The sequence below is a fragment of the Salvelinus namaycush genome, chromosome 2 (genome assembly GCF_016432855.1).
Source record: "Salvelinus namaycush isolate Seneca chromosome 2, SaNama_1.0, whole genome shotgun sequence".
NCBI classification, from domain to species: domain Eukaryota; kingdom Metazoa; phylum Chordata; class Actinopteri; order Salmoniformes; family Salmonidae; genus Salvelinus; species Salvelinus namaycush.
In genome coordinates, this window is record NC_052308.1 from 48099304 (window position 1) to 48226751 (window position 127448).

Here is a 127448-nt window from a genome sequence, read left to right on the forward strand (position 1 = left end):
AAAAAAATATGCATTCATAGGTAAGCCTAGACACGGTTCCTATTTGTAACAGGTATTTTGCACGTGGCATATGGTAAATTGAATCTATCGATATAGTTATTCCATTGTATGATTTGAATTGATGTGGTGTCTCGTCACTTAAACCACACAGATGAGGGGCTGAAACTGAAACTGTTATGTTGCAGAAAATGTCCCAGGTTCCGGGTGAAAGTGGAACCTTTAGTCAGTGGTGCCGAAACAGCAAGGGGGAGAAGAAGAGGAGGGGACAGAGAGCGGCCCCCAGCATTGTGCTAACCTTGTGCTGATGGCTGGATCGATCCAGGGATAACTGGAGAGGTGATGAGACTGCAATATACGTTTGATAAACACAACATGGTATGAGTAGATTTGAAAGGAGATATCGCTGCATTTTGTTCTCTCTGGAGGGGAAAAAAAAACTACCACTGGCTTCAAGCATAGTGAATTTGAGCATTTAAAAAAAATATACATCTTAAAATAAATAGAATTTTATTTCTAAACACACAATAGGAAGACACACTAGATTATTTAACAGAATATGTGAATAGGTAAATAAAATAGCCCCCAGAATAGAAATATTAAACCAGTTTGATTAGGCCATGAAAGCTTCAATGTATTACTATTGTGACATTGACCAGGCATTTAATAAATGTAATTACGTTTCATTGAAAGGCAACATAATCAACATTACAAAATAAATATGCAGCCCCCTATTCCATGCCCTGCCTGCCTTTCCCGTTACTTTGTATGGGCCGGGATGGAGCCCCTCTCCATCTTTCCTTCCATTCTGTCGCATTTACTATGTTTACACTGTCGACACACCCCTGCCGTTCACCCGAACACCATCCCCCAATCCTGTCACACACACACACACACCATGGCATGAATTCCAACACAACGTGCATGTCACTGACACAACATACAATATGCACTAATCCTTCAATAAATCATGCAAAAACACGTGAACCGAACTGAAACCACCTATGTAAAATATCCATATCACCAATGTTGAATTTGAATGTTTGTTGCTAACCTCACTTACCATTCTTCAGTGGGTATCCCGGTCTGTGTCTAAAAGGAGAGGAAGGGAGGATCATGGTACTCTATAGTTTGTTCCACAAGTACATTGCATAACAATCATAGCAACAAAGCATGTTTATGCTACGTTAGGCAGCTGACACGCCATCCGCAGCACACCGCAGACATACCCCTCTGTCTCTCTGTCCTTTTCTTTCTCCCTGTCTCTCTCACACACGCGCTTCCGCATACGCACAATCCTAAAATTAAAATAATAATAATACGAACTCCGAAACCATGAGAATATCCGTGAACATGTCGCTACAATGTTTAATTCAGAGCCTCTCTGTAAGTCCATATTTTATTACAATGCTGCCACCTGTGTGGCCACATAACAAAGGAGAGTGCGTTGCACAGAATTGTGGTATATAATGATATAATTTCCTTTTCAGTACATCTATTATCATATTGTTACAGTGTTATTGTAGCACTGTATCAGTGTCTGCGAAGAAACAATGTTGCTTTAAACCTCACGCGGTCAAAGTTGTTTACCTCTTCGTTACCTCTGACGTCATGACACACCCCTGTGTTTGGGGGAAGGGGAGTCGCTCACACACGTTACGAGCATTGGACTTGACCAAGCAAAGCAGGGCTGGTGTAAGTCGTCACCAACCAAAACACGGGATACACGCAGATTGCACCTTTGATTGGTTATTGGAGAGGCTTGGAGAAAATATCCCATTTTGTCGAAGTCCGGGGGCGGGGCATATCAAAAAGTAATGGCCATCTATTTAGGGTCTGGCCAGGGGATTTCTCGTCTATCATAGCTATTCTATAGAATTCACCGTTTGTAGAGCGAACAAGGTAAATATCGTAACCAGTATTACTAGCCGTATTCGTTAATTGCAGTCGCGTTCGGTCTGAATATAGTTGATATATCGCCTGAACTTGATACACCAATTTAGGGTTAACCAGCCATCTAGCCACGCTAGCTATCAGTATCAGCTCGCCAGCCAACATTTAGAACCTTCCTTGGGCGTGATAGTTTGGACGTTTCGAGTCGATCACATGCGGATATTTGTATAACGCAGTTATTACACAGTATCTCATACCACAAGTCAACATGGGAATGAATTTTTTTTCAAGAGATTGACGACGACAAACGGATTAAGGGCAACTTGGTATTGGAAAAAGTTGTACGCAGGTATAAAACTCGCATCCAGAGAAGGAATGTGAAAGCTGAAACTATTCTGCGGCTCGAGCTCAAAACAAACGCAGCGTTACAAGGCTGTCAGTTTACCAAAATAATCTTTACAATCAAACCATTGCACGCATGTTGCTCAAGTAATTGTCATGCTTTTCTTTACAGAGAATATATGATAAGACTATTATTCAAACAACCAAACTGCTTGAAACAAGGTCTGAAGTGATTAAGACAATTTCTTATTTTTCAGGATTAAAGATATCTTTATGGTTAAGAAGAGAGTTGCCAAGTCTTTATCACCCATCAACAAACAAGGGCATGCCAAAATCTCAGGTAAATTAATTTGATCTGTTTTAAATCCTTGAATTCATAGCCAAACTGCATCTGTATAAAATGCATGCATTTAATCTCAGCTGGATATTTCCAAATATGTATTATCTGTCACAATTTATAAATAATATACTTTATTATAGACTTTATTTGGATAGTCCATCTATAGATGCTCTACAGCAGGATTCTCCAACCAGCAGACTGGATTTTGCCCACCCAGTTTTCCAAGCAATTGTAATATATATATATATATATATATATATTTATCTCAGCAAAAAAAGAAAGTCATCTCACTGTAAACTGCATTTATTTTCAGCAAACTTAACATGTGTAAATATTTGTATGAACATAAGATTCAACAGCAGACATAAACTGAACAAGTTCCACAGACATGTGACTAACAGAAATGGAATAATGTGTCCCTGAACAAAGGGGGGGGGGGGGGGGGGGGGGGGGTCAAACTTAACAGTCAGTATCTGGTGTGGCCACCCTGCATTAAGTACTGCAGCGCATCTCCTCATGGACTGCACCTGATTTCCCAGTTCTTTCTGTGAGATGTTACCCCACTCTTCCACCAAGGCACCTGCAAGTTCCCGGACATTTATGTGGGAAATGGCCCTAGCCCTCACCCTCCGATTCAACAGGTCCCAGACGTGCTCAATGGGATTGAGATCCTGCTCTTCGCTGGCCATGGCAGAACACTGACATTCCTGTCTTTCAGGAAATCACGCACAGAACGAGCAGTATGGCTGGTGGCATTGTCATGCTGGAGAGTTATGTCAGGATGAGCCTGCAGGAAGGGTACCACATGAGGGAGGAGGATGTCTTCGCTGTAACGCACAGCGTTGAGATTCTCTGCAATGACAACAAGCTCAGTCCGATCATGCTGTGTCACACCGCCACAGACCATGACGGACCCTCCATTCCTTCGACGATGAACACGAAACCGACCATCACCCCTGGTGAGACAAATCCGCGACTCGTCAGTGAAGAGCACTTTTTGCCAGTCCTGTCTGGTTCAGCGACGGTGGGTTTGTGCCCATAGGGGACGTTGTTGCCGGTGATGTTTGGTGAGGACCTGCCTTACAACAGGCCTACAAGCTCTAAGTCCAGCCTCCCTCAGCCTATTGCGGACACTAATGGAGGGATTGTGCGTTCCTTGTGTAACTCAGGCAGTTGTTGTTGCCATCCTGTACCTGTCCCACAGGCACGTTCACGCAGATGAGCAGGGACCCTGGGCGTCTTTCTTTCTGTGTTTTTCAGAGTCAGTAGAAAGGCCTCTTTAGTGTCCTAAGTTTTCATCACTGTGACCTTAATTGCTTACCGTCTGTAAGCTGTTAGTGTCTTAACGACTGTTCCACAGGTGCATGTTCGTTCATTGTTTATGGTTCATTGAACAAGTATGGGAAACAGTGTTTAAGGGTTTACAATGAAGATCTGTGACGTTATTTGGATTTTTACAAATGATCTTTGAAAGACAGGGTCTTGAAAAAGGGACATTTCTTTTTTGCTGAGTTTATTTATATATATATATATATATATATATATATATATTTATATATACAGTACCAGTTAAAAGTTTGGACACACCTATTCATTCCAGGGTTTTCCTTTGTTTTTACAATTTTCTACATTGTAAAATAATAGCGAAGACTTCAAAACTATGAAATAACACATATGGATTCATGTAGTAACCAAAAAAGTGTTAAACAAATCTAAATATATTTTGTATTTGAGATTCTTCAAAGTAGCCACCCTTTGCCTTGATGACAGCTTTGCACACTCTTGGCATTCTGTCAAACAGCTGCATGAGGTTGTCACCTGGAATGCATTTCAATTAATCTTTTCATACGTGAGTTCCAAATATCTCTAACAGTCACCCCAGCGTGAGTTGTTTTATGCACGTGATATCAGAATGCACTCAATGTTCCAAAATGTGATTGTTACACAACAGGACAGTTAACATGCGCTGCCTGCTAATTATCTATGTTTCAACTTGTCAATTTCAAAATATTTTCAAACAAGTTTTTTTTTCTAACAACAGTTTGAATTGAGGTGTGTTCCGCCTCATTAATTCACATGGAAGTAGCCCATTTCAGTGTTGCTGACAATTTATGTTTGAGGCTTAATTAAGCCGGACCAACTTCCCTCTTCGAGGAGAGCCCTTCCCCAATGCCTCCATTGTTGTTTTCCATACAAATAATAACTTTGGACATGTGTGCGTTCCTATCAAAGTAAGTGCCTTATTTTCTGCATATCATGCTGTCGTTGTTACTGTAGCATGAAGATTGTATGAATGGAGCGTAATGTATTAACAGTTTTATTCACGTGTTTTCAAGTACTGGTGACAAATAATTCATTTTGATTATTGCATAGATTGTAATGGACACCTATGATGTGTGTAAAATACCTTTTTGAAGGTTGTACTGATTATAATGAGCTAATGCTAATCTATTTGCCAGCTATGTGTGGCGCCATGTTTGTTGACATCATACAATGCATTTTGGGTGTCACGTAAACGTCTGTCAGACCAAAGACGTTATAATGAGGTGAAGGAATGGCTCACTCCTCTTTCGGGTAAACTTCCGGAAGTGAATGAAGGGAAGTGAATGATCGTAGACAACACACCCCCTTCAACATGCATACTGCAAAAAGACAAAACTCATCTTGTCTCTGCTTATTATATTTGGTTGATGCAAAAAACAAACATGGAGGCGCGCACCAACTACCCATCAGGTTACTTTTGATTTCTAGAAAGTGTTTTAGTCAATTATTTCGATCAATGTTGAGCTCACCCGTGATGTGATGAATTACCAATAGTAATTGCTATTAGCTAATTCATATTGTGGTTTCTGTCGTTATCTAAATATGACCACTTGTGTAGCATCAATATTTCCTCAGATAGCGCTAGGACTAATGTAGCTTACATTTTCCGGTTTGGATGATTGTGTTATGCTGTAGCTACTTCTGTGAATGTTTGAACATTGCATCCAAAAATGAACTTGTCACATTCAGGACATAACTTTGTAAGGACAGTGTTTGTGCAAAATGTTTACGTGAAAAAAAAATGTGGCTAGCTCAAATGCTGACTGTTGCGTCAATGGGAACTAGATGTTCTAAATAAGCGTTCTAATCAAACTGGTTTGAGTGTATGCTATAGGGACCACTGTAGAATGATCACACCCATTTGTTGGTACGTGTGAAAAGGTTAACAGGTGTGCCTTGTTCCTAGTTCATTTGTGGAATTTCTTTCCTTAATGCGTTTGAGTCAGTTTTGTTGTGACAAGGTAGAGGTGGTATACAGAAGATAGCCCTATTTGGTAAAAGACCAAGTCCATATTATGGCAAGAACAGCTCAAATAAAGCAAACCATCATTACTTTAAGACATGAAGGTCAGTCAATCTGGAAAATGTCAAAAACTTTTAAACTTTCTTCAAGTGCAGTCGCAAAAACCATCAAGCACTATGATGAAACTGGCTCTCATGAGGACCGCCACAGGAAAGGAAGACCCAGAGTTACTTCTACTGCAGAGGATAAGTTCATTAGAGTTACCAGCCTCAGAAATTGCAGTTCAAATAAATGCTTCACAGAGTTCAAGTACAGACACATCTCAACATCTACTGTTCAGAGGAGACTGTGTGAATCAGGCCTTCATGGTCGAATTGCTGCAAAGAAACCACTACTAAAGGACACCAATAAGAAAAAGAGACTTGCTTGGGCCAAGAAACTCGAGCAATGGACATTAGACCGGTGGAAATCTGTGCTTGGGTCTGATGAGTCCAAATTTGAGATTTTTGGTTCCAATCGACGTGTCTTTGTGAGATGCAGAGTAGGTGAATGGATGATCTCCGCATGTGTGGTTCCCACTGTGAAGCATGGAGGAGGAGGTGTGATGGTGTGGGGGTGCTTTGCTGGTGACACTGTCAGTGATTTATTTAGAATTCAAGGCCCACTTAACCAGCATGGCTACCACAGCATTCTTCAGCGATACGCCATCCCATCTGGTTTGCGCTTAGTGGGTCTATAATTTGTTTTTCAACAGGACAATGACCCAACACACCTCCAGGCTGTGTAAGGGCTATTTGATCAAGAAGGACAGTGATGGAGTGCTGCACCAGATGACCTGGTCTACAAAATCACCCGACCTCAACCCAATTGAGATGGCTTGGGATGAGTTGGACCGCAGAATGAAGGAAAAGTAGCCAACAAGTGCTCACCATATGTGGGAACTCCTTCAAGACTGTTGGAAAAGCATTCCTCTTGAAGCTGGTTGAGAGAATGCCAGGAGTGTACAAAGCTGTCATCAATTTGGTGGTTACTACATGATTCCATATGTGTTATTTCATAGTTTTGATGTCTTCACTATTATTCTACAATGTAGAAAGTAGTAAAAATAAAGAAAAACCCTTGAATGAGTAGGTAGGCATAACATTTTGACTGGTATATATGTGTATATATATACAGTATATATCATTTATTAAAAAAATTCAAACATACATTTTGGAAATTTGTTACAAAGTATTCCCAGGCATAATAGAGATGTGATCGTATACAAATGGAAGCAAGGTTTGAAATTATTACGCTTGAATCAAATATTCTATTTGTTTGGCCTTCTTTTTCTACAAATTATTGGTAATTAATGTTCTGGCCCCGTAACCATCCGCTCCAGAAAAATCATTCTGCGGCTGAATCTGGTTGATAATCCCTGCTCTACCGACTACGATTGAATATTTTCCTGGTATTTTATCTCTACAGACCATCGAATAACATTTCAACTAACTATCTACTAACCCTAACCCTAAACTTAACCCTAACTTTATCCCTTACTCTAACCCTAACCTTAGCAAGCAGTTGCTTATCAACAGATAGTTTGTTAATAGTGTGACCATCTGTTATTTGGATAGTCCGGAAAATCCGGAAAATAATGTGTGACCGATAGGCTTATTAAAAGCTTGAGTGAATTGCAGACACCCTTGCCCCAAATTTGACAGACTACTACTATTTTACATAACAGGAATTACATTTTAGGCTTCTGTTACTAGACCATAAAACGATGAAAATAGGCCTCTTGTGATGTCTCACATTAACTTTGTTCTATGATTGAACATCTACCGTCTTAATGGGTTCAATACGTAGGTTAAATCAATATACACTACATGACCAAAAGTAGGTGGACACCTGCTCGAACATCTCATTCCACAATCGTGGGCATTAATATGGAGTTGGTCCCCCCTTTTGCTGCTTCAACAGCCTCCACTCTTCTGGGAAGGCTTTCCACTGGAACAATGCTGTGGTGACTTGCTTCCATTCAGCCACAAGAGCATTAGTGAGGTTGGGCACTGATGTTGGGCGATTAGGCCTGGCTAACAGTCGGCGTTCCAATTCATCCCAAATGTGTTCGATGGGGTTGAGGTCAGGGCTCTGTGCAGGCCAGTCAAGTTCTTCTACACTGATCTCGACAAACCATTTCTGTATGGACCTCGCTTTTTGCACGGGGGCATTGTCATGCTGAAACAGAAAAGGGCCTTCCCCAAACTGTTACCACAAAGTTGGAAGCACAGAATCGGCTAGAATGTCATTGTATGCTGTAGTGTTAAGATTTCCCTTCACTGGAACTAAGGGGCCTAGACCGAACAATGAAAACAGCTCCAGACCATTATTCCTCTTCCATCAAACTTTACAGTTGGCAACATGCATTCGGGAACGTAGCGTTCTCCTGGCATCAGCCAAACCCAGCTTCACCCATCGGACTGCCAGATGGTGAAGCGTGATTCATCACTCCAGAGAACAATTTCCCTTGCCCTAGAGTCCATAGGCGGCGAGCTGTACACTACACCAAAGTAATCAATTTCATGAAGCTCCCGACGAACAGTTCTTGTGCTGACGTTGCTTCCGGAGGACGTTTGGAACTTGGTAGTGAGTGTTGCAACCGAGGACTTCAGCACTCGGTGGGCCTGTTCTGTGAGCTTGTGTGGCCTACCACTTCGCGGCTGAGCCATTGTTGCTCCTAGACGTTTTCACTTCACAATAACAGCACTTACAGTTGACCGGGACAGCTGAAGCATGGCAGAAATTTGACGAACTGACTTGTTGGAAAGGTGGCATCCTATGACGGTGCCACGTTGAAAATCACTGAGCTCTTCAGTAAGGCCGTTCTACTGGCTATGGAGATTGCATGGCTGTGTGCTCGATTTTATACACTTGTCAGCAATGGGTGTGGCTGAATTAGCCGAATCCACTAATTTGAAGGGGTGTCCACATACTTTTATATATATAGTGTATGTTTGAAACAAATCAAGTTTGTTTTTATCCACAAATGTGCACCATATGCATAAAACTATCCTGGAAATAGGTGACATGTAAGCAGGGGTGAAAGTAGAATAATTTTTCCCCCGGTATGTGACCTCCTATGTGTGCACGTACTTGTCAAACAATCACTTCAAAGGTTTCCTTTACTAGGCTACCCGCGCACATTAATCCACTCGCAATATATTTCCATCCTCAAAACAGTGGTGAATTGAAAGAGACATCTGTTACACAAAAAAACTAAAAGTGTAATGACATTTGGCAATTGTCATTAGGCCAGAATTTATGCGTCCACTGCTGTCAGTGCTGCTAATCTCTACTTTGGCAAAATGTCAATGTTCTCATCGAACCACATCACATTTTGGAGCGTAGGCTATAGGCTACCACCTGTTTTCGAGTCAATTTGCTCATTTTCATGCCTCTGACATGCGGTAAGGATAAATAGTGGTGTAATAGTGACCAATTTTTTGGGCATGTGGTTTTAATTAATGTGATTGGCTTATGTTTTAACGGTACGGCGTACCCCCACATTTCTTTTTGCCGGGGCGCTGTAATGGACGGTACCGCCTTACTTTCTGCGTGTAAGTAAACTTATGCTACCTGACATTCTTATTTTAGTCAATAGCTATGTTCATTTTTCGAAAAAAAGGTACTATCTAGAACCTAAAAGGGTTCTTCAGCTGTCCTCATAGGAGAACCCTTTGAAGAACCCTTTTTGGTTCCATGTAGAACCCTTTCCACAGAGGGTTCTACATGGAACCCAAAAGGGTTCTACCCGAAGCCAAAAAAGGGTTCTACTGGGAACCAAAAAGGGTTCTCCTATGGGGACAGTCTAAGAACCTTTTCACAACCCTTTTTTCTAAGCGTGTAGGACACAATGTCAAGCAGAAAACAAATCAGTGCTCTTGTTAGACACGTTCACATGCAGCCCCTTCTCTGCTTCAACATTTTTTCTACCATTTGCTCCTACTGAACATGACCCGGTTTCCATTTAGAACTGGGGAGGGTCCTTTGTTTTACTACGCAGCCTTTGTAGCTGAAGGTGTTGACGAGTGATTCCATATGAGATTTCACTATTAGGAATGATGAGAATTCAAAACACTGCCTCTCTAAGTACTACTCACAATGCTGAGTTAAATGTCATTGATTTGTCATAAGTGACCTGGGGCAACTGGTCATGTTATTGTAGGAATCATGCTTTGGTTGGCTCTAATGAATCCAACAAAAATGTTCATTTGATAGTCTTCGAGCTATTAAGAATTGTGAATTGATATCAGTGCTCTCTGTGTTATTGGTACGTTATTCCTCTCATACTGCCTCTGATAGATCTTTACTCAGGCCTAGATTATTGAAACATTTAAAAGGTTTAGACCAATAAACCACTTAAATTACATTAGAATAGCCTTGTTGTGGGCCTCCCGGGTGGCGCCGTGGTCTAAGAACTATGGACCAAAGAACTATGTAACCCACTAAGGAATATGATGTGTATGACAGGGGTAACATGCAATGTAGGCCTGTACTATGTATTTGTCAAGTTTGTAATGTATAGTGTTTATGTTTTATAGCCTACAGCAGTACTGTGTGTCCAAGACAATTTCCTTCTTAGGGACAATAAAGATCTATCCTAAGGAAATTGTCTTAATGTTATGGTCCTCCTGCCACCGGCTGCCATCACCTCAGATGGGACTCGAGAGCATTTATAAGCAGATGATAATGTACGGATAAGTTGCAGTGTACACTGCAGCACCCCTAATTAAGTCCCTCTTGTTGTGGAACGTGCAGTTCCTGGTTGCTATGTACAAGACCGTGTAATAAGATTATCTGTACCTGGTCGGGGTGCCAAATTTCTCCCCAACACACTCCCTTGCTCAATCACACTTCCTCTGCCAAAGAGGGGACGATGAGAGAAATGGTGAAGTCAAGTTGCCAAGAGGACATGTTTAGAGGCCTGTAGAATTGACGTACAGTGCGTTCACCTCTAGAGTCTAGACCAGTGGTTCTCAAACCTGGTCCTGCACATTTTTGTTTTTGCCTTAACACTACACAGCTGATTCATACACTACACAGCAGTTTGAGAACCACTGGTCTAGTCAGTGGTGTAAAAATACTTTGAAGTACTACTTAAGTCATTTTTTGGGGGGGTATCCATACTTTAATGTTCATATTTTTAACTATTTTTACTTTTATTTAATAAAATAATGTACTTTTCACACTATTCATTTTCCTTGACACTCAAAAGTACTCATTACGTTTTGAATGCTTAGCAGGACAGGAAAATGGTCCAATTCACGCACTTATCAACAGAACATCTTTGGTCATCCCTACTGCCTCTGATCTGGCGGACTCACTAAACAAACATGCTTCGTTTGTAAATTATGTCTGAGTGTTGGAGGGTACCCCTGCCTATCCATAAAAAAATGGTGCCGTCTGGTTTGCTTAATATAAGGGATTTGAAATTATTTACACTTTTACTTTTGATGCTTAAATATATTTGAGCAATTAAATGTACTTTTGATACTTAAGTATATTTTTAAAATATTTTATATTTTAATCAAGTAGAATTTTACTAGGTGACTTTTACTTGAGTCATTTTCTATTAAGGTATCTTTTCTTTTACTCAAGTATGACAATTGGGTACTTTTTTCACCACTGCCGATTATATTCATGAAAACCGTAATAAGGCAATTTAGAAAGTAATATTTCATGACCAACCGTGTCAAAAGCTTTGGATAAAACTAAAAACATGCCAAGAACATATTCATTGTTGTTAAGGGCTGTCAAGATTATATCCACAAGTTGCAAAAGAGACATCTTTTTTCACCACTGGGTCTAGAGAATTGGAGAACTTGGATAAACGTGATACGATCTAAAGAAAGCAGAAGTCCTTCTCGGTTGAAAGAAAACAAACTCATATTCACTTCCCCTAGCCCCCACTTCTTCAGTGTTTTCATATCTGACTGAGCGGAGAAGTGTAAGTCAGCAATGTGATGGTGGCGGTTCCACCTAGTCTTTTTCAACGGTCTCGGCTTCCGCCATATTGCTTACCTCTTCTTACACCTATCCAGTTCCTTCTGGTCTGAAACACCAGAGGCATAGGGGGTTGTTTTCATTTCAGACCAAGCTATTCTTTCGGCGATTCATTAGAAAGCTTTGAGGGAGAGCTTCACTGGCACACAAGTGATTACTTTGTGCCCTTAACAACTGACTTTGGAACAGCCCTCCCGCATTACTCCAAACTCTATCCCACTAGGAGCTGCACAGCAAGAGCTGAACCTAGAACAGTAGCCGAGGGCATTGTAATGTAGGCTCATGTTCAGCTCCGGCCAGTCACTGCTACAACAATGGCAGGTTGTGTACGAGGGCCAAGCAGTCGTGTTGGTATAGTCCATTAGCTTTTTGTCCACTCTGCGACAGCAGTACAGTCATCATACCCACCCCACCCCCGCCGTGACCACTAATTGGTTGCTTCCTCCTCTCCCACATGTAACAGTATAGGCCTCCTATAGAGCTACCCTTTACTAGGCACCGCAGATGGGCTTTTGTGTGAGTGTGTGCCGTATAGGCGTATATAGTGCACATTTGAAGTTGTTGTTGTGAGTAATGACGTGTTAAGTTCCACCTGTTAAGGTTTCAACACACTTAACGTGCAGACCTATAGACCTATAGTGTAGACCTATGTGCATGCGTGCGCTGGGGGAGTTTGATTTTTTTGGGGTAACAAGATACCTCGCCAATCCAGACTCCCAAATAGCAACATTCACAAGGGGGCGACAGAGGCTTTCTTGTTGTCTTCTCATTTGTTGTTAAAGTAAAAGAAGAGTCGGTTGTCTTCCCTTGCTAGCAAGTTGGCTAAACACTACAAGCTAGCTAGCCTTTTCGCTTCCCACATCGCCATGTGAAATAATCAGATTTATAATTAAATATTATGCCCTGGCAAATATTCTTATACTTGCTCGTTTAACCAAAAACATGATCTCAATTTGATATGCCGCTTCAGTATATTCGCTCCCATATCAGCTTAAAATACAATGTCTTCATTTTTATTCACAGAGAAAAAAAAGCACGTCTATGTGTTTTTCCATTTCCAAATGGCCTAGAATAACGTTATCACTTCTAAACAAATAGCTCGCAGCTGTTTTTACCAGTAGCCTGGAATCAATAGCATTGTAGCCTTATTTTTGGGGAGATAATATATTTTGGGGAGATTCTAATAAGGCTACAATGTTAGTGATTTTGAAGTTGATTAGCTTCCCACATCGCCATGTGAAATAATTTGATTTATAATTAAATAATATGCCCTCGCAAATATTCTTATAATGTCCAGTGTAACCTACAATATTATCCCAATTTGATATGCTGCTTCAAAAGTCTTCACTCCCATATCAGCTTAAAATTGAATGTCATCATGTTTTGGACACAGAGAAAAAGCCCATATTTCGCAGCTGTTTTAACCAATAGCCCGGAATCAATAGTTATTACTTCCAAACAAAATACATTTTGGTGGAGATTCTAATAAGGCTACAATGTTGTTTGGTTTGTTGTTTGAACAGCCGCTGAGATTATACTTACTTATCAATGCAAAATAGGTTACTTTGATGCAATGCCTATAGATCAGATCAAGGAACCAAGCAAACTTCATTGCTTACACAGCACTGCCTCCATGGCTACTCAAGGAATGATCCGGCGCGTTACAATCAAGAGAGTACATAGAATGTCTGAGCGCACATCAAAGAGCCGCCCGTTTTGTGTCAAAAAAAGACATTGTGACACTGCGCGACGCACCGTAGGGTATAAATAGCCCTTTAGTGTTGGGGTCCAAGTTGAAACTTCCAGTGATTGATGGTTCTTACGCTCGACGCGTCACATATCGTTTTTACTGTTTTAAGTATAGGCAGGCAGTAGTCATGTAGAATAATACGACTTCTTGGGAACGTGAGCAAAGGAGAAACCCAGCTGGCTTTGTTTGGTTCCTGTATGAGTTACTATAAGTTAGTAGGAGGGAGTTAGTATGGCAGAGTTAGTATGAGTGAGTTAGTATTGCAGAATTACTATGAGTGAGTTAGTATTGCAGAGTTATTAGTATGAGTGAGTTAGTATGAGTTAGTTGTTAAAGGTCCTGAAAAGTTATTCTGAAAAGCACTTTATCGCCTTAACTGACAGCTCTAAGAAACGCCCATGTCAAGCAACTTGTATGCAGTGAGCAGGGTTGCAGTAAAATCATCTCGAGCAAATGTGGTGATACACAAAGAAACTCAAACAACATTAAAATTGCATCAATTATATGTTTTTTTTTATACATCTCCCGTTTGGCATGTCTCTTGTGATGCGGTTCATAGCAGCACTGATGGATGTGTTGACTTGACAGCTGCATCAGTGTTTTGAACGACCCCTCCCCCTTTTATTCCATGCTTGCTGAAGACCTAGCTCGTCAGTAACTAGCTAACACCAGACACAGATGAACGGGGAAACATATAGTATATTTGCCATAGATGATTATGGTAAACTTTAAAAATGAACACACACACATACAATTATCTGTTAAGTTCATTGGCCGAGCAGTGAATTTCAAGCACAGATTCAACCACAAACACCAGGGAGATTTCCCAATGCCTAGCAAAGAAAGGTACCTATTGGTAGATGGGTAAAAAGCAGACATTGAATATCTTTTGAGCATGGCAAAATTATGAATTCCACTTTGGGTGGTGTATCAATACACCCAGTCACTACAAAGATACAGGCGTCCTTCCTAACTCAGTTGCCGGAGAGGAAGGAAACCACACAGGCATTTCACTATGAGGCCAATGGTGACTTTTAAACAGTTATAGAGTTTAATGGCTGTGATAGGAGAAAACTGAGGATGGATCAACAACATTATAGTTACTCTACAATACTAACCTAATTGACAGAGTGAAAAGAAGGAAGCCTGTACACAATAAAAAATATTCCAAAACATGTATTCTGTTTGTAATAAGGCACTAAAGGAAAACTGCCAAAAATGTGGCAAAGAAATTAACTTTATGTCCTGAATACAAAGTGTTATGTTTGGGGCAAATCCAACACAACACATCACTGAGTACCACTCCTCATATTTTCAAGCATGATAGTGGTTGCCTCATGTTATGTGTATGCTTGTCATCGTCAAGGACTAGGGAGTTTTTTAGGATAAAAATAAATGGAATAGAGATAAGCACAGGCAAAATCCTAGAGGAAAACCTGGTTCAGTCTGCTTTCCAACAGACACTGGGAGACAAATTCACCTTTCAGCAGGAAAATATCCTAAAACACAAGGCCAAATATAGACTGGTGTTGCTTACCAAGACGACATTGAATGTTCCTGAGTGGCGTAGTTCTAGTTTTGACTATAGTCGGCTTGAAAATCTATGGAAAGACTTGAAAATGACTGTCTAGCGATTAACAACAATCAACTTTGACAGAGCTTGAAGAATTTCTGAAAAGAATGATGTGCAAATATTGTACAATCCAGGTGTGCAAAGCTCTGAGACTTACCCAGAAATATCACTGTCAAAGGTGATTCTAACATGTATTGACTCAGGGGTGTGGATACTTTATGTAAATTCTGTATTTCATTATCAATACTTTTGTAACAAAATTGTAAAAAGTCTGTGTGTGAATACTTTCTGAAGGCACTGTAGCTATATAAACCACGCCCCTCTGCAAACACGCTTTCTACGATGTTGGTTAGAAGGCGGTACATATTTAAATGAAGTATAAGAATATCATGTTACAATTGGTGTGTTAAAATGAGAGTTAAGGTGATGCCACCTTGTCCCCTTAATAATTAATCCAAGTCTTTGACATGGGGGAGGCGACCAGTAACTCTACAATTTATCTTTATCAATGTAGAAGCAACAGTCATTTTTTTGATTTTTTTCCCGTCAAATATCATCAAATTTCATGAAAAACATGATTTTGACTGTTCGTGGCCTTTAAGAGTTAGTATGATTTAGTTAGTATGAGTGAGTTGGTATGATTTACTATGAGTTAGTAGTGTGGAAATAGGATGCTTTACTATCCACCCATACTGATGATACAAAGTCAACATGGCATTATTTCCTGGAATTCAATGACTTGACGATTGACTTTGGGCATAGTACACGTCGCCGAGGTTTGTGCTTTTTGGGTTGAGGTTATGTAACTGGGACCAGAGCTAAGTGCTTACGCACCCACATCACCCACATGTCTGTTGCCTATCCGTTCCTGTCCTTGCTAGTTCAGAGTGTGTGACTGTGTGTGTGTTTGCGAGAGAGCGACAGCACTCAATTGCTGCCGAGCTCTGCAGAGACAGGGCTGCCTGTCTGTGTGTGTTTCGTCTGTTTGTGTCCAAGCGGGCCTCTCCCTGCCTCGTCCTCTCTCCCCTCTCCAGAGTCTAGCGAGGGGCCCAGCGAAAGGGCAGGCCGCTTTCTACCTCTCTCCCCTCGCAATGGGGCCTGGAGAGGGGTGTGTGTGTTCTGTGTGGAGACCATGGGGATTGGTCACAGAACATGGTACCCCCCCCAGTCCAGCCCATCCTGTGGGGCACAGGTCACCTCGTCATGTGCTGCCGCTGCATGCTTCTCTGTGAATGCAGGGAAAAAATAGAACACGAGGCAGGGAGTAAGACGGAGGGAAAGAAAGCGGGAGAGAGAGAAAGGCAAATGGAATGACAGGACTGGACTAGTCTGCTCTGTCAGTTACTCACTCCTGTCTATCGGGGCCTATTCTGTTGTTCCACGTTCTCTCTCTCTCCCATTGTCTCTCTGTCTATTGTTCTTTTCGCTCTTTTTTTTTCTTCCATCAGTCGATCACCGTCTTTTAAGGGTTTCATTACTGCATTTCCTATCTCTTCTGACACTTCTCTCCCTGTTTTTCTATATCCCTTTCTTATTTTCACTCTGTTTGCCTGTGTTCCTGACTCTCTTTCTTTCTCTCCGTTTCTCCCCTTCCTCCCCCCACTTTTCTTCGCCTCGTAAAGTTGCTCGTTTCTCCCTCCCTCCTCTCTCTGCAGATTTTAGTTGATCTTGCTGTGTGTGGATGTGGAGTGTATGGCCAGTGTATTTCCATATAGGCCAGTTAGTTCCCTCTCGCTCTCTCTCTCTCTCTCTCTCTCTCTCTCTCTCTCTCTCTCTCTCTCTCACACACTCTATCCCTCTCTCTCACTCTCTATCCCTCTCTTTCTCGCTCTTGCTCTCTCTCTCACTCTATCCCTCTCTATCTCTCGCTCTCTATCCCCCTCTCTCACTCTCTCTCTCTCGCTATCCCTCTCTATTCCTCTCTATCGCTCTCTCGCTCTCTATCCCTCTTTCTCTCTCTCTATGGCGAGGGTCATTCCAGGTCTGATTTGTTTTATGTCTGTTCTGTACTCGTAGTGACCCATCCAGAGGTATGCAGTAAAACACATCGCCTTGTGTTTTCCCTTCTCTCTCTCTTTTTTTCCTTTCGGGAAAATCTTGGCAGTCGGGAGTGATTTCCAAGCCATTTCTAGGATTGCGTCATGTGATGCGGTAGGGAGCCGCTCATTGGGCTCTGTCGTTTTGGAGAAGGCCCCCTTCTCTCTCGCTCCACCGACGTTCCGTCCCCTCTCATTTTCCCAGCTTTGTTATAGGTCTGGATGTGATTCCGACTCCGACTCTTGTGTGTCAGGGATGTGGTCTGTAAGCTCATTGCTGACATTCTTGAGGCATGATGCCGAGACGTTTTTTTCCCCTTCCACTTTCCTGCGTGTCTGTGCGCAGTTAAGGCAAATGATCACTTTTAGAAAATCCCGTCTGCATCCTCCTTCCCCCCTCCTAACCTTCTTCCCCTCCCTCTATTACGGTATTCCATAATCACCCTTTACTTAGCCGTAATGCTAGGTTTCTAACATCACCGCCTAATCAGGTTGGTGGGATGCCCGGCCTCTATTGGCGTTCATGGAAGTCGAGTTCCAAACCTTTTGCATGGCCCCCTGTTTCCTTGTCTCCTTTTCTGCCTCACCACAAGCCTGAAACAACTGGATAGGTGAAACCAATGGTTAGTTTCCCCTACCTGTCCACTATTATATGGTCAGTAACAAAAAGGAAGCAAGGAAAGGAGGTATTCTGTGAGGGTTGGAACACTGCCACGGTCAGTTTGTGGAGGTACCACAACTGCACCTCTGTCCTTTTTGCAATAGGAGCTTGTAACAGTGCCAACTGACTGTGGGTAGAAGATAGGAGATACAGCATACCGCAACAAAGTGTGGAAATGTATACACCTCGGTACAAAATTCGAACCATGTACTCCTGATTTATTGACTGTGTTAAATTAGATGGAATTGTGGGAGTGCATGTACCTGTACCCTTTCATTGAATGTCTTCATGTGCATTCATCCAACACCAAGCTTATATTATATTAGTGCACCATTTTAAAGGGATCGCATTAGTTTTAAAGGGATATTTCAAATCAAATTGTATTGGTCACATACGTATGGTTAGCAGATGTTAATGCGAGTGTACCTAAATGCTTGTGCTTCTAGTTCTGACCGTGCAGTAATATCTAACAAGTAATCTAACAAATTCACAACGACTACCTTATACAAGCAATGTAAGGGGATGGATATGAATATGTACATATAAATGTATGGATGTGCAAGATGCAATAGATGGTGTAAAATACAGTATATACATATGAGTAATGTAAGATATGTAAACATTATTAAAGTGGCATTATTTAAAGTGACTAGTGATACCATTATTAAATCAATTTATAAAAGTGGCCAGTGATTTGAGTCTGTATGTTGGCAGCAGACTGTCTATGTTAGTGATGGCTGTTTAACAGTCTGATGGCTTTGAGATAGAAGCTGTTTTTCAGTCTCTCGGTCTCAGCTTTGATGCACCTGTACTGACCTCGCCTTCTGGATGATAGCGGGGTGAACAGACAGTGGCCCGGGTTGTTGTTGTCCTTGATGATCTTTTTGGCCTTCCTATGACATCGGGTGCTGTAGGTGTCCTGGAGGGCAGGTAATTTGCACCCGGTGATGCGTTGTGCAAACCGCACTACCCTCTGGAGAGCATTGTGGTTGAGGGTGGTGCAGTTGCCGTACCAGGCGGTGATACAGCCTGACAGGATGCTCTCGATTGTGCATCTGTAAAGGTTTGTGAGGGTTTTAGGTGACAAGCCAAATTTCTTCAGCCTCCCGAGGTTGAAAAGGCACTGTTGCGCCTTCTTCACCATGCTGTCTGTGTGGGTGGACCATTTCAGTTTGTCCGTGATGTGTACGCCGAGGAACTTAAAACTTTCCATATTCTCCACAGCTGTCCCATCGATGCGGATAGGGGGATGCTCCCTCTGCTGTTTCTTGAAGTCCACGATCCTCTCCTTTGTTTTGTGAGAGATTATTTTCCTGACACCACACTCCGAGGGCTCTCACTGTAGTGTCGTCTGCAAACTTGATGATTGAGTTGGAGGCGTGCTTGGCCACGTAGTCATGGGTGAACAGGGAGTACAGGAGAGGGCTGAGAACGCACCCTTGTGGGGCCCCAGTGTTGACGATCAGCTGGGTGTAGATGTTGTTTCCTACCTTCACCACTTGGGGGGCGGCCCGTCAAAGTCCAGGACCCAGTTGCACAGGACAGGGTCGAGACCCAGGGTCTCAAGCTTAATGACGAGTTTGGAGGGTACTATGGTGTTGAATGCTGAGCTGTAGTCAATGAACAGCATTCTTACATAGGTATTCCTCTTGTCCAGATGGGATAGGGCAGTGTGCAGTGTGATGGTGATTGCATCGTCTGTGGACCTATTGGGGTGGTAAGCAAATTTATCTTTGACTAGTCTCTCAAAGCACTCAAAGCACTTCATGATGACAGAAGTGAGAGCTACGGGGCGATAGTCATTTAGTTCAGTTACCTTAGCTTTCTTGGGAACAGGAACAATGGTGGCCATCTTGAAGCATGTGGGCACAGCAGACTGGGATAGGGATTGATTGAATATATCCGGAAACACACTTGCCAGCTGGTCTGCGCATGCTCTAAGGACGCGGCTAGGGATGCCGTCTGGGCTGCGAGGGTTAACACATTTAAATGTTTTACTCATGTTGGCCACGAAGAAGGAGAGCCCACAGTTTTAGGTAGCGGGCCGTGTCGGTGGCACTGTATTGTCCTCAAAGCACGCAAAGAAGTTGTTTAATTTGTCTGGGAGCAAGACGTCGATGTCCGCAACGGGGCTGGTTTTCTTTTTGTAATACGTGATTGTCTGTAGACGCTGCCACACCCGTCTCGGGTTTGAGCCGTTGAATTTCAACTCTACTTTGCCTCCATACTGACGCTTTGGTTGTTTGATTGCGTTGTGGAGGGAATAGCTACACTGTTTGTATTCGGTCATGTTTCCAGTCGCCTTGCCATGATTAAATGCGGTGGTTCGTGCATTCAGTTTTGCGCGAATGCTGCCATCAATCCATGGTTTCTGGTTAGGGAAGGTTTTAATAGTCACAGTGGGTACAACATCTCCAATGCACTTCCTAATAAACTCACTCACCAAGTCAGCGTATACGTCAATGTTATTGTCTGAAGCTACCCGGAATATATCCCAGTTCACGTGATCGAAGCAATCTTGAAGTGTGTAATCCGATTGGTCAGACCAGCGTTGGATAGACCTAAGCACGGGCACTTCCTGTTTTTAGTTTCTGCCTATAGGAGTGGAGCAACAAGATGGAGTCATGGTCAGATTTGCCGAAGGGAGGGCGGAGGAGGGTCTTGTATGCATCGCGGAAGTTAGAGTAGCAATGGTCCAATGTTTCGCTCGGGTGGGTACAACAATCAACGTGCTGGTAGAATTTAGGTAGCGTTGTTCTCAAATTAGCTTTGTTAAAATCCCCAGCTACACTAAATGCAGCCTCAGGATATATGGTTTCCAGTTTACATAGAATCCAGTGAAGTTCTTTCAGGGCCTTCAAGGTGTCTGATTGGGGGGGGGGGGATATACACGGCTGTGACTATAATCAAAGAGTATTCTCTTGGGAGATAATGCGGTCAGCATTTGATTGTAAGGAATTGTCGGTCAGGTGAAAAAAAGGACTTGAGTTCCTGAAGGTTGTTATGATTACACCATGAGTCTTTAATCATGAGGCATACACCCCAGCCCTTTTTCTTACCAGAGAGATGTTTGTTTCTGTCGGCGCGACGCATGAAGAAACCCAGTGGCTGTACCAACTCTGACAACATATCCTGAGTGAGCCATGTTTCCGTGAAACAGAGAATGTTACAATCTCTGGTGTCTCTCTGGATTGCAACCCGTTCCCTAATTTCGTCCACCTTGTTGTCTAGAGACTGGACATTGGCGAGTAATATGCTCGGAAGCGGTGGATGGTGTGCTCGCCTTCTAAATCTGACCACTCCTTCTGCCTCTCCTGCGGCGACGACGTTGTTTTGGGTCGACCTCTGGGATTAGATCCAATGTCCAGGGTGGTCCAAACAAAGGATCTGCTTCGGGAAAGTTGATTTCCCGGTCGTAATGTTGGTAAGTTTACGTCGCTCTTATATCCAAAAGTTCTTCCCGGCTGTATTTAATAACACTTGAGATTTTCTGGGCTAACAATGTAAGAAACAATACATTAAAAAAAACGAATTACTGCATAGTTCCCTAAGAACGTGAAGCGATTCGACTATCTCTGTCGGCGCCATCTTATGTCACCCATTAGTCAAAGTTTGGTGGAAAGTGGTCCTAGGTGAAGCTGAATGCTTCACCTATTCAATCTGTTGTGTAGGCCTATATGATCCTGCTATATGCATGAGGAGAAAAGAAAACTAAAGTAATGGGAAAGGTTGGCACCAAATAATTTACTGTACGTAATCAGATGGTGTCAATCTTTCTCATTTGTTCTGGAATAAGACATGTATGCAGGACCTAGCCTAAGTAACTGATTCTTTTCTGGACCCTTTCTTGAGGTATGAAAATATAAAAGAAATGTAGATTTATGGATGAACTATCCCTTTAGTTCCTCCAGCAGAGTAGGAAGCCCCCCCCCCCCCCCCCAGAAACACTACTAATCTAAGCAGGGTTTCCATTAGCCGGCAATTCCAAATTTTCAGGAAGATGGAGGCCTTTTTCATTGAAGTAAAACGAAAGTCATTTTTTTTAATGTAACCTTTATTTAACTAGGCAAGTCAGTTAAGAACAGTCTTGTTCAGGGGCAGAACGACAGATTTTTACCTTTGTGATTCGATCCAGCAACCTTTAGGTTACTGGCACAACGCTCTAACCACTAGGCTACCTATCGCTCCAGGTAGCCTATTATTATTATTATTATTATTGTATATAGTGGTTAATATTGTAGGCCTATTAACTCATCTTTACCAGTTCTTTAGATGTGTGTTTTCTTTCATTCTGTTGAAACACTTTTGTTGGGTAAATTAAGTTTGATCTATCTTTCTTATTGTGTGCTCTGTAATTAGTTTAAGATGTTGTAACAACAACAACAAAAATCATTAGCCTATTGCTGTTATTTGTTGGCTACGGTAGGCACTAGCCTTTCTTGGTAATTGCTGCAATATAATCGTTTCTTTTGTGAAGTGTTTTGTTTAATTAAGTTCCAACTGTAGTGGTGTGTTTGCCGCAATATAATAGTCTGTTTTTTATTTTCACTATAATCAATGGCTTGACTTATTTTTATATTACCCTAATAAAGTTTAGAAACTTTTGTTAAGGTTTGGTGTGGCAATTATTAAGCTTTAGCTACTGCAGGGTTATGATATGAAGGCAGTATGCCCTGGCTCTCCAACTGACTCCGACAGTTGAACTCGAGGTGAGGAAGAATGTTTTAGGCCTAGCAGACTTACTCCTATAATGTAACAAAATATTGCTTATCTTTATAAAAAAATATATTCTGATCGAAAATTCACGAATTAGCCTCTTCTGTATGCCTATATCTGTGTAGCAGACGCAGTAGCCTATCTGACAAGGATAAAGAAATGCATGGCGGTGTCGTAGCATGCTGCCGGCATATCTCTCTCTCTCTCTGGGGCTAAGCCTAAGCTTCTCTTCCTTTTTATATTGATTTTTTAAATGTTAATATCATACAGTGGAAGCCTATAGGCCTATGCATGCAATTCCCCTGATTTAGGACATTTAGTGCTCAAATCTCCGACAGCTGAATCGTGATGTGGAAAATTCTTGTTTTAGGAAAGTAAAAAACAATAAAACAATAGGTTAGAAAGTTTTGCATATGTTACACATCGAAACACAAGGAATGTTGTTTTGGGAATTTGTTATAAGCTGTTTTTAAAGGTTCAATGCAGCTGTTTTTATGTCAATATCAAATCATTTCGGGTAACAATTAAGTACCTTACTGTGATTGTTTTTCAATAGAAATTGCCAAAAAGAAACCAAAATAGCTTCTTAGCAAAGAGCAATTTCTCAAGCAAGAATTTTGCTAGGACTGTCTAGGAGTGGTCTGAGTGGGCAGGGGAAAATGAGAAATTAGCTTTTATTCCCAGAGAGGTTTGGAACTCTCTTTCTTATTGGTCTATTAACTAATTTACCACATGGGGACATTTCAGGCGGTCTTTTCAAACAGCTCTTAAAGTAAAATGGCATTATCATCGCGTTCACAATTTCACAGTATTATTCCAAACTCATAGTGTGGAAATATATATAAAACATAGGAAAGTCAAGTTTTTGACTGCACTGGGCCTTTAAAGTGTAACTTTCATGAAAAAACTGTTATAGTGAAACACGTCAATTCTGGTCTTCATTTTTGACAGTTTGATGCAAAAGTGATACGTTGCCTTCATAAAGTATTCACACCCCTTGACATTTTCCACATTTTGTTGTGTTACAGCCAGAATTGAAAATGGATTCAATTGAGATTATTTTGTTACTTGGCTACACACAAACCCCATAATGTCAAAGTGGAATTATGTTTTGTGGAATTTTTACAAATTAACACAACAAAATGAAAAGAAAAACTCAAATGTCTTCAGTCAATAAGTATTCAACACTTTTGTTATGGCAAACCTAAATAAGTTCAGGATTAAAACATTTCTTAACAAGTCACATAATAAGTTGCATGGACTCACTCTGTGTGCAATAATTGTGTTTGACATGATTTTTTAATGACTACCTCATCTCTGTACCACACACACCTGTAAGATCCCTCAGTTGAGCAGTGAATTTCAAACACAAAGACCAGGGAGGTTTTCCAATGTCTTGCGAAGAAGGCCACCTATTGGTAGATGGCTAAAAAATTAAAAAGCAGACATTGAATGTTCCTCTGAGCATGGTGAAGTTATTAATTACACTTTGGATGCTGTATCAATACACCCAGTCACTACAAAGATACAGGCGTCCTTCCTAACTCAGTTGCCGGAGATGAAGGAAACCGCTCAGAAATTTCACCACGAGGCCAATGTTGACTTTAAAACAGTTAAGAGTTTAATGGCTGTAATGGGAGAAAACTGAGAATGGATCAACAACATTATAGTTACTCCACAATGTTAACCTAATTGACAGAGTGAAAAGAAGGAAGCCTGTTCACAATTTTTAAAAAATATTCCAAAACATGCATCCTAATGGGGGAATATTTTTTATTTTTATGTAATGGAGCTAAGCACAGGCAAAATCCTAGAGCAAAACCAGTGTCCTCCAGACACTGGGAGATGAATTCACCTTTCAGCAGGACAATAATCTAATACATATGCCCAATCTACACTGGAGTTGCTTACCAAGAAGAAGAAGACAGTGAATACTCCTGAGTGGCCGAGTTACAGTTTTGACTTAAATCTTCTTGAAAATCTATGGCAAGAACTGAATATGGTTGTCTAGTGATGATCAACAATCAATTTGACAGAGCTTGAATAGTTTTGAAAATAATAATGGGCAAATGTTGTACAATCCAGGTGTGGAAAGCACTTAGACTTACCCAGAAAGACTCACAGCTGTAATCACTGCCAAAGGTGTTTCTTCAAAGTATTGACTCAGGGGTGTGAATATTTATGTAAATGAGATATTTCTGTATTTCATTTTCACTAAATTGGCAAAAAATATCTCAAAACATGTTTTCACTTTGTCATTATGGGCTATTGTGTGTAGATGGGTGAGAAAAAAATCTATTTCATCAAATTTGAAAATGTGGAATATGTCAAGAGGTGTGATTACTTTCTGAAGGCACTGTATAACACAAACATATAATATAAATATATTTCTTATCTTGCAAAGCCACACAAGTCCTTAGTGTTAGGCAAACAATATATTGACAGATATATTGTAATTGTTATCTGATCTGATTGCATGTGTCAAATAAACCTGGTAAGATGGAAAATCACACCCGTTCTACAAAATGTATTTCCATCCGAACGTTTTGTTACGTTTTGCACCCTTCTGAACAGGCCCTATTTTTAATCTCAGATGGGTATGGCTCATTTCGTAGCTGTCATCATCACCCACTTGAAATGGCACGTCGTACTCGATTTTGCGGCCTAGCGTGTAATTATAGCGCGCCTCGCCGCGTGCTCATCTTAACCACCACTTCATATCTCTCTCATGAGCTATTTCACTAGATCAGGGCTGTGTCACGACTGCTGTATTACAGGTTTTCCTTTCTCCTTACTTGATTGATCAGGTAAAATCATTGATTGGCCAGACATTTCATACACGTGGTCACCAAGTTTGAATTCAGATTACCCTACCCTCAACCTTAACCTTACAGTGATACAAAAACTGACCGTACTGTGCAGGCCAGGATATTTTCATTTCATATGGCCCTTTCCAGCATGGTTCCAGCAACTATGGTGGAGGAGTAACCAGGCCAGCTCAGTACAGCTCTGTTTGGCTTGGTTTGGCCCTATAGTGTGAAACAGGCACTTGTTCCTCCAACTAATGAGATCCCGGCACCTGAGACCCTATAGTGACACTGTACAGTGAGAGACCTTTGACCCCCTGACCCATGGCGTGAGGGGGCGTGTCAGACACTGCTCCAGTCAGTTTGTAACATGTCACCCCGTCCACTTTCGTGGCCCCCGTCTGCCATAGATCGGCCCACTCCTTCCTGTACAGTCAATGTATACAATGGCCCGATTGGCCAGGATGTGGAAAAAAGGGGCCTCCATCTGCCTCGCTCTCTGTCAACACACATCACACACATTAGACACACACCGCAAGACAAGTCCCACACATCACACCACACACACCACTAGCTATTAGGCCATTCCGCATTCCGGAATACAAACGCAGGCCGCACCCCTTTCATTTTATCGCTGATAGATCTAAAGAAGATAAATAGTTGACGAGACATGTGTTGTGTTTTATTTTTAGCAATTTTACCCGGCACTCTGTGTGTAGCTAGCTATATTTTTAGCCGCCGTTTGAATAACACAAAAACAGTCTGTTTGTCCTCTTCACTACTCTGTTCCCTCATGCTGTTGGCCCACTGGTCCTTTTCCTGGGCTGCCTCCAACTCCTGCTCCGTATCCGCATCAGGCACACTGGGGCTTTGTGACACACAATGTCACTGAGACAAGGAGGTCACCACCGCCACCGCTCCCTCATTCTCTCGCTGTCCATTTCTCTCTCTGATTCAGATTTTCTCGCCTTCCATCTCTATCTATTTTAATCCATCTCTGTCGCTTTCGCTCTGTTTGCTGATTTCTGACACACTATTCTTTCTCGGTTTGTCGTGGTTTCTGATGAGCTTTCTTCCCTTCTCTTATTCGGACCTCTCTCTAGCTCCCTCTCTTACTCTGTTTCATACTCTCCATAGTTTTCTCTCTTTCTCTCTCTCTCTCTCTCTCTGTCTGTCTGTCCCTCCCTCCCTCCCTCTCTCTCTCGCTCCCTCCCTCCTACTCTAGCTCTGCAGCCCGTGGGCTGCCACTTCCTCTCCCTGGCTGTCAACAGCGAGAGGCCATTTAGAGGGCAGCAGCGGAGGGTTCAGGCCAATAGTCCCTGTAGAGAAACAACAGTGCCTGTCAGCATCCCAAATGGCACCATATTCCCTATATAGTGCCCTAATTTCAACCAGAGCCCTGGTCAAAGTAGAGCACTATATAGGAAATAGGGTGCCTTTTGGGACGTACACCCTAAAGTCGTGACTCATATCTCATTGAAGCAATAGTATAGTTGTCAGGAGGAGCACAATTGCCCTGTGTCTCATTCACAATTAATTTGGTAATTAGATGAAGGGATTCTAGAGGAAATAGGTATTAATGAACATTTGAATCAATGCCGTTCATGTGTGGCAGGAATTCCTAGCATCAAGCTCAAGGGGGCGCAGGAGATGCCTACCCAAGATGTGGAGCGTCCAAGACTCCAAGATAACAACAAAGTCTGGTTCCCAAATGGCACCCTATTCCCTATATAGTGCGCTACCTTTGAACAGAACCATATGGGCCCTGGGCAAAAGTAGTGCACTATAAAGGGAATAGGATGACATTTGGGGCTCATCCGTGTTGTTATCTTGGAATCTTGGACGCTCCACATTTTGGGTAGCCAGTTGTTTACTGTAACAGCTAGGCTGTGAAATGATTGACGTTAGCCACGTTGACCACTCAACTTTGAGCACACCGCACGGAGGGAAACGTATTCATGAGAGTGAATATTCACGTGAAAAATAGTGATTGATTCCAAGATGTTGTCTCTTTTGGTCGCTTAAGAGAAAGCGTCACAGCTGTTTTTCAAATAGGATTCTTCTAGTGTGTTCAGAAGCCCAACCAACTACATATTGCAAATCTATGAGGCAGATTTTTTTTTTTTTACTGATAACAAATGTACCTTGAAATATTGTTTCCATTGTTTAGGGCAGGGATCATCAACTAGATTCAGCCGTGGGCCGATTATTTTCTTGAGCGGATGGTCAGGGGTCCGAAACGAATATAATAATTTCAAACCTTGCTTGCATCTGTATACGTTCACATATATATCTCTATTATGCGTGGGAATACTTTGGGACAGATTTTCCAACATTCAAATCAGTTGGAGCTGATTTGCTGGTGTTTTTACAGTCTTTTATGTCCAACAATAAAAATAAAAAAAGTAAGAAAAAATATATACATATGAGTATACAAAACATTAAGAACACCTGCTCTTTCCATGACAGACTGACCAGGTGAATCCAGGTGAAAGCTTTGATCCGTTATTGATGTCACTTGTTAAATTCACTTCAATGAGTGTAGATGAAGGGGAGGAGACCGGTTAAAGAAGGACTTTTAAGCCTTGAGACAATTGAAACCTGGATTGTGTATGTGTCATTTAAGAGGGTGAATGGGCAAGACCTTTGAACAGGGTTATAGTATGGTAGTAGTTGCCAGTTGCACCTGTTTGTGTCAAGAACTGCAACGCTGATTGGTTTTTACTGTCAACAGTTTCCCGTGTTTAGTGGTGTAAATTACTTAAGTAAAAATACTTTAAAGTACTAAAGGGGTATCTGTACTTTACTATTTATATTTTTGACTACTTTTACTTTTACTTCACTACATTCCTAAAGAAAGTAATGTACTTTTTACTCCATATATTTTCCCTAAACACCTTAAAGTACTCGTTACATTTTGAATGCTAAGCATGACAGGAAAATGGTCCAATTCACACAATAATCAAGACAACATCCCTGGTTGTCATCCATACTGCCTCTGATCGGGCAGACTCACTAAGCACACATTCATTCTTTGTAAAGTATGTGTTGGAGTGTGCCCCTAGCTATCCGTAAGTAAAAAACAATAAGAAACTGGTGCTATCTGGTTTGCTTAATGTAAGGAATTTGAAATGATTTATACTTTTACTTTTGATAATTAAGTATATTTAAAACCATATACTTTTAGATTTTTAATAAAGTCGTATTTTACTGGGTGACTTTCATTTTTACTTGAGTCATTTTCTATTAAGTATCTGTACTTTTACTCAAGAATGACAATTGGGTACTTTTTCCAACACTGCCTGTGTGTATAAAGAATGGTCAATATTAGGAAGGTGTTCCTGGTTTTGTTGGTGGGCCCTGGCCCAACTCTTGTATGGTAATCAAATCTCACAGAGTGTGTCTTTAGCACTGTTATCACACCGGATTAGAGTCAGTTCTAGTCTTGAACCGACTCAGTGGTCACGTACTGTAGAGATACCCGTGCTTACCACGAGCAGCTCGCCAATAGGGTAGAAAATGTGTAACGCAAAGTGAACGTGACACACTTTATATAGATGACAGTAAGGCCGCGTTATCCCTTGTAGCTCCTTGGCCTAGATTCAAGCCAAGATCCCAGAGAGTCGCTTTAAGTGTGTCACTTTCTATGCATCTCTGCAATGTAACATTCAAGAACACAATTACGCAACGCTTTGCTAACTAAACCCAAGGAATGCTCTCCTCTCCGTCTTTGCACCACCACGATAAACATGTATTTTCATTGCTATCCCTGACCTATCCCTGACCTGGATTGGCTCCGGTTATGGCAGACATCAATGGTCAATTAGCTATAGGTGTCCTACCATTACATGTGATAACGCAGTAGAAGCTAGTAACTACCCTGACCTATCGTTCTCCCATTGTTTTATGGCTTGGCGTAGATTGACTGCTTCTTATCACATGTGGAAGAGGGACTTTCCACCAGGCAGCACTAAGTAGCCAGGGGACTCTATCCAATGATAAAACGGTGCATTGCAGTATGTATGCAAACAGTAGCGCATATCAACATCCTGACCATGATTCCAATGGGGGATTGAAACGTCCATGTCTGATTGCGTCTGAGTCGGGACCGGGAGCATATCAGCGTTACAGACATACACTTCCATCCCGTTAACGGTTCAACATCGGATCCGGTGGGATTTTCTCTTTCGTCGGCATAAACATACCCGTTTTTTTTCTCCCGTTGTCAAAGTGACATCCCATAAGGCTTCGTAATGTAAACGGAGCGGGCAGTCTCCTCTTACATTTAACCTACGTTACATGTCATACTGTACTACCACGACCTGTTTGTGAAATAGCAGTAGTCGCGTGAACAAAAGCCACTGCATAAACATATATTGGCAACTTGATTGATACTGCTCCCACATCTGACCAAGACCATACATTGTCGGAATATTAATTCATCAATACTGGGATGGAGGCACAGGTTTTTCTTATTATTATTTACCGTTTCCCCTCTTCCGTGTTGGGCACTAGTGGCAGCAGGTCCGCTGTAATAGACTCATTCATTATTTAGAGCTCCACTGTATGCTGTTGTGAGTTTAGTCTAATGGGCTGTCAGGGCCGAGTTGAAACACAATGGATCGACTTTCTCTGATAGAGTGGAACGATATCGAAGAAGTAATTAATAATGTTTTCATAATAAGTGTCTGTTCACTGATTTGTCAAAGTTGGGGTGAGTCAGAAAGTTGGACCTCGGCCTTGAATGTGCTGATAAGTATGTTGCATGTAAGTATGTGGTTGTTGCCTATGTGTTGTTTATTGTGTGGTTGTGCAGCAGTAGTGCCAAATTGCCAATGTAGTATAGGCCTACACATCTATGTGTTACATTTGCCTATAGCGCTTGTATGAACCGGTTGAACGAGAGTGGCTAACCTAAACTCAGCAAAAAAAAGAAACGCCCCTTTTTCAGGACCTTTAGGGTTTAAACACTGTTTCCCATGCTTGTTCAATGAACCATAAACAATTAATGAACATGCACCTGTGGAACGGTCGTTAAGACACTAACAGCTTACAGACGGTAGGCAATTCAGGTTACAGTTATGAAAACTTAGGACACTAAAGAGGCCTTTCTGCTGACTCTGAAAAACACAAAGAAAGATGCCCAGGGTCCCTGCTCATCTGCGTGAACGTGCCTTAGGCATACTGCAAGGAGGCATGAGGACTGCGGATGTGGCCAGGGCAATAAATTGCAATGTCCGTACTGTGACGGACAGCTGATCGTCCTCACAGTGGCAGGCCACCTGTAACAACACATGCTGGACAGGTACTGGATGGCAACAACAACTGCCCGAGTTACACCAGGAACGCACAATCCCTCCATCAGTGCTCAGACTGTCCGCAATAGGCTGAGAGAGGCTGGACTGAGGGCTTGTAGGCCTGTTGTAAGGCAGGTCCTCACCAGACATCACCGGCAACAATGTCGACTATGGGCACAAACACACCGTCGCTGGACCAGACAGGACTGGCAAAAAGTGCTCTTCATTGACGAGTCACGGTTTTGTCTCACCAGGGGTGATGGTCGGATTCGCGTTTATCATTGAAGGAATGAGCGTTACACTGAGGCCTGTACTCTGGAGCAGGATTGATTTGGAGGTGGAGGGTCCGTCATGGTCTGGGGCGGTGTGTCACAGCATCATCGGACTGAGCTTGTTGTCATTGCAGACAATCTCAACGCTGTGCGTAACAGGGAAGACATCCTCCTCCCTCATGTGGTACCCTTCCTGCAGGCTCATCCTGACATGACCCTCCAGCATGACAATGCCACCAGCCATACTGCTCGTTCTGTGCATGATTTCCTGCAAGACAGGAATGTCAGTGTTCTGCCATGGCCAGCGAAGAGCCTGGATCTCAATCCCATTGAGCACATCTGGTACGTGTTGGATTGGAGGGTAAGGGCTAGGGCCATTCCCCCCAGAAATGTCCTGGAACTTGCAGGTGCCTTGGTGGAAGAGTGGGGTAACATCTCACAGCAAGAACTGGCAAGTCTGGTGCAGTCCATGAGGAGTTGATACACCACAGTACTTAATGCAGCTGGTGGCCACACCAGATACTGACTGTTACTTTTGATTTTGACTTCCCCTTTGTTCCATTTCTGTTAGTCACATGTCTGTGGAACTTGTTCAGTTTATGTCTCAGTTGTTGATTCTTGTTATGTTCATAGAAATATTTGCACATGTTAAAGTTTGCTGAAAATAAACGCAGTTGACAGTGAGAGGACGTTTTTTTTTGTTGCTGCGTTTATATGTTAGGTTGTGGATGTGCAAGTCCACAGGATATTTTCAAATGCCTAACTTCACAGAAACTCAGCAAGACTCCGGAAGACCTCCCTTCTTGCACTGTATGTGAGACACTGAAGTGTTTATTGTCCTTAAAAGAAGCAATTTTCCCATGAAATCAGTGTTATTAAGAAACTAATGACCTGGAAAGCTGAGACCTGGGGGAGAAAGAGGAAACTTGGTAAACTTTGTCTGGACATAACTGTATTTTCATTCTATCTTCCTGTTTGCATTGGGAATGTCCTGTTTTGGGGGTTAACCATATGTTAAACAAAGCCTACAAATAATAGACTACAAATAATGAATCGGTCATATCATTTTTGTAACCAGATAATAATAGGCCTATACACTAGCCTATACTTTACTATATTACTGTCTACTTTCCTATGATATGCTTTGATTTAGTCTACTATTGTACTTAATATATTTTGTGTGGACAGCTAGGAATTTGAGCCAGTTTGTTGTTTCGTAACATCCATGGAAATTATCATATTGTAGGCTGAATACTGTCCTTATCTATTTTTAGCCACCAATAAGCCATATCATAAATGATCATATTGTAGGCTAAATACTGTCTTTAGCTATATATATAAATGATCATATTGTAGGCTAAATACTGTCCTTATCATAAATGATCGTATTGTAGGCTAAATACTGTCTTTATCTATATATATAAATGATCATATTGTAGGCTAAATACTGTCCTTATCATAGTGTAGGCTAAATACTGTCCTTATCCATATCATAAATGATCGTATTGTAGGCTAAATAAGTTGCCAATAAGCCATATCATAAATTCTCATATTGTAGGCTAAATACTGTCTCTATCTATATTTATAAATGGTCATATTGTAGGCTAATACTGTCCTCAACCATGTCAAAAATGATCATATTGTAGGCTAATACTGTCCTTATCCACATCATAAATGATCATATTGTAGGCTAAATACTGTCCTTATCTATATTTAACCACCAATAAGCCATATCATAAATTTGCAATATAGGCCGAGGCCCTGCTCTTTAAACATATGAATGTTTAGTGCATGATTGATAGGCTTTGATTCCACTATATGCCCATTTCTCCCCTGCCCTAAAATGGCCTCCCAGTTGCCTGTTGTTGTTCTCTGTGACCGTTGACCCTTTGTGTGTACTTTACCTCAGCACTCATGAAAGGTGAGGGCTATTTGGGAGGGTGAGTGTGGGGAAAAAGTGAGCTCGGGTGGGGGTGGGGGGGGGGCGAACAACTGAGGACGAGACACAAGATCTGTACAGTAAAACAATCTGGGTAGAAAACAAGACACTCTTGACTGTTCCATCACACAAGGCCCAGTCCCATCACCTCCGTAAAACAGTTTAGACGTCCGTTTATATTTTATAGTGTCACATCAAGCAGACATGGACACAGAGTGCTCTGGACAATCTTAGCCGAGGGAAGCCGACACGCCCACGTTTCATGACGCAATGAGCGGTGTTACATTGTCGTGTGCAGCTGTCAAGTCCGTCACAGTGTTGATTCAAACTGTCGCCACTGTTTGGTGGTGTTGATGAGTCGAAGTCTCATCCTGTGTCATGGTATCGAGTATTGCTTTCTCTCTGGGCTGTGATATTGCCTGGATCTCCCAGTCTGTGTTATACCGTTAAGTAGAGCTGTCGTTCTGCGTTACGGTGTTGAGGCAAGCCTCCAGCTGTTCAGCTGTTCTTCATCATAAAAACAATCTGCTCCATAGTTGAGCGGTTCGGTAAAGTGTTTACTCATCAACATTGGGTCTTTCCTTGCCATGGTTTTCATAGCAAAGGCTAGCTCAGGCCATCTGCTAACCATAGTCACACAAATATGTGTTTGTTTTTCCGAGGATGACATACACCGAGTGTACAAAACATTAGGAACAGCCTCGATTTCTTCGGGGCACGGACTACAAGGTGTCTAGCGCGTTCCACAGGCATGCTGGCCCATGTTTACTCCAATGCGTCCCACAGTTTTGTCAAGTTAATACACAATGGAAACTGTTGAATGTGGAAAAACCCAGCAGCGATGCAGTTCTGGACACCTGGCAGCTACTACCATACCCCGTTCGAAGGCGCTTCAGGTGACGTCAATAAGGGATCATAGCGTTCGCCTGGATTCACCTGGTCAGTCTATGTCATGGAATTGTTTTGTACACTCAATGTATATCAGCACTCCTACTCTGTCATGCTTGATACATATAGACCTATATGTATCAAGATGTGTTTTGGAGGGGTTTAGCACCCATGTTTTTAGACACCCAGGTTTGCAGCAAGTGATGACGGAGAGCTCTGTCAAAACGGCTTAAATTATTCAACTTGCCTCCTTACCCCATTGCTCGTGATTTGTGAGTTTGTTTATATTCATGTCGGTACAGTATTGAGATTCTGTCACCGTCCTTTTGTCTCCCCTCCATCCCTCCTCCATCCATCCCTCCATCTCTGCCTCTGCTTTCCTTTCACTCGTTGGCAGTGGAAAGGAATGAGAAAAGGCTTTGTAAAGGATAGTGATTGTTTGTTTATGGGGATGCTACCCTTGCGGTGACATGTTTCAGACACTCTTAAGTGAAATTGATACTCTGCGTACTATGTAATCAAATGTAACTCAGACCCGACATTTGGACTGGAACAAGGGTTTTTCCACTTTAATCCTTCGGGTAATATTCCAAGCCCCAGGACAAATGAAGACACTGGAGTTCACCTCTCCACTAAGTCGATTGAAGACTCCACCATGATGGCAGTATAGATACAGACCGGTATACTGGCAAAATGTTGACACAGCCTACATAAAGTGGCCTCTTAGCTGTTTTTAATCTTCATTTGGAGGACGAGGCAAAGGAGCAAGGTTTCACTTTTGGAAAACATACCATGTCCCTCCACACAAATCATATTGTCCCGTGTAGCTCAGTTGGTAGAGGCATGGCTCTCGCAACGCCAGGTTGTGGGTTTGATTCCCACGGTGGACCAGTATGACACATTTTTTTGTAAAATGTATGCATTCACTACTGTAAGTCTCTCTGGATAAGAGTGTCTGCTAAATGACTAAAATGTATATGTCAAATGTTAAGCTGGAAATGCAATTTGTTCAAGAAATTTGAGTGGAGGGCCAAGGGTATTGAAGGTTGAACCATCAGAAACACGTTTGCAAAATGTTCATCTGGTTTTCAGTCACCTCGGTCTAAGAAGGCAGTGGCAACTGCATTGGACTCATTCGAGAGCAAGAGAGCTGTCCTCAATGGTGACTTGACTGTGGGATATTGGCCACCGGTGGCCTGTTCTTGACTTAAACCCTTTTTATTCTTTGGGAAGCATAGGTCATTCACAAACTTCCTCCAGTGGGTTCGGTGTTCTTTCTAGGATGATCCTGCCACTTTAAGTTCTGTCTTTATTTTTTTACTTTTTATTTTACCTTTATTTAACTAGGCAACTCAGTTAACTTCTTGCGAATATAGGGGGTGCTGTTTCGACTTAGCATAAATCGGGCTCCAGATTAAACGGCTTCCTACTCAATTCTTGCTCGTACAATATGCATATTATTATTATTATTGGATAGAAAACACTCTCTAGTTTCTATAGCCGTTGGAATTTTGTCTCTGAGTGAAACAGAACTCCTTCTACAGCACTTTTCATGACAGGGAGTGAGATTTCAGACATCTTGGCCCCTGTTCCCAGGTCGGTTGTAATGTCCCTGTAAATGCTATGGAGAAACAGACACTGCCTACGTCTTCCTCTGGATGTCAGTACGTGGTGACGCTTTGAATGGAGTCGATTGCGCAATCAGGGCCTGTATAAAACACCAAATACCGGAAGTAGCTTTCTTTTGCTGCCTGCGCCTGACGCACGAAGGACGTCGGACTTGCCTCCTTCCAAGCGGTTGTTTAGCCAGTAATATTTCTCCGGTCATGTTTTTACTCGTTATAGGTGTTAAAAACATCATAAGGTAGTTAATTTGAACCGTTTTATAGCAATTTATATCCGTTTAGGGCGATTTTATGGCATTTCTGTGTAATACACTTTGAAGCGCTGGGCACTTTTCGAGTGCATGGTGAACGTTAGTGACCATTTCGACCGGACAAGAGGAGATCTTTCGACCAAAAGACGATTAGACCGGAGAAAGGATTCATTGCCCAAGATTCTGATGGAAGAACAGCTCATAGTAAGAACAATTTATGATGATAAATCGTGTTTCTGTCGAAAAATGTTAAACGCTTATGCCGCCATTTTGTTTGGTATAGCTTCGCTTGGCGCAACATGTATTGAAAAGTAAGGATAATTTAAAAAATGTAATTCAGCGATTGTATTAAGAATTAAATTGTCTATCAATCGCTGTCCACCCTGTATTTTTTAGTTAAGTTTATGAGTATTTATGTATAAGACTAGATCACTGTCTAATATGGCGCCCGACATTTTCTGACCAGCTGGGCTACTTTTCTCATTGTCTAACCATGATTTTGGTGGCTAAATATGCACATTTTCGAACAAACTCTATATGTATGTTGTAATATGATGTTACAGGAGTGTCATCTGAAGAATTCTGAGAAGGTTAGTGAAAAAATTAATACATTTTCGTGGTGATAATGCTATCGCTCTTTTTGCCGTGAATCAATGCTGGGGTAATGTTTGCACATGTGCTATGCTAATATAACGATTTATTGTGTTTTCGCTGTAAGACACTTAGAAAATCTGAAATATTGTCTGGATTCACAGGATCTGTGTCTTTCAATTAGTGTACGCTGTGTATTTTTAAGAAATGTTTTATGATTAGTAATTAGGTAATACACGTTGCTCTGTGTATTTATTCTAGTCGAGTTGTGATGGTGGGTGCAATTGTAAACTATGATTTATACCTGAAATATGCACATTTTTCTAACAAAACCTATCCTATACCATAAATATGTTATCAGACTGTCATCTGATGAGGTTTTTTCTTGGTTAGTGGCTATCAATATCTTTATTTGGCCGAATTGGTGATAGCTACTGATGCAGTAAGAAAATGGTGGAGTAAGAAAATTGTTGTCTTTTGCTAACAGTGGTTAGCTAATAGATTTACATATTGTGTCTTCCCTGTAAAACATTTTACAAATCAGAGATGATGGCTTGAATCACAAGATCTGTATCTTTCATTTGGTGTCTTGGACTTGTGATTTCATGAACATTTTTTTTTATGATATCCCTGTAACTTTAGGCTAGGCTATGCTAGTCAGCTTTTGTGTTGGGGGGGATCCTGGATCCGGGTTTGGTAGGCGTTAGAGGTTAAGAACAAATTCTTATTTTCAATGATGGCCTAGGAACAGTGGGTTAACTGCCTGTTCAGGTGCAGAACGACAGATTTGTACCGGGGATTTGAACTTGCAACCTTTCGGTTACTAGTCCAACGCTCTAACCACTAGGCTACCCTGCCGTCCCGTCTTCACAGACCTTCGTCAGCTGTTTCTGGGTCTTCCTGGTTTCCCTATGGTTTCCAGGTTAGAGCTTGTCTGGTTATGTTGTTGAGTAGTTTTCTTAAGGTGTGCCCAATCCAGCCTCATTTCCTGCATTTTATTTGAGTGTCAATATGTTCTTGCTGTGTGATTTTCCCAGAGATTTTCATTCCTTATGATGTTTGGCCAATATACCTAATGTCATTCTTGGTGAGTTTGGACATTTACGAGCAAATGTGAACGAGAGACATTGTGCAAATGAACAAGGTTTGACGCATGCAGTGCTGGCTCTCCAGCAGCATGTCTACAGGCTGTCTGTGTGGAGTCTGGAGTCGCTAGGGCAACAGGCCTGCCTGCTCTGCTTGGAGAAGAGGGGGGAGGAGCAGACGGGCTGAGAGCAGAGGAGAAAATAACTCATCCAAAGGGTTTTACCTTCTCAAACACGGCAGAAAGCTAACACAGTATGGTGCCCTGTTACCTTATTAATTCAGCCACTTACTTAGATAGCAAGTTAAACTAGGGGTCGTGTTAAACAAATAATTATGCATTTTTCACTCAGAAAGAAAATATATAAAATGCATAATAAATATCTTGCTGCGTTTTGTAAACACAGATCTAAAATGCTTCTTATTGTAATTTCTGCTCGGCATCAGACTCATTTTGTGCTTCAGCTGCACTTCTAATTCTAAACTTGGATGAGAATTCAAGAACTTCTAAACTTGGATGAGAATTCAAGAACGGGCGTTCTATCAGCAGACAGCGCTCCAATGTGTAGCTACTTTTCTCTGGTACTTTTCTCAGTGTAGCCAGCCTATTTTTCTCAGGTAAAACGCAAGATTAACTTTTAGCAAAACGTTAGAAAATGTAGCTGGCTACATTCTTTCTATGATAGGCCTAAACATTAGGAATGTGATGGCCATGCATAGTTTTATCAAAAAATACCTTTCTTTTTCATTGTAAGCTCATTTACTTGTGTGGCTGCCAGCCAAATAACATTGTACTTCAGTTGTCATCTGATGGAAATGTAAGCTATTTTATGCCAAATGTGTTGCACTAATGTATTTTCTGTGAAGGAAAACTATAGTTGCACATCCCTGATCACTCTATTGAAGAAAAAGAAACACGGTTGACTTTCAATATAAAACGCGACCTCTGTCAGTACACAGCTGGACTTACCTGCTCCCGCTTTCTCCCATTGTGCTAATTACAAGCAAACACACATGACTGGCTCAAAGGTGCTGGGAAACTAAGTAAGCTTCATCATTTGACAGGTGAAATAAGAACGCAATCTGCGTTAGCTCCTAAATGCATTGCACAAGTTGACTGCAGGTATTTACTTCAAAAACAGCTACAAATATTCAAATGTATTGAAAAACGTCAAAGAGATAGTTTTAACGGTGTTGACAGTACTGAAAAAGCATCCCGTGGCTATTTCCAAATACCTGTATATACCGTATACCACCCAAGCCTAAAAGCCAGTTTTGAGGTTTTGTTCTGTATATGTTGTAAGTCTTGTTCTTCTAGTTGGGCCCACGGTATGCCAAAGTTTTATCCTATCGACTGCCATCAGAAAGAGAAGGGGGGGACAGCAGGCAGCCCTGTCGAACTCCTGTGTTTATGGGGAAGCTGTCCGTGAGGTGTCCATCGTGTATTCGTCGCCAGGATGACTGTAGATATAACTGTTGGGCGATGTTGATTAACTTCTTTGGTATGCCGTAGTGTGCCATGAGCTTCCACAAGGTTTCTCGGTCCAGACCGACAAATTATTTTTGAAAGTCAATGAATGTGAGGAGTAGAGATGTGTTCCATTCCAGGGTCTGTTCAGCAATGATGCAAATGGTGGCAATGTGGTCGGTACATGATCTATCTGGTCGGAATCCTGCTTGTTGGTCTCGGAGTTCTTTGTCCAGTGCTTTTGAAAGTCTTTCCAGGATGATCCTGCTCAAGACTTTTCCTGGCACAGATAAAAGCATTTTGCCCCTGCAGTTATTGCGGTCTCTGAGGTTGCCCTTTTTGGGAAGCTTTACCAAGTGTCCTTCTATCCATTTGTTGGTACTCTTTCTTCATCCCAAATCTGTCCCAGAAGTTGGTGCAGCATTTCGGTTGCTTTCTCAGGGTCTGCTCTGATAGCTTTTGGAGGTATAGCTTTTGGAGGTTTTCCGTCAGGTCTTGGTGCTTTTCTGCTTTTCCGTTTTTGGACGGCTTTCTCTATTTCATGTTTACAGGGCATGTTCATTGAACAGTGTTTAAAACCTTTGCAATGAAGATCTGTGAAGGTATTTGGATTTTTACGAATTATCTTTGAAAGATAGGGTCCTGAAAAAGGGACTTTTCTTTTTTGCTGAGTTTAGGATCTACGTATCTGGTTTTCCTTGGTGTGGTCTGGAGATACCTATGTGGCCTTGTGCACTCTTTTGTGTGGGAAGACAATCCCTCCAATGGCAAGGTTGTGGAATGCACAGGAGTCACTGAATTGTTCTCTGTGGTTGAAGGGGGGTCAACTGTGCAACTTCCTTTCGTGTTTTGGTTGTGCAGCATTATTCTTGTCTGACTTGAGACACCTTCCTTTTCCAAATCTTGCTGTAGTTTCTTTGTGAATGTTTCTGTAAATGGTATTTTCCACTAAGTGGATGATTGATCCACCTAGCGTTGCCAGAGCCCTGTTGGCCAGCGTGTTTCCAGGTTTCCAGACATGCCTTTAGGCCCGGGTGGTAGAGCCACCCACCATGCTTCGCCCTGTCTGGCAATCCCGTACTTTACCTGTTTCCGCCTCCCACGACTTGGACGACGGGTTGGGTTTTTGAGAGGCGACAGTGTTCTGCAATGACCATAAGATGTTGGGCAAGATGTTGTCACGTTTCGTTTTGTCAAACAATTTCCACATGCAAATATTTGCTTCCTTTTTCTCTGACACACGCACACACACACACACACACACACACACACACACACACACACACACACACACACACACACACACACACACACACACACACACACACACACACACACACATGATACAAACACACACACGCAAACACTGATATTTATGTCTGTCTGAGATGTATCCTATTTCAGGATGGTTTGTCTATGCAGCCATACAATTCAACAGTATACATACATGACCCACAATACAGCCATAGGTCCGAAGGGGGTCAGAGGACCGATCACATACTGACCAATCCCACAGTGTGCATTGCAGGTCAACGGTCGTTGATGTGTCTTTTTTTTCTCTTTCTCCTGCTATCGCTCTCTATTTCTCTATCTCCCTCTCTCCCACTCCATCTAACCCCCTCACTCATTCTCTCACGCTTTCTCTCTCTTGCTCTCTGTCTCTCTTCCTCCTCACTCTCTCTATCTCTGTAGTAATGGAGACTACGGCTGTGAGTACCACCACTCTGGCCAATGATGAGTTTGACAGGAACGTGCCGCGGATCTGCGGTGTGTGCGGGGACAAGGCCTCCGGATTCCACTTCAATGCCATGACCTGCGAGGGCTGCAAGGGCTTCTTCAGGTATGGACAGACGTAAACACATGCACACACACACACACACACACTTCCTGGCAACAACAAGACCCTCCATTGTGAGCCTTGAGTTGCCCAGTGACACGAGCCTACCAGACGAGCTAAATGCCTTTTATGCTCGCTTCGAAGCAAGCAACACTGAAGCATGCATGAGAGCACCAGCTGTTCCGGACAACTGTGTGATCACGCTCTCCGTAGCCGATGTGAGCAAGACCTTTAAACAGGTCAACATTCACAAGGCCGCAGGGCCAAACGGATTACCAGGACGTGTACTGAGAGCATGCACGGACCAACTGGCAAGTGTCTTCATTGACATTTAAAAAACAAATCCTGACCAAGTGTGTAATACGTAACATGTTTCAAGCAGACCACCGTAGTCCCTGTGCCCAAAAAATCGAAGGTAACCTGCCTAAATGACTACCGCCTCGTAGCACTCACGTCGGTAGCCATGAAGTGCTTTGAAAGGCTGGTCATGGCTCACGTCAACATCTTCATTCCGAAAACCCTAGACCCACTCCAATTTGCATACCGCCCCAACAGATCCACAGATGACACAATCTCAATCGCCCTCCGCACTGTCCTTTCCCACTTGGACAAAAGGAAAACGTATGTAAGAATGCTGTTCATTGACTACAGCTTTGCATTCAGCACCATAATGCCCACAAAGCTCATCACTAAGCTAAGGACCCTGGGACTAAACACCTCCCTCTGCAACTGGATCCTGGACTTGACGGGACAAAAACCTCTCCATCAACGTGAGCAAGACTACAGGAAAAGGAGGGCCGAACACGCCCCCATTCACATCGACGGGACTGTAGTGGAGCGGGTCGAGAGTTTCAAGTTCCTTGGTGTCCACATCACCAACAAACTATCATGGTCCATACACACAAGACAGTTGTGAATAGGGCACCCCCATGGTTCCCCGGATCCTCAAAAAGTTCTACAGCTGTAACATCGAGAGCATCCTGACCGTTCGTATCACCGCCTGGTATGCAAACTGCTTGGCATCCGACCGCAAGGTTAGTGCGTATGGCCCAGTACATCACTGCGGCCAAGCTTCCCGCCACCCAGGACCTACAGTGCATTCGGAATGTATTCAGACACCTTCCCTTTTTACAAATTTTTTTTACAGCCTTATTCTAAAATGTATTAAATTACATGTTTTCCCCATCATTCTACACACAATACCTCATCAATCTACACACCATTTTTTATAAATGTATTAAAAATAAAGACATATACCTTATTTACATAATTATTCAGGCCCTTTGCTATGAGACTCGAAATTGAGCTCAAGTGCATCCTGTTTCCATCGATCATCCTTGTTTCTACAACTTGATTTGAGTCCACCTGTGGTACATTCAATTGAATGGACATGATTTGGAAAGGCACACACCTGTCTATATAAAAGGTCCCACAGTTGACAGGGCATGTCAGAGCAAAAACCAAGCCAAGAGGTCGAAGGAATTGTCTGTTGAGCTCCGGGACAGGATTGTGGCGAGGCACAGATCTGCGGAAGGGTACCACAAAATGTCTGAAGAATTGAAGGTCCCCAAGAACACAGTGGCCGCCATCATTCTTAAATGGAAGAAGTTTGGAACCACCGACTCTTCCTAAAGCTGGCTGCCCAGCCAAACTGAGCAATCGGGAGAGAAGGGCCTTGGTCAGGGAGGTGACAACCAGCATTCAACCAATCAGCATTTATGGTAGAGTGGCCAGACGGAAGCCACTCCTCAGTAAAAGGCACATGACAGCCTGAATGGAGTTTGCCAAAAAGGCAACTAACTATCACAACCGGCCGTGATTGGGAGTCCCATAGTGCGGTGCACAATTGGCCCAGCGTTGTCCGGGTTAGGATTTGGCCGGCATAGGCCGGCATTGTAAATAAGAATTAGTTCTTAACTGACTTGCCTAGATAAATAAAGGTTAAATAAATGTTCAAATAAAAAAAAATTCAACAAAGTATTTAGTAAAGGGTCTGAATACTTGTAGAAATGTCTAAAAAACTGTTTTTTCTTTGTCATTATGGGGTATTGTGTGTAGATTGATGAGGGAAAAGGGCAATTTAATAAATTTTACAATAAGGCTGTAATGTTAAAAAAAAAATTGAAAAGTCAAGGGGTCTGAATACTTTCCGAATGCACTGTATATACTAGACGGTGTCAGAGGAAGGCCCAAAAAATTGTCAGACCCCAGTCACCCAAGTCATAGCCTGTTCTCTCTGCTACCGCACAGCAAGCGGTACCGGAGCACCAAATCTAGGTCCAAACATCTTCTTAACAGCTTCTACCCTCAAGCCATAAGACTGCTGAACAATTAATCAAATAGCCACCCGGACTATTTACATTGACCCCCTCCCCCATATTTATTATCTATATGCATAGTCACTACCCATACCTACATGTACAAATTACCTCGACTAACCTGTACCACGAAACATTGACTCGGTACCGGTACCCCCAGTGTATAGCTTCGTTACTGTTATTTTATTGTTGCTCCTTAATTATTTGTTATTTTCCTCTTTTCTTCTTTTTTTCATTTATATTTATTTATTGTTTACTTCAGTTTATTTAGTAAATTCTTTCTTAACTCTTATTTTTTTCTTAACTGCATTGTTGGTTTAGTGCTTCTAAGTAAGCATTTCACTGTAAGGTGAAATTTCACTGTTGTATTTGGCACATGTGACAAATAACCTTTGATTTGATATAGCCTCGTTATTGTTATTTTATTGTGTAACTTTTTTTTTTCAAATTACATTTTATTTAGTAAATATTTTCTTAACTCCATTTCTTGAACTGCATTGTTGGTTAAGGGCTTGTAAGTAAGCATTTCACGGCGCGTGTGACATACCATTTGATTTGATTTGACTCAGCCTTATCACGTTGTTAAACTCTCTCTCTCTCTCTCTTACAGACAGACAGACAAGTGCGTGTGTGTGTGTGTGTGTGTGTGTGTGTGTGTGTGCGTGCGTGTGCGTGTGTGTGTGTGTCAAAAAACAAAACCAATATTTATTTACAGTAATTATGCATTAAAGAAAGAGAGAATGTGTTGTCGAAGGAGAAGAAATGAGGCTTAAGGGGTTTAAAGGGAGGTGCGACAGAAAGTGAGAAATGCAGATGTCGCATCATGAATGGACACACCTACTCATTCCAGGGTTTTTCTTTATTTGGACTATTTTCTACATTGTAGAATAATAGTGACGACATCAATACTATGAAATAACACATATGGAACAAGATTGTGCAAAGCTGTCATCAAGGCAAAGGGGTGGCTACTTTGAAGAATCTCAAATCTCAAATATATTTTGATGTAACACTTTTTGTGTGTGTGTGTGTGTGTGTGTGTGTGTGTGTGTGTGTGTGTGTGTGTGTGTGTGTGTGTGTGTGTGTGTGTGTGTGTGTGTGTGTGTGTGTGTGTGTGTGTGTGTGTGTGTGTGTGTGTGTGTGTGTGTGTGTGTCACGAATGTTTACATGTGCGTTTCTGTTAGTTATTATGCATGGCTTTTAAGCATCCCTCTCTCTCTTTTTGCCTCGACTGGAATGTGTTCATGGTTGTGCTTCTTTGGGTAGGATCCAGAATGAGAAGGTGAAGGACATAAATATTTATGTAACTATTACACTATGATTACACATTTGGGTCCCACTTCGAACTGATGGTTAGCAGAGCTGGGAAGATAAACCGGAAAGTACCGGCATCAACTAAACAGACCACTCATCGAGGACAGTATGAGGATATTGTTAATTACAAGTAGCCAATACTAGAGAAATGTGAAGTTTGAAATGAAACAACTCTGCTAATATGGGCTTGTTATCAATTGATAATTATAAACATTCAAAGTAGTACTAGTAGTTTTAAGGGTAATATAAAAAACTGTGATGCACATTAATGTTCTAAATGTATCTTTCTATTTATCGTTATGTTAATTTAGTCTGGTTATTGTAATATAGATTTTAAAGAAATAGTTACTATGTGAAGTGTGGCAAAAGGGTCACGCCACATTCAGCACCAGATACAAGGACCTTATTTCTCATCACATTCCCTCTCTCGCTCTTCCTCCCTCTCCCTCTCCCCCCTCTTCGTCTACAGACGCAGTATGAAGCGCAAGGCCAGCTTCACCTGTCCCTTCAACGGCAGTTGCACCATAACCAAGGACAACCGCCGCCACTGCCAGGCCTGCCGGCTCAAGCGCTGCGTGGACATCGGCATGATGAAGGAGTGTGAGTGTCTTGTACACAGATCCAGGATCAGTTTCCGCTTCAGTAAATCCTAATGTCAGCCATTCGGGGGAATAAGCCAAAACTGACCTAAGACCAGCATGATTAAGGAATGTGGGTGTATGAGCTCAGCTTCCCTTTTCCCAAATCTTACCATCAGCTTTTAGGGAGTATAATGCAAAACTGACCGTAGAGCACTGCCTCGGGGAAACCTTATCCCATTCCTCCTTCCTCATCTCTTCCATCAGAATTGCTTGGTTTCTTTTTGACTGATAGAGGATAGCCTTGCAGATTAGTGTTTCTTAATCCTGGTCCTGGAGACCCAAAAGGGTGCACATTCTTGTTTTTGCCCTAGCACTACACACCTGATTCAAATAATCAACTCGTCATCAAACCTTTCATTAGTGGAATCAGGTGTGTAGTGCTAGGGCAAAAACAAGAATGTGCACCCAGGACTAAGAAACACGGGGTTTGAGCCACTGAATCATGTGGTGTTGTCCTACCGAGGTATAAGATCAGACATACACATGATCGCACAAAGAAAAATGGCATTTTACTCTGAAGAGCACCACAGGAAGAAATGTGTTTTCAGCCGGTTGTAAGGCAAATGCACTCGTTTTCCTCCATGAGTGGCTGAATGACCTCTTGAATTATGAACCGATCTCTTGAACCATGACGATGTGTGTGTTGAAAAGAGTAGGACGTGCACTAAGGAGAGAGATGTGCTTCGATCAGTCTGTTGTTAGGCAACTGTTGACGGTGTGTAATGACACACCGATTAACAGGAAATAATTCAGCCACTCTTGGAGGAAAATGGGAATTCAAATGAAATAAAGCTCCTTTCCTCTTAGAAGCAAATACGTGTCAGCTTTAAAACATGTATTAGCGTGCCAATAACAATAACAAGAACACTCACACACTGGACACATATCACAGTGCCATCTACCCCCCCATGCCTGTAGAGCACAAGGCAGGCACACACAGTATAGTGTTTGTTATATACCAATAGTGTTACACAACGTTGGGACTCCTTGGTCAAGTCCTTCTAGACCGTTGCCCTCATGAGAATGTTTATAATGTCCACTAGAAGTACTATATTGTTCTGGGAGAGCCTGTACATCATGTGCCCATCTGAACTTTAGACACCTGCTCATGTTTTGGCCACGCTTCAATCCAATGGACTGTTTGTTTTCAGAGTCCGTAAATAGAAGGTTTGGTCGTTCTGTTGTTTTCCCGTGAAATCCGGATATTGTCCAGGCGGGTGTTTAGAATTTGTATTTGAAGCAGGGGTTGGTTCCGGATGTTGTTCTCCCCCTGAGATTGAACTGTGAATTCCCGGAGAGTGACGCCACCGCTCCGAACACTGTACATGAATGGGAGCCATTGGAATGCACTTATGCTGCTGCTGCTGCTCTCGGAGCTGCTGCTGCATGGACAACAACATGTTGTAGTGCGGAGCGGAGTGTGAGCTAATTCAGTGGCTGGGGCAACAACAGGCGGAACGGAACGGAGACAATGCGTGCTGTGTTGACGACAGCACTAAGGGAGTCTTTTTACGGACACCCCCCTGACAACAACAAGCCCCTCCGATGCGGCCGCCGCGGCAGCCTCATCACATCGTAGAGCACACGCTGGCTTGTGCTTGTGTACACACACACACTTACATACGCTGGTTCTGACACACACGCAGCATCAGTGTTAACATCTCTATTTTGCCTATGTCCCAATTAGGGCTGGAGGATATATCGTGAATACCGGTTTACCAGTATGAATCCACATACCTATATGGATTTTTACAAAACCATCTAAACTCAGCAAAAAAAGGAACGTCCTCTCGCTGTCAAACTTAACATGTGTAAATATTTGTATGAACATAACAAGATTCATCAACTAAGACATAAACTGAACAAGTTCCACAGACATATGACTAACAGAAATGGAATAATGTGTCCCTGAACAAAGGGGGGGGGGGTCAAAATCAAAAGTAACAGTCAGTATCTGGTGTGGCCACCAGCTGCATTAAGTACTGCAGTGCATCTCCTCCTCATGGACTGCACCAGATTTCCCAGTTCTTGCTGTGAGATGTTACCCCACTCTTCCACCAAGGCACCTGCAAGTTCCCGGACATTTCTGGAGGGAATTGCCCTAGCCCTCACCCTCCGATCAAACAGGTCCCAGACGTGCTCAATGGGATTGGGATCCAGGCTCTTTGCTGGCCATGGCAGAACACTGACATTCCTGTCTTGCAGGAAATCACGCACAGAACGAGCAGTATGGCTGGTGGCATTGTCATGCTGGAGGGTCATGTCAGGATGAGCCTGCAGGAAGGGTACCACGTGAGGGAGGAGGATGTCTTCCCTGTAACGCACAGCATGGAGATTGCCTGCAATGACAACAAGCTCAGTCCGATGATGCTGTGACACACCGCCCCAGACCATGACGGACCCTCCACCTCCAAATTGATCCCGCTCCAGAGTACAGGCCTCGGTGTACGATAAACGCGAAACCGACCATCACCCCTGGTGAGACAAAACCGCGACTGGTCAGAGAAGAGCACTTTTTGCCAGTCCTGTCTGGTCCAGCGACGGTAGGTTTGTGCCCATAGTCAACGTTGTTGCCGGTGATGTCTGGTGAGGACCTGCCTTACAACAGGCCTACAAGCCCTCAGTCCAGCCTCTCTCAGCCTATTGCGGACAGTCTGAGCAATGATGGAGGGATTATGCGTTCCTGGATTAACTCGGGCTGTTGTTGTTGCCATCCTGTAACTGTCCCGCAGGTGTGATGTTCGGATGTACCGATCCTGTGCAGGTGTTGTTACACGTGGTCTGCCACTGCGAGGATGATCAGCTGTCCGTCCTGTCTCCCTGTAGCGCTGTCTTGCCCTGGCCACATCTGCAGTCTCCTCATCTCCTCATCTCCTCATGCCTCCTTGCAGCATGCCTAAGGCACATTCACGCAGATGAGCAGGGACCCTGGGCATCTTTATTTTGGTGTTTTTCAGAGTCAGTAGAAAGGCCTCTTTAGTGTCCTAAGTTTTCATAACTGTGACCTTAATTGCCTACCTACCATACCACAGGTGCATGTTCATTAATTGTTTATGGTTCATTGAACACGCATGGGAAACCGTGTTTAAACCCTTTACAATTAAGATTTTTGAAGTTATTTGTATTTTTACGAATTATCTTTGAAAGACAGGGTCCTGAAAAAAGGATGTTTCTTTTTTTGCTGAGTTTGTAATGATATTTTGATACAATGCTAAATTAAATGAAAAGATATACAAATTGGAACATTTCACTGTCAGTTTTGTCCAAGTTTGTTTCAGTGTAAAACCATCTTAATGGAGAAAGATCATTTAAATCACTTCAAATTAGGTTTTTGCTATTCTTGGATCATGCACGAATCATAAAAACACATTTAAAACTTGTATTTTTCAGAAACATTGAATACAGTCAAATACCACCATACCGTCAAAAATGAGAAAAATATTGCGATATGATATTTTGGTCATATCGCCCTAGTCCCAATAATTTCAGTCTGATATACTCATGGTGACATCTCCATTCCTCACTTTCTGTCGCACCACTTTTTTCTTTGGAGCTCCTCCCTCTCTTTTAAGCTCCTTAAAGGCCCAGTCAAAAGTCAGCTTTTCCTGTGTTTTATGTTGTACAGTAGAACATCTGATGAAACTAACACTGTAAAAGTGTGGGGGGGGAAATATCTGTGTAATTTTCTGATAGTTGCCGGGTGAAAATACAATCTACATTGGACTGTCAGCATGACGTCACCATGCGTTAAATTGGTAAATAGACCAATAAAGAGAGTTCTGCCAATTACAGCTACTTTTCAGTTTTCTCCTTTCCACTCCTAGACAGTCCTAGCAAAATTCTTGCTTGAGAAATCTACAGTAAGGTACTTAATTGTTACCCAGAAATGATTTATATTGATATAAAAACTACGGCATTTGGGCACATTCTCTTTTTCTTTAACCCTTTCTCTCTCTCTCTCTCTAATCCTTTTTCATAACCCTGATCTCTCTCCTTCTAAACCTCTTTCTCCCAGTCATTCTGACAGACGAGGAGGTGCAGAGGAAGAAGGATCTGATCCAACGGAGGAAGGATGAGGAGGCGCAGAGGGAGGCGCAGCGACCCCGGCTGAGCGAGGAGCAGAGCCAGGTCATCGCCACGCTGGTGGATGCTCACCACAAGACCTACGACGACTCCTACTCCGACTTCAACCGCTTCAGGGTCCGTGTCCACTCCGTAACACCAGCCTCCACTCCGTAACACCAGCCTCCCCTCCGTAACACCAGCCCCCCTCCGTAACACCAGCCTCCCCTCCGTAACACCAGCCCCCCCTCCGAAACACCAGCCTCCCCTCCGTAACACCAGCCCCCCCTCCGAAACACCAGCCTCCCCTCCGTAACACCAGCCTCCCCTCCGTAACACCAGCCCCCCCTCCGTAACACCAGCCTCCACTCTGTTACACAAGTCTCCACTCCGTAACACCAGACTGAACTATAATACCAGCCTTCACTCTCTAATACCTGTCTTCACTTAATGACACTAGTCTCTGATCTGTAACACTAGTATTCACTCTAAAGCACAGTTTCCACTCTCTACCACCAGTCTCTACTCCATTACACCAGTGCCAACTCTGTTACACTAGTGTCAACTCCACTAGTGTAACACCATACTCCACTTCCTAACACCACTCTTATTTCAATTGTCCACAGATAAGCCCTACCCTGATACTATTTGCTACTCTGCCAGCATCCATCATGTTACACAACACCCACTGCAGTATCTCTTTCTATACAACTGACATTTCCTGCTCCAGGGTCGGTGTCAATGATGTAGACGCTGTATGTTAGAGTCCGTGTCCACTCCATTTCTTCACTCCCAGTCTTCCCCCTCCTGCAAATACCACTTCTTCTCTGGTATCTGGACTTCTGCGCCCCGTAGCATAGACTTAACTCCCACTCGGTCACCTCAGTGACGTCATTCGCGATGGAAGTCAGACCACTCCGTAACTTAATTTCTGCCTTTTATTTACCGTAGGACAATTTATTTCCCTATCAAGGAACTTACAGATTGAAGTATACTGGACATACAGTCATACAAATTGACTGTTTGCCTGCACAATATTGCCAGATTAGATTGGCGTTTATTGTCCCGCAAGAAGAATCTTAGCTCACCTCACACAAACCACATGGTAAATGCAGCAAGAATCAAACAACAGTAACAGTCAGACACCTACACTGCTCCAGGGATGAAACTCCCGAAGTGTGCAGTGTGGCATTTAATTGTCCAGTGGTCAGTGACACACACTACATTGAGTACACATGGTCTTGTACGGCTCAGTTGGTAGTAGAGCTTTCCCCGACTAAAAAAGTATTGGTTGACCGAAAGTCATCTGTTCTTTCGACCGATCGATTGGTCAACATTTTTAAAAGTGTGTTTTTACATACGGTGCCTTCGGAAAGTATTCAGACCCCTTTCACTTTTTCCACAATTTGTTACATTCTACACACAAAACCCCATAATGACAAAGTGAAAACAGATTTTTTGATTTTTTTGCAGATGGATAAAAAATCAACAGAAAAACCTTATTCACATAAGTATTCAGACCCTTTGCTATGAGACTCAAAATTGAGCTCACGTGTATCCTGTTTTCATTGATCATCCTTGAGATGTTTCTACAACTTGGAGTCCACCTATGGTAAATTCAATTGATTGGACATGATTTGGAAAGGCACACATCTGTCTATATAAGGTCCCACAGTTGAAAGTGGATGTCAGAGCAAAAACCAAGCCATGAAGTCGAAGGAATTGCCGCAGATTGTGTTGAGGCACAGATCTGGGGAAGGGTAGCAAAACCTTTCTGCAGCATTAAAGGTCCCCAAGAACACAGTGGCCTCCATCATTCTTAATTGGAAGAAGTTTGGAACCACCAAGACTCTTCCTAGAGCTGGCCGCCCAGCCAAACTGAGCAATCGGGGGAGAAGTGCCTTGGTCAGGGAGGTGACCAAGAACACGATGGTCACTCTGACAGAGCTCTAGGGTTCCTCTGTGGAGATGAGAGAACCTTCCAGAAGGACAACCATCTCTGCAGCACTCCACCAATCAGGCCTTTATGGTAGAGTGGCCAGATGGAAGCCACTCCTCAGTAAAAGGCACATGACAGCCCGCTTGGAGTTTGCCAAAAGGCACTTAACTTATGGCTGCAATCCCGGTAACGGGATGATATGACAAAAGCCAGTGAAAGTGCAGGGCGCCAAATTCAAAACAACAGAAATCTCATAATTAAAATTCCTCAGACATACATGTTTCTTATACCATTTTAAAGGTAATCGTGTTGTTAATCCCACCAAAGTGTCTGATATGTTCAAATATGCTTTTCAGCGAAAGCACTACAAACGATTATGTTAGGTCACACCAAACCACAATAAGCACAGCCATTTTTCCAGCGAAAGATAGCAGTCACAAAAAGCACAAATAGAGATAAAATGAATCACTAACCTTTGATGATCTTCATCAGATGACACTCATAGGATTTCATGTTACACAATACATGCATGTTTTGTTTGATAAAGTTCATATTTATATAAAAAAATCGGAGTTTACATTGGCGCGTTACATTCACTAGTTCCAAAAACATCCAGTGATAGTGCATAGCCACATCGTTTCAACAGAAATACTCATCATAAATGTCGATGATAATACAAGTTATACACATGGAATTATAGATATAACTCTCCTTAATGCAACCGCTGTGTCAGATTTCCCAAAAACTTTACGGAAAAAGCAAACCATGCAATAATCTGAGACGGAGCTCAGAACAAGAGTCAAATTAGCCGCCATGTTGGAGTCAACAGAAACCAGAAATTACATGATAAATATTCCCTTACCTTTGATGATCTTCATCAGAATGCACTCCCAGGAATCCCAGGTCCACAATAAATGCTTGATTTGTTCGATAATGTCCGTTATTTATGTCAAATTATCTAATTTGGTTAGCGCGTTTGGTAAACAATTCCAAAGTCACAAAGCGCGTTCACTAAAACGTGACGAAATGTCCAAAGGTTCCGTAACAGTCAGTAGAAACATGTCAAACGATGTATTGAATCAATCTTTAGAATGTTGTTCAAATAAATCTTGAATAACGTTCCAACCGGAGAATTACATTGACTTCAGATGAGCGATGGAACGGAGGTCCTCCTCATGTGAATGCACGTGGTCAAAGAATGTTCACCTCATCGCAGTGGTGACTCATTCCTGTCTCCTTCGGCCCCCCTTCACAACAGAGTCATCAGACAAAGTTCTACAGACTGTTGACATCTAGTGGAAGCCGTAGGAAGTGAATACTCATTCATATCTCGCTGTGATTTCAATGGGATCTTGGTTGAAACTCTACCAGCCTCAGAATTTCCACTTCCTGTTTGGATTTTTTCTCAGGTTTTTGCCTGCCATATGAGTTATGTTATACTCACAGACATAATTCAAACAGTTTTAGAAACTTCAGAGTGTTTTCTATCCAATACTAATAATAATATGCATATATTAGTAACTGGGACTGAGGAGCAGGCCGTTTACTTTGGGCACCTTTCATCCAAGCTACTCAATACTGCCCCTGCAGCCATAAGAAGTTAAACAAGATTCTCTGATCTGATAAAACCAAGATTGAACTCTTTGGCCTGAATGCCAAGCGTCACGTCTGGAGGAAACCTCCCTACAGGGAAGCATGCTGGTGGCAGCATCATGCTTTGGGGATGTTTTTTAGAGGCAGGGACTGGTAGACTATTCAGGATCGAGGCAAATATGAACGGAGCAAAGTACAGAGAGATCCTTAATGAAAACCTGCTCAGGAGCGCTCAGGACCTCAGACTGGGGCGAAGGTTCACCTTCCAACAGGACAGCAACCCTAAGCACACAGCCAAGACAACGTAGGAGTGGCTTCGGAACAAGTCTCTGAATGTCCTTGAGTGGCCCAGCCAGAGCCCAGACATGAACCTGATCAAACATCTCCGGAGAGACCTGAAAATAGCTGTGCAGCAACGCTCCCCATCCAACCTGACAGCGCTTGAGAGGATCTGCAGAGAAGAATGGGAGAAACTCCCCAAATACAGGTGTGCCAAGCTTGTAGTGTCATACCCAAGAAAAATCGAGGCTGTAATCGCTGCCAAAGGTGCTTCAACAAAGTACTGAGTAAAGGGTCTGAATACTTATGTAAAAAAATATATATAAATTGGCAAAAATGTGTAAAAAACAGTTTTTGCTTTGTAATTATGGGCTATTGTTTGTAGATTAATGAGGGGAAAAAACAATTTAATCAATTAAATATTTATTTATTCCATTTTAGAATAAGGCTGTAACGTAACAAAATGTGGAAAAAGGGAAGGGGTCTGATTACTTTCCGAATGCACTGTATATATATGCTCATGCTCGACTTAAAATCTTGGTTGACCAACAGCTTATCCACCAAACAATCGACCAGTCGACTAATTACGGTCAGCCTTAGTTGGTAGAGCATGGCGCTTGCATTGCCAGGCTTGTGGGTTTGATTTTATATTCATGTAAAAATGTATACTAAATGGTTTGTGTGTTTTCCTTAAGCCTCCGGTCCGAGAAGGCCCAGTGACACGCAGTGCCAGCAGAGCTGCCTCTCTCCACTCTCTATCTGATGCCTCATCTGACTCCTTCAGCCACTCTCCAGGTAAACACACGTCAGTGTGCTTCTAACAGCTTTGCTTCCTCCACTGTCCCTGTCCCCTTACTGGGCTTGAACCGGTGGTCCTCTGATGGCAAACATGTGATGGCAAACAGTTGTGCTATAGAAAAAAATTATTTTCGATAGCACCATTGGCAACATTTCAAGCTAGCTGTGGAGTGAGCTTACGGCACATTCTTACTTAGACATGCACGCACACACACACACACACACACACACAGAAAAAATGGGAAAAGGTGAGCAATTCAGAATCAGATGGTGAAGCGGATACACAGAGAGGGAGATGGTGCAGATCACACAATTGGTGTTAGTTGTCATCAGTGATTGATTCCTGTGTGTTTGTGTGGGAGCTCACTTCTGCTCCTGTGTGTGTGTGTGTGTGTGTGTGTGTGTGTGTGTGTGTGTGTGTGTGTGTGTGTGTGTGTGTGTGTGTGTGTGTGTGTGTGTGTGTGTGTGTGTGTGTGTGTGTGTGTGTGTGTGTGTGTGTGTCAATCCCTCATGCGGTTTTACTCAGAATCTTCAGGGGTTTCTCAGGACACCCTGTAGACCTTCAGACCACAGTCTCCCATTAACACATCCGCTCATAATGAAATGAACTCACAGAGGGACATGGCCCTCACAGCCTGCGTTCCCTGGCTTCAAAAACAGTAAATCAAATCAAATTTTCTTTGTCATATGCACCGAATACAGTGAAATGCTTACTTACGAGCCCCTAACCAACAATGAAGTACAAATAAGAATAATAAATAAAAGTAACAAGTACTTAAAGAGCAGCAGTAAAATAGAGTCAATGTGCGGGGACACCGGTTAGTCTAGGTAATTGAGGTAATATGTACATATAGGTAGAATTATTAAAGTAACTATGCATAGATGATAACAACAGAGAGTAGCAGTGGTGTAAAAGGGGGGGGGTCAATGCAAATAGTCTGCACATGGGGACAAAGATTGTACTTTTTGGAGAAATGTCCTCTGGTCTGATGAAACAAAAATAGAACTGTTTGGCCATAATGACCATCGTTATGTTTGGAGGAAAAATGGGAACGCTTGCAAGCCGAAGAACACCATCCCAACCGTGAAGCATGGTGGTGGCAGCATCATGTTGTGGGGGTGCTTTGCTGCAGGAGGGACTGGTGCACTTCACAAAATAGCTGGCATCATGAGCAGGAAAATTATGTGGATATATTGAAGCAACATCTCAAGACATCAGTCAGGAAGTTAAAGCTTGGTCGCAAATGTGTCTTCCAAATGGACAATGACCCCAAGCATACTTCCAAAGTTGTGGCAAAATGGCTTAAGCACAACAAAGTCAGGGTATTGGAGTGGCCATCACAAAGCCCTGACCTCAATCCTATAGAACATTTGTGGGCAGAACTGAAAAAGCGTGTGCGAGCAAGGAGGCCTACAAACCTGACTCAGTTACACCAGCTCTGTCAGGAGGAATGGGCCAAAATTCACCCAACTTATTGTGGGAAGCTTGTGGAAGGCTGCCTGAAACGTTTGACCCAAGTTAAACAATATAAAGGCAATGCTACCAAATACTAATTGAGTGTATGTAAACTTCTGACCCACTGGGAATATGATGAAAGAAACAAAAGCTGAAATAAATTATTCTCTCTACTATTATTCTGACATTTCACATTCGTAAAATAAAGTGGTGATCCTAATTGACCTAAGACAGGACATTTTTACTAGGATTAAATGTCAGAAATTGTGAAAAACTGAGTTTAAATGTATTTGGCTAAGGTGTATGTAAACTTCCGACTTCAACTGTATCTCTACTCTGTTTCTCGATCATCCTTTTGTTGTATCTCTTTTTGTCTGTCACTCTACTTCTGTTTCTCTCTCTCTTACTCTTATCTAAGCTGTTTTCTGATGGTCACTGTGTTCCATTCCTCAATGAACAAACCTCGCTCTGTGTTGAGTCATTCATTCGATTTACATGTGAGTGGGTGGGTGTGTGTGTGTGTTGCGCATGTGTGTGTGTACGTGCGAGTGTGTGTGTGTGTGTGTGGTTTACCACAGTCCACGTTTTTGTTTTATCTGACTGACGTAGACGTTATGCTTCTTTCTTGTGTTTTCATGTTTTCACTCTTTCTCTGTCACTCTCTCCGTGTCCTCTTTCCCTTTATCAGCAGAATCTGATGGGAATGTTGTTTTTCTCCGAAGAGTTTTTAACTCATCTAATCTCTCTCCCACCCCCCCACCCCTTCTCCTCCACCCTCCCTCCATATAGAGTCGGTGGACACTAAGCTGATGAACTTCAGTAACCTACTGATGATGTACCAGGAGCAGGGGGGCAGCCCGGACTCCGACGACGACGGCTCCAAGCTCTCCATGCTGCCCCACCTGGCCGACCTGGTCAGCTACAGCATCCAAAAGGTCATCGGCTTCGCCAAGATGATCCCTGGCTTCAGGTGGGTGGAGGGCTGAGTGGGGTAAGAGGGGTGGGTGGGTGGATTAGGTAGGGGATGAGGGGATAGCAAGGGGGGTAAATGTGTGTGTGTGTGGAGGGGGGGGTTGTACTTTACATTGTGTGCTCGTTTTTTGGAGAGAGAGAGATTGTGTGCGTTCGTGTGTTTGTGTGTGTTCCTACAATGTGCACAGAAAAAAAATTGTATAGGTGCACATCCAATATGAGTTAAAGCATGATGAAAATGAAAATCTATTTAACTCTACGTGGCATGAATGTGAACAAAGCCTTGTTTGTGTGTTTACTCGTTTAAGGGTCTGTGTTCCTACAAACAAGGACAAGTGTGCCTACACATGCAATTATTTTTTGTTATCAGCATCTGATATCTGTCCTACACATGACACGAGTGGCTGTCGTCACAGTAACCTTAGGCGTGTGTGTGGTCGTCACTGTGTACATTCTGTCTTCACCCCCCCCCCCCCCCCCCCCCCCCCCCCCCCCCCCGGGTGGCAGAGTAAAGTGAGGTCGAGGACACAGTAACGGGCATTGTTAGTAATGATCACGTAAGCTGTCTTCTGACCCAAGAAGAGCTTTGAGCTTAAAGGCTTGTCACTGCGCTACAATTAATGTTACAAAGCCATTGCTTCTCGAAGACTATAATACACATTATGAATGTCTTACTACAACTGAATCGAAGGTTGTATTACTCACATGTTTTTGCTGTCTTTTGAGTCTTTGTTAACAAGCTATACAAACAGTACGGCATCAATATGTAAACTAGTTCTTGCATCCATAGCGCCGTTTATCTATTTGAGAGTGGTTCTTTCTCAAGCCCCGTCCCTCAGCTTAAAGCAAGCCTAGCGGCAGGGACAGGCTGTCGAAATGACAGCTTGCACCTTTAACATCACACTAAAAATGTGATTGGTTGATTAGGTCGAAGGTCACATTGCGTCAGTAAAAGAACTAGGGGGTCTTCAGTACGTTTACCCTGAAATAGTACAAAGAATACAAACAAATCCTCAAAATAAATAACATGTTCAATTAAATTCTACACAACTTAATTTTCCCCCTCAGGGGCTATAATATCTACTGATCGCAGCTCATTAGCCATGATGGATATACACGTTTCTGGGGAAACTCGTAACACCTGCCATGACGGATATGACAGAGTTTGTGACGGATATGACATAGGAGTTCCTGCGGAAACTCTTTTCTTCTGCCGTGACAGATATGGCATGTCGGGTTGTTGTTCTTTCACCCGACAACACAAGGCCTGTTGTCGTACAGTGTTTGCTCCTTTTGGTGCATGTCGAGTTTGCCAACAGAGGCCATCGCTCAGTGTCATGGAGGTCATGGAAAGGGGCCTGTCTTTCCTGGATGTCATTATTCCCTCTGTGTGTGTGTGTGTGTGTGTGTGTGTGTGTGTGTGTGTGTGTGTGTGTGTGTGTGTGTGTGTGTGTGTGTGTGTGTGTGTGTGTGTGTGTGTGTGTGTGTGTGTGTGTGTGTGTGTGTGTGTGTGTGAGCGTGCGTGCGTGCGTGCGATACAGCGCCTTACAACTCTAGACAATGATTTATCTCGATTGCACAACACAACTGCTCAGACTAATGGGTATACATCTTTGGTAACTCAATGACAGGGTTGCAAAACTGCCTACATGAACATGACATGAACTTCCTTCTATCACCACTTGTGAGTGGAGTTTATCAAGGTGTTAAGAATAGCCAATAGCCATCTTGTGCCCCATCTACCTAAAGTGTTACCAGATCCTTCCACTATTTACCCACTAGAGCGAGATCTAGATCTATAGCGAGACCCCAGCCTTTTAACTTAACCCCTGTCGGACCATTAGCCCACTGTGCGACTGGAGCGACAGAAAGCCTCGTTTCTGTTTCCCGCTGCAAAATCTTTTTTTCCCCGCGGTGCGCACTAATGAACACACCCCTGGTTGTCATCCTTCCAGGGAGCTGACGGCTGAGGACCAGATTGCCTTGCTCAAGTCGAGTGCCATCGAGGTGATAATGCTGCGCTCCAACCAGTCCTTCAACCTGGAGGACATGTCCTGGAGCTGCGGAGGGCCCGACTTCAAGTACTGCGTCAACGACGTCACTAAAGGTACGAGACTGAGGCAGGCTAGCACACACATGCATGACGGAACACAGACCTTGAGATCGACACAGACAAAATATGCAGTCAAAACCATTCTACTCTGTCAACGATGGCACGAGCACACACACAAACACCAGTCATTTCGCTTCGAGGACATGTTCTGAAACGGTGGCGGACACCACTTTACCACACTCACACACACTCACTTGACAACCATTGCTGCCACTGAAGGTGAGCGAGAAAGGGTAACAAAAATGCATGCATTTGTGCAGGCACAAAACACACAGATACACACTCCAATATACTCTCCAGTACCATGTCCCGTGGCCTTCCTATCATGACTGTGTGTCAGTTCCGCCAGGAAAGCTGAAATGGAGTGTAACACACTTTGGCACGTGTACCTATAAGCACGTACTCTCACACACACCATACACCCATTCGCAGACCCTCAAGGCACGGCATTCATTTGCCTTTCAAACAAGCCTCGGGTATTTTAACAGATCGACCGAAGAATGTCACTCTAGGCCAAGACACGCTCACAAAGCGTCTGGTCTCTCACAGAACGAATTTGGTTTTGTTCTAGAAGACAAACCCAAGTTAGCTATGGCATCTCTGTGGCTGACCAGTCAATTGGAGTTTTAGTCAGGCTCGACAGCAAATTAGCCAGACTTTTCCTGAAAACAAGCGTTGTACCCATTTTATTTTCACGCCAAATGATGCTGTTGTTGTTGTTCCGTAGCTAGTTACTTTGTCAGCTTTTGTCTAGCGACACTCCATTCTCCTTTGTTACAAGGCGATTTGAATAAGCAGGCTATGATTGTTAACCAGCTGCAGTGTTATTCAATAGAAGTAAATAGAGATAATGAATAACTAACAATTAATTAAACAATTGATAACACATAAGTATACTTTTTGGTTGTGAAGTTGGCAACTTGCTTTTTTCTCATTTTCCTTTTGTCATGATCCAAAGCAGACAGCCAGGAGACATGTAGTTGCATTTAACACCTAACTAAAGTGAACTGAGGTGAACTATACGTTTCCGTCTACAACGCTACGACTTGTATGCTATTCAGTTCATCCATTTCTTATCTCATGAAACCACACAAATCCTTAGTGTTAGGGAAACCATATGAAAGCCGTAAGATCAATAATTGGAAGTAAACCCATACATCTTTGAAAATGGCATTGAGAGGAGTGTTAGGGAAACCATAATCAACAGTTCTTTGTTATCTGGGCCCTTGTAATCTAGGAGTGCTAAACTAGGATCAGTTTGGCCTTTTAAATTAGAATGAATAAGAGACATACAATGAACAAAAATATAAACGCAACATGCAACAATTTCAAAGGTTTTACTGAGTTACAGTTCATATAAGGAAATCAGTCAATTGAAATACATTCATTAGGCCCTAGTCTATGGATTCCACATGACTGGGAATACAGATATGCATCTGTTGGTCACAGATACCTTAAATAAAAGGTAGGGGTGCGGATCAGAAAACCAGTCAGTATCTGGTGTGACCACCATTTGCCTCCTTCGTTTAGAGTTGAACAGGCTGTTGCGTGTGGCCTGTGGAATTGTTGTTCCACTTCTCTCCAATGGACGTGCGAAGTTCCCGCATATTGATGAGAACTGTAACACGTTGTCGTACACGTCGATCCAGAGCATCCCAAACATGCTCAATGGGTGACATATCTGGTGCAGGCCATGGAAGAACTGGGACATTTTCAGCTCCATGAAATTGTGTAAAGACCCTTGCGTCATGGGGCTGTGTGTTATCATGCTGAAACATGAGGTGATGGCAGCGGATTAATGGCACAACAATGTGCCTCCGGATCTCGTCACAGTACCTCTGTGCATTCAAATTGCCATCAATAAAATGCAATTGTGTTTGTTGTCAGTAGCTAATTCATGCCCATACCATAACCCTACCGCACTCTATTCAAAACGTTGACATCAGCAAACCGGTCGCCCACACGACACCATACACGCTGACTGCCATCTGCCCAGTACAATTGAAACAGGAATAAATCTTTGAAGAGCACACTTCTCTAGTGTGCCAGTGGCCATCGAAGATGAGCATTTGCCTATTAAAGTCGGTTACGACGCTGAACTGCAGTCTGCTCAAGACCCTGGTGGGGATGACGAGCATGCAGATGAGTTTCTGACAGTTTGTGCAGAAATCCTTCGCTTAAGCAAGCCCACGGTTTCATCAGCTGTCCATGTGGCTGGTCTCATACGATCCCGCAGGTTAAGAGGCCGGATGTGGAGGTCCTGGGCTTGCGTGGTTACATGTGGTCTGCAGTTGAGGGGCCGGTTGGACGTACTGCCAAATTCTCTAAAACTACATTGGACTTGGCTTATGGTAGAGAAATGAACATTCTGGCAGCAGCTCTAGTAGACATTCCTGCAGTCAGCATGTCAATTGCATGCTCCCTCAATACTTGAGACATCCGTGGCATTGTGCTGTGTGAGAAAACTTCACATTTTAGAGTGGCCTTTTATTGTCCACAGCACAAGGTGCACCTGTGTAATGATCATGCTGTTTAAATAGCTTCTTGATATGCTACACCTGTCAGGTGGATGGATTATCTTAGCAAATGAGAAATGCTCACTAGCAGGGATGTAAACAAATCTGTGCACAACATTTTAAAGACATTTTATTTCAGCTCATGAAACATGGGACCAACACTTTACATGTTGCGTTTATATTTTTTGTTCAGTGTAGATATACTGTATAATATATCACATACATTATATTAATCTAAATCCATTTCTTATCTCACAAAACCACACAAATCCTTAGTGTTAGGCAAACAATATAATGAGAGATACAGTACCAGTCAAAAGTTTGGACAAACCTACTCATTCAAGGGTGTTTCTCTATTTGTACTATTTTATACATTGCAGAATAACAGTATAATAATAGTGAAGACATCAAAACTATGAAAAAACACATACGGAACCAAAAAAGTGTTAAACAAATCCAAATATATTTTATATTTGAGATTCTTCAAAGTAGCCACCCTTTTGCCTTGATGACAGCTTTGCACACTCTTAATAAAAATAAAAACCTTTGAATGAGTAGGTGTGTCCAAACGTTTGACTGGTACTGTATATCGTGATTGTTATCTGATCTGATTGACGATGTGTGCGTGTCTGTCTGTGTGTGTGTGTGTGTGTGTGTGTGTGTGTGTGTGTGTGTGTGTGTGTGTGTGTGTGTGTGTGTGTGTGTGTGTGTGTGTGTGTGTGTGTGTGTGTGTGTGTGTGTGTGTGTGTGTGTGTGTGTGTGTTGTCTCCTGCAGCGGGCCACACTCTGGAGCTGCTGGAGCCTCTGGTCAAATTCCAGGTTGGCCTGAAAAAACTCAACCTCCACGAGGAGGAACACGTGCTGCTCATGGCCATCTGCCTACTCTCCCCAGGTACACGCTGACACTGGGTGTGTGTGTGTGTGTGGGGGGGGGGGGGGTAGTGTGTGTGTGTCTGTCATGAATTGTTTATGTGAGTCTGCTTGTTTTTGTGAGGATCAGTTAGCTTGTGTGTGGGGGGGGGGGGGGGGGGGGGGTGTTGTTGTGTGTCTTTGTGCTGAAGTTCACACACCTGTGCATGTGTGTATATTTTGTACATTTTCGTCAGTGAGGTTGACGATAACATGTGCATATACAGTGCATTCAGAGAGTATTCAGACCCCTTGACTTTTTCCACATTTTGTTACGTTACAGCCTTATTCTGAAATGGATTAAATCAATTGTTTCCATCGTCTATCTACACACAATATGCCATAATGACAAAGCGATAACAGGTGGTTAGAAATGTTTGTACATTTCTTACAAATAAAAACAGAAATATTATTTACATAAGTATTCAGACCCGTTCCTATAAGACTCAAAATTGAGCTCAGGTGCATCCTATTTCCATTGATCATCGTTGAGATGATTCTACAACTTGATTGGAGTCCATCTTTGGTAAATTCAATTGATTGGACATGATTTGGAAAGGCACACACTTGTCTCCATAAGGTCCCACAGTTGACAGTGCATGTCAGAGCAGAAACCAAGTCATGAGGTCAAAGGAATTGAAGGTCCCCGAGAGCACAGTGGCCTCCATCATTCTTAAATGGAAGAAGTTTCGAACCACCAAGACTCTTCCTAGAGCTGGCCGCCCGGAGAAGGGCCTTGGTCAGGGAGGTGACCAAGAACCCGATGATCACTCTGACAGAGCTCTAGAGTTCCTCTGGTGAGATGGGAGAAGGACAATCATCTCTGCAGCACTCCACCAATCAGGCCTTTATGGTAAAGTGGCCAGACGGAAGCCACTCCTCAGTAAAAGGCACATGACAGCCCGCTTGGAGTTTGCCGAAAGGCAGCTAAAGTCCTCGAAGACCATGAGAAACAAGATTCTCTGGTCTGATGAAACCAAGATTGAACTCTTTGGCCTGAATGTCAAGTGTCACGTCTGGAGTAAATCTGGCACCATCCCTACGGTGAAGCATGGTGGTGGCAGTTTTGGGGATGTTTTTCAGCGGCAGGTACTGGGAGACAAGTCAGGATCTCGGGAAAGATGAACGGAGGCGAAGTACAGAGAGATCCTTGATGAAAACCTGCTCCAGAGCGCTCAGACTGGGGCGAAGGTTCACCTTCCAACAGGACAATGACCCGAAGCACACAGCCAAGACAACGTAGGAGTGGCTTTGAATGACCTTGAGTGGCCCAGCCAGAACCTGGACTTGAACCCGATCAAACATCTCTGGAGAGACCTGAAAATAGCTGTGTAACGACACTCCCATCCAACCTGACAGAGCTTGAGAGGATCTATGGAGAAGAATGGGAGAAACTCCCCAAATACAGGTGTGCCAAGCTTGTAGCGTCATACCCAAGAAGACACTGTAATCTGGCTGTAATCGCTGCCAAAGGTGCTTCAAGTACTGAGTAAGGGGTCTGAATACTTATGTAAATGTGATATTTACATTTTACATTTGCAAAAATATGTAAAAACCTGTTTTTGCTTTGTCATTATGGGGTATTATGTGTGATTATAATTTTTTTAAATCCATTTTAGAATAAGGCTGTAACGTATCAAAATATGGAAAAAGTCAAGCGGTCTGAATACTTTCTGAATGCACTGTACGTGCATGCACTACGTGCCTGTATTTGTACATTAATATGAATCAATTTCTTGTCTCATGAATTCCTTAGTGTCTGTATATACACTGAGTATACAAAAACATTAGGAACAGCTTACAAATATTGATTTTCACCCCCTTTTGCCCTCAGAACAGCATCAATTTGGGTCAAGTTTGCTGGATGTCCTTTGGGTGGTGGACCATTCTTGATACACACAGGAAACTGTTGAGCGTGAAAAACCCAGTAGTGTTGTAGTTCTTGACACACTCAAACAGGTGCCTTGGCACCTACGACCATACGCCGTTCAAAGCTACTTAAATATTTTGTCTTGCCTTTTCACCCTCTGAATGGCACGCATGCCTTGAGGCTTAAAAATCCTTCTTTAACCGGTCTCCTCCCCTTCATCTACACTGATTGAAGTGGATTTAACAAGTGACATCAATAAGGGATTCTAGCTTTCACCTGGATTCACCTGGTCAGTCTATGTCATGGAAAGAGCAGGTGTTCTTAATGTTTTGTACAGTCAGTGTAGATTTCCTAGTTTACTGTAGGCTAAAATATACATGCAAGCGTGTTTGTACATTATATAATATTAGCCTAATTTATTTATTTTCGCATGAAACCACAAATATGCTTAGTTTTAGGCTGATGTTAGGCTAACATAAGCTTTTGTTCATGCCTGTGGGGAGGTGTGCCCCTTTTCATACAATAAGGTAATTTCCGGACTTTATTTCTGGACATTTAGCGGACTCATTTTGGCTCAAGAGCACCTCTCTGAGGCAAAAGTTCTGTAAGCCTCTTTAAAGTCTTACCAGCCATGTCTTCCCCCTCCCTTCATGTGTACACACTGTCTGGTTTGGTGCAGGAGATAATGAATATGAAGAAGCCCTTTAAAAGTCTTACCGTTCCGTGTCTCCTTGCCCCTCTCCCTCCTTTCTCTCCTCTCCAGACCGTCCGGGCGTGCAGGACCACGGGCGCATCGAGACCCTGCAGGACCGTCTGTCGGAGACGCTGCAGGCCTACATCCAGCTGCACCACCCGGGCGGCCGCCTCGTGTACGCCAAGATGATCCAGAAGCTGGCGGACCTGCGCAGCCTCAACGAGGAGCACTCCAAGCAGTACCGCTCGCTGTCCTTCCAGCCCGAGCACAGCATGCAGCTGACCCCGCTGGTGCTGGAGGTGTTCGGCAGCGAGGTCTCCTAAATTAACACTTTTTGGTGACCTTTGATGGAGGTGGATGAGGTGGACGAAAGGTCATAGGAGAGGTGGGAGGAGAGTACGAGGTGGGAGCTATAGGAATGTGGTTAGACGGACTGTGGATGGTGTGAATGTAAGTGTGTGAGTGAAGGTGCGCGTGTGTGTTGTGAGGGAGGGGGGAGGGGGGGTGGGGGTAATAGAAGTGTGTGTGTGTGTGTGTGTGTGTGTGTGTGTGTGTGTGTGTGTGTGTGTGTGTGTGTGTGTGTGTGTGTGTGTGTGTGTGTGTGTGTGTGTGTGTGTGTGTGTGTGTGTTAGAAAGTCGCCTGCCGTGTGTGCGTGTGCATGTGTGCGTGAGGAGCTTCGGTAGGTCAGGTCTGGGACTGGGTACCTGAGGAGCTGTTGACTGGAACATGCAAAGCGATGGGGAGCGAATGATACAAACAATGGAATTTACTTCAGAACCATACATACATGGAACTTCTGCCAATATTTGCCATGTACGCTTACCTTGGTATTTAAGAGACAGTATATTGCCAAACAGTATTGCGTCTTGTGTGCTGGTATATACAGTACACCGTGTGCTTTTTGTGTGTGTGTCATGCAAGTGCTGCTTTTATGCATGGCGGTGTATGATCACTCATACCTATGATCACACACATACACACACACGTAAGGACACTCACTCACTTATACAGTTAGCCAATATGTTGGAGCTACCTCTGATTTTCACCTCTCTCAGTTTTTGTATTCAGAAATACACACAGCATAGAACCTTCAAAATGCATGATAACATTTCAATCGTGGATAGCTAATAGATACTAGGTCCTCACTGGAGCGAAAACAGTGCATGCAAAATATTTCCACGTGTTTCTCTCATCCTTTCTCCGGTTATTCTGCTCAATCGCTTCCCTCAAGGGCAAGTGTTTGAGTGTACGTATACGCCGCAAAACACACGTCCTTCACCTCTGCCGAAGGTATTGTCAACGCTCTCTAAGCTTCCAAGCTTCTAGTGTAGCCACATGATGCCTTTTATGTGCACACTCACCATTTGTGCTAGCTTTTGCTAACTAGCTTCTAGGAATTGATGAAGGAAATGTGTATACTCTGAATAGATTCATACAGCCTACAGAATATTATCTGTAACCTGGAAATAGTTTGGTTGTGGAATAGTGTGTGGGAGCTGTGGCTGTTTAGTCACTAAAACAAGCTGTCAATCAAACCAAGCCAGAGCGCTGGTTGGTTGGTTTCTTTCTTTTTGGGGGTTGGGGGGGGGGGGGGGGATTATGATAGCTCTAAATAGACTTAGCTACAACTTCTATGTATCACGAACACTGCTACCTGTACTCAAGCGTATCTATTAATATATGTCTATGTTCAAGTTATACCACCGTTTTTAAAGGGCTACAATGCCAAACTCTGACTGGAAATGCATAGTTAGGCCGGTTACTCTACTGTCCACGTCTTTTTGTATTATAGCCACAAACCATGCAAGTTATCTGGACAGGATCTTAAAACAATTCCATGAATTGTTCATTTTTTTCTCCTCAAATGTACAGTTTTTAGTAGGTGGAGTGTTTCAAAGCTGCTTCTTCACAGATATCACCCCTTTCGTTTCCAACTCGGAAGTGGAATTTATTTGAAAAGAATGTCTTGAGGACTCGGATGGACCGTTTTCTGTTTAGTTTTTTGACACGTCCGAGTCCTCCGGTGTTGTATGCTGCTCAGCCCTCCAGTGGCTGCATCCTGTAAATACTACGTATCGATACAATGACCCCGCAGCTGTACATAGGGCTACATAGATATTACTACTACTAACGCTCAGTAAGGAAATTCTTGGATTATATATGCAAACATGATATTGATGACCGTGTTTTACGACTTATTCTCACTTTCTCTCTCTGAAACACTATGCTTTCTCAACTTTCTTATATATATATACAGTACCAGTCAAAGTTTGGACACACCTACTCATTCAAGGGTTTTTCTTTATTTTTACTATTTTCTACATCGTAGAATAATAGTTAAGACATCAAATCTATGAAATCATACATATGGAATCATGTGGTCGCCAAAAAAGTGAAAATATATTTTAGATGTTAGATTCTTCAAAGTAGCCACCCTTTGCCTTGATGACAGCTTTGCACACTCTTGGCATTCTCTCAACCAACTTTATGAGGAATGCTTTTCCAACAGTCTTGAAGGAGTTCCCACATATGCTGAGCACTCGTTGGCTGCTTTTCCTTCACTCTGTGGTCCAACTCATTCCAATCTCAATTAGGTTGAGGTCAGGTGATTCTGGAGGCCGGGTCATCTGATGCAACACTCCATCACTCTCCTTGGTCAAATAGCCCTTACACAGCTTGGAGGTATGTTTTGGGTCATTGTCCTGTTGAAATACAAATGATAGTCCCCTAAGCGCAAACCAGATGGGATGACGTATCACTGCACAATTCTGTGGTAGCCATGCTAGTTAAGTATGCCCTGAATTCTAAATAAATCACTGACAATGTCACCAGCAAAGCACTCCCACACCATCACATCTCCTCCTCCATGCTTCACTGTGGGAACCACACATGCGGAGATCATCCGTTCACCTACTCTACGTCTCACAAAGACGCGGCGATTGAAATAAAACATCTCAAATTTGGCCACATCAGACCAAAGAACAGATTTCCACCGGGCTAATGTCCATTGCTCATGTTTCTTGGCCCAAGCAAGTCTTTTCTTATTGGTGTTCTTTGGTAGTGGTTTCTTTGCAGCAAATTGACAATGAAGGCCTGATTTCACGCAGTCTCCTCTAAACAGTTGATGTTGAGATGTGTCTGTTACTTGAAGCATTATTTTGGGCTGCAATCTGAGCTGCAGTTAACTCTAATGAGCGTATCTTCTGCAGCAGAGGTAAATCTAGGTCTTCCTTTCCTGTGGTGGTCCTCATGAGAGCCAGTTTCATCATAGCCCTTGATGGTTTTTGCGACTGCACTTGAAGAAACTTTCAAAGTTCTTGTCTTAAAGTAATGATGGACTGTCATTTCTCTTTGCTTATTTGAGCTGTTCTTGCCATAATATGGACTTGGTCTTTTACCAAATAGGGCTATCTTCTGTATTCCACCCCTACCTTATCACAACACAACTGATTGGCTCACAACCAAATTCCACATATTAACTTTTAACAAAGCACACCTGTTAATTGAAATCCTTTCTAAGTGAATACCTCATGAAGCTGGTTGAGAGAATGCCAAGAGTGTGCAAAGCTGTCATCAAGGCAAAGGGTGGCTACTTTGAAGAATCTAATATCTAAAATATATTTGATTTGTTTAACACTTTTTTGGTTACTACATGATTCCATATGTGTTATTTCATAGTTTTGATGTCTTCACTATTATTCTACAATGTAGAAAATAGTAAAAATAAAGAAAATCACTGGATTGAGTCGGTGTTTCCAAACTTTTCTACTTATATATATATATATAGATTAATCTATATATTTTTGGGTGTGGGTGAGTGATTGATTGACGCATTGGCTAAGGTTGTGTCGTCGATGCGTGGTTTGCACCTTTACTTTGGTTAGTCATTTGGGAGAAAAAGGATGTTATACAAGCTGAATATACAGTGCTGCTCTCTAATATAAGCCATATAGAGGGAAAGAAATACAAAAAAAGCCAGTTTAAAGAAATGTGGCTCGTATTCATTAGTAGCTATTGATTTCATTGGGCTGTAGATACACAATTGATATATCTAATATGTTTATTTCTATGGCTCAGATATGCTATTGTACTTGTATAAAGTAGAACCAACTCATATGCTTTCGATCTCTTCATTCCCCTGTCCATGCAAGAACCGTGTGTAAGGTCACCCAAGGGTGTGCAACACATTGGCTGCGTGGATTAGGTGAGTTCACCCATACAATGTAAAGCACTTCATTCCAATCCCTTATTAGGAACTATTAAGGCTACCCTACAGAGACCTTAAAGGTTTTTAGGGAGCACCTGTTGACCACATTTAATGTCATATCACCTGCTCCAGTGTTCAAAATGACCTACATGTATATGATATTGTAAAGCAAGTGAATGGACACTGAGGACCGCTTTCCCTGGACACATTTTATTAAATTCATGTTTAATCCAGGACTAGTCTGAGCCTAATCTGTGTGCCGGAAACTGGCCGAAGAGGCTATAGCGAGATCTTGGTGTATGGTGAAGGTTGCCCTTAGACGCTGACCTTGGGTCATTTCCCCCACTAATGGTTAAGTTTAGGATTGGGGAAGGGGGAAGCTGAGCCTAGATCTGTACCTAGGGGTTACTTCTCTCCGGAGCCTATAGTATCTCCTTCTGTTTTAATGGGCATGACACATTGACTTCCTGGAATGTTTCAATTATGTCAGCCTATAGCTGTGGCCTCGAAGCTAAGACACTGACATCATCTGGGGAAATTGTCAAAAAGAGGGTAAATGGATTGCGTGAGTCGAGGTAGACGGCGCTCTATTGTACATCCTGTCCTTCAGTCCCTGTACGCGAGAGTCACTTCTGCTTCAACTGGACTCGTGATTGGCCAAACAGAAACTACTGTGCCACTTAGTTATGACATCATCACTATAGGCTACAGAGAGGGCTATTTTGTGGTCTTCTTGCAGGACGTGGGGGAGAACAAGGACTCTGTCTTCCTGCTGTTGAGGGAACGTAATCAGAACATTGTGTTCTTAGCATACATTAAACCTTGTCATTGCTTTAAAACATCAACATTTGACGTCAGATAGTGGACCACAGCCTACTCCATCACTCTCCCCCTTATTGACAGTCATTCATTATTTTGTTATGTCCCCTCCCAGCCACCATAGCAAATGTTCCGTTGAATGACTGCAGAAAAATGACTTTTTAATGGATTTTTATCGATAAGCTATATAAGTCGTATAAAGTGATATTGTTTTGCAAAACACACTAAATACCTAGTGTTAGGAATTCACTTACATAGGCACCTGATGATTCGTGGAATATTTTTAGTTCATACTGTTGATTGACAAGTTCCTCTTTCTCGGGATGTGTTTTATTAAGGTGGTGATAGGCTACATGATTCCTTTTACTCAGTACCACTCGTGTTCATGTCAGTTTGGTGACGGTTTATGGTGTGTTGCGAGGTTACGGTTGTTAGATGACTTGTGCATTTTGGGCGGTTTTGGTTTTTAATTTCCTTTCCACATGCATGTCTCTGTGTGTACATAAAGAGAGTTGATTGTTTTCAGTTGATGAGATATAGATATACAGTATTGATTTTCGGTATGTATGTATAAGGCTCGGGTATCATGTAAGTGCCACAGGGCGGGATGTTGTCACAAATCTCCCCTTTAAAGAAGTACAGGGTAAGGAGAGGTCTCTCTCGCTCGTATCTGGTTTGCACAGTTATAGCTGCTCAATATTCAGTCAACCGGAGGGGATATTCCAAAACGCTTGATGAAGAAAAGGCCTAATGTGGCTTTATGACCATTGATATAAACTTTAGACTTTTCACCTAATAAGCTGTTCAATAGCATTACCTATGGTTAGGACAAGCAAACTCTGAAGTTTCTTTCTATAGATTTTTGATCAGTAATCCAAATTAAGCATTTCTTCCTTTTCATTCATCGACTTAGAATGTCTCAATTTTAGCTCTGACATTTTTATCGAACTCCGAACTGGAACATACAGGTAGCTGCCAAAATAAAGGAAACACTTGAGCAGATGAGGGATGCAAAGTATATTGAAAGCAGGAGCTTCCACACAGGTGTGGTTCCTAAATGAGTTAAGCAATTAACATCCCATCGTGCTTAGGGTCATGTATAAAAATGCCCAGTTTATTTTGGCTACCATGGCTAGAAGAAAAGATCTTAGTGACTTTGAAAGAGGGGGGTCTTTAAGGAGCATAGGGTGTTTAAAGGGTGTGTGTGTCTCAGTCATCAGATCTCAACCCAATTGAACACTTATGGGAGATTATGGAGCGGCTCCTGAGACAGCATTTTACACCACCATCAACAGAATTTCTCGTTGAAAAGTGGTGTCGCATCACTCCAATAGAGTTACAGACACTGGTAGAATCTATGCCAAGGACCCATTGAAGCTGTTCTGGTGTCTCGTAGCAGCCCACCGCCCTATTAAGACACTTTGTTGGCGTTTCCTTTATTTTGTCAGTTACCTTTAGGAACCATTTATTAAATGAAATTCAACTAGAAATGTTGAGTTTGATACAGTAGGCTATGTCTTGTCTTGTTTATTTTTCTATGTCAAACAGAGGGTGAATGCCTACATTACAACCCATGGTACACCAGCATCAGCTAGCTTAACAGTCTCATATTTGAAGTTCTTATGTATTAAGGTTGTACAAAGCAATTACCATTACAAATCCAGTTTGGAAAATGATTAGAAATTGAACTCGCAAATCTATTCTTTTTTTTTTTTTTTTTTTTTTTTTTAAAGAACATTCTATGAATCGTTTCGATCGAGTGAGATTGCCTTTCAATAAATGTTTTGAATGTGACAGGGATTGATACACAGTACCGTTGATTTTGACGTGTAGATTTTTAATTTTGTTCTTCTTCAAACATTTAAAAGGAGTGCCCACAATGGATGTACACAACAATGATCTACCTCTTTTAGCTACAGATTATGCTTTAGCATTAAAGCAGTTGCCTCTGTTTTTACTTTTGTAATATGTGTTGATATTTATTGCTGTCTAATGAAACACTTTGATTACCTCAAAGATGTCTCATCATGCAGACTGGGAGACTATACAGCTAATGAAGTCATTGGTATTTTAAATTTTTTTGTAAAGTATTTTTCAACTAAAAGCATTGCATTTTTTTTAAGTAACGCACAAACACCCACCAGAGGTTGTGGTTTAATTGTGCCTGCATTCTGACCAATGGGATTCCAGGCTGGGTTTGGGTTAGCCGGGGTTGCGTTTCATTCTAATACGTGGTTTCCTCCCTTTTTTTCTTAGTTCACTCGCATATCGCACGTCTGACACAACTGGGTAGCTGTATGTAAGAAATACCTCCACCTGGTTTCCGCCATATTCGGCTTTCATTGAAGGACAGAAGGGAGGGAGCAACATCCTGGAATGAAACGCAGCCAGAGACTTAACTGTGACCTCTGTATAGAGAGGTCATGAGTCATATGGTTTTGGTTGGAGAGTTGGAGTGTCTGCTCCTCTTGGCACAGTTGGAATGGTCTTTGCCCTCACTAGATGTCTCTCACTCTGTCCCCTTTCCCCAATCCATCTCTTCTCTCTCTCCTTCCCTCCTTCTCTCAGCTCATTTTCTCCACTCTTATGCCCCAACCCACCTTTTTAGAGTAGACTATTCCATATAGATCTTCAGATTTTCAGGAAAGGGCAAAAGTTCTGAGAGGACAACCCTCAGTATCCATTTAATGCTGCTTTTATCAAGAACATCACAGATTGATGGGAATGTTGTTATTCTTACTAACATTGGCACGGTTGAGTATCACCCAGCAGAAATATGCTAACCAGGACATAGGAGGCCACAGTGTCGTGTTGTGTAGTTTTTGTAAAGCTGAGTAGTTTAGGTTGGTCTGAAGCTTGGACAAGCTGGTTCTAGAAAAGCACACATGGGGCAAGTTCCTATTTGAACAATGTGGACTTGAGGAAGTTGATGCCCATTTATAAACTTTGATTAAACCGCTTTAATTGATCAGTGTAATATTAATCGCCAGCTACCATTGCCGCGGGAAGTAGGGGTGCTGCAGCACCCCCTGAAATATCGGAATTACATTATGAAAACTTTTATTTTTTTTAACAAAGGTAGGCCTTTACAAGTCCTGTATTAGTGGACCTATATAGCCGTCTGTAGCGCGGGCAAAAAAACCCTGTTCTGCCCGACATTGCTCAGTTAGTACCAATTAAAGATGTTGAGTAACTGCTTTAATATCTTTGAGTACTGATTTTGAGTACTTTTTGGCAATGGTCCCTACTATCTTTCCAATTAACTGTCTCAATTTTGACCGTTTGTTTTCAAACAGAACTTTAAAAAAGAAAAGACAAAATGTGTCTAGAAAAATCAGCCAGTTTGATAATCAGTCGTCATGCTAGCTATTGGAGGTACACTACCGTTCAAAAGTTTGGGTTCACTTAGAAATGTCCTTGTTTTCCATGAAAACATACCATGAAATGAGTTGCAAAATGAATAGGAAATATGTTCAAGACGTTGACATGGTTATAAATAATGATTTTTAATTTAAATAATTATTGTGTCCTTCAAACTTTGCTTTCGTCAAAGAATCCTCCATTTGCAGCAATTACAGCCTTGCAGACCTTTGGTATTCTAGTTGTCAGTTTGTTGAGGTAATCTGAAGAGATTTCACCCCATGCTTCCTGAAGCACCTCCCACAAGTTGGATTGGCTTGATGGGCACTTCTTACGTACCATACGGTCAAGCTGCTCCCACAACAGCTCAATAGGGTTGAGATCCGGTGACTGTGCTGGCCACTCCATTATAGACAGAATTCAAGCAGACTGCTTCTTCCCTAAATTGTTCTTGCATAGCTTGGAGCTGTGCTTTGGGACATTGTCCTGTGACGAAATTGGCTCCAATTAAGCGCCGTCCACAGGGTATAGCATGGCATTGCAAAATGGAGTAATAGCCTTCCTTCTTCAAGATCCCTTTTACCCTGTACAAATCTCCCACTTTACCACCGCCAAAGCACCCCCAGACCATCACATAGCCTCCACCATGCTTGACAGATGGCGTCAAGCACTCCTCCAGCATCTTTTCATTTTTTCTGAGTCTCACGAATTGTCTTCTTTGTGATCCGAACACCTCAAACTTAGATTTGTCTGTCCATAACACTTTTTTCCAAACTTCCTGTGTCCAGTGTCTGTGTTCTTTTGCCCATCTTAATCTTTTATTTTTATTGGCCAGTCTGAGATATGGCTTTTTCTTTGCAACTCTGCCTAAAAGGCCAGCATCCCGGAGTCGCCTCTTCACTGTTGACGTTGAGACTGGTGTTTTGCGGGTACTATTTAATGAAGCTGCCAGTTGAGGACTTGTGAGGCGTCTGTTTCTCAAACTCTAATGTACTTGTCCTCTTGCTCAGTTGTGCACCGGGCCCTCCCACTTCTCTTTCTATTCTGGTTAGAGCCAGTTTGTGCTGCTGTTCTGTGAAGGGAGTAGTACACAGCGTTGTACTAGATCTTCAGTTTCTTGGCAATTTCTCGCATGGAATAGCCTTCATTTCTCAGAACAAGAATAGACTGACAAGTTTCAAAAGAAAGTTATTTGTTTCTGGCCATTTTGAGCCTGTAATCGAACCCACAAATTCTGATGCTCCAGATACTCAACTAGTCTAAAGAAGGCCAGTTTTATTGCTTCTTTAATCAGCACCCCAGTTGTCAGCTGTGCTAACATAACTGCAAAAGGGTTTACAATGATCAATTAGCCTTTTAAAATTATAAACTTGGATTAGCTATCACAACGTGTCATTGGAACACAGGAGTGACGGTTGCTGATAATGGGCCTCTGTACTATGTAGATATTCCATAAAAAATCTGCCGTTTCCAGGTACAATAGTCATTTACAACATTAACAATGTCTACACTGTATTTCTGATCAATTTGATGTTATTTTAATAGACCAAAAAAATAGCTTTTCTTTCAAAAACAAGGACATTTCTAAGTGACCCCAAACTTTTGAACGGTATTGTATGTAGACCTTGCTACACATGAAATCGATAGAAGCTAACTCAAAAGTAGCTTAAAGTTTCCTGCATTCGCAAAGAATTCCAAAGAAAATGGGGAATTGGCTCCCATGTACTCCTCACTCGACACTTTGGAGTACAATGCAGGGAGTAAAAGGAGTTCAGAATTAGTAGCGATTAGCTATAGGTATTGACACCAGCAGACACTGTGGCCCTTCAGGGCCTGAGTTGAGTGCCTATAGGAACCTTTTGAAGATTGGAGTGTTTCGTGAAGCAGGATTAGAAAGTTAGCAAGCAAACTTTTCCAAGTATCTTTTTCAAGTATGTTAAAACAATTTTTAAAAATATATTGTTTCTCAAGATGGCTTATTTCAAAGATTGGTCAATACTACTTAATAACCTATTATTCTAGCAACTGACGGTGATTCTACTTTAGCTGTCTTTATTGGCAAGAAAATGGAGTTGTTTAAGAATTGTTTCTAAAATGTTCGCTTGTTAAATGAATAATCCTGTTTTTAAGACACTGCACCACATCACATTCGATGGAACGACAGAAACAACAAAAGCACTTACAGTATTGTTTGTAACACAATGCGTACATTTGTATGAATATGCTATCAATTACTGCCTGTCGATGTCAGCGTTATATGGCTGCAATTATCAAAGTAATTTGTCTAATTTCTTGCAATGTATGTTCTTTCTTTTTTTTCTTTCTTTTTAAGATGTTTTTTTTTCTCTATTACAACAGACATTATAAATGGGTGTTTATGTAATGTTATTTTTGTCAGATGTTTTGCAAATCAATTAATAAACGACTGTGCATAGTGTTGTGTTTCTGTCTGTTTGATCTTTGTTGTATGCATAACATGTATGTGTTAGGTTTTATATGAATTAAAAACCAATGTTTATTGCTTCAACAGTTCTTGGACACTGCTGCGTGAGTGAATAGTCAATATAACTAAAATACAATTACAGAGAGAAATCAATCAACTGAACGGGCAATACTGCTCTCATGTGGTGGAGTAACATACTGTACAAGCGGTGCATCTAAGCTTGTGGCACCAACTTCATCCAGTGTTTTGGTGATGTCACAACAATGTGGGGAACTGATATTTAATAGTCTATATAATTATACACATTTCGGTCGCTGTAAAGTATTTTTGGAACGGATGAGATGCGCGTTTGGTTGATCGACGATTCATGTGGGAAGACGTAGGAAAGACGGCAAGGCGACTGAATTACTGTCAGACGACGTTTTATGTTGTTGCTTTATCTAAAAACATAAGATATCTGGAATACTTTCAAATACATTGAACCTTTTTCAAAGCTTTGGAACTCTGGTGTCAGTTCAAAATATTTCCATGTTCTAAAACAACCTCAATTTCTGATGTGTTTGTTCTGTATCTGTTGTGTTTTTATCTCCTACTGCAGGGTTCCCCAACTGGCGGCCCGTGGGCCGGTGGTCTCATTTGGCCCCCCAAGTTTTCATTGTTGGACATAAAAGACTAAAAACACCAGGAAATCAGCTCCTACTGATTTTAATTTAAGAAATCTGTTCCCAAGTATTCCCACTCATAATAGAGCGATAGATGTGTGATTGTATACAAATGTAAGCAAGGTTTGAAATGATTATGTTTTAGTCAAACATATCTGTTTGAGCTTCTTGTGATCAAATTGCAGTCTACAAATTATTCGTAATTAAGTTCCAGCCCCCCGACCATCCTCTCAACAAAAAATTGGCCCGCGACTGAATCTAGTTGCTGATCCTTGTCCTACTGTCTGTACTCCTACTATCATTTAATCTATTTTCCAGTAGAGGGTAGTGTTTCCTATTGTGATTATTATTATTATTTTAAACCAGTGACCCTATGACCCTTCTTTTTCAACTTTTGAGTTCCACAGAGGAATAGGCGTGTACATTGTGCTTAAAAGGTGCTAGCTTAACTATAATGGGTTGGCTAAACTAAAACCCACTGCATGGTTCCCCTTTAAAAGCATTGTACACGTTTCAGGGATGTTCTAATTCAATGCCGCTGCCATTCGGTCTACATAATGCCCATTGTTGGTTCTCAGTTCGGCCTATCATGTTGCTGTGTGATTTTAGCGAATATCTTCCAAGTACATTGAGAAGAGATTTCAGGTCACTGTCCTCCCCTTCACATACACCACATCCCCCTTTCTCTAGGAATGGAGAGAGAGATTGCATGTATGGCGTCTGTGCAGGGGGAAAAACAAAAGGTTATCAGAGCATCCAGTCAGCGTTGTGACAGTTAATTGTCAGTGTTTTTATGAAGCGGTGGCACTTGCTTGTGCACTGATAAGGCCGTGTAAAGTGCGGTTTGGTGAGGGGTGAAGTGTTAGACCCCTATAGGGCTTGGATGAGGAGAACGTCTTCTAGGTGAGGCCCTTGGCTGGTTGTTCTCAGTACAGTAGTGGTTGCATTATCTTAACTGTATTTTCCTAGCATAGCATTCATACCCACTGCTTTTGTGTAGACCTAAGCCTAGTAGGCCTGTCAGTACCAGTCACAGGTGCACTGGTTCCAACAAGGTAAGGTCAAAGATAGAGACCCACACACTGTTGTATAGGAGAATGTAAAAAGTTTGGAATGCAATAGACACAATAACAACAAAAAATGACAACTAGAATATTTATTGCAGTCATGCAGCTTCTAATCTTAGCGTAGTAGTACATTGTGCGCCTCCCATTTGGTTTAGACGGGCAGCTATTCTGTGCTATGGTGCTCATCGTCCAACTGTTATCATGAGGAGTTGTCAATACAATTAGTCATACAATGACATTTCAACCACGCGACCTATAGACTGTATCATTTATCACGGTAGTCCCCCTGGAATGTTTTCCCCAAGGTGTTTTGAATGCAAAAGATTTGAGACGTTTGCACTACTCACTACTACGAGATATGGTGGTGTGTGGGCATCCTCTCTTCCTTTTATGCCTTCATATGCTTATTATATTTGCCTGCGTGTTACAAGGCACAGTATATACGCTTGTGACAACATAATTCACTTTTTACCCTCAAGGGAAGACCCCTTTATGCCCTTTTAACAGTATGCATGCTCCACTCTTCAGCTGCTATACCTTTTGTGCCTTAAATCAGATGTCAAGTAAGGTATGCGTCTACATAGCCGCTACCAGGTATGAAAGCAAGGCCTGGCAGTCGAAGCTAGTGTCATCATAATATAATTGGGTGGTGGAAGATATTTCCTTATTCTCCTTCCTACCCCACCCCCCAGTACACCCTATAGAAATGTGCACTATTTTTCATTACAATTATATTTACCGGACAACATGTACCATTTACCTGTTATAATTGTAAAAGTCTTTCTATAATATAATATAATTTTCCTCTTAAAATAAATTTTCAGTAGGAGGACACCTCGGACATCCCCCTTCACCCTAACCCTCCATGATCTGTCAATGAGTGCTCCTCTTTTCTGTTCATGCGGCGCAGTCAGCGGCAGTGTCGGGTCAGGTCAGGACAGCTTCTTGGAAGCGTGCCATTGGCCCCGCTGCGTTCTTCGGGCGAGGTCTGGACCGATAAAGGGCACCAGATAAAGATGTAGAGCGAAGGCGCGGAGAAAGCGTGGTTTATTGGCTCAAATGCCAAGGAGGAGCAGCCCCCTGAATTAGCATTTATTTCTGTCTGTATAGGGAGTATTAATACAAAGGGTGGTAACTGGCGGCCGCCTCCTCGTATCAGAAATCCACTGAGACACAGCTTATGGGCATACTGATATGGGAGTCTGTCTACGCGCCAAATGCAACTGTACTTTCTACTGAGAAAGTGCCTTGGCATAATCAGAAGTGTGTTATATTTTACGTTCCAGTTGGGGTATGCCTGCTGAGCTGGCGATGATGCAATTGCCTCTCTAATGTAAAACTCATGCATTACCTGTGTGTGGACCCTTATGTTGTGAATGACACTCTGTGTATGCGTCTGTCTGTCCATCCTGTGTGTGTGTGTGTGTGTGTGTGTGTGTGTGTGTGTGTGTGTGTGTGTGTGTGTGTGTGTGTGTGTGTGTGTGTGTGTGTGTGTGTGTGTGTGTGTGTGTGTGTGTGTGTGTGTGTGTGTGTGTGTGTGTGTGTGCGCGCGCCTTATAGAAAGAAGTCCCTTTTCCTCTCATTTTCTATTAATTCTCTGTCTACTCATCTAGATTGAAAGTTGGATGCCCTTGATGCAAGTCATCCAAATATCATTACTGCAAACCCACCATGTGGTTTACTGGAGAATGTCTGGAACGCATACAGATATCACATAGATGTTTCTTTATTTTTTTGCCCTCTTTTGGGGCAGAATAACATTCTTTCCCCTCGGAGTTTTCAAGGTCGAGACAGCCTCGAACTACACGCAGTTTTTAAATAAACCTTTGTTTTTGCAATGGTTAGCGGTTCAGCTAGCAGAATTAGCGGCTTGATAGACAGAACATGGGTCACAAGCTAATGGTTAAGGTTAGCAATAAAAGAGTTTTGGTGAGCACAAGCGCAAGAGCCAAGCCCAGTACAATGTATTGATATTAGATTATCAAGCATGTCAATGTGTACGTTTACATTCACACTAATAATTTAATATTAAATTGATTATGGCAGTAGGCCGAGTATGGCATTAGTCATGTAAACACCTTACTTTACCGAATTAGCATAAGGTCTTCATCGAATTAAGCACACACCGATTAAAACACCTTTCTTAGCAATCTTTCAAATTATTTGGACATGTGAGCACCTTAATCCGAGTTCCGGAGGTTCGTTCAAACTGAAAGTATGCATCTTAGAAATAGTTTTCACATTCAGACTTTATATATCTGAAATCAGAATCAAATAGGCTTCCCAAAAATGACATGGTCGCTGTGGCAGAACGTTTATTTTGATTGGCAATTTTTTGCATTCATCAAGTTCCCATTGGGTAGCCTGATTTCAGATGTGTCCATGTAAACAGGATTATTAGGGAAATCGTTCTTCAAGCATGTCAAAGTTTTTATCAAACTGCTATATTAATCTGACTATTCACAAAAATTGTATTTATTATTATGTACATGTACCCAACGTGAATTGAAGATTATGAGAAGAGTTAACAATGAGCTTCGGCTTGTAAGAATATGAAACTTTGGTAAGAATAAGAATTGTTCAAACATGGCCAGGGATTGAGATGGGCCTGTACAGGATTTAAGGGAGAAAGTTATTTTGAAAAAAGATTCATTTTTCAAAGGAGTACTTGAATATAATACAAGCAAAATGTATTTATCTGTATATCTGCAAGTATCAAATAGATGATACCACACTCTCACTCTCATTCCCTCCCCCTCTCTATCAATATACTCTCTCGCTCTCTCTTGCACTTTTGTTTGACATTGTTCCAAAGAAAGGAAAGAAAAATAACTTGACTTCTTCCCTCCTGCGTGTGCCCTTCTTACTTTACTCCAAGCAGACTCGAGGAAGAGGGCAGAGCTAGAAGAGATTGAAGGAGGGAAGTGTGGGTGGGTGTGTGAGTCTTGTCTGTGTCTATGTTTGTATGCATGCATGTGTTGTGCATGTGTATGTGTGTAATGAGGCCATTCACAGCCAAACGTTCCCTCGTGCTTTACATTCATACTCAGCCTGAAAGTAAGACATCACATGTTTAGGTTCAGATTTGAGTTGACAAAACACAATTGTGTGTGTGTGTGTCTCTGTGTGTGTGTGTGTGTCAGTGAAGTCTGGTAATTTGACAAATTGAGGAGGATGGGAGATCCATGGTACAGGCGTGGACTACACGGAGACAACAAAGCATGTTTCAATAATAAAGGATTTTTTTTTAACCTTAAACGTTTAATAAAACATTCATAGTAAAATATTTTGGGGAATGGGACAGGCCCAGTGCATATAGGAAGTAGCAATGCTGGATAGGCTCATCAAGTAAGGAGAGAAATCATTGTGTATAGTGCCTTCAGAAATTATTCACACCTGTTTACTTTTTCCACATTTTGTTGTGTTACAGCCTGAATTCAAAATGTCTTAAATGTAGTTTTTTTTGTCACTGGCCTCCACACAGTACCCCATAATGTCAAAGTGGAATTATGTTTTTTCAATTTTTTACAAAATAATTAAATTGAAAACTGAAATATCTTGAGTCAATATGTATTGAACCCCTTTGTTATGGTAAGCAAAAGTTCAGGAGTTAAAATGTGATTGACAAGTCACATGAAGTTGCATGGACTCTGTGTGCAATAATAATGTTTAAGATTATTTTGGAATAACTACCTCATCTCTGTACCCCACACATACCATTATCTGTAAGGTCCCTCTGTCGAGCAGTGAATTTCAAACACAGATTCAACCACAAAGACCAGGGAAGTTTTCCAATGCCTCACAAAGAAGGGCACCTATTGTTAGATGGGTAAAAAAATCTGACATTGAATATCCGTTTGAGTATGGTAAAATTATTATTTTAACTTTGGATGGTGTATCAATACATCCAGTCACTACAAAGACACAGGCGTCCTTCCTAACTCAGTTGCTGGAGAGGAAGGAAACCGCTCAGGGATTTCACTCTGAGGCCAATGGTGACTTTAAAACAGTTACAGAGTTTAATGGCTGTGACAGGAGAAAACTGAGGATGGATCAACAACATTGTAGTTACTCCACAATACTAACCTAATTGACAGAGTGAAAAGAAGGAATCCTGTACAGAATAAAAATATTCAAAAACATGCATCCTGTTTGTAACAAGGTACTAAAGTAATACTGCAAAAAATGTGGTCAATTCACTTTTTGTCTGGAATACTTGTTATGATTGGGGCAAATCCAATACAACACATTACTGAGAACCACTCTCCATATTTTTAAGCATAGTGGCTGCATCATGTTATGGGTATTCTTGTAATTGTTAAGGACTGGGGAGTTTTTTGGGATAAAAAATTAACAGAATGGAGCAAAGAGCAGGCAAAATCCTATAGGAAAACCTGGTTCAGTCTGCTTTCCACCAGACACTGGGAGATGAATTCATCTTTCAGCAGGACAATAACCTAAAACACAAGGTTAAATCTACCAAGAAGACAGTGGATGTTCCTGAGTGGCCTAGTTACAGTTTTGACTTAAATCTGCTTGAAAATCTGAGGCAAGACTGAAAATTATTGTCTAGCAATGATCAACACCCAATTTGACACAGCTTTGAAACATTTTGGAAAGAATAATATACTGTACAAATATTGTACAATCCAGGTGTGCAAAATTCTTAGAGACTTACCCAGAAAGACTCACAGCTGTAATCACTGCCAAAGGTGATTCTAACATGTATTGACCCCGGGGTGTGAATACTAATGTCAATTCGATATTTCTGTATTTAATTTTAAATACATTTGATAACATTTCTAAAAACATGTTTTCACTTTGTCATTATAGGGCATTGTGTGTAGATGTGTGAGAATAAACAATACATTTAATACATTTTGAATTCAGGCTGTAACACAACACAATGTGGAATAAGTCAAGAGGTGTGAATACTTTCTGAATGCACTGTATGTGTAAAAATTAGATTGTGTTAGTTGCTGGTACTATGGTATTTATCAAAACGTGAGAGGGCTACTTACACAATGTTGAGAAGAGATCACAGCAGTGATTGAATTAATTGATTGATTAATTAGCTTCTCCTTTTGAGTTATTGAATTGTAAGTGCAGTTTGCTTCCTAAATTGACTGACTTCAATTGGGATTGACTCCAAACCTGAATCACACGTAAACAGTGAAACAAGACAACTTTATGCCAGTGACTAATAGAAACTGAAAGTTTGTTTCTATATGAGTACATTCGTGGAAAAAGGACCAAAAGGACTGATTGGCCTGGATCTTGTTATTTAAAAAGAAAATTGACAATTTGAATTGAAAACAGTTGTGACTTTATTGTTACACAAAAATGGTTTGATATTGAATTTAAAACAGCTCTACTGCACCTGTAATACATTGGGTAACAATTTACTTTCATTGTCCTTATGCATGCATTCATAAAGCATTTATAATAGCTATACAACACATTATAACATTTGTCAGAAGCTCTCAGAAGTAGTTTTAAATAGTTATGAGTCACGGCATGAGATGTTGTAAAACCGGTTATAATGTTTGTTAAAAACAACTGTTCATCCTGTTGTCATCCTGTTAATAACAACTGATATTACACAGTCTACATTATAACTTATGTAATATGTTAACAGGGATTTATGTAATTTACCTACCTCTGTGTCACATTATTCAATTGAATGGAATGATGGGCATCACAACAATGTCATATGCTCTTATAGAGTGTGCTCGGACACCTCAAGTAAAGTGACATTAATTTGAGGTGTTTTTTAAGGATCCGCCCCTATTTCAATTTTTGCCTAAAATGACATACCCAAATCTAACTGCCTGTAGCTCAGGACCTGAAGCAAGGATATGCATATTCTTGATACCATTTGAAAGGAAACACTTTGTGTCACGTCCGTCGTATAGAGGAGACCAAGGCGCAGCGTGATATGAATACATACTTTTAATATAAGACGAATGAACACAAAGAACACTAAACAAACTAACAAAATGAACGTGAACGCTATAAACAACGAGTGCAGACATGCAACTTCACATAGACAATAACCCACAAAACCAAAATGGTAAATGGCAACCTAAATAGGATCCCCAATCAGAGACAACGATAAACAGCTGTCTCTGATTGGGAACCAATTTAGGCCACCATAGACCTACATTACCTAGACAATACCAAAACCCCATAGATATACAAAAAACCCTAGACAAGACAAAAACACCCATACCACCCTCGTCACACCCTGACCTAACCAAAATAATAAAGATAACTAAGGTCAGGGCGTGACACTTTGAAGTTTGTGGAAATGTGAAATGAATGTAGGAGAATATAACACATTAGATCTGGTAAAAGATAATTCAAAGCAAAAACCATGCGTTTGTTGTTGTTTTTTTTGTACCATGAACTTTGAAATAAAAGATACATTTCTGTTCAACATTTTGTATCAAGACTCCCCAAGTGTGCCTAATTGGTTTATTAATAACTTTTCAAGTTCATAACTGTGCACTCTCCTCAAACAATAGCATGGTATTATTTCACTGTAATAGCTACTATAAATTGGACAGTGCAGTTAGATTAACAAGAATTCAAGCTTTCTGCCAATATCAGAGATGTCTATGTGCTGGGAAATGTTCTTGTTACTTACAACCTCATGCTAATCGCATTAGTTTACGTTAGCTCAACCGTCCGCGGGGGACCCACCGATCCTGTAGAGGTTATGAGGTTAAGGACACAATAATAAAACCAACTTGCCAAAAAAACAATGTTGAAAGAAAATGGACAACAAAATCAACATTGCATGGTGCACAACATGATTTGTGACAGATGTGAAAAAAGGAAGATGCTGTGCAGGTGTAACAGTATAACTTTCGTCCGTCTCCTCGCCCCTACCCAGGCTCGAACCAGGGAACCTCTGCACACATCAACAACAGTCACCCACTCACCTATCCATGTGAGAGACGCAGACTCGGTCTCAACCTTTAAGTCTTTATTGAAGACTCATCTCTTCAGTTGGTCCTATGATTGAGTGAAGTTGAACGGAAAGGCACTGGAGCAACGAACCGCCCTTGCTGTCTCTGCCTGGCCTGTTCCCCTCTCTCCACTGGGATTCTCTGCCTCTAACCCTATTACAGGGGCTGAGTCACTGGCTTACTGGTATTCTTCCATGCCGTCCCTAGGAGGGGTGTGTCACTTGAGTGGGTTGAGTCACTGATGTGCTCTTCCTGTCCGGGTTGCCCCCCCCCCCCGGGTTGTGCCATGGGGGAGACCTTCGTGGGCTATACTTGGCTGTCACGTTCCTGACCGGTTTTCTGTTATTTTGTATGTGTTTGACGGTCAGGGCGTGAGTTTGGGTGGGTAGTCTATGTTATGTGTTTCTATGTTTGTATAAGGGTGACCTGATATGGCTCTCAATTAGAGGCAGGTGGTTTTCATTTCCTCTGATTGAGAGTCATATTAAGGTAGGTGTTTTCACACTGTTGGTTTGTGGGTGGTTGTCTCCTGTGTCAGTGTTTGTCGCGCCACACGGGACTGTCTCGGTTTATGTAGTCTGTTCCTGTTCGTGAGTTCTTCGTGTATTTATGTAAGTTCCATGTCCAGGTCTGTCTACTCCGTTTTGTTATTTTGTTAATTATTCAAGTGTATTTCGTTTCGTGTTTTTTTCGTCTTGTTCATTAAAATCATGTCATTTCAAAACGCTGCGTTTTGGTCGAATCCCTGCTCCTCCTCTTCGGATGAAGAGGAGGAGGAAAGCCGTTACATTGGCCTTGTCTCAGGATGGTATGTTGGTGGTTGAAGATATCCCTCTAGTGGTGTGGGGGCTGTGCTTTGGCAAAGTGGGTGGGGTTATATCCTGCCTGTTTGACCCTGTCCGGGGGTATCGTCGGACGGGGCCACAGTGTCTCCCGACCCCTCCTGTCTCGGCCTCCAGTATTTATGCTGCAGTAGTTTGTGTCGGGGGTTAGGGTCAGTCTGTTATATCTGGAGTATTTATCCTGTCTTATCTGGTGTCCTGTGTGAATTGAAGTATGCTCGCTCTAATTCTCTCTCCCTTTCTCTCTTTGTCTCTCTTTCTTTCTCTCTTTCTCTCCTTCTTTATTTCTCTCTCTCGGAGGACCTGAGCACTAGGACCATGCCTCAGGATTACCTGGCCTGATGACTCCTTGCTGTCCCCAGTCCACCTGGCCGTGCTGCTGCTCCAGTTTCAACTGTTCTGCCAACGGCTATGGAACCCTGACCTGTTCACCGGACGTGCTACCTGTCCCAGACCTGCTGTTTTCAACTCTCTAAAGACAGCAGGAGCGGTAGAGATACTTTGAATGATTGGCTATGAAAACTGGAGGCTCCGGGCCATGGATCATCACTGGAGGCTCCGGGCCATGGATCATCACTGGAGGCTCTGGACCGCAGACCGTCGCTGGTGGCTCTAGACCGCAGACCGTCGCTGGAGGCTCTGGACCGCAGACCGTCGCTGGAGGCTCTGGACCGCCGACCGTCGCTGAAGGCTCTGGACCGCCGACCGTCGCTGGAGGCTCTGCACCGCCGACCGTCGCTGGAGGCTCTGGATTGCCGACCGTCGCAGGAGGCTCTGGACTGCCGACCGTCGCTGGAGACTCCGGACTGCAGACCGTCGCTGGAGACTCCTGACCTTGGATCATCACTGGAGGCTTTGGGCCATGGATCATCACTGGATGCTCCGGGCCATGGATCATCACTGGAGGCTCCGGGCCATGGATCATCACTGGAGGCTGCGGGCCATGGATCATCACTGGAGGCTCCGGGCCATGGATCATCACTGGAGGCTCCGGGCCATGGATCACCACTGGAAGCTCCGGGCCATGGATCATCACTGGAGGCTCCGGGCCATGGATCATCACTGGAGGCTTCGGGCCATGGATCATCACTGGAGGCTCCGGGCCATGGATCATCACTGGAGGCTTTGGGTCATGGATCATCACTGGAGGCTTCGGGCCATGGATCATCACTGGAGGCTCCGGGCCATGGATCATCACTGGAGGCTCCGGGCCATGGATCATCACTGAAGGCTTTGGGCCATGGATCATCACTGGAGGCTTCGGGCCATGGATCATCACTGGAGGCTCCGGGCCATGGATCATCACTGGAGGCTCCGGGCCATGGATCATCACTGGAGGCTTCGGGCCATGGATCATCACTGGAGGCTTCGGGCCATGGATCATCACTGGACCGTGGAGGCGCACTGGAGGTCTGGAGCGTAGAGCTGGCACAACGCGTCCTGGACAAAGGACCACCTTCGCACGGCAAGTGCGGGGAGCTGGCACAGGACGCACTGGGCTGTGAAGACGCACCGGAGATACAGCGCGTAGAGCCGGCGCAGGATATCCTGGACCGAGGAGGCGCACTGGAGACCAGGCGCGCTGAGCCGGCACCACCCGTCCTGGACAGATGCCCACTTTCACACGGCAAGTGAGGGGAGCTGGCGCAGCACGCACTGGGCTGTGGATGCGCACTGGAGACACAGTGGCATCCTCTCTGATTTTTGAATGATGCTGTGTCTGCATGTATGTACTACAATTATACACTTCAACAGTGTTTACCAATCTTGGTCCTGGGACATCAATGGTTACACATTGTAACTAATAGACTACAAACAGGATTTAACTAGTTAAAAGGCTAATTTGTAATTCATATATACAGAAATAGAATTTTAAAAACAGTACACTACTGTACACTTCCTATGCATCATGTAAATACTCTGAAACCGGTTAATCTCAATATCTAATGCCCTTCATCTGCATCTGATAAACAGGATAGGCGTAGAGTTTCATCAAATGAGAGACTTAATTTCAACCAGTAGAGAATGTGAAATGCTTTATTGAAAGAAGTTCATTATCCAAGTGTTATAAATACATTCATTATAAATATTATATTTGTAATATTATAAATACAAGTTCAATCTGTACCTCAATGCATATCTGTTGTGCATTATCAAAACAGATGAAGAAAGATGTGGTGGTGAGAGAGGTGTAAAAGACAGAAAGGGAAAGAGGTAAGAACATAGGAGCAGGGAAGGCAGCATATGATTAATGAATCACAGTGCCACCCCAAATATTCTCTCAGTTCATCACAATTACAAAATAGTGTCTCTAGTCGGCCCGAAGGTTATCTTAAAATCGGGTGAGGTGGCGATGATGGGACTGGGGGTTGGCATCCTCTCTCACATCAAAACATATCTGCAGACGAGAGACAGATGGAGAGAGAGATAGCATGTTTAAGCCTTGTGTTTTATTTTTTAATTTTATTGTATCATTTGATTTACACAACATGCCCTTGGAAGATGCAAAATATATTTTATTGTGAAACAAAGAAGAAATAATGCAAAAAAAACTTGAGCGTGCATAACTATTCACCCCCCCCAAAGTCAATACTTTGTAGAGCCACCTTTTGCAGACATTACAGCTGCAAGTCTCTTGTGGTATGTCTCTATAAGCTTGGCACATCTAGTCACTGGGATTTTTGCCCATTCTTCAAGGCAAAACTGCTCCAGCTCCTTCAAGTTGGATGGGTTCCGCTGGTGTACAGCAATCTTTAAGTCATACCACAGATTCTCAATTGAATTGAGGTCTGGGCTTTGACTAGGCCATTCCAAGACATTTAAATGTTTCCCCTTAAACCACTCGAGTGTTGCTTTAGCAGTATGGTTAGGGTCATTGTCCTGCTGAAAGGTGAACCTCCGTCCCAATCTCAAATCTCTGGAAGACTGAAACAGGTTTCCCTCAAGAATTTCCCTGTATTTAACACCATCCATCATTCCTTCAAATCTGACCAGTTTCCCAGTCCCTGCTGATGAAAAACATCCCCACAGCATGATGCTGCCACCACCATGCTTCATTGTGGGGATGGTGTTCTCGGGGTGATGTGAGGTGTTGGGTTTGCGCCAGACATAGCGTTTTCCTTGATGGCCATGTCTCATCTGACCAGAGTACCTTCTTCCATATGTTTGGGGAGTCTCCCATATGCCTTTTGGCGAACACCAAAAGGCATTTTTCTTTAAGCAAAGGCTCAGCTCACCAAAAAGAGCCGGCTCTTTTGGCTCCCAAACGGTTCTTTAAAAAATATATGTTTTGTATTTTTTCAAGTCAAACAGTTTGTGATAGTTTGACTATGATTGGTGTTAAAACAATTCTAATTAAATTATTAATGAAATCATACACTACCTTAACCACAATGTATTTATCAATGCATTGGTTTGTTATGAAAAAGAATGCTATTAAATATTTGCATTTAAAGTATAACTTTTTAATGTATATTAACAAAGTGCATATAAATCTAACCATTCAAAACGAATACAATCTGAACAGCATACTAGAATATTGCACCATATCAAAGAAAAATAAATAACAATTTGCAAACTGCAGCATCCCACAAATTGAAATAAATGTAAAAAAGAAGGATGCTGGGGGATTGGAGGGACTGCGACTGACGTGTTTTCCGTTTGCTCCCGTGGTATTTTTAAAGTTTATGTGAATTTTGCAGCAGAACCGTAGTTATTTTCATATATTATTTTGGTGATCCCTTCCCGTAAAAACCAAGACTACTTTACTTCCAAATGTCAGCATGTCGACGAAACATAAGGCCAAAAGCATGACTTTGAGAAAACCCGGCCTACAAGACACACTCTCATCACCGCCCTCTCCTGAGCCTGACGGCCCGGGGACTGACACTTTACCCGGGGGGGCGGCTTGGCCTGGCGGCGCTGAAATGAACATTCTCGAGGCCATCAAACTACTACGCTCTGAGATAGTTGAAATGAAAACGGAGGTGGTTGCTACGATTGAGGCCCGAATAAAGGAGGTTTCTGATACTTTAAAAGCAGATCTAACCATCCTGCGGAACGAGACGGTGCCAGCAATCACATCACTCAAAACAACAATGGCGTCGCACACTACAACGATTACAGCACTGGAGACCTCCGCTACAAATGTCTCCGACTTAACTACATCCCTGGAGGCTGACGTGAAACGCCTAGCTGCGGATTTGAAAAAGGTGAAGGAGAGCTGTGTAAGTTTAGAGGGATTCTCTCGCCGCAATAACCTGAGACTTGTATCAGTCCCAGAGTCAGCGGAAATGCCTCGCGCCACGGATTTCGTTTCTGGGCTGCTGAAGGATGTTCTTGCCTTAGATGAAAAGCCCCTGATTGATCGTGCCCACCGGTCGCTGCGCCCAAAGCCCCGGGACGGGGAGAGGCCCCGTGACATAATTCTTAGAGTGCACTTTTTCCATGAGAAGATGGAGATTCTCCGACGAGCCCGCAATACCACTCTGAGCTTTCAAGGACAGAGCTTCTCCATCTACCAGGACTACTCCCCCACTGTTTCCAGGCAGCGCGCAGCTTTCGGACAGGCCAAACGACTACTTCGGGACCATCCAGGTGTGAAGTACGGACTGCGATTCCCGGCCCGTTTATGGCTATCTCATGATGGTAAAGACTACACATTTGAATCTCCGGATGAGGCTCTCTCTCACATTCAACGTCACATCAAGAAGACTTGAACTTGCTCATAGTTCAGCAACTGTTGCTTGCGAACTGTGGATAGTAAGTAACCCACCTGTGGTACAATTATGTTTAGCTACAACATGCTAATTTTGTATAGTTGGGGAGTTGGCGAACCCATTCAGGCTTATTTGATGTGATCTAATGTTTTGATCATCTAGTGTGCTTGCCTTACAAGCATTCAGTCATTTTAATTTCATTGTATTGAGGTTTTACTTTACTCCTGTGTTTCTAGGCTGTCTTGCTCACCTATTCAGTTTGTTTACATAGTGTCTCAGTGACTCAAAATATTCTTGGTTATTTGTTTACTGCATCCGTTTGCATTGACTCAGTAAACAGTAAATGCTTCCCAAGGCGACACGTTTTTTGGGGTCTTCACTTAAATTTTAAAAGTTCTGAGCGTCATTTATGCCCAGCAAGCGTTCAACGTTGCGCGCACGTAGTTTTTTGGTCTTGGTTGTAAGCTGTCTCAGCATTCAACTAGACAACTATTATAATAATAATAATTATTATTATTTTTGATTGTCTTACTACGATTTCCTTACTTCAAATTAGGTTTTCGGCTGAGAGCCTTTATACATGTTATTTATTTTCTCTCTCAATGCCTGTTATAAGACTGGGAATATAATTATATACATCTACAAGTGGTGCTTTTGTAATTTCGTTTGCACAAGGGATTCACTTTTATTTTTTTTATTTAAAAAATGATTATCTCTTTTTGCTGTTTGATCCACTAACAAAACGCGACTTTAAAGAGCGGGACTGTGGGTTTAGGTTTAAGACCGCACTCTCACAGACATACTGTGCGAAGAGAACATGTTCTATTTAGGCTTGTACCTCGTTTGGGGAGGTATTGTCTGGGATGGGGGGAGGGGGTGGGGGGAGGGGTTGAATTGTTCAGTTCTAATGTTGTCATTCTGTCTTTTTCGTTTTTTTTTCTTTACTTTTTCCAAACATCTACCACCGTACATTATTACTCTGAGACAAGTTATTCTGGGGTTTTTGGGCGCTCATTGCTTTTCCATTCTATGCTCTAATGACAGGGTTGTATAATGGGAATGCCCAGAGGGGCCGAAACAATGCGATCAAGTACATTTCGTGGAACATCAAAGGGGTTAATAACCCAGTGAAGCGTAAGAGGGTGTTGACACACTTAAAGGGTTTGAATGCAAATGTTGCATTTCTACAAGAGACTCACTTGAGGACTGGTGAGCACTTTAGGATGCGTAGGGACTGGGTTGGTCAAGTGTTCCACTCTAACTTTCATAGTAAATCAAGAGGGGCTGCCATTTTGGTTGATAAAGCTACTCCCTTTGTAGCTTCTGAGGTTATTGCTGATCCTAAGGAACGAAACGTCATAGTAACCGGTAAACTGTTTTCTACCCCTCTTGTTTTGGCTAGTGTTTATGCTCCCAATTGGGATGACACAAGTTTCATTTCTTCCTTTTTGTCTGCTATACCCAATTTAGATTCTCATTTGTTGATTTTAGGGGTGGGATTTCAACTGCAAAATGTCCCCAGTTCTTGACAAGTCCTCACGAACAACTACAGGCCCATCTAAATGTGCCCTACTTATTCAAGCCTTTCTTCAGAAATATGCCATGTTTGAGGCCTGGCGTTTCCTACATCCTACAGATAGACAGTATTCCTTTTATCCTCATGTTCATCAAACATACTCCCGGATTGATTACTTCTTTTTGGACAAAAAACTTCTGCCTAACCTTCGGCAGTGTACTTACAAGAGTATTGTTATTTCTGACCATTCACCATTAGTGCTTGAACTAGAGTTTCCCCAGCGACCTCCTATGTGTTATCAATGGCATCTTAACCCCATTTTACTCTCAGATAAGGAGTTTGTCAATTTAATTTCTTCTGAAATCACCTTATTCCTAGAAACTAATTCAACACCAGGTATGTCCTGCTCTACCATATGGGAGTCTCTCAAAGCATACCTACGTGGCCAAATTATTTCTTATACAGCCAACCAAAACAGAGTTCGCTCTCAGCGACTTCGGGACCTGAGCGAATCCATAGCCACATTGGATGAGAAGTATGCTACGGTTCCTTCCTCTGATCTGCATAAAGAGCGCCAACTACTCCAATCTGAATTTGATGAGCTTTCTACCATGCAAGCTGAACAGTTACTCTTGCGAGCTCGGTACAGAGTGTATGAACAAGGCGACAAGGCCAGTAAACTCCTTGCACATCAGATCCGTAAATCTGAGGCCTCACGTTTAATCCCACAAATAAGGACCCCGTCTGGTGCCACCACAGTTATACATAAAGAGATCAATGATCAATTCAAACAATTTTACTCTGCGCTATACACCTCTGAATCCCCTCAAGACCCTTTGCTGATTGATTCCTTCTTTAATGGCCTGAATATGCCTTCAATTGATACAGACACCCATGACTGTCTAGAAGAAGAATTTACACCTGAGGAGATTGCAACAGCAGTGTCCGCAATGAAAAGTGGTAAATCACCGGGTCCGGATGGTTTTCCAACCGAATTTTACAGGACGTTTTCTGGTCTGCTTTGCCCATTCTTGTCTCGACTATTTGCAGAGTGCCTTAATACCTCAAAGCTACCGCCTAGTCTTTATCAGGCTTCAATTTCATTACTATTAAAGAAAAACAAAGACCCCCTGGAATGTGGATCCTATCGCCCAATCTCGCTTTTAAACTGTGATTACAAAATCCTAGCCAAGCTTTTAGCCATCCGTATGGAAGGCTCGCTGCACCAAGTAATACTCTGACCAGACTGGCTTTGTGAGAAATAGGCATTTGTTTTTCAATATTAGGCGCCTTATGAATATACTGTACTCCCCAGCGTCGGAGGACCCAGAGGTGGTGGTCTCACTTGATGCAGAAAAAGCGTTTGACCGCGTTGAGTGGGATTACCTAACAGCTACCCTTTATAGATTTGGCTTTGGCCCCAAATTCATTGCGTGGATAAAGATTCTTTATTTTTCCCCCATGGCTTCGGTACGGACTAACAACTTGTCCTCTGACTATTTTCCCTTGAACCGCGAATCCAGACAGGGCTGTCCACTCTCCCCCTTGTTGTTTGCTTTGGCAATCGAACCTCTCGCCATTGCACTACGCTCTAATGATGCCATTCAAGGAATAATCAGGACGGGCTCAGAGCAGAAAGTCTCGCTATATGCGGATGACCTCCTTTTGTTTATCTCTAACCCTGATACCTCATTGCCACGCGCCTTATCTGTTCTTAAAAGGTTTGGATCAATCTCAGGGTACAAGCTGAATCTAGGCAAGAGTGAGCTTTTTCCTGTAAACAAGGCTGCTTTAAAGTGCTCTTTTACAAGTTCTCAGTTTAGGATTGTCCGGGATCAATTCACCTACTTGGGAGTTAAAGTGACAAGGAAATATTCAAATCTGTTTCAGGAAAACTTGGTTGCTCTAGCAGACAGTTTGAAACAATCTTTTACTTTTTGGAATTCGCTACCTCTTTCTCTTATCGGAAGGATTAATGTCATTAAAATGAGTGTGTTGCCCAAATTTCTATATTTATTTCAATGTTTACCCATTTTTATTCCAAAATCTTTTTTTATTTCACTGGATCAAACATTCATGCATTTTATTTGGGATGGCAAGGTACCACGGATTGGTAGAAAACATTTACAGAAGCCTAAGTCATTGGGGGGTTTAGCTCTACCAAATTTTCAGACATACTATTGGGCTGCAAATTTCAGAGCCCTTCTGTACTGGCTGCAGACTGATCCTACTGGCCCTAGACCACTCTGGGTCCAGATGGAGTCTGAATCGTGTAAACCTGCTGCACTTTCTTCTGTGTTGTGCTCGTCTCTCCCAGTGTCCCTAGGCAAAAGGTGTGTCAACCCAATTGTAAAGCAGTCTCTTAAAATTTGGAATCAGTTCCGTTTAGCCTTTGGCCTCCGAGGCTTTTCTCTATCAGGCCCAATCAATCAGAACATTTTATTTCCTCCATCTTTGAATGATGGGGCTTTTGGCATCTGGCACTCACTAGGCCTCTCCTCACTAGCCCAATTATTCTTTGATGATACATTTGCCTCTTTTGCTCAGCTACAGGAAAGGTTCAACCTCCCCCAATCCCACTTTTTCCGCTATCTCCAGACTAGGAACTTTGTCAGAGCTAACACACCTGAATTTCCCCATAGGCCTGCGAATACAGCTATAGAGAGCATCTTGGAGCTGAACAAGCTTCCTAGGGGCGCAATTTCAGATGTATATGCAATCATTCATGACTTACAGAACCCTTCTTTGGTGCCTTTAAAGACTCGATGGGAAAAGGATTTGGGGGAGGAACTTGGGGAGACACCTGGGAATCTGTGCTGCACAGGGCGCATTCGTCCTCTTTTAGCACTAGACACAGCCTCATTCAATTCAAGGTGGTTCACCGTATCCACTGGTCTGGGGCCAGACTTGGAAGAATATTCTCTGATTTTGATCCTACCTATGTCAGATGTAAAATTGAACCAGCCACACTGTTGCATATGTTCTGGGGCTGTCATAAACTGTCAGGTTTCTGGGAATTAATATTTAAATGTTTCTCTGATATATATGACACTGTTATAGATCCCTCTCCCCTTACAGCCCTTTTTGGAGTACTGCCCATAGGTACCCCCCTGTCAAGAATCCAGTCGGACACTGTTGCTTATACAACTCTTTTAGCTAGACGGCTAATACTACAGAACTGGAAGATGGCAGCTCCCCCATCTTATAAATATTGGGTGAGAGATGTGTTGTGCTCTCTGAAACTAGAAAAAAATAAATTAAATTCACGTGGGAACCCCAAACTGTTTAATGAGGCTTGGGCTCCATTCCGGTCTTACTTTAAACAGTCCATCCTCTGATGGCATTCCTATTAAAACCAAAATAAGTCTGTATTTGACCCCCCTGTGACTTAGGGGTTGGATGAGCATTTCTCTGTGTTTTTTTCTGGGGTGGGGGTGGGGGGCATTAAGGTTGATGTGCTTATTGATTGTGACCTGCGGATGCCTTGTTCATCTTGCCCGGGCAGAGACTAAGGTGTGAGCTTGTTTTTCCCAGTTATTTTTATTTTTAAATTTTGTTTCACGCCTACATAAAATTATTATTATTCATTTTTTATTTTAAAGCATTGTAAACTTTTTATTTTTGGTCCAGTGGATGGTTGGTCTGTGGCCTTGACTGTCTGTGAGTGGTTGCATTTCTCCACCCCATCCCTTGACTGTTTACAGGAACAATGGTGAGGTGTTTGCTCTGTCCCTATACTATAGATTGCCCTTTAACCTTTGTAGCCTTCTGCCTGGTGTGTTTAACTTGTTTAACATATGGTATCTTTAAAGCTATTTATTTTATTTTTTTATGTATTATTTGTATTTTTTCTAGTTGAGAATATTATTTATATTGCTTTGTCTTGTCTGTGTGTGTAAAACTTAATAAACAGAGTAAAAAAAAAAAAGAAGGATGCTATTACACATGTGCATTTAAAGTGTAACTTTTTTAATGTATATAAACAAAGTGCATATAAATGTAACAATTCAAAATGAATACAATCTGAATAACATAATAACAGAATATTGAACCATAGCAAAGAAATATAAATAATAATGTGCCAAACTGCAGCATCCCACTTAAAACATTAAACTGGTCCCTCTTTTCTCTCTCTTCTTTATTGCCATGTTATAACCAGCAGCAGACAGCAATGCTGATCATATTTTGCTTTTATGTGTCACGCCCTGACCATAGAGAGCTTTTTCTTCTCTATGTTGGTTGGGTCGAGGTGTGACTAGGGTGGGTCATCTAGGTGTTTGTGTGTCTATGTTGGCCTGTTATGGTTCCCAATCAGAGGCAGCTGTTTATCGTTGTCTCTGATTGGGGATCATATTTAGGCAGCCATTTCCCCTTTGTGCTTTGTGGGATCTTGTCTATGTCTAGTTGCCTGCGAGCACTACAGCTTCACGTTTCGTTGCGCTTTGTTATTTTTGTTTGTGCGTTTCATCGGAATAAAACATGTGGAACTCTATGCATGCTGCGCCTTGGTCTACTCATTTCGACAAGTGACATTATGAGAGATTTGCATTCAGAAATGCAAGCTGCCTCACTTTCGAGGGGCTGATGCAGTTTCTTCTCTCAGTAATTATTTGTCCCGTTTTCGAGAAGACCCTCAGAGGGCACGGATGTGGCCGCTATGCAGTGTCTCCCTGTCATGACTTTAGTAAGCCGTGGGTAGACAGAGGGCTTGGTCTTCCACCAGCTCAGAGGATCTGCAGATCTTTGGAGGGGCTCATCCAAATAGGACGGACCTCCATTATGGCATCTGCTGAGGGATTCCTTCGTGCTGCATCCCCAGTTGCTCTCTCGTCAAACAGCATCCAAACAGCAGACGTTTGTGGCACTACTGCTGGTGCTTTTGCTCCATCTGATCCCTCTTCTTCCTATTGCCCTGATGCCTGAGCCAGCTGACTGCTGGGGATGTCCCTCCCTGCTGCTGAGGTTATTATTTGAAGAGCCTCATCAATCTCTCTGGCATCACTGAAGGTTAACTTCTTAAACCTGGGGTCAAGTGCAGCTGTTTCTGATAGCACGTGATTATATTCCATTCTGTGGAACTTTCTGTCCATTGATGAACATAGGGTGTCCATCAACTCTGTCACATGTCCTGTGGTTACATTTACTTCTCTCTGGCGGCTGGCTGTGATTCGCTGCAGACCCTTACACAGGAGTAACATTTTTGAGGCTGTCACATAGCTGAAAAGAGAGAACAGTAACTTACTAGTTCAGGTTCATGTTTTGTCTACTGATACTACATTCTCATCTACTGCTCATTTCTGGGTTAAATAATGATGTAGTAATAACTGCCTCTCTCCACTGATCTCCAGAGTGACCTGCTCAAAGGGTTCCAGGACTCTGCACACCTCCTCCAACACCTCCCATTCCTCTTGGGTCAGAGGTGCATTGACAATGGCCAGGGTAGAGATGATGGCATCTGTTGACTCAAGAAACCACTTCAACATATAAAATGTTGAATTCCACCTTGTAGTGCAGTCTTGTCTAGGCCTCAGCTCAGGTATCCTCAGCTCAGGTATCCTCATCTGGCGTTGTGTAGACTTGAGTTTTTCAGCACCTACTGTGCACCTACTTTTCAGCACCTACAGCTGCTTTCACTTTGTCCATAGTGGGCTTCATCACCTTCAGGGCATCTCTTACAATCAGGTTAATTGTGTAACGACGTTCGTCTGAGGAAGGAGAGGACAAAGGTGCAGCGTGGTATGTGTTCATGACTTTTAATAACACTGAACACTAGAACAAAATATAACAAAACGGAACAAACGAAACAGTCCTGTCTGGTGAAGACACAAAACAGAAAACAACTACCCACAAAACACAGGTGGGAAAACGCTACCTAAGTATGGTTCTCAATCAGAGACAACGATAGACAGCTGCCTCTGATTGAGAACCACACCCGGCCAGACACATAGAAATAGACAACATAGAACAAAAACATAGAATGCCCACCCCAACTCACGCCCTGACCAACCAAAATAGAGACATAAAAAGGATCTCTAAGGTCAGGGCGTGACAGTACCCCCCCCCCCCCCCCCCCCCCCCCCCTCCCAACGGTGCGGACTCCGGCCGCAGAACCTAAACCTATAGGGGAGGGTCTGGGTGGGCATCTATCCGCGGTGGCGGCTCTGGTACGGGACGTGGACCCCGCTCCACCTTAAGCTTGGCCCACTTATGTGGCGCCTCTGGAGCGGGGACCCTCGCCGCCGGCCCCGGACAGGAGCGGGCCCCGGACAGGAGGGCGACTCTGGCAGCTCCGGACAGGAGGGCGACTCTGGCAGCTCCGGACAGGAGGGCGACTCTGGCAGCTCCGGACAGGAGGGAGACTCTGGCAGCTCCGGACAGGAGGGAGACTCTGGCAGCTCTGGACAGGAGGGAGACTCTGGCAGCTCCGGACAGGAGGGAGACTCTGGCAGCTCTGGACTGGGGATCGTCGCTGGAGGCTCCGGACTGGGGATCGTCGCTGGAGGCTCCGGAATGAAGGGCGTCGCTGGAGGCTCCGGACTGAAGGGCGTCACTGGAGCGGAGAGACACACAGGAGGCTTCGTGCCATGGATCATCACTGGAGGCTTCTTGCCATGGATCATCACTGGAGGCTTCGTGCCATGGATCATCACTGGAGGCTTCTTGCCATGGATCATCACTGGAGGCTTCTTGCCATAGATCATCACTGGAGGCTTCGTGCCATGGATCATCACTGGAGGCTTCGTGCCATGGATCATCACTGGAGGCTTCGTGCCATGGATCATCACTGGAGGCTTCTTGCCATGGATCATCACTGGAGGCTTCGTGCCATGGATCCATCACTGGAGGCTTCGTGCCATGGATCATCACTGGAGGCTTCGTGCCATGGATACTCACTGGAGGCTTCTTGCCATGGATCATCACTGGAGGCTTCGTGCCATGGATCATCACTGGAGTGGAGAGACACACAGGAGGCCTGGCTCTGGGAGAAGGCACAGGACTCACCAGGCTGGGGAGACATAGGAGGGTTAATTCTCGGCGCAGGCACAGGACTCACCAGGCTGGGGAGACATGCAGGAGGCCTTGTCTTTGGCCGAGGCACCGGATACACTGGGCCGTAGAGGCGCACTGGCGGTCTCGAGCGCAGAGCTAGCACCACTCGTCTTGGCTGGATACCCCCTGTAGCCCGGCAAGTGCGGGGAGTTGGAACAGGCCGCACTGGGCTGTGCTGGCGAACCGGGGACACCATGCGTAGGGCTGGTGCAGTACAACTCGGGCCGAGGAGACGCACTGGAGGCCAGATGCGCTGAGCCGGCATCATCCCTCCTGGCTCGATGCCCACTCTAGCCCGGCCGATGCGAGGGGCTGCGATGTAGCACACCGGTTATGCGTGCGCACTGGGGACACCGTGCGCTTCACCGCATAACACGGTGCCTGCCTGGTCACTCTCTCGCCACGGTAAGCACGGGGAGTGGGCTCAGGTCTCCAACCTGACTCCACCACACTCCCTGTGTCCCCCCCCCCTGCCTCTCGGGCTTCCTTGCCAGCCGTGTTCCCTCATACCGCTGGTTCTGAGCTCTCGCCGCCTCCAGTTCTGATTTCGGGCGGCGATACTCCCCCGTTTTTGCCCAGGGTCCCTTTCCATTCAAGATTTCCTCCCATGTCCAGGAGTCCATTCTTCCACGCTGCTTGGTCTATTGGTGGTGGGTAGTTCTGTAACGAACGTCGTCGGGAGAAGGAGAAGAGGACCAAGGTGCAGCGTGGTAAGTGTCCATATTACTTTTAATAAAGATGAACACTTGAACAAAAACAACAAAATGACAAACGAACAGTTCTGCAAGGTGCAATACACAAAACAGAAAACAACTACCCACAAACACAGGTGGGAACAGGCTACCTAAGTATGGTTCTCAATCAGAGACAACGATAGACAGCTGCCTCTGATTGGGAACCATACCAGGCCAAACACATAGAAATACAAAACATAGAACAACATAGAACACCAGACATAGAATGCCCACCCAAACTCACGCCCTGACCAACCAAAATAGAGACATAAAAAGGATCTCCAAGGTCAGGGCGTGACAGCAACAGAATAGGAAAAATGGCCAAGGGGGTGAATACTTTCACAAGCCACTGTATGTATGTATGTATGTATGTATGTATGTATGTATGTATGTATGTATGTATGTATGTATGTATGTATGTATATACAGTTGAAGTCTTTACATATACTTGGAGTCATTAAAACTCGTTTTTCAAACGCTCCACAAATTTCTTGTTAACAAACTATAGTTATGGCAAGTTGGTTAGGACATCTACTTTGTGTATGACACAAGTAATTTTTCCAACAATTGTTTACAGACATATTATTTCACTTATAATTCACTGTATCACAATTCCAGTGGGTCAGAAGTTTACATACACTAAGTTGACTGTGCCTTTAAACAGCTTGGAAAATTCCAGAAAATGATTTAATGGCTTTATGCGCTATTAGGCTAATTGACATAATTTGAGTCAATTGGAGGTGTACCTGTGGATGTATTTCAAGGCCTACCTTCAAACTCAGTGCCTTTTTCAGTGACATCATGGGAAAATCTAAAGAAATCAGCCAAAAATGCAGACCTCCACAAGTCTGGTTCATCCTTGGGAGCAATTTCCAAACAGCTGAAGGTACCACGTTAATCTGTACAAACAATAGTACGCAAGTATAAACACCATGGGACCACACAGCCATTATTCCGCTCAGGAAGGAGACACATTCTGTCTCCTAGAGATGAATGTACTTTGGTGCAAAAAGTGCAAATCAATCCCAGAACAGCAACGAAGGACCTTGTGAAGATTCTGGAGGAAACAGGTACAAAAGTATCTATATCCACAGTAAAATGAGTCCTATATCGACACTCAGCAAGGAATAAGCCACTGCTCCAAAACCATCAACAAAAAAGCCAGACTACAGTTTGCAACTGCACATGGGGACAAAGATCGTACTTTATGGAGAAATGTCCTCTGGTCTGATGAAACAAAAATAGAACTGTTTGACCATAATGACCATCATTATGTTTGGAGGAAAAAGGGGAGGCTTGCAAGCCAAAGAACACCATCCCAACCGTGAAGCACGGAGGAAGCGGCATTATGTTGTGGGGGTGCTTTGCTGCAGGAGAGACTGGTGCACTTCACAAAATAGATGGCATCTTGAGGAGGAAAATTATGTGGATATATTGAAGCAACATCTCAAGACATCAGTCAGAAAGTTAAAGCTTGGTCGCAAATGGGTCTTCCAAATGGACAATGACCCCAAGCATACTTACAAAGTTGTGGAAAAATGGCTTAAGGACAACAAAGTCAAGGTATTGGAGTGGCCATCACAAAGCCCTGACCTCAATCCCATAGAAAATTTGTGGGCAGAACTGAAAAAGAGTGTGCGAGCAAAGAGGCCTACAAACCTGACTCAGTTACACCAGCTCTGTCAGGAGGAATGGGCCAAAATTCACCCAACTTATTGTGGGAAGCTTGTGGAAGGCTACCCGAAATGTTTGACCCAAGTTAAACAATTTATAGGCAATGCTACCAAATACTAATTGAGTGTATGTAAACTTATGACCCACTGGGAATGTGATGAAAGAAATTAAAGCTGAAATAAATCATTCTCTCTACTATTATTCTGGCATTTCATGTTCTTAAAAGAAAGTGGTGATCCTAACTGACTTATGACAAGTAATTTTTACTAGGATTAAATGTCAGGAATTGTGAAAAACTGAGTTTAAATGTATTTGGCTAAGGTGTATGTAAACTTCCGACTTCAACTGTATATATGTGTATGTATGTATATATGTGTGTATGTATGACTGTTTATGTATATATATATGTATGTATGTGTATGTATGTATGTACAGTCCTGGCCAAAAGTTTTGAGAATGACACAAATATTAATTTTCACAAAGACTGCTGCCTCAATTTGTATGTTGGCAATTTGCATATACTCCAGAATGTTATGAAGAGTGATCAGATGAAATTCAATTAATTGCAAAGTCCCTCTTTGCCATGCAAATGAACTGAATCCCCAAAAAACATTTCCACTGCATTTCAGCCCTGCCACTAAAGGACCAGCTGACATCATGTCAGTGATTCCCTCGTTAACACAGGTGTGAGTGTTGACGAGGACAAGGCTGGAGATCACTCTGTCATGCTGATTGAGTTCAAATAACAGACTGGAAGCTTCAAAAGGAGGGTGGTGCTTGGAATCATTGTTCTTCCTCTGTCAACCATGGTTACCTGCAAGGAAACACTTGCTGTCATCATTGCTTTGCACAAAAAGGGCTTCACAGGCAAGGATATTGCTGCCAGTAAGATTGCACCTAAATCAACCATTTATAGGATCATCAAGAACTTCAAGGAGAGCGGTTCAATTGTTGTGAGAAGGCTTCAGGGTGCCCAAGAAAGTCCAGCAAGCGCCAGGACCGTCTCCTAAAGTTGATTCAGCTGCGGGATCGGGGCACCACCAGTACAGAGCTTGCTCAGGAATGGCAGCAGGCAGGTGTGAACACGCACAGTGAGGCAAAGACCTTTGGAGGATGGCCTGGTGTCAAGAAGGGCAGCAAAGAAGCCACTTCTCTCCAGGAAAAACATCAGGGACAGACTGATATTCTGCAAAAGGTACAGGGATTGGACTGCTGAGGACTGGGGTAAAGTCATTTTCTCTGATGAATCCCCTTACCGATTGTTTGGGGCATCCGGAAAAAAGCTTGTCCGGAGAAGACAAGGTGAGCGCTACCATCAGTCCTGTGTCATGCCAACAGTAAAGCATCCTGAGACCATTCATGTGTGGGGTTGCTTCTCAGCCAAGGGAGTGGGCTCACTCACAATTTTGCCTAAGAACACAGCCATGAATAAAGAATGGTACCAACACATCCTCCGAGAGCAACTTCTCCCAACCATCCAGGAACAGTTTGGTGACGAACAATGCCTTTTCCAGCATGATGGAGCACCTTGCCATAAGGCAAAAGTGATAACTAAGTGGCTCGGGGAACAAAACATCGATATTTTGGGACCATGGCCAGGAAACTCCCCAGATCTTAATCCCATTGAGAACTTGTGGTCAATCCTCAAGAGGCGGGTGGACAAACAAAAACCCCACAAATTCTGACAAACTTCAAGCATTGATTATGCAAGAATGGGCTGCCATCAGTCAGGATGTGGTCCAGAAGTTAATTGACAGCATGCCAGGGCGGATTGCAGAGGTCTTGAAAAAGAAAGGTCAACACTACAAATATTGACTCTTTGCATCAACTTCATGTAATTGTCAATAAAAGCCATTGACACTTACAAAATGCTTGTAATTATACTTCAGTATTCCATAGTAACATCTGACAAAAATATCTAAAGACACTGAAGCAGCAAACTTTGTGAAAATTAATATTTGTGTCATTCTCAAAACTTTTGGCCACGACTGTATATGGATATATATATTTACCCCCAAAATATATGGGGGATTGGAAATGATGCAGACAATTACATTGATGGAAGCAACAATCTATCTACAATATTAAAGCTGATCCAACCCTTAACATTAAATAAAAAAATGTTTTTAAAGAATACAATGAATCATAAACCTGAAGGTTGGATGACTCATTTGAAAACATCTTTCTTCCGTCTTCATTCATTAATTCTTCCGTGAGACTTGTCTCCTCTGCTGTGGGGATCTGAGTTTGCTGTTTGTCAGAGGTGATAGCCATCCATCTGTAAGGGATGAGTCTCCACCCTGCTCCTCACTCTGCACACCATAAGAAGTGATAAGCAAGATCTGTCTAGAAAGTCTTATCTGAATCCATGGACTTGGATGTCTGAGACTGTTTCTTTGGGTTTCTGCAAAAGGTCATTGGCTGAAGCGAGATATACCCGATGTGTTACAGCTTTAACTTACTTTTTACATGAATTCAAGAGAATAAGCCCCGTTGATGAAGCGATCCTGCAATCCATATAAGTTGACCTTAGAACTGTAAAGCGATGTTAGAAATCATGAGTCAGAGGCCCAAGAATTTGGTCGCTGATTGTGAGCTAGTGAAACATGAACACTTTATTGATGTGGCTATAAGTACAGTAGCCTGCAAAACATTAAGGATAACTTCCTAATATTGAGTTGCCCCCTCCACTTTTTCCCTCAGGACAGCCTCAATTCATCAGGGCATGGACTCTACAAGGTGTCGAAAGCATTCCACAGGGATGCTGGCCCATGTTGACTACAATGCTTCCCACAGTTGTGTCAAGTTGGCTGGATGTCCTCTGGGTGGTGGACCATTCTTGATACACACGGGAAACTGTTGAGTGTGAAAAACCCAGCAGCGTTGCAGTTCCTGACACAAACCGGTGCGCCTGGCACCTACTACCATACCCCATTTAAAGGCACTTAAATATTTTGTCTTGCCCATTCACCCCCCGAATGGCACACATACACAATCCATGTCTTAAGACTTAAAAATCCTTCTTTAACCTGTCTCCTCCCTTTCATCTACACTGATTGAAGTGGATTTAACAAGTGACATCAATAAGTGATCACAGCTTTCACCTGGATTCACCTGGTCAGTCTATGTCATGGAAAGAGCAGGTGTCCTTAACGTTTTGTACACTCAGTGTATATTGTTAGTTATACCCACAGAAATGGATCTGATGAGATTTAGAGATGAGAGAAAGATGTGAAAGCTCTATAGCAAGGGCATGTAGTATCAAACGGAGTGGTGAGACTGTTGTCCTCCGCAGCTCAGTTGGTCGAGCACTGGGCTTGAAATGCCAGGATAGTGTGTTTGATTCCTGGGACCACCCGTATGTAACATGTATGCATGCATGAATGTAAGTCGCTTTGGATAGAATAGTCTGCAAAATGGCATATATTGAAGACTCAGGGCTGTGAATGTTATTGTGTCATGTAAATGTCAAATACGTAAGCTGCACCTCTGTGGTTTTCTAAAGCCCTAGGTGGGACAGAGAAAACATTGAGCAATACAGTAAGCCATGGGTATTTGGTTCTCTCTGTGTGCATGTGTGTCCAAGTCGTAATGAGATTTCCCTGCAACAGGACTGTGGCTGAGCACTGTGCATAATACACAGAAAACAGCCTGTGATATGGTCCGTGTACAGGAGCAGGGTGTTTTCTGTGTAAAAACCACAGGCTTCTCTGTGCTTCACAGCTGTGGATCCAGGACACCTGTAGAGCTCCAGTTCAGCCCTGTGGTTACATTGACCTACATACACCTAACAGAGAGAAAGAGAAAAGTACAGCATGAGAGAGGGACATGCAAAGAGAGAAAGGCTTATGACAGGTGTCCATTAACTAATCAAATAAAGATTTCCAGTGCCAATGGTTACCATGATCCCTGACCTAAGTAGTGCCTGTGTCATGTTCTGTAGGCACAATACAGGAGAAACAGTGAAATGTAGGTAGTATCTGAACTTGTCCAACCTGAATTAAAATGTTTCCTTTTTAAAGCTTTGCTACGTTATGCCGTACTGAACACAACCCAGATGAGACAGATTTTGTCAACTCTTCATTGCCATGCCAAATGTTTCGTTTTCCTTTTAAAACATTTTGTTACGTTATGCCCTACCAAACACAACCCAGACGAGACAGCTTTTGTCAACTCTTCCTTTCCATGCCAAATGTTTGTATTTCAGTTGACTAAATGTAAAGTAAAGGGTACTTGATCCCACCCAGGCTCCTCTTTCTGGGAAGAATTGGGCCCTAAACATGTGCCTTCTCTTTAGTCTTCCTTTCGCAGTGTATTCATCTTTCCTCTAAACTTTCTATACCATCCCACCCACCCACCCACACACACACACACACACGCACTCAATTACCGTGAGGCTATTTAAAAAGGAGTGTGTCACACAAGTGGCTATATTTAAGCTTGTGGATTTTGACTATACCTTTGTTTATGTTTTTGTCTATATCGGGAGGAGGGGAGAAGGGATACTTGGATACATCAGAAAGACAGTGTGACCTCCCATGAGACTTTGGGGTAGATTGGGGGTTGTAGAAAATGTTGTTTTTAGACATGTTAGATCTACTGGCCTGACACATTTATCTCTATTATTCTGATGTGCGTGCGTGCGTGCGTGCGTGCGTGCGTGCGTGCGTGCAGTGTTGGTGTGCAAGCTTGTGTGTGTGCCTGTATGTGTACAGTTTGTAAGACATTCCTGTGTGCGTGTGTGTGTGCGTGTGTATGTCTGTCAATGGCACAAAGGTTTGTAACATAACAGGGAGGTTCCCTAATTCCTCTCCCTTTCTTCCCTATTAATCCCAGAGGGACGAGGCACTAAGTGAAGGAAGTGTGTGGGAGCAGATATGGATAGTAAAGACTTCTCCTCCTACTTCTCCTACGCCGCCTGTAACTTATCCCTTGCAGAGACAAGCGTGAGAGAGTGTTGTCTCTACACACACACACACACACACACACACACACATACACACGCATGCATGCATGCACACATACACACAATCACTGTCCCTCGAGTCCTAATGAGGTAAATGCACGTGTGTTATTGTACCTAACCCTTTTTGTCCACACTGAAATGAGCCCTGCCTATCAGGACCCATCATTTTTTTAATGACTTGGGACGTTAATTATTTCTGTATGACCATTGTTTGAAAGACGTAATTACTGACTATGGTCATGCTGTATATCAGAGACTAACATTTGGGGAGACAGAATAGTGTTACAGTGCAGATGGTGTGTGTGCGGTGAGTTGCCGGGTGCATTTCCGGCAGTATGCAGGTGTGTCAATATGTCGCCCCTGTTCCCTATCAACCACACACACACACCACACACTTGCTCTGATGAAGTCACGTCTACTACGGTGACAGTCAAGTTTTCAGTAGAACCACTGTAAGGGGAATTTCACAAGAGGAGGCCTCAAAGCCAAAGGCTCTTGAACGTACACATGTAACTATGATCCACATTGACCAATTCAAAGTGTTTTATGTGTGTGTGTGTGTGTGTGTGTGTGTGTGTGTGTGTGTGTGTGTGTGTGTGTGTGTGTGTGTGTCTGTGTGTGTGTGTGTGTGTGTGTGTGTGTGTGTGTGTGTGTTTGTGTGTGTGTTGGGGGGGGGGGGTGGACAAGAAGTCCCCACAACAATAGTAAACAAACAAAAATTTGACCAACTGGGGACATTTTGTTGGTCAAACGCTACTTCTATGGGGTTTAGGGTCAAGGTTAGAATTAGTGTTAGGGTTACAATTAGATTTAGGGTTAGGGTTAGGCGCTAAGGTTAGTTTTAAGGTTATGGTTAGGAGCTAGGGTTAGGTTTAGGGTTAGGGTTAAGGTTAGGTTTTTGGGTTAAGGTTAGGGTTAGGGTACGGGTTAGGTTTAGGGTTAGGGGTTAGGGAAAATAGGATTTTGAATGGGACCGAATTGTGTGTGTCCACAAGGTTAGCTGTACAAAACTGTGTGTGTGTGTGTTTGTTTAAATATCCTTGTGGGGACCAAAAGTCCTCACGAGGATAGTATAAGGAGCAGAATTTGGACAAGTGGAGACATTTTGTTAAGGGTTATGGTTAGATTTAGGGTTTGGAGTTAGGGTTAGGTAAAGTTTTATGGTTAGGGTTATGGGTTTGGGGTTAAGGTTAGGCTTAGGCTTAGAGTTAAGGTTAGGGTTAGGTTAAGGGTTAGGGTTAGATTTAGGGTTAGGGAAAATAGGATTTTGGATGGGAAGCAGTTATTTGGTCCTCACAGGGATAGCAATACAAAAATGAGTGTGTATGCGTATGTTTACTTTGTGCATGCATAATAATTATTTGTGTCTAAAATCCTTTAGACAAGTTATTTCCTGCCGCTTTCTTGGTAATACTGTCTTAGTGTGTTTTAGAGTTAGTGCGGATTGTTTTTTTCTGAAGGGTCTAAGAGTTACACTGTCAACCACAGACACCCAGGTGCTGTCTACTGCTCTTATCTCCAAGAGAGGAAGAGACAAGGCAACACACAGACACCCACACGCAAAGAAGTAATGGGAAAGAGCTAAAAGGAAATAGGCATTATGCCAGGGTAACTGTAAGGGTAACTGTAACAGAACAACTGATGTAATAGGACAGTATATTAGTACATCTAGCTAAAAACGTACTACTGCTAAATCTGTTGTCCAAGTAAAGACAAAGGGATGAGTATTGCATAACTGCATGTACTTAGCCTAGTTTGTCCTAATCTCTAAGTGTTGCGGAAAAGGCGTCAACAAATGTATTCCTCTGACACATGATAGTATTGTTAGAGGTGTGTGTGTGTGTGTTCATGTGTGTGTGCACACTGCGTGACTGAGAGAGCGTTATGTGTGCACACAATGTATGGCTTTGTGCATGAATCAGTATTTCCAGGTACAGTATGAAGACATGCAGTACATGGATCATCACCCCGAAAAGCTTGTGTCCCACCTAACCATGATGACATTATTTTATTTCCAGCCCAACCACGTAGGGAACTGTTGTGCACATGCCTGCGTGCGCGCGTACACTTGCGTGTTGTTTATTTATTCACTACTTTTCTCCTGTTCTGCAGGTAGTTTTAGAAAGGGCTTAACACATCAGGGATTTTCTGAAGATATCCGGCTTTAGTTAATAAACCTGATGATCTAAGTCCAAATTCTTCAGCTGATCGAGACATATGTGGAGCTATTATTTCTGAGGCAGGAAATTCTAAGTTGAAGCTCGAATGAAATTACTGAATCAATGAATCAATGAATTAAACTGCTTTTTATATAATTACCTCTCTGTGTATTTCCCTTTGTCAAACAATGTTCTTAAACTCCCCATCACGCCCTCTCAATCTTCCTTCCCATCTCTCTCTCTATCTCTTTTTTTTGTTCTCTCTCTTTCTCTCTCTCTCTCTCTCTCTCTCTCTCTCTCTATCCTTCAATTCAGGCCGTATCCCAATACCCGCCAAAAAAGCCTAAACTTTAAACCCACTTCCCTATACAGCTGTTCCTTTGCCTCATGTTGCACATTCTTTCATTCTTTAGGGCTCTGGCTGTCAGGGACCCATTACTCTCTTTCCTGCTGTGTGTGTGTTTGTGTGTGTGTATGTGTTTTCGGCTATGTAACAGTCTGAGAGGGATGTAGCCTCTGACAGACAATCCACAGCTGCATGGAGTCAGCCCCCAACACATACACACACACACCGTGTGTTCCCCAGCTGTTTGTCTCTGGCTAATTACTTCAATGCCGCTCCTTTTGCCCCCTTATCCCTCCCCTCGATCCTATAAGCACCTTCCTGCTCCGTCTATTTTTAGATATATCCAGACAAGATGTGGGAGAGAGATGGGTAGGGAGAGGGGGAAATAAGGAGAAAAAGAGAGGGAGAGACACCCCATTAGGGCCAATCACGACAACCACTGGTCTCAAATTCTCAGTCAATGCCTTCCTTCGGCTTTCCTTCCTTCCCTCCTCTCACTCCTTCTCCCCCACCCTTAGGCTAATGGCCAATCTTTAAAAAGGGCTTTAGTTTCTGAGACACCCATTTTAACATTTTTGTCCTTTAGCTGACGCTCTTATCCAGAGCGACTTATATGACCAATTAGGGTTAAGTGCCTTGCTCAAGGGCACATCGGCAGAATGTTTTACCTAGTCGGCTTGGGGATTCAAACCAGCAACCTTTCGATTACTGGCCCAACCCTCTTAACCGCTTGGCTACATTCTTAGAAAAAAGGGTTCCAAAAGGTTTCTTTGGCTTTCTTTTTCGTTTCCTGTAGAACCCTCTGTGGAAAGGGTTCAACATGGAACCCAAAAGAGTTCTACTTGGAACCAAAAGGGAAAGGGTTCGACCTGGAACCTAAAAGGGTTCTTCAAAGGGTTCTCCTATGGAGAACCCTTTTAGGCTCTAGAATTATACGTACTTGCTGCCCCATTGTTATATCCCTACCCGAGATATAACAAAGCACAGCCATGTTTTTCCATATCTCTAAGGTTTCCCATATATGAAATGGATGGTTGTATAAAAATATTTTACAGCAAAAGTAAATTGATAGATATTGTGACACACACCCTTAACTCAAACAGTGCAGAATAATGCACCTAAGCTCATGTAACCCAAAACTGCAAGCTCTGATATTGAAAAATGTGGAATACAAGTAGTCAGTTGCCTGCCCTATTGTACATACACAAACAAACATCATTAGGATATCTTAATGCATCTTGGAAATATGTACTTGTATACCACCTCGGGGACAACTGTGTGATCACGTTCTCCGCAGCCGATGTGAGTAAGACAGGTCAACATTCACAAGGCCGCAGGGCCAGACGGATTACCAGGACGTGTCCCGGGAGCATGCGCTGACCAACTGACAAGTGTATTCACTGACATTTTTAACCTCTCCCTGTCTGAGTCTGTAATACCAACATGTTTCAAGCAGACCACCATAGTCCCTGTGCCCAAGAACACTAAGGTAACCTACCTAACTGACTACCGACCCATAGCACTCAGGTCTGTAGCCATGAAGTGCTTTGAAAGGCTGGTAATGGCTCACATCAACACCATTATCCCAGAAACTCTAGACCCACTCCAATTTGCATTCCCAACAGATCCACATATGATGCAATCTCTATTGCACTCCACACTAACCTTTCACACCTGGACAAAAGGAACACCTATGTGAGAATGCCATTCATTGACTACAGCTCAGCGTTCAACACCATAGAGCCCTCAAAGCTCATCACTATGCTAAAGACCCTGGGACTAAACAACTCCCTCTGCAACTGGATCCTGGACTTCCTGACGGGCAGCCCCCAGGTGGTAAGGATAGGTAACAACACATCCGCCACGCTGATCCTCAACACGGGGGCCCCTCAGGAGTGCGTGCTGTCTCCTCCTGTACTCCCTGTTCACTCATCACTGCATGGCCAGGCACGACACCAACACCTTCATTAAGTTTGCCCGATGACACAACAGTGGTAGGTCTGATCACCAACAATGACGAGACAGCTTATAGGGAGGAGGTCAGAGACCTGGCTGTGTGGTGCCAGGACAACAACCTCTCCCTCAACGTGATCATGACTAAGGAGATGATTGTGAACTACAGGAAAAGGAGGACTGAGCACGCCCCCATTCTCATCGACGGGCTGTAGGGGAGCAGGTTAAGAGCTTCAAGTTCCTTGGTGTTCACATCACCAACAAACTAACATGGTCCAAGCACACCAAGACAGTCGTAAAGAGGGCATAACAAAACCTATTCCCCCTCAGGAGACTGAAAAGATTTGGCATGGGTCCTCAGATCCTCAAAAGGTTCTACAGCTGCACAATCGAGAGCATGTCAAAGACTCCAGCCACCCTAGTCATAGACTGTTCTCTCTGCTACTGCACGGCAAGTGGTACCGGAGCTCCAAGTCCGGGAGGCTTCTGAACAGCTTCTACCCCCAAGCCATAAGACTGCTGAACATCTAGTCACCTCTTTTGTGCTGCTGCTACTCTCTGTTATTATCTATGCATAAGTCACTTTAATAACTACCCACATGTATATATTACCTCAATTGCCTCGACTGGCCGGTGCCCCCGGACATTGGCTCTGTACCGGTACCCCCCTGTATATGGTCTCGCTATTGTTATTTTACTGCTGCTCTTTAATTATACGTTACTTTATTTCTCATTTTTTAGGTATTTTTCTTAAAACTGCATTGTTGGTTAAGGGCTTGCAAGTAAGCAATTTCACTGTAAGGTCTACGCCTTTTGTTAAGGCTGTGTAAGGGAGGCGAAGTCAGGTGCAGGAGAGCAGATTAGAGTAAACAGGCACACTTTTATTCCGGTAAAGCAATAGGCACAAAATGACATCTAAGTGCCCAAAAAACACGGAACAATAAACAAAAGTATAGCGTGTGAACATATACACGTGAACATATTAACATATTAACAATAAACAATTACACACAAAGACATGGAGGGGAACAGAGGACTAAATACATGTAGCGTGATTATGGAATGAAAACCAGGTGTGCATGAAACAAGACAAAACAAATGGATATATGAGAAATGGAGCGGCGATGGCTAGAAAGCCGGTAACGTCGATCGCCGAACACCGCCCGAACAAGGAGAGGAGCCGACTTCGGCGGAAGTCGTGACACCTTTGGTGCATATAACAAATACAATTGGATTTGATTTTGATACAACAATCGGAAGTATCCACTATGAATATTTATGATGAATGCAAATGTCACTGTTTGGTAGCTGTTCAATAGGCAACTTTCCAAGTTAAATTTGCTCTCATTCAGTGCTGTATGGTCCTGCCTGACAAAAATGCATACAGTTACACATGTTTAAAAAAAATGTTGTGGCTATTGTACATCAGCTCTTAAGTAAGTAGGCTTCAGAGTGGCACAACGGTCTAAGGCATTGCATCTCAGTGTTAGAGGTGTCACTACAGACCCTGGTTCAATTCCAGGCTGTATCACAACCGGCTGTGATTGGGAGTCCCACTGGGCGGCGCACAATTGGCCCAGCGACGTCCGGGTCCGGGTTAGGGTTTGGCCGGGATAGGCTGTCATTGTATATAAGAATTTGTTCTTAACTGACTTGCCTAGTTAAATAAATAAAATAAAAAAGTGGTCTCAGACACTAAAAACTGTGATTTTCTTCCAGTCAAAGGTTCCACTGTGGATTTTATATGTGTAGCACCTACTCTTGCAATTAGGGGCCCCGCTAGATTTAAATCCAAATCCAATATTGCGTCCAAAATCCAATATGGCTGCCACATTAGGATTAAATGGTGGTGTAATCACCTGTATATGTACAGTACCAGTCAAATGTTTGGACACACCTACTCATTCAAGGGTTTTTCTTTATTTGTACTATTTTCTACATTGTAGAATAATAGTTAAGACATCAAAACTATTAAATAACACATATGGAATCACGTAGTAACCAAAAATATGTTAAACAAATCTAAATATATTTTAGATTTTAGATCCTTCAAAGTAGCCACCCTTTGCATTAATGACTGATTTGCACACTCCTGGCATTCTCTCAACCAGCTTCATGAGGAATGCTTTTCCAACAGTCTTGAAGGAGTTCCCACATATTCTGAGCACTTGTTGGCGGCTTTTCCTTCACTCTGCAGTCCAACTCATCCCAAACCATCTCGATTGGGTTGCGGTCGGGTAATTGCTGAGGCCAGGTCATCTGATGCAGCACTCCATCACGCTCCTTCTTGGTCAAATAGCCCTTACACAGCCTGGAGGTGTGTTGGGTCATTGTCCTGTTGAAAAACAAATGAAGGAGACAAATGCTTCACGGTGGGAACCACACATGCGGAGATCCTCTGTTCACCTACTCTGCATCTCACAAAGACACGGCGGTTGGAACCAAAAATATGTACTCATCAGACCGAAGGACAGATTTCCACGGGTCTAATGTCCATTACTCGTGTTTCTTGGCTCTTCAGTTTTTGTTGGAAAGGTAAGAGTTAACACTGAAGAGAAAAACATATCCAATCAGGATTTTCTTTGCTGGTCTTTGGGGAGATAAATCTAGCTAGCCAAGTCAGCCATTGGCTAGGCCATCATTTACATTTTACATTTAAGTCATTTAGCAGACGCTCTTATCCAGAGCGACTTACAAGTTGGTGCATTCACCTTATGATATCCAGTGGAACAACCACTTTACAATAGTGCATCTAACTCTTTTAAGGGGGGGGGGGGGGGGGGGTTAGAAGGATTACTTTATCCTATCCTAGGTATTCCTTAAAGAGGTGGTGTTTCAGGTGTTTCCGGAAGGTGGTGATTGACTCCGCTGTCCTGGCGTTGTGGGGGAGTTTGTTCCACCATTGGGGTGCCAGAGCAGCGAACAGTTTTGACTGGGCTGAGCGGGAGCTGTACTTCCTCAGAGGTAGGGAGGCGAGCAGGCCAGAGGTGGATGAACGCAGTGCCCTTGTTTGGGTGTAGGGCCTGATCAGAGCCTGAAGGTACGGAGGTGCCGTTCCCCTCACAGCTCCGTAGGCAAGCACCATGGTCTTGTAGCGGATGCGAGCTTCAACTGGAAGCCAGTGGAGAGAGCGGAGGAGCGGGGTGACGTGAGAGAACTTGGGAAGGTTGAACACCAGACGGGCTGCGGCGTTCTGGATGAGTTGTAGGGGTTTAATGGCACAGGCAGGGAGCCCAGCCAACAGCGAGTTGCAGTAGTCCAGACGGGAGATGACAAGTGCCTGGATTAGGACCTGCGCCGCTTCCTGTGTGAGGCAGGGTCGTACTCTGCGAATGTTGTAGAGCATGAACCTACAGGAACGGGTCACCGCCTTGATGTTAGTTGAGAACGACAGCGTGTTGTCCAGGATCACGCCAAGGTTCTTAGCACTCTGGGAGGAGGACACAATGGAGTTGTCAACCGTGATGGCGAGATCATGGAACGGGCAGTCCTTCCCCGGGAGGAAGAGCAGCTCCGTCTTGCCGAGGTTCAGCTTGAGGTGGTGATCCGTCATCCACACTGATATGTCTGCCAGATAACCACCTGGTTATCAGAAGGGGGAAAGGAGAAGATTAATTGTGTGTCGTCTGCATAGCAATGATAGGAGAGACCATGTGAGGATATGACAGAGCCAAGTGACTTGGTGTATAGCGAGAATAGGAGAGGGCCTAGAACAGAGCCCTGGGGGACACCAGTGGTGAGAGCACGTGGTGCGGAGACAGATTCTCGCCACGCCACCTGGTAGGAGCGACCTGTCAGGTAGGACGCAATCCAAGCGTGGGCCGCGCCGGAGATGCCCAACTCGGAGAGGGTGGAGAGGAGGATCTGATGGTTCACTGTATCAAAGGCAGCCGATAGGTCTAGAAGGATGAGAGCAGAGGAGAGAGAGTTAGCTTTAGCAGTGCGGAGCGCCTCCGTGACACAGAGAAGAGCAGTCTCAGTTGAATGACTAGTCTTGAAACCTGACTGATTTGGATCAAGAAGGTCATTCTGAGAGAGATAGCAGGAGAGCTGGCCAAGGACGGCACGTTCAAGAGTTTTGGAGAGAAAAGAAAGAAGGGATACTGGTCTGTAGTTGTTGACATCGGAGGAATCGAGTGTAGGTTTTTTCAGCAGGGGTGCAACTCTCGCTCTCTTGAAGGCGGAAGGGACGTAGCCAGCGGTCAAGGATGAGTTGATGAGCGAGGTGAGGTAAGGGAGAAGGTCTCCGGAAATGGCCTGGAGAAGAGAGGAGGGGATAGGGTCAAGCGGGCAGGTTGTTGGGCGGCCGGCCGTCACAAGACGCGAGATTTCATCTGGAGAGAGAGGGGAGAAAGAGGTCAAAGCACAGGGTAGGGCAGTGTGAGCAGAACCAGCGGTGTCGTTTGACTTAGCAAACGAGGATCGGATGTCGTCGACCTTCTTTTCAAAATGGTTGACGAAGTCATCCGCAGAGAGGGAGGAGGAGGGGGGAGGGGGAGGAGGATTCAGGAGGGAGGAGAAGGTGGCAAAGAGCTTCCTAGGGTTAGAGGCAGATGCTTGGAATTTAGAGTGGTAGAAAGTGGCTTTAGCAGCAGAGACAGAAGAGGAGAATGTAGAGAGGAGGGAGTGAAAGGATGCCAGGTCCGCAGGGAGGCGAGTTTTCCTCCATTTCCGCTCGGCTGCCCGGAGCCCTGTTCTGTGAGCTCGCAATGAGTCGTCGAGCCACGGAGCAGGAGGGGAGGACCGAGCCGGCCTGGAGGATAGGGGACATAGAGAGTTAAAGGATGCAGAAAGGGAGGAGAGGAGGGTTGAGGAGGCAGAATCAGGAGATAGGTTGGAGAAGGTTTGAGCAGAGGGAAGAGATGATAGGATGGAAGAGGAGAGAGTAGCGGGGGAGAGAGAGCGAAGGTTGGGACGGCGCGATACCATCCGAGTAGGGGCAGTGTGGGAAGTGTTGGATGAGAGCGAGAGGGAAAAGGATACAAGGTAGTGGTCGGAGACTTGGAGGGGAGTTGCAATGAGATTAGTGGAAGAACAGCATCTAGTAAAGATGAGGTCAAGCGTATTGCCTGCCTTGTGAGTAGGGGGGGAAGGTGAGAGGGTGAGGTCAAAAGAGGAGAGGAGTGGAAAGAAGGAGGCAGAGAGGAATGAGTCAAAGGTAGACGTGGGGAGGTTAAAGTCACCCAGAACTGTGAGAGGTGAGCCATCCTCAGGAAAGGAACTTATCAAGGCGTCAAGCTCATTGATGAACTCTCCAAGGGAACCTGGGGGGCGATAAATGATAAGGATGTTAAGCTTGAAAGGGCTGGTAACTGTGACAGCATGGAATTCAAAGGAGGCGATAGACAGATGGGTCAGGGGAGAAAGAGAGAATGTCCACTTGGGAGAGATGAGGATCCCAGTGCCACCACCCCGCTGACCAGAAGCTCTCGGGGTGTGCGAGAACACGTGGGCAGACGAGGAGAGAGCAGTAGGAGTAGCAGTGTTATCTGTGGTAATCCATGTTTCCGTCAGTGCCAAGAAGTCGAGGGACTGGAGGGAAGCATAGGCTGAGATGAACTCTGCCTTGTTGGCCGCAGATCGGCAGTTCCAGAGGCTGCCGGAGACCTGGAACTCCACGTGGGTCGTGCGCGCTGGGACCACCAGGTTAGAGTGGCGGCAGCCACGCGGTGTGAAGCGTTTGTATGGTCTGTGCAGAGAGGAGAGAAGAGGGATAGACAGACACATAGTTGACAGGCTACAGAAGAGGCTACGCTAATGCAAAGGAGATTGGAATGACAAGTGGACTACACGTCTCGAATGTTCAAAAAGTTAAGCTTACGTTGCAAAAAATCTTATTGACTAAAATGATACAGTGCTGCTGGCTGGTGGAGTAGGCTAGCTAGCAGTGGCTGCGTTGTTGACTTAGTTTGAAAGTGTAGCTGGCTAGGTAGCCTCGGTAACTGGCTAGGTAACCTTGACAATTACTCTAAACTACACAATTATCTTGGATACAAAGACAGCAAAGACAACTATGTAGCTAGCTAACACTACACTAATCAAGTCGTTCCGTTGTAATGTAATAGTTTCTACAGTGCTGCAATTCGGTAGACGGTAGACGTTGGCTAGCTGCTGGCTTGCTAGCAGTGTTGCCTACGTTAGGACGAAAATAGCTGGCTAGCTAACCTCGGTAATTACGATAATTACTCTAAACTTCACAATTACCTTGGATACAAAGACAGCAACGACAACTATGTAGCTAGCTAACACTACACTAATCAAGTCGTTCCGTTGTAATGTAGAAACTAATGTAATAGTTTCTACAGTGCTGCTATTCAGTAGACGGTAGACGTTGGCTAGCTGCTAGCTGCAGGCTAGCTAGCAGTGTTGACTAGGACGAAAATAGCTGACTAGCTAACCTCGGTAATTACGATAATTACTCTAAACTACACAATTATCTTTGATACAAAGACGGCTATGTAGCTAGCTAAGATCAGACAAGTCAAACCGTTGTACTGTAATGAAATGTAATACTACCTGCGGAGCGAAATGCGAAATGCGACCACTCGCTCCAACAGTGCTGCTATTCGGAAGCTAGATAATAGATACATCAGAAGCTAGATAAAGAAATCTGCCATTCAACTGTATTAGGGCAAAATTTTGGAGTGACAGTGGAATCTACCAATCACATTTTGACTTAACGGATGGGACCATTTTTACAAACATGTATGGGAACTTCTGCCTTCTTGAAGGCCAACAGGTCACTGTGCAATAGCAAGCAGTAGTTTTCCCACGGTCTAGGTAGCTAGCTAGCTTTAGTTGTTGGCTAGTTTTCAGCGGCTGCAGCAGGTGTTATCAAAGAGGATGTTATTGCTAATTTGTTAGCTTCTCCCTTATCAAGTATAACTTTCAACAAGAAGATACGTTTCAAATGATTATCATCTGGTGAGTGGAACTGTGTTTTTTATCATTGAAAATAACTTGTGTGTGAAACATTGTTGCATTTAAAGTGGAACTTTTTTGTTACGGCTCGAAGTTCGTAACAAAAAGGGAGACAACGTGGAGATAAGGAATAACAAAAATATATTTTCTTAACTGAAGTAACCTAAATACAATTAACAATGGTGTGTGTAGTCAGTAATCAGCAGGGTAAGTGAGTGGATGCGTGCATAGATGTGATAATGAGTGGTGTTGAAAGGTGCCAAAGCAAACAAATAAAACGGCGACAAAAATGCCACAACCAAAATCTATCAGTGTGTCTGCATGGAGAGAGTCTCCTCGATGAATGGGGAAGAGGTGTATTTAACACCCGGGCCCAGGTGTGTCCCATGTCGCGGGCGACCCTCCCAGCTCCGCCCACCGACATCCTGTTAAGGAAAACAAGAGCAAAGAGAAAGAATTCAGCAGACAGAGTGGGAGGGTCATCACAATTTTAGCAACATGAAATCTTATTAAAATCTTTTATAAACATTTTCTTACAAGCAACGATTTAGATAAAGTCATTTCCATGTTTTCATAAATTCTTAGAATGTTTTGGAATTTGGTATACTTAAGGCCTTTGTGAAAATACAGTAGAGTGGGAAAGCAGCCGTGCGTTTGGACAAATAATAGACACTGCAGTAAATAAAACAGAAAAAAAAAATCTGTCTTGTTCAGGACCGGAGTCTACACAGACCGGTGCGCTATAGCCAATCAGAGCTACCGTAAGCCTTTATACAAAAAAGCCATTTGCCACACGGGCCTGCTATCATTCTCTTTGAATCCTACTGTGTATTTACAGGCAGTTGCAACAGTGTGACTTTAGATCATTAGAACGCATTCGCCAAAAGCCACAAAATACACCTGAATAGATTTCTGAAAATATGTCATTACATTTGTGAACTTTACAGTCCTATTGATCAAACAACCATGAAAATATAGTCTCTCTCTAAGTTATGCACATCAACAACAACTAATGCTAACCAGAGCAAGATGAGCTAAAATCTAACGAAGGAACATTAGATAAACCTTCTCAAACTTTTTCAGCTAGTTGGCCGTCAAAATTGCACTGATAAATGATAGGGAATTGTAGCCTCCCCGTCCTTCTGCAGCTTGCCTGCTAATGCATGCTTGTCCCAACCAAGCACCCAAGCTAACTGGCTAAAGTTGGCTAGCTTGCTAGCTAGCTACTTCCAGACACATATGAGCTGGTTAGGCTGAGCTGGTTAGGCTGTTTACATGTTATCTAGAGCGTTCTTGACTAACTATTACTTTTTTTGCCGACATTTACAGACACCAGTCATATTTAGCGGGTGTTGAGCGTTCGTAAATTCATCAGTGGTTTTGCGCTCTGACACACTCAGACGAGAGTGCCCTGAAATCGGAGTAGATAGCCAGAGTGAATTTGCGAACGCAAGTGATATGCTAACTGGATAACAGTCATTCAAGTTCTTGCTAGCTAATCAAATGATACCTACAATCTCTAGCTGTGTATAGCCACCGAAAAATGATATGAGGGGAAAAAGTCAGTCTCTCACTCAGTCCTCCAATGGCATGACATGACATCCTCCTAGCAGCTAGCTAGCTATCTAGCTAACATCAGGCTCTGTGTTTTTAACTTGCTATATAAATATATACACTAGCCTATTAGCCACATTATGACTGACTTGTGATCATTGCCCTTGCTAATTTGATTGGATTGACATTGACATATTTGGCCTGGCGAAGCAGTTTATTTCCCGCTGACTGAATGGAAGCTGATAATTATGATTTTTTTACTCCGCTTGTCTGCTGGTCTCAGCTGGTCTCGGAAAGAATTTACAAGTCCTTACTGTCCGAGACCGAGTCAAGACCGAGTGCAAATGTATCCGACACCAACATAAGACGAGACACTCAATATGTGATCTCGAGACCGGACTGGAGTACTACAACACTGGTCTATGACCTAGCTACACTCTAAGTAACCTGAGGTCACCCTCACAGGTTCTGTCACTCTCCACATCTCCTGCTGGGCACGCCCCAGTAGTCCGTAATCAATGCCAACCACCCACAGTTAATATAGGCCAACGTATCATCCTACCTGACTTCCAAAGGAATATAAAGAAATATGTTGGACTTTTTGCCACATTCAACATTTTAAAAAATCGAAGTCTTTTTGTGACAGCCTATTCACAAACTTTCCTTCACAACCAGCTGCGCAAGCTGGTCAGACCCCATAACTACAACCACCACTGGCTACCTTGTACACTTAGTTTTAGTGGGATAAGAGGGCTGTGCATACATTGTACGTTGTATTACATGCTTACCAGACCACACGTGTGCGTGCATCCGCGTGCGCCATCGCGCGCATGTTGATTTTGTCAACCCTCACCAGATGTGATCAGGACACGCATGTTGAAATATCAAAACAAACTCTGAACCAACTATATTAATTTGGGGACAGGTCGAAACGCATTAAACATTTATGGCAATTTAACTATCTAGCTTGCTGTTACTATCAAATTTGGCCTGGGATATAAACATTGTTATTTTACCTGAAATGCACAAGGTCCTCTACTCCGACAATTAATCCACAGATAAAACAGAAAACGTTTGTTTCTAGAAATCTCTCCTGCTTCAGGCTTCTTCTTCTTCTTCGGACTTTATATGGTGGTTGGCAACCAACTTTAAGGTGCATTACCACTACCGACTGGACTGGAGTGTGGACCTCAGTTCATCTTTCAATCACCCACGTAGGTATATGCTCCTAAAAACCAATGAGGAGCTGGCACGTGGGTATATGCTCCTAAAAACCAATGAGGAGATGGGAAAGGCGGGACTTGTAGCATGTGAAGGGTCGCTACTGTGTGTTTGTTATTATATTTTGTGGAATTGCCCATTGTTAAAATGCTGTAAGTGTGTGAATAAGATTAAAACATGAACACACATTAAACAACTAGTTTGCTTAAGCTATTCAAACACAACAGAGGCATGGCAGTGCCACTCATAGTCCTAAATATACCAATGAAACCATTTTAAAGAAAGAATAACACAATACAAAATTAATAAGGGCTACTTATATGCAGTCGAATGTAAATCATGTTGGCCAAATGGTCTTTATATCCATGACTCTCATTTACAAAATTAATATTTACAGGTGTTTTAACTTCTATTAGATTTTGGCCGCCATATTGGATTTGAGGCAAAATATAAAGATAATCTGTGATGGCCCCCTTACTTAATTGCAAGACTAAGGCCTAATGATACAAAATCCTTGAAAGAATCTTGGACCCCCAAAAATGTAATTTCAATGTCTGACCCCAATTGTTTCCCTTAGAGCCGATTACAATAGCCACAGCATTTTTAAAAATGTTTTACTGCATCCATTTTTGTCAGGCGGGACCATACAGCACCGAATGAGAGCAAATTTGACTTGACAAAGTTGTCTATTAAACAGCTACCAAAAAGTGAAGATTACATTCATCATATTTCCACCTATTGTATCTGTGTGTTTACAGGTCTATATTTCCTAAATGCTTAAAGATATCCTAATGCTGTTTGTTTCTGTATGTAGGGCAGACATGACTTACTTAATACTTACTCAGTACTAATACTTACTCAGTACTTGTATTCCAAATTTGAGCAGTATCGGAGCGTGCAATATTTGGTTAGATGAGTTTATGAGCCCCCATCCGAGCCAGGCATTATTCTGCACTGTTTGAGTTAAGGGAGTGTGTCACGATATCTATCAGTTTAACCACTTTTGCAGTAAAAAAAATGTACACAATCATTCACTTCATTTTGAAGACCTTAGAGATATGGAAAAACATGGCTGTGTTTCGTTATATCTAGGGTACGGTTATCTCAACATTTTTATGGCCTTGCCACTAGCCTACCTCCCCCATACTCCTATTACAGACATAGTCTTCAGGTAATAGACTGGGAATTATAAACAAAGGGAAAAACGTGGTAACATAGAAAGCAGGCCGAGAAATAACGCAATTAGCATCTTGTTTTGTTTTGTCTGGCTGGACGGCCCCTGACCCTTCAGGAAACACTCACTTCCTGTCTGTCCCGTCGTTGCTGGAAAGGTTGGCTCGCCGGGCCGGGCGGCTGATTGAAAGCTAAAAAACACTCAGAAAATTCCTGGAAGTAAGTGTGTGTGTCTGTGTGTGTGTGTGTGTGTGTGTGTGTGTGTGTGTGTGTGTGTGTGTGTGTGTGTGTGTGTGTGTGTGTGTGTGTGTGTGTGTGTGTGTGTGTGTGTGTGTGTGTGTGTGTGTGTTGGTGCGCATCTGTGTATGTTTATTCATGTGTTTATTCACAGTGTACATCTTTTACTTGAGTAGTGGACCTTTTACTGAATCATGATAGCACAAAGTCATGTTTTCATCGAGTTGTCATCTACCGTGAATCTAAACTAGTTCACCAGATAAAGTCACAATCATCTCTTCCTAATCCTCCTCCTCCCACTGATCTTCACGGTGTTGTTACCACCACGCGTGCCTCATATTTCCAGATGATGCGGATCGCAAAGTTGTGTTTTTTTTTCAGGAATAGAATATAGTTTAATTTCCAGTTCCATGCCATCTATCATTTACAGTAATCATCCAACATGAATATATCTCAACTGTATCCTACATATAAAGCAACCCTCTCCTCTCCTCATCCTCCTCATCCTCCTACTGATCTTTAGGGTCTTGTATCGGCCTACGTGTACCTCATGTTTCCAGATGATGCAGATCCCACTGTACTCCTCAAGGACTCCTAACCCGCTTCCTGTCAGCATTGACGTATTTTTCGCCTTCTTTTCTCTCCGTATTGGAAAATGAATAATTTAGCCATTTGTAATAACTTAACCATAGCCCTCAGGGTTTCCAGATCGCAGTGAATGCGTTACATTGTGTCGGGGGTACAACCAGTGCATTTGTAAAGAGGTTTTATCAGTTGCAGACGCCTTCTCTTGCTCATGTAAACAGACACATATGCACGCAACAAAGTGCTAACAGTTGGGACACACAATGGACAAAACACATCCAGTAGTGAACCCCTTTGTACATCTAAATATATCTGTCAAGCAACATAATTATTTTTACATTAGGCCTTGATAGTTTTTTCCCTGTGTACCCCCAACTTTAGTGAGGCAATTTGACTTAGTTTATTTTGTCCATGATTTAGGGCAGGGGTTGGCAATACCCTGCAAAACATTGGTCCAGGTTTTGTTCCAGCCAGGCAGTAGCACAACTTATTCTACTCATCAACTAATCATAGTCTCCAGTCAAGCTTTTGAGGAGTTAAAGGAAGCCTGTCATGAGCAGGTGAAGAATGGTGTAGTTCATTTCACCATGTTAGCACACTAATAGTACACTTGGTAAATGTGGTGATGGGTATTCAGAACACAGGTGCTGTAACTCAACTGGTCACATTAACCATGTCCCCACCAATCTTCACACACTTACAGTGCCTTCGGGAAGTATTCAGACCCTTTCGACTTTTTCCACATTTTGGTAGGTTACAGCCTTATTCTAAAATGTATTATATTGTTTTTTCCCCTCATCAGTCTACATACAATACCCCATAACGACAAAGCAAAAACAGGATATTAGACATTTTGCTAATTTATTCAAAATAAAAAACTCAAATATCACATTCACATAAGTATTCAGACCCTTTACTCAGTAGGCAGCGATTACAGCCTCGAGTCTCGATCTCTCTGTACTTTGCTCCGTTCATCTAGCCCTCGATCTTGACTAGTCTCCCAGTCCCTGCCGCTGAAAAACATTCGCATAGCATGATGCTGCCACAACCATGCTTCACTGTGGGTATGGTGCCAGGTTTCCTCCAGAAGTGACGCTTGGCATTTGGGCCAAAGAGTTCAATCTTGGTTTCATCAGACCAGAGAATCTTGTTTCTCATGGTTTGAGAGTCTTTAGGTGCCTTTTGGCAAACTCCAAGCGGGTTGTCATGTGCCATTTTACTGAGGAGTGGCTTCCGTCTGGCCACTCTACCATAAAGGCCTGATTGGTGGAGTGCTGCAGAGATGGTTGTCCTTCTGGAAGGTTCTCCCATCTCCACAGAGGAACTCTAGAGCTCTGTCAGAGTGACCATCGGGTTCTTGGTCACCTCCCTGACCAAGGCCCTTCTCCCCCGATTGTTCTGTTTGGCTGGGTAGCCAGCTCTATGAAGAGAATTGGTGGTTCCAAACTTCTCCCATTTAAGAATGATGGAGGCCAAGGTGTTCTTGGGGACCTTCAGTGGTGCAGAAATTTTTGGGTACACTTCCCCAGATCTGTGCTTCGACACAATCCTGTCTCGGAGCTCTACGGAAAATTCCTTTGACCTCATGGCTTCGTTTTTGCTCTGACATGCACTGTCAACTGTGGTACCTTACATAGACAGGTGTGTGCCTTTATAAACAATTTCCAATCAATTGAATTTACCACAGGTGGACTCCAATCAAGTTGTAGAAACATCTCAATTATGATCAATGTAAACAGGATGTACCTGAGCTCAATTTTGAGCCTTATAGCAAAAGATCTGAATACTTATGTAAATAAGGTATTTCTGTTTTTTATTTTTTTTATACATTTGCAAACAATTCTAAAAACCTGTTTTTGCTTTGTCATTATGGGGTATTCTGTGTAGATTGCTGAGGATGTTTTATTTATTTAATCAATTTTAGAATACAGCTGTAACGTAACAAAATGTGAAAAGGTAAAGGGGTCTGAATACTTTATGAAGGCACTGTAACCGATAATAGGAGCAGGATTTTCCCCTTTGTAAACCTCCCACACTTCTTCATGAGTAGTCCTATAGATTAATAACAGTATACCATAATAAACATATTTTTCATAAGGTTACTCCTTATTATGATTAGCATATGTTGTAGGCTATAGTTTTACATTAATTGTTCTGTTCGTGCAATTATATCTTAAATGTATTTTTGTAGCTCACCTTTTTGACCCTGTAATTATGACAATACTGTACACAGAGCAAATGGACAGGATTCTAGTCTACATTCTGCCCATGGAACTTGTTTGTTTGGAGAGGATTTGAAACCAGGGGGGAAGCCTAACCAAGAATTATTTTGCTTCGCCAAGAAAACAAAATGTCAGAACCCACAAACACGCGTCCCCTTTGGTCAGTGTGTTTTCCCAAAGGATGGGGTTACAGTTGGACGGCTAGCTAATCCATGGTGGCTAGCCTCCGTAGCGCAGAGAGCCAGACCACAGGCCCAGGTCACGCGAGTTCTCAACCTTCGCCACTTCTCCTATTATCTCTCCAAGGGAGCAGTTGCTGTTTCAGTCGACTGACAGAGGAAGTCTAAGGTCACGTGCCACCTTCAAACAAACACATGAATCCACAATAACATTGCTAATGTTAGCATTAGCAATGTACCTGGTGTTATTTAACCTAGCATAGTGTCACCTAGCCTTAACATGGCAGTTGTTGTTGACTTGTTTTTTCTGTTTCGTTCTGTTCTTGAGTTATGTCTGGTGGGGCTAGAGTTGTTTTGATAGGTGAAATGAAAGCATAATGTTGATTCATTAAAGAAAAGGAAAAATAAAGGCGGTCAAGTGTTTACGTCCATGGTGTTGTAGCCTACATGTCCTTGGTGTGCACTGTTTCTGAAGTGTGTGCATGCAGAGATGTATTAATGTGCTTGTGTGTGTGCATGTGTGTGCGACCAAGTCAAGCTTTCTCCTTCGTAATCCATAACCAGAGCACCACTGAGGATCATCTACAGCAGTATTCATATTCCTACATGAACTTCCTACATTTCCTCAGTTGCCTCTCTGAAAGTAGTTTTACTCTCAGTTTGAAGTAAAGATTTATTTATAAACCAATAATTTCAGCAATTCCAGGTCCAACCATTACTAAAAGCTCTGAATCTCCTCCTGCCTCAATTGTTTTTTCCATATCACCCACATCCTCCCCATTTTCCTATCATTAACTTTCACTCAAGCTGAAATCGAATCAGTGAAAAATGTCGGTTTGTGTTTGTGATTACAGAGAATGGCCCATTTGTGTCTTTACACTGCCACTGTACGTTGTTACCATAGTAACGTTGCATTTCAGAAAGCAGGATCAATAAGCTAGCCAGCTAACTTTAATAAACACTTAAATTAAACTAAAGTTGAGTGTGGGTTATACAGAGTCAGTTAGGCCATGCCATGTCCATATTAATTTAATATTTCTCTGTGAACTAGGACAGATCAGGCTTTTCAGAAATGATCTGGTTAACTTATTGGCAAATCCAACTGTGCATTGCCCACCAAAGCCTCCCTCCCAGACACATTCTATGTTCGCTTCGAGGCAGACAATACTGAGCCATCCAGCAAGACTCTTGCTGCTCCGGGCGACCAGATGCTTTCGCTCTCTGAGGCTGATGTGAGGATAACTCTCAAAAGAGTGAATACTTGGACTTCCGGCAATAGCAAAGCTCTAACAAGACGCGTCTGCATATTGATCTCAAACTTTTTACATTTTTTAAGGCATTTTGACATGGTTGACCTGTTTGTTAATAGTGAGTTGGAAGTTAATACGTCTCTTTTATCACCAAAACAAAAGATGCCCAATCTTGCAAAGACTCAGATGAGGCATGGAAATGTTCCCCCTCTGTCCGCCCTTCTTCGGCCTCGGTGGATGCTAGCTCGGAAGAAGCACCAGCATGGTTCAGAATGGAGATGGACAAGGGTATAAAAAACATTGAAGAGACACTTTCTGAACGCCTCATCAAAATGCATGTGCTGGTCGATAAACTCCACGAAGACCAGAAAGTCACAAAGGGACGAGTGACAAAGTTAGAAAAATACCATGCTGACCACCAGGCTGCCATCCTGGACGTCCACGAGGATGTGGATCAAAAGTACAAGACGTTGGAAGACGCCATTTCTAAACTCGAGGAGCAATTCGAATCTTATAAAAATTTCCAAAGGCACTCGAATTTAAACACTAGATGTTGACTATTTTATACTTTCATAATTTCCTTTTGTACAATTTGTATATATCTCTTTCCCTTTTTCTTATTTTCCTTAAAGATGTCAGCACCTAATAACTATACATTTATGACACTTAACATTAGGGGTACTAAATTCCCAGTCAAGCGCAAGTGCATTCTGAATAATCTAAAGCAGCATAAGGTTGATATAGCTCTTTTTCAGGAGACACACCTGACTGACTCTGAGCGTGATAAACTGAAGAGAGAGTGGGTGGGTCAAGTGTACTATTCATCTTTCACCTCTCGGGCAAGAGGGGTGGCCATTCTCATTAATAAGCGTTGCCCCTTTCAGCTACAAACTCAGGTTAAAGACAAAGGGGGCACATTTGTGATCATTCAAGATTCCATTAACACTGAGCCCACAACCATTGTGAATGTGTATGGGCCTAACCATGATCTTTCTGAAGTTAATGTGAGATAATCTCATCAGAGATAATAATGGCAGGGGTTTTTAACTTGGTACTGGACTCTTCCAATGATATATCTTTCTCTAATTGTATCAACCTCACACAAGTAGCTAAAATGTTACTCTAGAATTGACTTATTTCTTATTCCTGCAGGCAAGGGAAGTTTAACTACGATAAACTACGGTAAGTATTTACCAAAACCTATATCAGATAATTCTGCCATGCTGGCTTCATTACCAGTCAGTAAAACACAACCACCCTCAAGAAGGTGGAGGTTTGGCACATACTTACTAAATAATCTCACATTTGTAACATTTCTAAACACTCATATCAACTTCTTTTGTTTAGCACGAATAACAACTCTGCCCCCCCCCCCCCCCCCCCCCCCCCCCCCAATTGTACGCTCTCCCTGCGTATCTGAGAAGGCAAATCATTTTGTTTATATTAGGTGCTCCTAAGATGCATAAGGCTCAAGTAGATTTGTTGGAGAAATACATTTGAGATCTGGAAAATTAACATAGTATAACATTTGACAACTCAACTCCACAAAAATTTGACTCAAAGCAATTGCAATATAACATGCACTTAGGAGAACAAAACAAAACGACTATGAACATGGAGATAAAGCAGGAAAGTTGCTTGCTTGGACGATAAGGCGAGAGGAAGCTAGTAAAGTTATTAGTTCTATTAAGCTGCCTAATAACACAGTTGTTCAGGGTCCTGAGGAAATTAATCTAGTCTTTAGGGAGTTTTATGAAACATTGTACAAGTCTGAAGGGGATGCCCCTGCCACAATGCATGAGTTTTTGAACAAACTCAATTTACAAGCTATAACTGATGACGATAGATAGTACTTGGAGAAAGAGATTACATCTGAGGAAATTAGAGATTCCATTTTCAAAACTGTTATGGGAAAATCACCAGGGTTAGACGGATTCCCTATTGAATTCTATAGATCCTTTTTACCCAAACTAATTGAGGCTCTTTGCAATATGCCTATTCATGCCATAGAGACAGAAAAGCTCCCAGGCACACTTGAACAAGCACTGGTCACAGTTTTGTTAAAAACCTGGGAAAGATCCTCTGCTTTGTGGGTTGAATAGAGCAATATCTTTATTGAACACTTCATATAAGATTCTTGCAAAACGTATAGCTCTTTGACTAGACAAGGTTCATCCTGATTTGGTTGATATGGACCAAACTGGCTTTGTAAGAAACCACACATCTCCTGATAATATCAGAAGATTATTTAATAGTATGCATTATGTAGAGAATGACCAAGAACGTGTGGTGGCGGCCTCATTTGATGCGGAAAAAGCTTTTGACCGCATAGAATGGAACCGCCTGTTTGTATTTTTACAGATGATGAATATTGGACCTAAGTATGTAGGTCTGATTAGATTACTGTACAAATGTCCGGTAGCTCAGATCCTGACTAATGGAAA

The 127448-nt window shown here is 42.9% G+C and overlaps 1 protein-coding gene across 4 annotated transcripts; it reads left to right on the top strand.

Annotated features, from left to right (window-relative positions):
• The first annotated feature begins 1803 nt into the window (after nucleotides 1-1803).
• vdrb (vitamin D receptor b) lies at nucleotides 1804-64654 on the top strand. Of its 4 annotated transcripts, none has more exons than XM_039014673.1 (10): nucleotides 1804-2239; nucleotides 2490-2572; nucleotides 40553-40700; nucleotides 44799-44929; nucleotides 48986-49170; nucleotides 53539-53638; nucleotides 55887-56067; nucleotides 58025-58176; nucleotides 61474-61590; nucleotides 64241-64654. In XM_039014673.1, the coding sequence occupies exons 2-10, from the start codon at nucleotides 2506-2508 to the stop codon at nucleotides 64492-64494; spliced, it is 1335 nt and encodes a 444-aa protein (XP_038870601.1). In that variant the 5' UTR covers nucleotides 1804-2239; nucleotides 2490-2505; the 3' UTR covers nucleotides 64495-64654. The 4 variants fall into 4 exon arrangements, with proteins under 4 accessions (XP_038870601.1, XP_038870608.1, XP_038870593.1 ...); XM_039014680.1 differs by having other exon boundaries at nucleotides 1804-1899; XM_039014665.1 differs by lacking the exon at nucleotides 1804-2239 and adding an exon at nucleotides 2249-2379.
• The last annotated feature ends 62794 nt before the right edge of the window (nucleotides 64655-127448 follow it).

What these genes read in the sequence shown, in the direction of transcription:
- vdrb (XM_039014665.1), top strand. An exon ending in GGCTGCAAGGGCTTCTTCAG is followed by an intron (nt 40,701 to 44,798) that starts GTATGGACAGAC and finishes CTTCGTCTACAG; the next exon opens with ACGCAGTATGAAGCGCAAGG. An exon ending in CATCGGCATGATGAAGGAGT is followed by an intron (nt 44,930 to 48,985) that starts GTGAGTGTCTTG and finishes TCTTTCTCCCAG; the next exon opens with TCATTCTGACAGACGAGGAG.